General features: G+C 31.9%; 8 protein-coding genes and 3 long non-coding RNA genes across 11 annotated transcripts; 6 read left to right on the top strand and 5 right to left on the bottom strand.

Annotated features, from left to right (window-relative positions):
• Positions 1 to 200: 200 nt before the first annotated feature.
• LOC115889962 lies at positions 201 to 1,919 on the bottom strand. The gene is made up of 2 exons (XR_004051539.1): positions 1,768 to 1,919; positions 201 to 508 (listed from the first exon to the last, which is right to left on the bottom strand). It is a non-coding gene; the product is annotated as an uncharacterized LOC115889962 (long non-coding RNA).
• A 1,444-nt stretch (positions 1,920 to 3,363) lies between these two features.
• Positions 3,364 to 8,594, top strand: LOC115889829. The gene is made up of 7 exons (XM_030909905.1): positions 3,364 to 3,508; positions 3,972 to 4,133; positions 4,191 to 4,318; positions 5,122 to 5,374; positions 5,438 to 5,575; positions 7,742 to 7,969; positions 8,467 to 8,594. The coding sequence occupies exons 1-7, from the start codon at positions 3,364 to 3,366 to the stop codon at positions 8,592 to 8,594; spliced, it is 1,182 nt and encodes a 393-aa protein (XP_030765765.1).
• Positions 8,595 to 10,976: 2,382 nt separating this feature from the next.
• Positions 10,977 to 20,779, bottom strand: LOC115889828. The gene is made up of 8 exons (XM_030909904.1): positions 20,540 to 20,779; positions 20,080 to 20,227; positions 16,732 to 16,887; positions 16,546 to 16,676; positions 12,983 to 13,238; positions 11,484 to 11,655; positions 11,206 to 11,423; positions 10,977 to 11,140 (listed from the first exon to the last, which is right to left on the bottom strand). Exons 1-8 carry the CDS (start codon positions 20,777 to 20,779, stop codon positions 10,998 to 11,000), a joined length of 1,464 nt encoding a protein of 487 aa, XP_030765764.1. The 3' UTR covers positions 10,977 to 10,997.
• A 4,987-nt stretch (positions 20,780 to 25,766) lies between these two features.
• Positions 25,767 to 35,569, bottom strand: LOC115889827 (probable serine/threonine-protein kinase yakA). The gene is made up of 4 exons (XM_030909903.1): positions 35,502 to 35,569; positions 33,969 to 34,886; positions 29,239 to 29,307; positions 25,767 to 26,191 (listed from the first exon to the last, which is right to left on the bottom strand). The coding sequence occupies exons 1-4, from the start codon at positions 35,511 to 35,513 to the stop codon at positions 25,850 to 25,852; spliced, it is 1,341 nt and encodes a 446-aa protein (XP_030765763.1). The 5' UTR covers positions 35,514 to 35,569; the 3' UTR covers positions 25,767 to 25,849.
• Positions 35,570 to 38,561: 2,992 nt separating this feature from the next.
• On the top strand, positions 38,562 to 42,243 carry LOC115889977. Its single transcript, XM_030910074.1, has 2 exons — positions 38,562 to 38,640; positions 41,847 to 42,243. Exons 1-2 carry the CDS (start codon positions 38,629 to 38,631, stop codon positions 42,168 to 42,170), a joined length of 336 nt encoding a protein of 111 aa, XP_030765934.1. The 5' UTR covers positions 38,562 to 38,628; the 3' UTR covers positions 42,171 to 42,243.
• A 2,719-nt stretch (positions 42,244 to 44,962) lies between these two features.
• LOC115889826 lies at positions 44,963 to 47,513 on the bottom strand. The gene is made up of 3 exons (XM_030909902.1): positions 47,490 to 47,513; positions 45,251 to 45,773; positions 44,963 to 45,220 (listed from the first exon to the last, which is right to left on the bottom strand). Coding segments are annotated over exons 1-3 (549 nt in total). The 3' UTR covers positions 44,963 to 45,218.
• Positions 47,514 to 71,117: 23,604 nt separating this feature from the next.
• LOC115889943 (neuropeptide-like 4) lies at positions 71,118 to 73,113 on the top strand. Its single transcript, XM_030910046.1, has 2 exons — positions 71,118 to 71,216; positions 72,719 to 73,113. Exons 1-2 carry the CDS (start codon positions 71,205 to 71,207, stop codon positions 72,965 to 72,967), a joined length of 261 nt encoding a protein of 86 aa, XP_030765906.1. The 5' UTR covers positions 71,118 to 71,204; the 3' UTR covers positions 72,968 to 73,113.
• A 5,269-nt stretch (positions 73,114 to 78,382) lies between these two features.
• LOC115889925 lies at positions 78,383 to 80,133 on the top strand. The gene is made up of 4 exons (XM_030910026.1): positions 78,383 to 78,756; positions 78,843 to 78,960; positions 79,126 to 79,533; positions 79,598 to 80,133. Exons 1-3 carry the CDS (start codon positions 78,403 to 78,405, stop codon positions 79,308 to 79,310), a joined length of 657 nt encoding a protein of 218 aa, XP_030765886.1. The 5' UTR covers positions 78,383 to 78,402; the 3' UTR covers positions 79,311 to 79,533; positions 79,598 to 80,133.
• A 3,708-nt stretch (positions 80,134 to 83,841) lies between these two features.
• Positions 83,842 to 86,525, top strand: LOC115889991 (cuticle protein 21-like). Its single transcript, XM_030910099.1, has 2 exons — positions 83,842 to 83,990; positions 86,100 to 86,525. The coding sequence occupies exons 1-2, from the start codon at positions 83,979 to 83,981 to the stop codon at positions 86,352 to 86,354; spliced, it is 267 nt and encodes an 88-aa protein (XP_030765959.1). The 5' UTR covers positions 83,842 to 83,978; the 3' UTR covers positions 86,355 to 86,525.
• A 23,841-nt stretch (positions 86,526 to 110,366) lies between these two features.
• Positions 110,367 to 111,318, top strand: LOC115889944. The gene is made up of 2 exons (XR_004051532.1): positions 110,367 to 110,476; positions 110,967 to 111,318. It is a non-coding gene; the product is annotated as an uncharacterized LOC115889944 (long non-coding RNA).
• Positions 111,319 to 111,571: 253 nt separating this feature from the next.
• Positions 111,572 to 115,184, bottom strand: LOC115889929. Its single transcript, XR_004051526.1, has 2 exons — positions 114,970 to 115,184; positions 111,572 to 111,946 (listed from the first exon to the last, which is right to left on the bottom strand). It is a non-coding gene; the product is annotated as an uncharacterized LOC115889929 (long non-coding RNA).
• Positions 115,185 to 121,896: the final 6,712 nt, after the last annotated feature.

Below are 121,896 nucleotides of genomic sequence, written 5' to 3'. Positions count from 1 at the left end.
AAAATTCCTATATTTCATAAAGCCGTCAAGTGCGTCGCATCAACGACGTCATACCTATTAACGGCAGTTTAAGTACAGCCTTTTTTATATGTGAATTTTATCTGTTATTAAAACCTAAACAGTAAGACACTGGTCAGTATAGTAACCAAAAATTTTAATAATAACATTATTTAAGGTAGGTATAATAAAAATAACAAAAGTAACTGTGTTTATACTGCTCTTTTATTTATATACTCTATACAGTCCACAATTTTTATTATATATGCACATTATCTACAAGTATTCTTTTGAAACATTATCCGTATTGTATAGCAGGATGGTCTTATCCGAAGAATCATCTAATTTTCTATGCTTTTTTTTCATTTAAACCATGGATGAGGAAAATGGTAAGGGTACGCATGGTATGGATGAGCTATGATGGTTTTGTATACTGGTACAAAAGCCGGAGCTGGTGCTATGATCTTGGTAACTGGTGGATGGTAGATCAGTGGGTAGCTATGTAGGAAACCTGTAAAAATAAAAAAAAAATGTTCTATTGATTACTAAGATTCTATGACATAAGCATACTACAAATCAATTCAATGTTGTGATACTTTAGTTAACTATTATTAACAAACTATATTAACAAATATATACAGGGTCTTAAATAAGTGCATATTTTTTCAGAGCTGCTGATTTTACATTTTCAAATAAGCTCAAAATAACCGAATTATTTTACTTACTAAATTAAAAAAAAATATATTTTTCGCTTAAATTTTGAGAACTACTAAGACTTTTGTTTAGCATTTGGTTCCCCTAATTTTAATCTACTATTTGTTGTTGTGTTATTTGTGTTGTCGTATTATCAAGATATACCGTTTTTTAACTGGAAATAAAAAAAAAAATCCAATAATACAAAATTTTCAACATTTTTTGACAAAAAAACCTCAAAGACGTGTCCTTTAGGTTGAAATCTTCCACCCCTAAAAATAAGTGCGCACTTATTTAAAACGACTCACCCTGTATTTGACTATTATATTGTATAATGATTATAGTATTTCATTAAACTATCAATACTTTTTTGATACGATACGCTTTTTTATTTAAAAATTTATACATTTTTATCTATTAGTATACAGGGTAATTCTTAAATAAGTGCAAATATTTTTTCGACCCCAGAAACACGTCAACGAGTCAAATTTTTCTATATATTTTAGAAAACTTTTTAGAACTGCCTATCCACTGCAAATTTTCCCACTATAAGGGATGCAAATACAAAAAAAAATCCGGTGGTTCTCAATTTTTTTAAAAATAAATCAATTTTTTTTAAATTTTCAAACTTGGAATAGCTCGGATATTTTGGACTTTGGAAAGAGAAAATATGATTCTTTCATCGAGATCTACGAGCCCTGAAAATGTTTGCACTTAAGATTTACCCTGTATAAGTTTTATCTTCTATATTGTTTTGGAAAAAATCTGTCCTTGGAAGTTGTGAGATGTATCTATTTATCGAAGGAAGACAAACATTCCAAGTATAATTTACAGTAGGTAATAATAATTATAAAATATGCCGTATATTTTTTATTAAATTATATACTAAACTATAAAATATATATATCTCTTATAAAAGAGATATAAATATATATCTCTTATAAAAATGATAAATAGTTAATATAATTTTGGAATACCATGGTTTTGACAGGTAAATTTAAAACATGCTTTTAAGAAAAAACCGGGAAATATGCTTAAAAATAGTACTAAAAAAGAATAAGTAATAAAATCAGATACCTGGTGCAGCCAGACATAATGACAAAACGACGCACAAAATTAAAATCTTGAGAATCATTTTTTTGAAATATTTGATATAAATGTGACAGGGAAGAATACTTTATCTAAAGATTATAAGACAAAAACTGCTTTATTTCTAATTGCTTAGGTACTATTTATATATGTTTCACTTCTTCTGAAGATTAATCCAAGTAAAGATGTGTCGATATCTGAGGACAATAAATAACAATTAGGGAGTTTTTGCAACGACTTTTACTTGATGCGATGCGTTAACGGATTTAAAATTTAAAATAAAAAATAATTAATTAAGGGGCGAAACCACCCCTAACTAAAGGGGTGAAATCACCCCTCAAATATTACAATATTTTTTATTTAAAAAACGGTCAAGTTTCCGAAAAAACGCTTAAACACGTACATTTTATTTTGTTTTTTTACATATTTTAAGATTTCTTAAAAATGTATACAGGGTGTTTCGAAAAATCTGGTCATTGATTAATCACGATCCTGCTTAAAGCGCTTGACGTAAAAAGCTGATTTTTGAAAAACAGATTGACTTTAGAGTGTAGAGGTTCGATAAGAAGGGATTTTTCGAAACTCGAATTCTAAAGGGGTGAAACCACCCCTCAAATATTAGAATATTTTTTATTTAAAAACCGGTGAGTTTTTCGGAAAAACTCTTAAACACGTACATTTTATTTTGTTGTTTTACATATTTTAAGATTTTTTATAAATTTATACAGGGTGTTTCGAAAGATCTGGTTATTGGTTAATCACGATTCTGCTTAAAGTGTTTGACGTTTAAAGCTGATTTTTGGCAAACGGATTAACTGTGGGATGTAGAGGTTGGATAAGGAGGGGTTTCTCGAATCTCAAATTCCAAGAGGGTGAAAACGCCCCTCAGATATTACAATATTTGTTATTTAAAAAACGGTTAGTCTTTCGGGAAAACGCTTGGACAAGCATAATTTATTTTTTTTACATATTTTGAAATTTTTTAAAAAATCATACAGGGTGTTCCAAAAAGTTGGGTAATTTCTTAACCACGATTCTACTGAAACTGCTTGACGTAAAAAGCTTATTTCTGGCAAACGGATTTTTTGAAAGTCAAATTCCAACAAGGTGAAACTACCCCTCAAATATTACCAAGTTATATAATAATATCGCCATATTGTCTTTTCTCATGCTGACATAAATGTGAGAAAATTTTAACCAGTTTGTATGTTAATGGAAATTCTTGCTTTGATTTATCATCACAATTACAAATGATTGATTCGACGCGAACGAGGTCGCTGGTACACGCTAGTATAATATATTTTTTCTAAATATTTTTTTATATTTAGCTGAACAACGTATAAATTGTCATATCCACCATACTTTTTAAACTGTATCACACATCTTAAATTATTAATACTGTAAACAATCGACATGTCATGTTCTTCCGTTACAAAAATATAGTTTACCGGCAAATTATCACAATCTGTCTGAAGAGAATGGGGTCAGATCAGTACTAAAACCGTTCTTTAGGTGATAATTGATTAAAAATATGTGCAACAGTTACCGGTTCACATGTCAAAATAGTAACACAGATCAGAAAAGATGATATCGACGAGACTGCAATTTAGTCTCGGGTTTCTTGTTGGTGCTTTTTTCGTGTTTAGTGGTAGTGATTCTGGGGGAAATAATGTGATATTAGGCAGAAATAGTGTTATAAGTTCAAACAGAACATCTAGGCAGTTTCCTTGTAAGATATTATTTTTTTTTATTAGCATACATACATTAGTAATTGTAAATTTAACATAATAAAATTGTTTGTTCCCCATTCTTAAGTTATAACGAGTTATAACTTATTATACAGTCTTAGGGATTTGAAAAGTTGTCGTCTCGAGGCACACAGTGGTGAGGTGTTCTGGTGTTTCCCCATTTTCCCCACAGAATCTGCAATCGCCGTTGTTTCTCAATCTACTGAGGTGTTCCTTGAGGAGATAGTGTTCTGTTAGAAACCCCGTAACAATCCGAAGATTGTTCTTGCTTAAATCAAGGAAAATCTTTATTTTTTTTTGGTCTATGATACTTACCACAGTAACTTAACTATAGACTTTTTCTCTAAAGATGTATTTCTTAAGGAAAACACAAGTTTACTCATTAACTATTTTCTGTAGATTGGTACAAAATAATCTGATGTCATTTTGTACTTTATTTTTCAGTTTTTCCAGTGTTTTGGGGAGTTGGTCTGGTACGATTCCTCAACGACGAATGTGACGCAGGCAACGGTTTTGTTGGTACTTGCTACACCAGAAAAGAGTGTAACTATCTTGGTGGTAGCAACATAGCTTACTGCGCTAACCATGCAGGAGCATGTTGCGTTTGTATGTAAACTTTATTTATGTTCGTTAAGTTTTTATTGTAATTCACGTCATTTTCAGTTCAGGAAACTTGTGGGGGAAGTTCAGACTTGAACAATACCTATTTTGTAAGTCCCGGATTTCCCTCAACTTATACCGGTGGATCCTCGTGTGTTTTTACAATTGTTAAGCAAGAAGATGCCTGTCAGGTAAGCCCTTGAACATTAAAAGTAAAAAAAATCTTGTAAATAAGTGTTCTTTAGATAGTATTAATTGGTCAAGGGCTAGTCGGACTCGCGCGCGAAGGGTTCCGTACCATTCATTATCTATATAACATTAGATACAATATTATTATAAACTTTTTTTTTCCGATTTAACTGAAATTTTGAATGCGCGTATAAGTAATTAAAAGAAAATAAAGAAACACATTACTAAAAATTGTATTAATCAATAATAAATACCTAAAAAGTAAAAATAAATATGTCAAAATTAAAAAAAAAACATTAAAAAAAGTCGCCTTGACTAGGATTCGAACCTGCCTTACTATACGGCTCCAACGTCATAGCAGCGTAAAGTCCTAACGCTTTAACTACGCGGCCACCGAGGACTTGAAAGATTCTATGTAAAATTCTTACTTAAAAGATAATGTTTAGTGAAAGTACTTTTTTATTTATAAACATTTATTTAGTTCTGTTTTTAGTATTTGTTCTTATAGCGGCAACATAGATACATTATCTGTGACAATTTCAACTGTCCAGCTATAACGGTTTATAAGATAGACCTTTGTGACAGATGGACGGACGGACGGACAGCGAAGTCTTAGTAATAGGGTTCCCGTTTTTACCCTCTGGGTACAGAATCCTAAAAAGGACACCTTGTATAGTTCTCAAGAAAAAACTGTTTCGAAGCTAATGTAGAAAAATATTTCTTGTTACATATTTCATGGATTCTACTAATTCTTTTTTTTCAAAAGCATGTCTGTAGTACCTTTGTTATTAAATATTTTTTTTAGGTTAGACTTGACTTTTTAACTTTAAACCTTGCCCAGCCAAACAGCAACGGTACCTGTAATACAGACGCCCTGGTCGTTACAGGGGGTGCCTCAATAGTACCTGTGCTATGTGGAGAGAACAGCGGACAACATATCTATGTAGACTTCAATGGAAACACCTCCATAACAGTGAGCATCTTCGTGAGAAGTTCTACAGTATCTCGTTCATGGAACATCAGAGTGAGGCAGATTAACTGTAACTGTCCTTGGAGAGGTACTTTAGATAGGTATAGAAAGTTAAAAAAAAATAAAAAATGTGTATTTTTTTTTAATTTAGCTCCTGCTGGATGTTTGCAATGGTATGAAAGTTTGAGTGGTACTGTTAGGAGTTTTAATTATGGTTCTTCTAGCGTACTTAATGGTACCAGGCAGTTGGCTAATATGAATTATGGAGTTTGTGTTGCTATGGCTCCAGGTAAATTTTGTTAAAACTCAGATTTTTGAGCATAAATCTTCATTCAGAACCTCGCAATTAGTGGAATAAATTAGTGTTTTCAATTAGTGTTGAAGTTTGTTCCTTTAATTTCAATGTAAGCATTCAGAAAGTCAAAATTAGTGGTAGACATGTTTAATTAGTAGAAAAAGTTGTCAAACTTTTAACTTTTCTACTAATTATACTTCAAAATTTGCGAGAAATGTCATTTTGGACTTTGGTTATCTTCCGTCAAGAGAAATTATGGTTAGAAATCAAAAGTTGATTGTTTTATAAGCCTTTTTAAGAAAAAAATATTGAAAATACAAGAAATGTCCTACTATACTAAGTATTTACGTTGATCTGTACTTACTTTGCTAGAAATATCGTAATCTTAAACCATACATGGTGTTCAAAATTTTATTCCAAATTTTCTAAAATACACACACCGGAAAAGTCTAGGGATATTACAATTTTATCCAGCCATCGTCAGTAATTTTATTATTTGCATTTCTGATATAATAAAATTAAAATAAACAAATAGTTTGCAGGACGTATTGGAAATAAAAATGCGAAATTTACTGAATTTTTCAAATTTACCTTTATTTTTATTAAACTCAAAAAAATACACATTTTTATTCTAAACTGTGAATTAAAAAAAAAAAAGATAAAACCATTTTTACTTAATAAAGGGTATGGCCTCCTCTACTGTTCATTACAGCCCTACATCGTCTCTCCATGCTCCTGATCAGGTTGTCGATCTCTCCTTGAGGTACAGCCTGCCACGCTGCATTCACGGTCCGAACCAGATCTCTACGTGTTTCACGAGGCATACCCATTCTCAAAATTCTTCTTTGGACCGCGTCCCATACGTGCTCGATGGGGTTGAGGTCAGGAGATTGTGCCGGCCAGGGTTTAATTGATGAGCATTGATAAACTCACTTACCACTCTGGCTGTATCAGGCCGTGCATTGTCATGCATGAGAATGAAGTTTCTTCCAAAATCATTGGCATATGGTAACACGACAGGCTCAAGAATTAAATCACGATATGAGATTCCTGTTAGAAACCTTTCAAGAAAAACGAGATCCGTTTTTTTCGGCCTAACTGGACTCCTCCCCAGACCATAACTGTTCCACCTTGATAAGGGTGCACTTCCTGAACATGATCCAACCGAATAAGATTTCCCGGTTCTCTCCATACCCTAAGCCTTCTCGAATCCGGATGAATTCCAAAGCGTGACTTATCCGTGAAGAGAACATTGGCCCATTGTTCATTCGACCACTGAACATAATCTTGAGCCCACAAATATCGTACCTCTCGATTTCCTCTCGTTAAGGGTTGAGCTCTCCAGGGGCGTCTGCATCTTAAGTTGACCTCTCTTAATCAATTGCGAACAGTGTCAGGTCTAACGGTTACATTATGTATTTCCTGGAGAATTAAACTAAGCTCTGGTGCTGTAAGAGTCGGTCGGCGTCGAGCATTTAATTATAAAAAATGATCTTGCTGAGGGGTGGTAATGCAATGTCGCCCTGTGTGCCTTTCAGCAACATCACCTCTTTCACGGTAGCGTGCACTTAATCGCGATATTACACTTTGCGTTGTATTTAATGCCCTAGCTACGTCGATTTGGCGCATTCCAGCTTCGAGCATACCCATGGCTCTTAGCATTTAGTCTCTGTTAAGATGTCTACGCTCCATAATGTCGTTTAATACTAAACAGAGTTATTTGAATGAATTCTGGCCAGTTATCATAAAAACATAGCCAGTACAGGTTAAATTCGACGAATTGATGCTAGGTGCTTTTTATACATTTGACAAAAAATGCACAAACACTTCTGCAAATTACCCAAATTTAGAAATAACTAGTGTGACTACTTCGTTTCGATCGAAGTAGAAAGAATCGGCCTACAAATATGTGGTTGTTTATTCAAAACATTTATTTTTAACTTTAATAAACTGATATCCCTATATTTTTCCGGTGTGTGTAGTATAAAATAGTTTTTCTTCGTTTTTTTTTAATGGAATGGAAGTCCAATTATTTCTTTATTAGATGGAGAATTTAAAACACTATAAGGGCCAAACTTTTGAAAAAAAAACGGTATTTGCCTAGTACAGGCTCTGAAATATTCCAGCATGGCGCTTTTAATGTTACGGTAACTTTCTAAGGTTATTGTGGAATTGAGTGGTCACAATCCAGCGACACGTATGGATTTTCTGTTACTGGAGACACATTCACTGCTGTAGGAGACGGTACTGTAGGTACGACTAGTGCAAGTCTTACAGGAGATGATTGTACGACAGATTTCGTTGTTATACCTGCTCCTATCTTAGAATCCAACAATACTCCATTGAATACAGACAGGTTTTGTGGAAATGGTTTTCCCACAGTTATTTGTAAGTCAAATCTTATTTTTTATATTTTCTATATTTAAAATGCCATGAAAACAGATATAATATTACTCAATATCATTTATGATTATGGGTACCGAAACTACTTTTATCCACAATCATGCAACTTTAATTCGATTTTTTAAAATAACGCTTGCTGCAAATTTTTCCTATAAAATTTTTATAATTTTAACTAAATATATACATGTGATTGTAGATAAAACGTTATACCGTATAGTCGAAAAAAAACGACGTCAGCGATGGCTATGAAATGAACATTACTGTCATTTTATATGTAAATTTATTTCGGAAATGTTATCGATCTTCATTTCCTAGCCAACTGGTCGGCTTTTTTTAATCATACGGTATTACAATCGTCTTTTAGTTGAATTTTGTCCACTAGAGAAAATAAAATATTCTTCCTAAAAACAGTTATACATGCTTAATAAATAACAATTAAGCCTTTTGTGAATTGTTTATCAGCATTTTTTTTTCATTTTCAGCATATTCTAAGCAATTCGTTTTGACAGTTGTGACAAATGGGAACGAAGTGAACGATACAGGCAATCGTGGATTTTCGTTGAGCTTTTCTCAAGTTTTATGTGACGGAAGTCTCCTTTTTGGAAAGTAGTCTTTATACGATTTATAAATAAAAAAAATAAAAAAGCAAAATATTGAGTATTATTTTTATCGAACTTTTGTTACTCTATCATCAAGTAAAAGATACAAATCTTAGGGAACTCAACAAATTTAGAAGTTACATCTGTGTCTCATTAGTAACTTTATTTCAACTGAATTTTTAGGGAGATTAAGCAAAAATATCAGTATATCTGGAATATATTTACATATTCATACTTTACCATAATTTTAGAGGCTTAAAAAATCACTTAAAGTTTTAACTTGTTAAAGAATATCATAAATAATTCATCTTCTGAACCATTATTTTTACCTCCTTTTACGAATAGTACTATCATTTCAGTTTACAGGTCATCTTGTACCTTAAATCAGCATCTGTGTAAAAATTTCTGTCTTCAAAACAAATGCTACACCTCCAAAATCCATTTGTAGTATGTCCTATACTTATGTAAGAACTCTATTTTTCTATGCTACGTTTTCTTTATCTGACGTAATAATAAAAAACAGACATTTCAAAAGCCGGAGTGCAATGGAATTTCGAATGTAAACAAAAACAAGCCCAAAATTCATGCTACATGCACTTTTCGAAAAGGTTTTAGATAACATTCAATACAGTATCGCCGTCTAAAACAGTATTAGACAGCGTCAGAGAAAGAAGTGGTACGCGCTTATTAAATTAAAACTATTAAAGTTTCCGAGGTTTAATTAAGGTTTTGTGGTAGTTCTGAGTTCCATTGCCGTGCCGAATAAGAAGTTTAATTAAGGTGAGTTTATTTTATCTCACTGAGCAACTAGTTGGTTACTGTTTATTATTTTTATTGAGATATATTATATTTCTTAATCTCAGATAAATTTTAAGATATTTGATTGAATATAAAGAAAAGATAATTTGCAGATGATAATATTGAAGTATTTCTTTATAGTGAGTTATTTATAATTTGTCTATGTGACTTTAATAGAAGATAAGAATATATTTGTGTATTAATATTATCAAATTGATCTTGAATGAATTATGATTAGCTTTATTATTTTCTACAGTTAGCCTTTCGGGCGTAGTGACCCTGTGTAGCGTAGTTAGACTTGAAGAGTAGTTCGTCCTGTAGCGTAATTAGCCTTGACAAGTAGTTAGTCTCGTAGCGTAATTAGACTTGAAGAGTAGTTATCCCAGTAGTGTAGTTTGACTATTAACTTGTGTATTTTTTTAGCCTGTGTGGCACTTTGATAGCCTGTGTGGCATTTTGATAGCCTGTGTGGCATGTTTTTTTAATAGTCTGTGTGACTACCCTGTGTGGCATTTTTTTAGCCTGTGTGGCATTTTGATAGCCTGTGTGGCATGTTTTTTTTTAATAGTCTGTCTGACTAGCCTGTGTGGCACTTTGATAGCCTGTGTGGCATTTTTTTAGCCTGTGTGGCACTTTGATAGCCTATGTGGCATTTTTTAGCCTGTGTGGCATTTTGATAGCTTGTGTGGCAAGTTTTTTTTAATAGTCTGTGTGACTAGCCTGTGTGGCATTTTATTATTTTATTTAAACTTGTATTTTTAAGTTGGACTATTGATAAATCATTCAAGTACCTGTTTAATTTTAAATTCACTTTATTTTAATAATAACTGGTAACATTGTTGCTCACACCATGTTTTTTCTCTTTAATTGCAGGTAGGTCATCTCGGTAGCCAGGTCATACAAGACTTTTGTTGCTATACAACATTTGTCCATTTGCAGCGCCCAGATCAAAGTTGGCTATTACCATTAGTAACGTACCATCTATTATTATTTTTATTTTATATTATTAGTTGTATTTTATTATACAACATTTACGTCCTTTAAATTTGTTTTATGGTTTTTATTTTTAATTTGAGTTGACAGCTTGAAAAAAAAAATTTGGCCCTTACACTTATTTAGCGCTCTTTTTAGAAGTAAGGTGGTGTTTAACCACGTGGAATATAAGGAAATATTTTCTAGTTTATGAAATAAATACAAGCTTCAATTACATTTCTTCAAGCCAGACAAAATCATTTACAATAAGTCATAGGAATATTAGAGTACAGGTAGGAATAATCTTTGATTTATTTTTTGTTGACTTCTTTGACCCTCTTTTGTATATTCATGGTTAATCTTCTGATGCGTGTCGTATACTCGTCAGCAAGTAATAACAGTAGTAGTAGTAGTAGTAGGAAGATCGTAAGATTTAGGTGCCAGTACAGGCGACTTTCTCTAAGTCTAGGATGTCAGTCCAGTTAAAGTACAGTCATGACTTATGGCTGCAGAATTTCGATATTTAAGCAAAAATTCATAAGGAATCTCTAGGTAGGACACAAATCTATAGACCAATGCAGGCTTGGAGGATCACAATAAAGTAAAATTGCATATATTTCTTTAAAAAAATTATTATTTCTAAACTATCCAGTTAAAAGAACTACCGGATTAACATTTCGACAAGACTGTTGAGTAAATGTCAGTGAAAACCCTCTGTTTGCCACATCCTCACTTTGAAGCTCATCAGCATCAGTAATCACAGTCAGAACAAATGGTTTTGAGTATGCTGAAACAGAAAAAAAAAACATTATTTTAGCAAAACTTCGAAAAACAGAAACAAGTGTTTCTTACTGTAAACTGTTGCAAACTCATTTCCACAAAATCTATCCGAATTGACAGCTGTGTCATTAGAATAATACGGATTGGGTATAACAACAAAATCAGTAGTGCATAATGATCCAACGATGGGATCATTAGGAAGTCCTGAAACTACTTCTACTAGTGCTGTGTTGTTAGTTACAGTGAAAGAGGTACTATCACTGCTTTGGGCCCATTGAATGGAACAGTATCTAAAAATAAAATATATGTTTTTAATAAGTGATAGCCAAACAATGTTAATGAGGTAGTACCCTGGTTGCATCTGAATGCAGACACCGTAGTTTGTGTTTGCTAGTTGCCTAGTACCGGCTACTGTTGTTGAATTGGCGTATGTAATGACAGCTCCGTTGATTTGAGTACCGTAATTGAAACTTCTGACTGTAGCACTTAAGTCGGTGTAGTACTGAAGGCATCCTGGTGGAGCTAAAATAAAAATAAATACAGTTTACTAAGAAAAAATACGTTAATTATTGAAATCTATAGTATACAGGGTGGTCTGAACAGTATTCCGGAAACTTCGGCAGTATATTCTGCAGATAACAATAAGTAAAAGATTTCGTATAAATATATGTCCTAAAATGCTTAGTTTCGGAGATACAGGGTGTAGAAATTTCATTTTTATTTCGATTTTTTCTAAACAATTTCTGAAGTAACGTCAATATTTGGATGAAAATAGGTATCTGGAAGTTTTTTGATGTTTTTGATTCTGATGTCAATATGACTTCTACTTGTAGAGGGGGCCACCTACGTATATTTTAACAGGTTTTTAAGCTACTGTTTAAATAAATATATATTTACGACGTTTTTTTTACGTAAAAAAGGTCTCTTGCTAAAAATCGCTACGAGTAATGGTTCTCGAGAGATTTGGAATCGAAATTATCTATACCTGTCATCATTGACATAAATTAAACACGTTGACTAAATAGTTATTAGACTGAAATCATAAATTTGAAATGTTTTTATACCAAAAGTTCAACAGAAACTGTTTTATCATCATTTTTTCGAAAAAAAAAATTATGATTAATTAAAAAAAAAGTTCCCAAATTTATCATTTCAGTCAAATAAATAACTATCTACTCAATAACCTGTTTATTTTTTTATCAATAATAACATGTATTGACTTTTTCCATTTTAAATATCTTATATAGAACTGTTGGTCGTAGCCATTTTTATCAAGAAACATTTTTTACGTAAAAAATCACGGAAATGTATATTTTTCCACTCGGTAGTTTTATTTATACAGGTACGGACAAAAAATTATTACTTTTCAAAACAGTTAAAACACATCTAGGTGGCGCCCCTTACAAATAGGAGTCATATTGACATCAAAATCAAATTTCTCATGTCAAAAAATTCCCAGACACCAAGTTTCATCCAAATATTGACGTTAATTCAGAAATTATTTGGAAAAAATCGAAATAAAAATGAAACTTCTACACCCTGTAGCCCCGAAACTAAGCATTTTAGGCATACATTTATACAAACTTTTTTACTTATTTTTAACTGCAGAATATACTGCTGAAGTTTCCGGAATACAGTTCGGACCATCCTGTATAAATGCTAGGGTATTTTTTTACACAGCAAACCAGTTTTAGTCAAAAAACTTTTTGATTGAAACGGGTGTCATGTTGATTTTCTCAACGCAAATTAAACGGACTAACACATCCTGATCAGTCACGAGTTGGAACCTTTGGTCTTTCAACAGCAAAATAAAACAAGTTTGAGTTAATCTCTAAATAAAAATTATTACCTAAAGTGGGACAGTCACAGGCAATCTGAGTTACTTTCAAATTAAAACTTCGTTCCAAATCCACAGATGATGACGTGGATATAGTGATAGTGATGCTGTTATTCCCTACGAACGTCAAATATATATGTTGTCCCGAATTTTCTCCACAAATAACAGGGATATTGCCGCCTGATCCTGTTATAACCATTGAATCATAGATGCAGTTACCATTACCATCTGGCTGGGACAGTACGAAATTCAAAAAATCAACTCTAGCCTAAAATTGGTTGATGATTTTTCATGATAATAAAAAGAATTAGTAAAGGTAGTATCAGACATAGCTACTTTTGTTGCGCAGCACATTAAAAAACTGCGCAACTTGATCTGTTGCAAGTGTGAATACCTAGGTAACCTGCAACGTTGCGATCGCAGCTTGGTTGAGTAGGCTACTTTTTTGTTGTGCGCAGTTTAAATAGCCGTGTAGGAACAGTTGTTGAGGAAGGTTGCAAGTGCAGCAAAAGATTACTAATCAGTTGAAACTTTTACTGCAGACATCGGTGCAGTATTCTGTTGGTATGCCCGAAATGTATACACTTTTTTTCAGTTCAGTTTCAACTCCAGAATCTATATGTAGGTATTTAGTAAAGAATTAACCGACAAATTGAGATGTCGTCGAAGTCAAAACAAGCGATTTGGAACAGAGAACAAGTAAAATGTTTAATAGAAGCAGTAGAAGCAAGGGAGTGTTTATGGAACGTAAAAAGTCCATTCTATCACAACCAAACGAAAACCTGTTCGCGCTTTCTTATCCATTCCCTGACCCACACTCTTATTTTCTTTGTCGCCGCTTTTGTTTCGCCGCCAAAGTCACATATAAATATGCCGCTGATAACAATGTCTCGTCATTCCTTAAAAAAAAACGCAACCGTCTCCCAAAAGGTACACACACGATACCTTGAGCTGTGGGCGGTGTACTGTTGAATGTTGCCCCTCCAAGGCTGCGGCTACCAAAATAGGTTGCAAAAGTAGCGCTTTGGTGTGAACATATGAAAAGCATGTAGTGTCGACCTGCAACTTTTTTAGGCAGCTGCTGCATAAAAAATGCGCGTTTTGGACACTTTCTGCTGGTGTATGCAACTTTTGTATGCAACACTCAATGCAACTTTTGCAGCGGCTGAAAAAAAATTGCCCAACAAAAGTAGCTGTGTCTGATACTACCTTAATACACTATAGTAGTATAATACAGCTATTATATAACGGACATCCAAAGAATTAGAATTTTTGTCAATTAATGTCATAATTTTATATATTTTTTCAAACGTCATAAAAGTATTAATTTTCACGACGTGATTGACAATATAAAAAAGTCATTTTAACGCCTAGGCATAAAAGTAAAGCACTTTTACGCCGAAGCACAAAAGTACGAAAATATATTATAAACTGACATAATTTAATAAGCGGTACCATAATTTCTCGATATACAGGGTTGTTCACCACATACGACACGGAGCTAAACGATGAGATTTTTACAAATTGTAAGTTTGGGGTTCGTTGAAGGACTATTAGAGCTACAATTTAAAAATATTTTTACAAGATACAGAGTGTCCCAAATAAATAAAAAATATCGAAGATGTATTTTTTTAAATGGAACACCCTGTATATTATTACATTTTTAGTTTCTACGATTAAAATAAAGGTAAATTTGATTAAGGTTTATTATACTAAAACCTTACCGTTTTTGAAATATTTTCAATTTTGTGAAATTGCAGTAAAAATTTTAAAGCTTCATTTCTCCAAGGGTATCAATGTTTTTAATACTAAATATTTAATGAAGTTTATTTATTAATCAGTTATTGTGTTGCAATAATAAAAATAATACTACCTTATACAGAGTGTCTAAAAATTTATATTAAATAATTATTAGCTTCAAACGGCAATAACTTCTTTAATTTAAATGGAATGCCCTGTATATTTTAGGAGAATCAGATGCACAATTAAATTCTCTATCAAATTGTATTATACCATTTTTTACCTATTCCTTCAAGTTTTCGTAGAAAATGCATTTTCTTATAATTTAGACCTCATTTATCAATATATCTATGGAATATTGACATTTTAGATTGTTTTTAAAGCAACAAATGTACAAAATGTACAGATTAGTAATATTATCGTTTTTAGCAAAACGATAATATCAATAGCCCATTTGTATGCAAAAAGAAAACTATTTAAATCTTTATAAAAGAGTATACCATTAATTAAATATAACACCATTATTTCCGCCCATATACTAATTAATGACATACTTAATTGTGTTCGTTAATAAATTATTATAAATAAATGTGGATTTTTGAGTCAGAAATCAATATAATAATAAGTTATCAAATTAAAGTCTTTGTTGTTATAAATAAGCATTTATTAAAAAATGAAATATAATTTTTAAGGTGTTACTTTATATCACACTGTCTAATGCCCATACAAAATTCAGTTTTTTAGTATTTGGACCAATTATTATTAATCAACGCAAACAGTCAGTTAATGTAGTTTGAATACTGGAATCATATTAATTGGTCCTCTTTAACAAATATTTAAACAGTTCTTTTTAATTTTTTAATGAAATAAACGAATTATATCGACAATATTAGTATCTGTACTCTTTAAAAATTTGGTACATCTTTAAAAATAATCTAAAATGTCAATAGTCCATGGGTATATTGATAAATAAGTTCTAAATTACAAGAAAATGCATTTTCTACGGAAACTTAAAGAGATAGGTAAAAAAATGGTATAATATAATTTGATAGACAATTAAATTGTGCATCTGATTCTCGTAAAATATACAGGGTGTTCCATTTAAATTAAACAAGTTATTGCCGTTTGAAGCTAATAATTATTTAAAATAAATTTTTAGACACTCTGTATAAGGTAGTATAATTTTTATTATTTCAAAACAATAACTGATCAGTAAATAAACTTCAGTAAATATTTAGTATTAAAAACTTTGATACCCTTGGAGAAATGAAGCCTTAAAATTTTTACTCCAATTTCACAAAATTGAAAATATTTCAAAAACGGTAAGGTTAAAGTATAATAAATCTTAATCAAATTTACCTTTATTTTAATCGTAGAAACTAAAAATGTAATAATATACAGGGTGTTCCATTTAAAAAAATACAACTTTGATATTTTTTACTTATTTGGGACACTCTGTATCTTGTAGAATTATTTTTAAATTGTACCTCTAATAGTCCTTCATCGAACCCAAAACTTACAATTTGTAAAAATCTCATCGTTTAGCTACAATACTCCGTGTCGTATGTGATGAACAACCCTGTATAATTACATAAAAGGTATTACTTTTAAATCTTTTTATATTATTTGGAACGTTTGAAACTGTTTAAAAAATTATTTGTGGCGTTTGAAAAAAAATAGCATGTTCTATTCGGAGTAAAAATGACATTTTTTGGCTCGCCTGTATGTCAAAATTGTCAAACGTACAGCCTCGCCACAAAAAGTGTCATTTTTACTTCTATTTTTCAGAGGATGTATGTTAAAATAGATTGGATTATAGTAATTTTGACTATTACTTGACAAGAAGTTCCCGGACAGGGCTCTATAGTAAATGTACAGGATGTCTCGTCATTGAAAGTATTTGGATAATCATCGCTGACAAAATATGTGTTGTTATACGCTGAACTTTGGCCACATGTCCGATAAACTAAAACAATATCAAAACGTAAAACTGTTTTGTGAGGTTTTGAGGGAAATATTACGTAGACAACATCGTCCAATGCCGTTTGAGGTGCAAGAGCCTGATTGGATACCTCCAATATAGCCACATTCTCTTCTTGTGACACATACACCTTCGTATCCTTCTAGGGAACTGCAATTGCTGTTTTCGAATCGTACCAGTCCAATAACGGGCCAATCTAAAACATAAAAATATATATTATTAAGAGTTTGTCTAACAATTTTAAGAGAAAAATACTCAAACCAAAATAGTTTAATTTAACCTTAATGATATAGCTATTTATGTAAAAAGTTGCGAAATAAATGTGTTTTAAAGCGTCGAATATAATAATTTGAGATTTTCATGCTATTATTATTATTTATTTTTAAACATTTTTTAAAATGTTTTGGTAATCGGTTTCTAAGGCACTGTTTATGGATTGTTTAATGACAAAGTTCTGTCAGGTTCAAACGTCGCCGTATTTCTTACAAAGTTTTGTGAAAAAATGAGTGATAATAACGAGTCTTTGGATATTCAACAAGCTGATGAAACTGCGCTATCAACGTTAGAGTGCCCGAGAAGTCGAAAAACTTATACGAGACCACCCACAACAACTTTGGGTCAAAGAAAAACATGTTGAGAATTGCACAGAAAAGGTATTCTAGTCAGGGCCGGCAGAAGGGAAATATTGACACCGGGCGAATACCCTACTTGGCGCCCCACGCCCCCAATAGTTAACATGTTAACATAACAACTAAGTATATTTATGCTACTCTAGCAATAAAATTTCACTTAAAGGTACTTCAAAATTCTTCTCTTCGTTCAATCTAGTCCGCGGTTGTTATTTTTTCTATACCGGGTGCATCTTGAAAGTGACTCACCCCTATAACTCTTTTAATTTTTTAGATAAAAACGAAATTTGGTATGTTAGTATATGACATAAATTAGGATTGATTGACGTATTCAATTGTTTTTGGTCACTTTCTGTTTCAACGAAAAACTATTGATTTTTGAATGGCACCGACGGTAGGTATATTTCTGGTTTATTCGATAGAAAATGAAACTCTGAGTAGATTGACATATCATATATCAACTTTTGACATTTTTGCTCAAAAAAATCGTATTTTAAATTTCAATCTAGAGTGCCATGGCTGTATCAAAAACACTAATTTTTAAACAAGGAGCCTTGGAAAAATAGATTTGATCGTCTAATGTTTTTCGTGTCTTGTGCTGATTGGTTAAAAAATGACCAAATCGTATTTTTAATCATATGCCAATTTTTTCAAATGGAACAAGTGGCTCATTAGCATATTTGGAAAAAGAGTTTTTTACGAATAATTTTGTACCAAACACTTGATATTTCGAGTCAAATTGTCGTTATGACCCGTATGTTTAGTGATGTTAATATTTCAGAAATTTTTGATTGTTACAGGAAATATCCGAAACTTTAAGAAATTCATGAAATTTTAGTAAATTTTACAATTTTACATATTTTTTGTTGATTTGGTAACATTTGGTAACATTTGTACTTTGTACATGAACCATGAACTATGACTATGAACTTAAAAAAAAAGAAAAAAGCACGAAATATAAATTTAAAAAACGTAAAACACAAATAACTGAATTATTCTATTCCGGAATACTTTCGGGCGCCGAGCTGGTCCCATCTTCATAGGGTATTTAGTACTGTCTTCGTCAGTTTCTATTTCCAAATCAGATATATTTGATGTATCATCTGGTTCTGATTCTGAAGGATGGACCTCTACCTCCACGAGTTCTAGTGTTATAGTGGTTCTGGAGGAGTTTTATGTTGTTGAAGATCATGCTCCATATCCACTTTTTGTTTTTGTAGTAATAATTTATTGTTATGAGCTACGAACATTATTTTGCCGGCTCTTTGCGCAGTTAAGCGATTCCTTTTTTTAGTATGGATAAAACTGTAAGTACTGAAACTTCTCTCAGTGGCTGCAGATGACGTTGGTAAAGACAGCAGAGCAACAGCTAAATATTTCAACTGAGTATTTTTACACATTGCTTGCCACCAACTTAGACAGTCTACATTTTTAACTGACATCCAAACGTAGTCGAGAGCCAAACTGTCAAAAGATGACATATGATATGTCATTCTATTCAGATTGTCATTTTCTATCGCATAAAGTAGAAATATACCGAGTTGACATTTAAAAATCAAAAGTTTTATTAATTTCCGGTGAAAGAGGAAGTGATCAAAAACAATTTAATACGTCAATTAATCCTAATTTATGTCGTATACTAACATACCAAATCTCGTTTTTTCATCTGAAAAAATAAGCAAGTTATAAGAGTGAGCCAGTTTTGAGACGCACCCGGTATATAAATGATAAGTATAAGTGATCTTTGAAAACATTACTATTTAGTTGCAAGCAACTGCATTATTTTTCTATAAGAATTTAAGAAAAACTTCTTTTCTTTTTCACAATCAATTATTTCGTGCAGAATCAGTATAGGTATGATCAGATACCATGTATTACTACATATTCAATCCAGAACAATCAAAATCACCCAAAGATTTATATTTTTCCCACTACTGTTAATAAATTAATGAGGCCAACTTACAAGCTTTTTTTTGATAATGATATTGGGATCCTATTTAGCTTCTTGCGAATTGAATATTTGTTTCATGTAATTTTAGGGCAGATCAGCCATTAACAAATAAAGGGTGTGGGTAGTAGACAAAGTGCAATTTTGAGCGGTCAGTCTAAAACTGTCAATTTTGCTGGCTCTTGACCCAAAACAGTTTATTGTTTAGAGAAAATTTATAAAAACAAGAATTATAGAAAGAAGGGTTATTTACAAAATGTTGATAGCTTTTCAGTTATAAGTAAAATACCACGAACATTTTTTTTTAATATTTTAGTTGCTGCGACCCGGGCGACCGCCTGATTCTAGTCTATTTCCTGAAGTTATCTACTACTTTAAAGCCGTCAACTCTGTGGAGTAAATATTCGATGCTCTCTCCGCACCATGATTTATCTGAACAGAAAGGTAGATATTAGCAAATTCACAAACCTTATTGCATTTTTAAAAAGAAAAGCTTCCGGATATCAGGCAAAGCAATCAAAAGTATTTACAAAACTAGTATTTTACAATATTTTCGTTGTTTTAGAAACAACGTTTCATTTTTTACTTTTAGGCACTAGTGCCTAAACAAGTGTCACTTTTAAATACTAGTGCCTAAAAGAATGTCATTTCGAATCTCAAATAACTATCAAAAACTGTCAATTTCGAAACTCTTTCACAAAAAATTGATTTTTAATATAGTGGATAGTGTAAAAAATAGCTACTTTTTGCACGATCGTAGAAAAAAAGTATTTTAAAGTTTCATACAGTACTAACTAAAATTATAACTTACATTGTTTTCCTTCTCTTTCATCTTTACCATCAAATTCACTGTAATCTTCCAAACTATTTTCAATCCTACATTCACATTGTTCAATAATTAATAAAACCAAAACTATTGTTAAACCAAACTCAACCTGTTTAAGGCTCTTCATGTCGAGCTGAAAACTGGTTAACAGGAATTATTAATCCTATGTAGAGCATACCGTTAAGGAAATATTTGTTTAAAAAATTGGAGCTTTCAGAAAAGTGTGAATTGGTAGAATATACAATAAGAAGAATTGAGATTGGTGAAAGAAATGTTTTAGTTGGTACAAAAAAGTAACAGTATATTCTATATATATATATATATATATAAGTCCGGTTCTACAGCGTGATCCGCTTTCCGGTTTCTTGCCGCCATTGCCTTCTGTCCATCCAGTCATTGGCTTGTAAATTGCGCAATGACATTGCCTTTGCATTGCCCCTTTAACCATGTCTCTCGGGGTCTTCCTCGTTTTCTTTTTACAGTTAGGATCCATTTCATTATATTCTTTGGTAGCCTTTCTTCTCCCTTTGTTTTTTTTTTGGATTTCTTCTATGATGGTTATCTCTTTCTTCGATATTTTCTTTATTTCTTCATTTCGCACTTTTTCCAATTTTGAATTTCTTGCCGATCTTCTGAGGAAGTCCATTTCAGTTGCTAAAAACTTTCCTTCCATGGACCGGCTCATCTGCCATACTTCAGCGCCATAAGTAAGTTATTGTTGTGGTATTTATATTTTTTTGTCAAAGAATAGAATTTAGTGCCCCTGTAATGTTTCTGGCTTTGTCGATTCTATTATTGATGGTATTGTCGCTTTTTCCATTATTATGTATGTTAGTACCTAGGTATGTGAATTCTGTACATGATTTTATTTTGTTTCCGTTTTCCATTTCTAGGTCTTGTCCTTTGTGCCCACGCATTGATATTCTGTCTTTTTAAAATTTATTTGTAAATCCCATCTATCATATTCCTCATTTAATTTTCTAAACATGTACCCAATGTCATCTACATCTCGGGCCAGTATTACTTGATCGTCGGCGTAGTGAATGGTATATATTGTTTTATTTTCGAGTGGTATGCCCATTCCACTACATTTTCGTCTCCATTGTTCCATTGCTGCATCTAAGTAAATATTGAATAAAATTGGAGATAGTATAGATATACAGGGTTGTTTACCACATACGACACGGAGTATTGTAGCTAAACGATTAGATTTTTACAAATTGTAAGTTTTGTGTTCGTTGAAGGACTATTAGAGCTACAATTTAAAAATATTTTTACAAGATACATAATAAAAAATATCAAAGTTATATTTTTTTAAATAGAACACCCTGTATATTATTACATTTTCAGTTTCTACGATTAAAATAAAGGTAAATTTGATTTAGGTTTACCGCACTTTAATCTTACCGTTTTTGAAATATTTTCAATTTTGTGAAATTCCAGTCAAAACTTTAAGGCTTCATTTCTCCAAGGGTATCAAAGTTTTTAATACTAAATATTTACTGAAGTTTATTTATTGATCAGTTATTGTGTTGCAATAATAAAAATTATACTACCTTATACAGAGTGTCTAAAATTACATTTTAAATAATTACTAGATTTAAACGGCAATAACTTGTTTAATTTAAATGGAACACCCTGTATATTTTATGAGAATCAGATGCACAATTTAATTGTCTATCAAACTGTATTATACCATTTTTTACGTATCTCTTCAAGTTTCCGTAGAAAATGCATTTTCTTGTAATTAAAAACTCATTTATCAATATACCCATGGAATACTGACATTTTAGATTATTTTTAAAAATGTGGCAACTTTTTAAAGAGAACAGATACCAATATTGTCGATCTACTTTGTTTATTTCATTAAAAAAATATAAAAAGCTGTTTAAATATTTGTTAAAGAATGATTAATATGATTCCAGTATTCGAACTACATTAATTGACTGTTGCGTTGATTTATAATAATTGCTGAAATAGTAAAAAAACTGAATTTTGTATGTGTATTAGGCAATGTGGTAAAAAGTAACACCTTAAAAATGATATTTCATTTTTTGACAAAAGCTTATATTTATAACAACAGAGACATTCATTTTCATAACTTATTATTATATTGATTTCTGATTCAAATGCACATCTATTGAGAATAATTTATTAACGAACATAATTAAGTATGTAATTAATTAGTATTTGGGCGGAAATAATGGTGGTGTATTTAATTATAGTGGTATACTCTTTTATAAAGATTTAAATAGTTCTCTTCTTGCATACAAATGGCCTAGTAATATTATCATTTTGCTAAAAACGATAATATTACTAGCCTGTACATTTTGTACATTTGTCGCTTTAAAAACAATCTAAAATGTCAATATTCCATAGGTATATTGATAAATGAGGTCTAAATTATAAGAAAATGAATTTTCTACGAAAACTTGAAGGGATAGGTAAAAAATGGTATAATACAATTTGATAGACAATTAAATTGTGCATCTGATTCTCCTAAAATATACAGGGTATTCCATTTAAATTAAACAAGATATAGCCGTTTAAAGCTAGAAATTATTTAAAATAAATTTTTAGACACTCTGTATGAGGTAGTATTATTTTTATTATTGCAACACAATAACTGATCAATAAATAGACTTCAGTAAATATTTGGTAATAAAAACTTTGACACCCTTGGAGAAATGAAGCCTTAATTTTTTTACTGCAATTTCACAAAATTGAAAATATTTCAAAAACGGTAAGGTTTAAGTGTAATAATCCTTAATCAAATTTACCTTTATTTTAATCGTAGAAACTAAAAATGTAATAATATACAGGCTGTTCCATTTAAAAAAATGCAACTTTGATATTTTTTATTTATTTGGGACACTCTGTATCTTGTAAAAATATTTTTAAATTGTAGCTCTAATAGTCCTTCAACGAACCCAAAACTTACAATTTGTAAAAATCTAATCATTTAGCTACAATACTCCGTGTCGTATGTGGTCAACAACCCTGTAGACAGTATATTCAAAAAGTTTAAAAATGAAGATTTTAGCGCTATTCTGCAATCTAATGGAAAGTTTATAAAGCTTGTAACCAAGGTTTCAGCAGAATCCTGCTGGTAATGTTGTTATTACTTTTGTTCAGCAGGTGGCGGTGAATGTACCAAATATTTTGATATTGCCGTTGTAATATTAAAGTCTTTACCTAGTATGATATCATTGTTTTAACTATTTTATTATTAGTCAATATGGGAAGTATTTGTCTGTCTTGGTCTAGCCACTTGTATACGGTTTTTTATTTCATCGTCTTAGCAGACTTAGTTTACTATAAAGTCTGTCCAACGAGAAGATCCTTGACAGTGATAGATGTGTCTGTCATTTTAATTTCAAAGTAGTTTATTTTATTTTACAAAGAAATAAGTTGGTACAACTGGAACGCATAGCAGGAAATTAATATATGTATTTAAAATTTGACTGACAAGTAACTTCAAAATATTGTGAAAAAAACTGTATACAACTGAAAAAATGTAATCGAGTTATTTTATTTAATACAAAACGGTATGTGTTAATACAAAACAAATAAAAACAAGACACCACATACCAAAAAATATAAAAAAGAACTATTTCTTATTTTCAAGCTTTATGAAACTTCCCGCATTTATGATTATATTTATTAATATAACTTATGTACAAATACAAATATGTAATATTCCGCAGGAATAAATAAAACAACATAAATAAAACAAACTATTTTATTAATAATAACATTTACCAAATTTTATACCTCACAGGTTGATTAATTAACTTTAATCTTAATTTTTTTAAACCAGCACCTTTTGACTAAAATCCATTATTTACCTATCGTGTGATGTCGATATTTTACAGCTGCTCCAGTTTTTAGTATGTGTTTAGTATGGCCGTTCTACCATATTCGAGATGCACTTATCTACAACGAGATGGTATACGAACTTTATTGATAGTAACTTTATTGGTGTATCTGTATAAGACTTTCTACCTGGGTAGCGAGTATTAACCATAAACTCTGCTCTGGGTTCTACAGTTAATTTTCACAAAAGACACAAAACACACGTAATAACACGAATCAAAATGCATCATCTTCCAAAACGCAGGGTATTTGACAAAAGTTGTCACAAAATTATAACCTATAATTTGGCAAGACTTTGACAAACGTCAAAAATCTAAAGGCGAGTTCATACGCATCGGCGTCCGTTTGTCGTTCATCGTTCCGTCAAACCAATAAAATTGAAATACGATCTGTCATTTTTGAAATAAACCAATAAAACTGGTTAAAAACAACAAGTGACGACGCATGACGAATTTATATTTAAACCCATCCATAGTTAACTTAAAAATTATTAGAAACTTTCTTTGAATAAGAAGACTAAGGAAGGAGCATAATGCTATCCATGTATTCATGCATGGTGGGCGGAAAAGGCACCATAAAAGCTCTCTAGGGTGGGGATCCTTGACAGTTCTGTTTGACGATTCGTTTGACACATTTGAATTTGATTTGAAATTTTGTGGATTTGTCAGTCTTTATGGAGCTTATTTTATGTTATTTATTATTTATTCTACTACTGATAGTTGTATAAAGGTAGTAAATCTAGATGGAAATTGTGGCAGAACTTAAATTAACAGTGACACTATCGCGATTTATCGAAAAAGACTCTAAAATAGTTGGTTGTGTAGCGTGCAGTAGATTTCGCCAAAAATTGAGTGAAATAATGGAACAACTTTTCGCTAGTAAGTGACTATATAATATACATACGTGTAATAAACCGATCATTTATGAAATTCACTTAAATTAACTAAATTATATATTTTTCTTGCATTTTAGCTTTTATTTATTACTTGTCAAAGATTAGATGTCAAAGAATTTAGATACGTTAATTTGACTTACCTGCTTCAGTAGCGTATCGGATGTTTGTGTTAATAAATACTTATTATAACTTATCTATTTTTATTAGAATTATATATTTTTATAACAATTTTAATAACTACCAACATTTATTCACAACGTAAAATAAAACAACAAATTATTGAGTCTACCCCACGTCTACCCTACATCATAGTTTTACATTTTTTAAATAAAATTAGAACGACACTGATAAACCGGAATTTAAGTCGGCCATATTTGGGGCCCATCGCGGTGTACCTAAGATTTTTGATATGCTCCTTCCTTAGTCTTCTTATTCAAAGGAAACTTTTTTTAGTAAAATAAATAAATTGGTATGGGACGTCATCTGCTTTTCTTCTGTCATCGTCTGTCGAAATCTTACCTGAGAAAAAAAGTATAGCAGACCTTGCAGTCGAACATTGTTCTTTTTAGAACCTCTTTTAGTGCGAAGTGGTACAATATAGCTTAATAGCCGTAAAAAAAGCTCATTGCAATTTTATTAGAACATTTTGAACGGGAAAACGATAGTAATAGCCCTTTATGTCCCTTAAGTGTTATTATGAAGGTGGTTTTTGTTGATGTAAATAATAACTGTTTATAAATTTATAATTAATTTATTTTTGTTTCCTAAAATCATTTTTATTAAAAGAAAATATGTAAAAGTAGGCAACGCTGTACCGGTTAAGCTTAATCACGTCACTAAAAATTTATTTGGAATGAACTGTATATATGGTTAAAATGCAATAGCAATAAAAGACAAAAACTAATAATATTTCAGGCATATATTTACAAGGAAAAACAATTTATGTACAATAACAGTCAACAAAATAGATCACTACGTGCTATCTTAAAACACCAAAGGAGCTGCATAAGGAGCAGCATAAGGAGCTGCGTAATGCGCCGCGTATGGAGCTGTGAAGTAAGGACTGGCTACATAAGGTGCTGGAGCAGCTACCAAGGGAGCTGCAGCTCGGACAACTGGAGCTACAGGCGCGGCTGCTACAACAGGAGCTGGAGCGATCAAGGGAGCGGCCAGAGCGTTGTAGTTCCTGGCGATGACTTGGGAGCTTTGAGCGGTTACTACAGCAGGAGCTACAGCGGGAGCTGCTAGCAAGGGAGCCGCTGCGAGAACGCTGGGTTTGGGAGCAGCTAAGGTGCATGTGATGGTGGCGAGGACAAAGATAGCGACCTAGAATATAATTAAAAACAAAATAAATTTTATGACTTATTTAATAATAATCTATACTAATATATAAAATCCTTAAGTGACTGACATACTGATTAATCACGATCCTGCTCAAACCACTCAACATAAGAAGCTCAATTTTGGCATACAGGTTGATTCTAGGGTGTTGAGTGTGAGTATAGGTTTGATAAGAAGGGATTTTTCGAAATTCCAGTTCCAAGAGGGTGAAACCACCCCTCAAATATTACAATATTTTTTATTTAAAAAACGGTCAAGTTTCCGAAAAAACGCTTAAACACGTATATTTTATTTTGTTTTTCTACATATTTTAAGATTTTTTAAAAATGTATACAGGGTGTTTCGAAAAATCTGGTCATTGATTAATCACGATCCTGCTTAAAGCGCTTGACGTAAAAAGCTGATTTTTTGAAAACACTTTAGGGTGTAGAGGTTCGATAAGAAGGATTTTTCGAAACTCGAATTCTAAGGGGTGAAACTATCCCTCAAATATTAAAATATTTTTATTTAAAAACCTGTGAGTTTTTCGGAAAAACTCTTAAACACGTATATTTTATTTTGTTGTTTTACATATTTTAAGATTTTTTATAAATTTATACAGGGTGTTTCATAAAATATGACCATTGAGTAATCACGATTCTGCTTAAACTGCTTGACGTTTAAAGCTGATTTTTGGCAAACGGATTGACTGTGGGGTGTAGAGGTTCGATAAGGAGGGATTTTTCGAAATCAAATTCCAAGAGGGTAAAAACGGTATTTAAAAAAAAAATATTACAATATTTGTTATTTAAAAAACGGTTAGTCTTTCGGGAAAACGCTTGGACAAGCATAATTTATTGTTTTTTTTACATATTTTGAAATTTTTTAAAAAATCATACAGGGTGTTCCAAAAGGTTGGGTAATTTCTTAACCACGATTCTGCTTAAACTGCTTGACATAAAAAGCTTATTTTTGGCAAACGGATTTTTCGAAAGTCAAATTCCAACGAGATAAAACTACCCCTCAAATATTACCAAGTTTTATAATAATTTCGCCATATTGTTTTTTCTCATGCTGACATAAATGTGAGAAAATTTTATCCAGTTTTTAAGTTAATGGAAATTCTTGGTTTGCTTTATCATCACCATTACAAATGATTAATTCGACGCGAACGAAGTCGCTTGTACACGCTAGTTAATTTATAAATTTTTTATAATTGAATACAATTTTTAACCGCAATTGTCTCAAAAAATGAGATAAGGTAATTAATCAATACAAAATGACTATTTACCACTTGCAATTTGCAATACTACCATATCATAAAAATTCATATCTTTTTAGTATCTCCTTACATCTGGTTCTATTGAAATGCAGCAATAATTTAATATAATATCACTAAATAATATAAAAAATGTCTATACGTAATAATGTCCCAAGCAGCATTTGGACGTCGGGACAACGTTGTGTCACGCGACCAAACGTCGGGGCGCAACGTCGGCACAACCTCGTGCCAACCCTAGTCTGCACTAGTTTGGAGAATAATTTTTGGGTCGAAACGACGTTGGATACCGACGTTGGCTAGAAGCCTAATTTAGTACAAACTGCAACGTTGTTTAAAATCCTAATTTACAGAAATACAAAACTAATATGGCGTCTAAGTCGCGTTTTATCCTAACTTGGGATAATTATAGTAAAAATATTATTTTTATGATTTAGTTAGAGACATATGTCAGATGACAGTGAAGGAAAACAAAACAAAAGTATTTGAGTGTGGAGGATGTTTGAAGATCATAATTATTGAAACACCTTAACCGACTCTGTAACTCGTTAGCCAAGGCAAAAAAGTTAAACGTAAACAACTTTATTGATAAGTGTATTGTTTCTACTTTGAAAAATACAAATGGGCCTTAAAATTAAAGAAGTTTTAAAAATTTTCTTGAATTTTTTTTTTAGTAAAATGAGAATAATTTATTCGCAGTCGAAAAAATTGTTTCCGCGTGTTTTTTAGGGTCAAATATTTCAAGTTAATGTATTCAAAAAGCAGGAATTGCTATTTTAGGAACGAAACATTTTCTTATTTAACAACATGGCGGCTTTCGCTTTGTTGTTTTGGAGATTAAGATGGAGTAGTTCGAGTAGTCGCATACTGGACTAATAAAGTCGCAGTTCGGCCTTAACAGGTAGTATACTAGTCGCAAAATTGCCTAATTTAGTCATCCTAGAGTCTAGCTTGTGCCGCCCTCTATAATCTAAATAAACGAGGGAGTGGATAAACTATCGGTAATATATGTCGATGTATATTTAAATTTAGTTTAATATGTACCTTTCTTATGTCCCATTTTAATTAAGTTTTTTTTTATTAAAACAAAAACAGCTCTGAACTGTCTGACTGAACAGAACAATGAAGTGAAAATTTAAGATTTAATGTTATGGTTCAATACAGTTGCAAAAAGGTAGTGACTCGACGTCCTACCAACGTAAGAATAAGGAAATCTAAACAACGTTGGAATTAGTAAACCAGACGACGTTTGCATAACGTTGGAATAGGTCCTGAAACTGACGTCGGAAAACTCTATATTGTGCAACGTTGTAACTACGTTGTCCGAATCACCTAAAGATCACTTAAGCAAAAAAGGTTACAAGACAACGTTTATTCGACGTCGCAGAAGCTTCTACTTTGCTGTAGTACTAGTCCAACGTCGGCACAACGTTATAAAAACGTTTAAATTTATTTTAATACCAAAGGTAGGGAACTAACTATTTTTTGTAACTAATCCAACGTTGTGTTTAGTAAACATGTGGTCGCAAGTCGTGAAAATGCTACTTGGGGTTTAAACCGGAAGTCTCAGAAAGATAAAAATATTTAAAAAATATACACTTTTTGAAGTATCTTTACCCTAAATCATTTAGACTTGTATCAAAATTATTATATCTAAAGAATCTCAGGCTTATTAAATAGCAAATATTTTAGTGTACTGTAGTTTGTTTATAATTAAATTTTGAATATAATAAAACAAATCAATCAAATAGATAATGCAACAAATTGTACTTACGAACTTGAACATTTTGTTAAGGGTTGGTTTGGTTGATTGTATCAAGACACAAGAGAACAGGAATTGATAATGCCAAATTGTAAAGACAATTTCGTTTTATATGATCGAAATGTCGAGTACAGACCCCACCTTGTCGGGTATTTTGGGTCAGTTTTGAAACACTTTCGGCAGGGACACGAGTGAATACAGACGATTTTTAATTGATATTCATTAGACGATTGAAGATTCTTGCGATAGAAATGGTATGTGACCTGATGGTGTAATGATTTGGAGCATTTTTTTGTATATCGATCAAACTTAAATTAACACTTTGATTTTAAAATAATGAATACTTGTTAATTAGTTAAATACAAATATATACAGGGCAGAAGTATAGTACAATATACAATAGTAGAAGATAGTATATTATTGAACAAGCAATTTATGCTAGCTGAATAATGGCTATAAATTGCGAGTTGAATACTATACCTTGTCCACGGGCATTATAATAATTATGAGGCGTGTTTGAATTTGTATTTTTAATTTTAATCTTACTATTAATTATTGTATTCATGTTTTAGGGGAAAATTATTAAAATTAAAAATAAAAAAAATATATTTTTAAAATTTATTTGGCAATTTCAATACTATCTTCTACTATTATACAGGGTTGTTCACCACATACGACACGGAGTATTGTAGCTAAACGATGAGATTTTTACAAATTGTAAGTTTTGGGTTCGATGAAGGATTATTAGAGGTACAATTTAAAAATAATTTTACAAGATACAGAGTGTCCCAAATAAGTAAAAAATATCAAAGTTGTATTTTTTTAAATGGAACACCCTGTATATTATTTCATTTTTAGTTTCTACGATTAAAATAAAGGTAAATTTGATTAAGGTTTATTATACTTAAACCTTACCGTTTTTGAAATATTTTCAATTTTGTGAAATTGCAGTCAAAATTTTAAGGCTTTATTTCTCCAAGGGTATCAAAGTTTTTAATACTATATATATTTACTGAAGTTCATTTATTGGTCAGTTATTGTGTTGCAATAATAAAAATTATACTACCTTATACAGAGTGCCTAAAAATTTATTTTAAATAATTATTAGCTTCAAACGGCAATAACTTGTTTAATTTAAACGGAACACCTTGTATATTTTACGAGAATCAGATGCACAATTTAATTGTCTATCAAATTATATTATACCATTTTTTACCTATCTCTTTAAGTTTCCGTAGAAAATGCATTTTCTTGTAATTTAGAACTTATTTATCAATATACCCATGGAATATGACATTTTAGATTATTTTTAAAGATGTACCAAATTTTTAAAGAGTACAGATACTAATATTGTCGATGTAATTTGTTTATTTTATTAAAAAATTAAAAAAACTGTTTAAATATTTGTTAAAGAGGACCAATTAATATGATTCCAGTATTCAAACTACATTAACTGACTGTTTGCGTTGATTAATAGTAATTGCTCCAAATACTAAAAAACTGAATTTTGTATGGGTATCAGACAACGTGATAAAAAGAAACACCTTAAAAATGATATTTCATTTTTTAATAAATACTTATTTATAACAACAGAGACTTTAATTTTGATAACTTATTATTATATTGATTTCTGACTCAAATCCACATTTATTTAGAATAATTTATTAACGAACACAATTAAGTATGTAATTAATTAGTATATGGGCGGAAATAATGGTGTTATATTTAATTAATCTATAAAATAAAAGATTTAAATAGTTTTCTTTTTGCATACAAATGGGCTAGTAATATTATCGTTTTGCTAAAAACGATAATATTACTAGCCTGTACATTTTGTACATTTGTTGCTTTAAAAACAATCTAAAATGTCAATATTCCATGGGTATATTGATAAATAGGGTCTAAATTATAAGAAAATGCATTTTCTACGAAAACTTGAAGGGTTAGGTAAAAAATGGTATAATACAATTTGATAGACAATTAAATTGTGCATCTCATTCTCCTAAAATATACCGGACGTTCCATTTAAATTAAAGAAGTTATTGGCGTTTAAAGCTAGAAATTATTTAAAATAAATTTTTAGACACTCTGTATAGGGTAGTATTATTTTTATTATTGCAACACAATAACTGATCAATAAATAAACTTCAGTAAATATTTAGTATTAAAAACTTTAATACCCTTGGAGAAATGAAGCCTTAAATTTTTTACTGCAATTTCCCAAAATTGAAAATATTTCAAAAACGGTAAGGTTTAAGTATAATAAACCTGAATCAAATTTACCTTTATTTTAATCGTAGAAACTAAAAATGTAATAATATACAGGGTGTTAATAAATGTATATGTTCCCTTTAAAAAATATCAAGTGTATAGTATCAATCCAAGACTTGTTAATTTGGCCGCCTCTGCTATCCCTGGTGCTGGTAATAGTAGTAAAAACATCACCGGTGAAGCTGTGGGAAACCCCCTAGCGACACTGGGAACAGTAACAATGAAAGTTCCAAGGGGCCAAACCCAAAGAAAACTACAGGAGAGGTGGCTGGCACTTGCGTGAGACTATCCTCCGCAAGTGGCATACAAGCTACCACCTCCTCCAAGGGTCGGGAGCCTACCTCCTACCTCTAAACCCAACAGGCGACACAAGCTACCGTTTCGTCTACCCGGCCTGGGTCGTAGTTCCTCGACTGTGAGGGACACGGGTCTCCGTAGGAAGTCCTGGGACTGTATGATGAGTTATAACTCAAGAAAGGGGGACACAATAGATCTCTAAGGTCGCAGAGATTAACCCCCCTCCCACTTATTCTAAATTCTATCCCTGGTGCTGTACAGGGCTCATTACCACTCTCATAATTCATTTTTTGATTTTAAATGAGTTCTTGATATGCCACTTAATAATCACTACCTACTTGACATTGGACAATTTTAAACGTCAAAATTAATAAAATGAAAAGACACCACGGACAATTTTTCAGTTGATTTAACTTCTTATAATAGAATAATTGTTAAAGTGTGGAACCCAAAGACTGCGCTGGCGTCTGGCAGAGCTATTTAACCAGTGCTGCCTGCAAAGTAAACTACCCAGAGAATGGCGAGTGGCTCACATAGTGTCCATCTTTAAAAAGGGAAATCGTAACGACCCCACTTGTTATAGAGGCCTAAGCATTAACAGTTCGGTCAGCAGACTTTTTGGAAAGGTGCTACAGGGTAGGCTCAGGGACAGTATTGGTGACAAAATCTCGGAAGACCAAAGCGGATTCGCACCGGGGAAATCTTGCATAGATAACCTTTTTGTCCTGCAGCAGGTGATGGAAAAAAAGATAGCAGTAGATCAAGAAGTCCATCTAGCATTTATTGATTTTGAGCAAGCGTACGACTCTATTCCCCGCAGCAAGATATGGGAAGTCTTGAATATCTTAGAAGTAGATAGACCTTTGCTTAAGATAATAAAAGAGCTATATAAAGAAAATGAATCGTACGTTAAGTTATGACACAGGCTATCTAATCCAATTAACACCACAAAAGGGTTGCGACAAGGATGCAGCTTATCTCCTCTGATCTTCAACGCTTACGTCGAAGTAGCCCTAAGGGAATGGAAGACAAAATGTCAAGGTATGGGAATACCTATTGGGGACAACACACTATTTACCCTGAGCTTTGCAGACGATCAGGTCGTGATTGCGCAGGACTCATACGATCTAGAGTTCATGACTAAGAGGCTTTATCAAAAATACAACAAATGGGGACTTCAGGTTAGTCTAAAGAAGACCGAATACTTAGCTGTCAATTCCAACGCTTGTTTTGAAGTCTTCATTAATGATAACGTCCAGATTAACAAGTAGACAAATTTAAATACCTGGGTGCTACTATCAACAACGACGGTTTGGGCAAAGAAGAAATACAAACCCGAATTCAGAAGAGCAAACAAGTTATTGGATGTCTTAACAGCCTCTGGTGGGACCGAAACTTATCTGCAACAACTAAAAAGAGACTTGGAAGAACATTGGTGGAGTCAGTTCTTTGCTATGGTTCAGAGCTGTGGACTCTGAGTGCAGACGCGAAGCGCAAAATCCAAATTGTTGAAATGGACTATCTTAGAAGAAGTGCAGGTATATCTAGGATGGAAAAAAAGACAAACATCGACGTCAGGCGTATTATGAATGCATCGGAGGAGACAGTACTGGATCGAATGGAAAAATCCAGCTTAAAATGGTTTGGACATGTTCTGCGTATGCCGGAGAATAGGTGGCCAAAAAGAGTTTTTCAATGGGCTCCCCAGGGCAGAAGAAAGAGGGGTAGACCTAGAAAATCCTGGAACGGAACGGTTACGGAAGCAATGGAAGCTCGTAACCTAGAAGCTGATGACGCTCTAAATCGAGATCTGTGGCGTAGGGTAACGGGAAGGCAGCAATAGGCTGTAGTTGGAAATGAGTATTAAATACTTAAACCAAATCCCGTTTATATATATAATAGGAGAGAAGTAGTAAAGAAGTAGTAGTTTAAAAAATGTGATTGACCTTAAGAAGAGTTTCTTTTTTAAAATAATTGTCATATAATATTTCATGACTGTTTCATTACATATTCTGTGTTTACCTATCTTTTTTTTGTCGTTTAGATTATAGGGCAAATAATGATGAAACATATAGAACAAAGAAATCTTTTATTTACAATAATATATACAAAATTTTGTGTCAAGTCTTTTACTCACTCATTGGTTTTTATCTATGTTGGTCTTCCAATCAAAAATACGGCCCTTGTATTTGCTGTTGAGTATTAAATCCAGCTGGTCCTTGAGACCCAGAGGCATCATTCTCTTGTCTTTGTTGTTGCTGCTGCTGCTGTTGTTGTTGAGATCGAACCAATTGTTGTTGCTGTTGCTGTTGAAATACACCTAATTGTTCTTGTTGAAATTGAGGTTGAAAACTACCAAAAAATCCTTGAGGAATATTTGACCTCACAGGCACAGAAGATAATCTCTCGTTTTGACCATTTTGTTGAGGATATAATTCTGCTGACTTAAATAACTGATTTTGTTGCTGAATTCTGCCAAATACTTGCTGATTGAGTTGAGCAGCATTAGATTTTGGTTGATTTGACTGTTGCAGACGAGCCGAATTTTGTAGTGAAGATCCTCTAGGTCCTTGAGGCACAGCTCTCAATCTTGCTGACTCAATTTCAATTGAATCTTCAGGATTTGAAGCTGGAATAGATGGGTTAACTGGCTGCGCTGGAACCACAGGTCTGGCAACGGTAGCTGGTAAAACTTGACTAGCTAAAATTGGAGCTGCCCGTGATAAAAAGGGACTTGTAGCATATGTAACTTGTGGTGCAGATATTAAAGGAGCTGCAGCTGATACAATAGGACTTGGTGCTGCTACAAGACGAGAAGTAGGAGCTACATAAGGAGCTGAGACTAATCTGGCTGCTGGTGCTACAACTGGAGTTACTTGAGATACAAACGGAGCTGCCTGAGCTACGTATCTCGTAACAGGTGCAACTGGGACAGTAGGAGCTACAAGTGGCGCTGCAAGGGCGTTGTGTGTTTGAGCAAAGTACTGCGAACTGCGAGCGGATACTACAGCAATTGGGGCTACTTGGGCTGTAGGCAGTAACTCAACAGCATCTCCGTGAATTTGAGTTACACCCAGTAGAAGAATTGCGATCTAAAATTGAGAGATATTATTTGCAAGATAAAATATTGTAGAGGATAATTTCTATATATACAGGGTGATCCAAATTGTATTCGGAAAAATTAGGCAGCATATTCTGCAGATAAAAATAATTACCGGGTGTAGAAGTTTTATTTTTATTTCGATTTTTTCCAAATAATTTCAGAACTAAGGTCAGATATTGGGATAAAAATGGGTGTCTGGGTGTGTTATACAGGTACGGATGGAAAGTTATTAATCTTCAAAACAGTTAAAAACATGTAGGTAGCGCTTCTTTATAAGTAGGAGTCATATTGACATCGAAATGAGATTTCTCTCTCAAAAAACACCTAGACACCAATTTTCATCCAAAAATCTATGTTAGTTCGGAAAATACTTGAAAGAAATTGAAATAAAAATTAAACTTCTACACCCTGTATCTCCGAAACGACGCATTTTAGAATGTCAATTTATACGAACTTTTCTTTATATGAATTTATACGATTTCGTGTTTTTATCTGAAAAAATAAAAAAGTTATAGGGGGTAAGCACTGATTGAAAACACCGATATATGTAGATCTAACCCTAAAATTGCACTAAATAAATAAATAAACAAATTTATTTACTTACAAGGTTGAACATTTTGTACAATCTTATTTTTTCTCTTACTTTAAACTAAACAAGTAATTGTTGTGATTGTGATAAGACATTGAGACCAATATATATTTATATAAATGAAGAACCCCACCTGGTTCAACCCGAAAAAAGACCTTTTACAGAAATAAGTTCTAGGACAGAATCTTTAGTAACATAAGAATAATTATTGAAGATTTACCTATTGGTATGCAGACAATCAAAGACATAGAATCATAGAATTGAGAAATCGGCGTAATAAACAATGAGCTTCTTGGGTAATGCACAATTATTTTGGGTTATTTAGAATACGTTTTGCATAGATTTGTACTTTTTTCAACACGTTCGGACTATTTACTATAACATTTCAGTAAATCTAACGTTATTTTAGGTTCTTTCAATGATTTTATCATTTTTATTTTTAAATTTTTGGAGATTTTCGTATAATAATCCTGAAAATCCGACAATTTAAGATTGTTTTGATATGCAAAATTTATATTTATATATTAAAATATGTCTTTGGATAAATAATTTAGCATTAAATATATGCTGATTTGTTTTTGTTTAAATTGTAGGCCTTGGAATGTAACAATTTGAGTCATCAGGATAAAATTAGTGGAAATCAGTCTAAAATGTTACAAAATATGCCATATTATGTACACAATACAGGGTGATCCACTTTATATCAGCAGAAATTTAACAGTTTTGAAATTGTCTTAAAGATTTTCAAAAAATATTTTTTGACAGCATTTAAACCACTAGAAAAAACCTCCAAAATATAAAAATTATAGAGTAAATTTTACCACCGCAGACATTTTGATGAATTTTTTTGCAAGAAATGAATCTCCACAAAGGTATACCGGGTGCGTCTCAAAAGTGGCTCGCTCATATAACTTTTTCATTTTTTTCAAATAAAAAAACGATATTTGGTATGTTAGTATATGACATAAATTAGGACTGATTGACGTATTCAATTGTTTTTGGTCACTTCCTGTTTCACCGGAAATGATTACAACTTTTGATTTTTAAATGGTACCCTCGTTATATTTCTGTCTTATTCGCTAGAAAATCACACTCTGAATAGAAGGACTAAATATCATATGTCAACTTTTGACAAACAAATTAATTTAAAAACAAATCGTATTTTAAATCTCTATGTAGAGTGCCATGGCTGTGTTAAAAACACTAATTTTTAATCAAGGAGCTTTGGAAAAATAGTTTTGATCGTCTAATGTTTTTCGTGGGTTGTCCTGGCCGGTTAATTTGTTATTATTAATTTTGATGAACGTTATATTTTTTGTTCTTGTTAAAGTATCACATTTTCCGATAAACAAGAACAGCAAAAAATATGACGCTAACTAAAATTCTACCAATTACAATCTATTAAAAAACGAAAACGAAATTATATTTCCATAGAAACGCATTTTGATTTTTAGGACTTTTTCTTTTTCTTTTTCCTCTTGTAAAGACGATCCGGGGACATACTGTATAATACAAATTTTATGGAAAACTTTTAATTAATTGTTTCACATCATTTGATGAACTTTTGATATATGACTGATATATGTATTTTGTATCGAAATATTTCGGATTTGATAGACTTACAGAGTGTCTCAGTAATAACTTACATAATTTTAGACAAATCTATACTAATATATAAAATCCTTGAGTGACTGACATACTGATTAATCACGATCCTGCTCAAACCACTCAACGTAAGAAGCTCAATTTTGGCAGGTGTAGAGTGTGTAGATGTAGGGTGTAGAGGTTCGATAAGAAGGGATTTTTCGAAATTCCAGTTCCAAGATTGTGAAACCACCCCTCAAATATTACAATATTTTTTATTTAAAAAACGGTCAAGTTTACGAAAAAAACGCTTAAACACGTATATTTTATTTTGTTTTTTTACATATTTTAAGATTTTTTAAAAATGTATACAGGATGTTTCGAAAAATCTGGTCATTGATTAATCACGATCCTGCTTAAAGCGCTTGACGTAAAAAGCTGATTTTTGGAAAACAGATTGACTTTAGGGTGTAGAGGTTCGATAAGAAAGGATTTTTCGAAACTCGAATTCTAAGGGGGTGAAACTATCCCTCAAATATTAAAATATTTTTTTATTTAAAAACCGGTGAGTTTTTCGGAAAAACTCTTAAACACGTATATTTTATTTCGTTGTTTTACATATTTTAAGATTTTTTATAAATTTATACATACAGGGTGTTTCATAAAATATGACCATTGAGTAATCACGATTCTGCTTAAACTGCTTGACGTTTAAAGCTGATTTCTGGCAAACGGATTGACTATGGGGTGTTATCGATAAGGAGGGGTTTCTCGAATCTCAAATTCCAAGAGGGTGAAAACGCCCCTCAAACATTACAATATTTGTTATTTAAAAAACGGTTAGTCTTTCGGGAAACGCTTGAACAAGTATAATTTATTTGTTTTTTTTACATATTTTGAATTTTTTTAAAAATCATACAGGGTGTTCCAAAAAGTTGGGTAATTGATTAACCACGATTCTGCTTAAACTGCTTGATGTAAAAAGCTTATTTTTGGCAAACGGATTTTTCGAAAGTCAAATTCCAACGAGATGAAACTACCCCTCAAATATTACCAAGTTATATAATAATATCGCCATATTGTTTTTTCTCATGCTGACATAAATGTGAGAAAATTTTATCCAGTTTTTATGTTAATGGAAACTCTTGCTTTGCTTTATCATCACCATTACAAATGATTAATTCGACGCGAACGAAGTCGCTGGTACACGCTAGTCCTATAATATTTTTAATAATAATTTTACGCAAAAATTGAATTTACAATCAAATTGATTATTAATGAGATCGTAGAGTCAGTTGTACATAATTTATAAAATCAATTATAAGTAATTTAAATAAATAAGCAGTTAAAAATTGGTATTTGGTATTTCCGTGCAAAAATATTTGAAAAACTTTTGAATGCTATTTTGAGTTACTGTGTATAACCGGATCAAGACAAAAATCTGCCTAGACTATTTTAAATTTATTAATGAATTTTTGGTAGGTATTTAAGCTAATAGGTGGATCACGGAGAAGAATAGTTAATTTTTGTCCTAATTTGAAGTAGGATCTATCCCGAAATGTACAAAACAGTAAGTTTAAATTAATATTTTTAATATATTGATTTCTTTTCTTCTTGCCTACAGTTAAGTAAAATAATTTTTAAACAATAAAAATCTAAACAACATGGTTTTTTAAATATTTTAGTACAATTTTTTTATGTGATAATTATTATACACCAAGAAAAATATAGTGTTTTGTTCAAAAAAATCTGATTAATAACTTATAACGGGGATAAAACTATTTGCAGACTGTTTTTGGTATGGATTGATGTAATTTAATAATATTTATACTGTACATTGTAGTGTATATTTCTTGTGGTAGAATCAAAAATAAGTAATAGTAGTCTGTTATATTTATCTTGTTCTCAGATATTTAGTTGAATAGTTTGAATACCTTAATAATTTTTCTTAATAAGGTTTTATTTTTTTTTGTAAAAAATTGCCATGTGTGATGCAAATTATGAATAACATCATTTTCTTTCAAAATTACTCAACTTGTATAAAAAATGTATAAACAATAAATTATTTTTAAAAAGGTCCGATTAAATTTATATCTCCGAAACTAAAGTTCCAAAAAAATTCGTAATATATCTAGAAATTCATTTACCCACTAGTAGTTATAAAAAGCATTTTTGGTAAACTCTGTCTCTAATAGTTTCTGAAAAATAAAATTAATTTTCTTAAAAAGGTCCGATTAAATTAATATCTCCGAAACTAAAGTTCCAAGAAATGTCGTAATATATCTACAAATTCATTTACCCACTAGTAGATATAAAAAGCATTTTTGGTAAACTCTGTCTCAAATAGTTTCTGAAAAATAAAATTAATTTTTTTAAAAAGGTCCGATTAAATTTATATCTCCGAAACTAAAGTTCCAAAAAAATTCGTAATATATCTAGAAATTCATTTACCCACTAGTGGTTATAAAAAGCATTTTTGGTAAACTCTATCTCTAATAGTTTCTGAAAAATAAAATTAATTTTTTTAAAAATGTCCGATTAAATGAATATCTCCGAAAGTAAAGTTCCAAAAAAATTCGTAATATATCTAGAAATTCATTTACCCACTAGTAGTTATTTTAATAGTTATTAATAATAAGCAGGCTATAAAAATACATTTTGACATTTAGTATTTTGCCCAATAACTTCTCACGATGTACAGGGTGGGTCAAATTCGACGCTTTTAAATGGAAACACCCTTTTCTATAGGAGATAGACAAAAACTAATATCGGTGTTTGGAGCTCAACTTTTGTCAAAAACATGATGGTGAAAACCGCATATCGATATCTGTTACCGTTTCGGAGTTACGGGGTGTTTTTCAAAAATATGCATTTTTAACAAATCGCTGTAACTTTTTTGCTATGGAAAATTTTGTATTTTTATGAAAACATTTCCAAAGCACCTTTTTACGTAGAATTTAATGGTTTAAGTATATTTTTTTTAAAATTAATAATCTAAGAATTATCAACAGAAAATTTGATTTTTTATATGGGACACCCTGTATATTTTTAATTTATTGAAAAGAATTTAAAATTAAATTTTCAAAAATATAACACACTTGATATTTTGCTCGATTCCTCTTCGAGATATAGAGTATATAAAAATTCGCCGGCTTTAAATAAGTAGGCTTTGAACGGCACCGGCTGTAATGCAAAAAAATTCTAGCTGTGAGCATCAATTAAAACTAAAATAATATTTGCTATGAGAGATGCAGAATTTTATAACAATTTAAAATATATGTAACCAACATCAACACATCGAAAAAAAACGGCGTCCAGTTGGCTTGGAAATCACGATCGATGACATTTCCCATATAATTTTATATTTAAAATGACATCGATCTTCATTTCATAGCCATCGCTGACGCCGTTTTTATTCGATCATACGGTATATCTAATAACAATAAAAATAAATAGCAAACCAAGACATGAGATTTTGCTACATACAGATGTTCGACATATCGACCGTCTTCTGTAATGGACAGACGGGGCAGTTTTTGAACATTTCTCGCGGAATTCATCTCAGTGGGGATGAAAGATACCTTCTCATAACTGCTAAGTATTTCTAATTCTTGTCTAGATTATACGGAAGAATAAGGAACCTTTATTCTCCCGCAAATATATCCATAGGATTAGATTCATGGGCACTAAGTCAGGCGGCCTCGACGGCCAACGGCTGGGATCCTGGTTAGCTATTCAATTATTTTTGAAATTGTCTGCAAAAATTTGCTGATAACTTCCGCGTTCAGAGGCGGTGCGTCGTCTTGCTGAAAAATATGTTGTCGAGTTCCATTAAGGGCATATATCATCAATAAGGGGTCCAAAGCCTACTAGTTAAAAGTGGCGAACTTTTAAAAATTCTGTATTTCGAAGGGGATTAAACAAAATATCAAGTGTGCTATATTTTTGGAAAGGTAATTTTAAATTCTTTTCAGTTAATTAAAAATATAGAGGGTGTCCCAAATAAAAAATCAATTTTTCTGTTGATAACTCTTGAATTATTAATTTTAAAAAAAATATACTTAAACCATTAAATTCTACGTAAACAGGTGCTTTGGAAATGTTTTCATAGAAATACAAAATTTTCCATAGCAAAAAAGTTACAGCGATTTGTTAAAAATGCACATTTTTGAAAAACACCCCGTAACTCCGAAACGGTAACAGATATTGATGTGGGGTTTTCACCATCATGTTTTTGATGAAAATTGAGCTCCAGACACCGATAATAGTTTTCGTCTATCTCCTATAGGAAAGCGTGTTTTCATTTAAAAGCGTCGAATTTGACCCACCCTGTACAAGTCTGAAATTTATAAAGTCGTTTCGATAAATGGAGAACTTATTTATATTCTGTATAACTTCCGTCAAATTTCGTACTATTAAAATTTAATTTTTATTATTCTACTTCAAAAAAAGGTTGCTATTGGTCAGAAAAAAGAAAAAAATAGTTCATCTCGAAAGCTCAAAATTGGTGTGCTTATGTAAAGTTAAAAAAGAAACACCTGTTTCAAATAAAATTTTTCAATATTTGGTTCATAAATCTATTTTTTTGCTATTTTTCACTTTAACTGTCAAATTTGACAGATACCTCATCTATTTAAATAACGCCAAAGTCAACTTTTACTTAAATCTTTTTATAAAAATAATCCTATATGATATAGATTTGTGTATATGGACACTGTAGGACAGTGTGTATAGACACAGGACATTGCATATGATTAAAATTACTTTTTATTTTAGATTGTGATTTTTTCCTGCCTAGTAGCCCTTTGCCTGGCTACTCCACTTCCAGAACAACAAAAGAAAACCGACAAAAGATCTGTAGGCGTTGTAGTACCAGAAACTCACGCCGAAGTCTCCTACCAAAACGTTCCAGTAGTACGAAACGTCCAAGTACCAGTAACCAGACATGTTTCGGTTCCAGTGACCAGCAATGTCAATGTGCCAGTCGTCAACAATGTTCAAGTACCAGTAGTGAACTACAAAACACACTACACGTACCACGCTCCCTTAGTTTATAGTTCTTATGTAGTACCATCCAGTTATTATTCTTATTCTCTTTAATATTGTTTATAAGAGTTGTAAATATTTAAATAATATTTGTAAGATGTACCAAAATATAAAATGAAGTTAGGAATTGTGTTTATAGAAGCTTTTATTTAATTTACAATGTATTAATAATAAAAATAACCAATATATTGTAATAATAAAGGCGCCCGGTGGCGTAGAGGTATAGGCTCTCGCCTACCAATCTCAAGGTAGTGGGTTCGAATCCCACACCCGGCATTGCATCAGCCGACTATTTTTAATAAAATAAAAATAGTTTGGGTACATAGGTCGGCTCAGCCTTAAATGAGTACTTGTGATTCACAATCCTCAGGTAATAATAGGCGGTTGAAGCGTAGTGCTAGCCACATTACCTTCCTTGTATTCCGAACGGCTCTAGTATGGCAAGCCGTACCTTGCTACTCCTGAGGCGTTAAACGCTATATACGGGAGCTATTATTATTATGTATTGTAAAAAAAGATTGATTACAGTTGAGGGTTGGAACCTTTGGTGTTACACAGCAAAATAAAATACTAGATCACCACAATAACAGGTATAGCAATGGGTAATCCATTGTCTCCATTTTTGGCTAATTTATTCATGAGCAGGTTTGAAGTGGAGGCTAAGAATCAGTTTGAGTATTTTCCAAGAGTATGGTTTAGGTATGTGGATGATATTTTTGCTGTTTTTGACACACATTCAGACACCATAGATAATTTTATTTCTAAGTTAAATAATCGTTTTCCTTCCATTAAATTTACGCATGAAATTGAGAACAACGACAGATTATCATTTCTAGGTATTAGTTATTAGAAATACTAATAATTGCCTGGAATTTGATATCTATAGGAAAAATACGACCACACGCAGATATATTCCTAATGAATCACATCATAGTGTTGAACATAAAATGGCTAGTTTAAATTTCTTAATTCATAGATTACTTAGTTTTCCACTTTCCAACGAAAGATATGAAATAGAAAGAGATTACATTAGGAATGTAGCTGAGTGTAATGGATAGTCTCCTTCTCGGTCTCCTTCACTAGTTGATAAATTAATTAGAAAACGTAGGTATAGGTTAATGATTTCTGAAAATTCGACTTTTCAAGTGGAGAAATATATGTCTAAATATTTTTCGATACCGTTTGATAGAGAGTTATCCCGTGGTCTAAAAGGAATTTTTAAGAATGTCAATTATAAACTTGTGTATAGTGCTAATAATAAATTACAACAATTATTAGGTAATACAAAGGATAAAACACCTCCACTGGAAAGGTCGGGTATTTATGAAATTTCTTGTAAAGATTGTAATCAGAAATATGTTGGGCAAACTAGAAGATCAATATTAACTAGATTTAAAGAACATTTAGCTCAGATAAGATATGGTAGACCGGATAAATCTTGCGTTGCCGAACATATTGTTGATAAACAACATTGTATAGATCTTAGTAATTTAAAATTCATTAAACAAGTCTCAAATTACAGGCAATTAGATGCATATGAAAGCATCAAAATTAATAAATGTAAAGATAGTATGAACAGAGTCAACGGTCCAATTCCTTCAAGTTCTTTGTTCCTACTACTCTAGTGGCGGAAATCTAACTGTTACGCTCAGTGGGCTCTGACTCAGTTGGCTAGATTTTGCCACGCCCACTCGGTGCCTACTGGGCGAGTATATAAACGCTCAACTTGTAGGTTGTTCTTTAGTTTATAATCATCTGCTGATGATGCTAACATGGTTACCGAAACGCGCGTCCAGTGTAAAAGTAAAAGTGTTTTGGTGTATTGTGGTGATTTAGTGTTTTTATTTTGCACCACAATACACCAAAACACTTTTACTTTAAAAGTGTTTTGGTGTATTGTGATGATAGAAAAGTTTTTATCATCTGCTGATGATGCTAACATGGTTAGCGAAACGCGCGGCCAGTGTAAAAGTAAAAGTTTACGAACTCAGGAAAATAAATGCTTGATTTTCATTTTCCATTTGTTCCTTATTATATTATTGGGTCTTGTAAAGTATAAGTACCCACGAATTTAACAATTTTTTTTAGCAGAAAGTCCTATGCTTATAAAACAGTTTAAAAGAAAAAAAATCTTTGGATGCAGCACTTTTGAACCAAAAAAAAAAATAATTTAAAGATGCTAACCGATCTAATGATAAATCTAATAATATTTTTACAAAATCACAGTTAATTATTAAAATATAAAATACCCTCCACAAAGAAAAGCTAACCAAAGCAACCCTAATGCTAACCAATCTAATATTTTTGCAAACACACAGTTAATTATTAAAATATAAAAGAAAACTGCATGATCCAATGATTTTTTGTTTTGAATCAGCCCTATTTACGTAAAGCTTTAATAAAAAACAAGAATTAGTGCAACATTCCGAGATACATACATTATAGGTTTACAAGAACCTATATTATCTATTCTACAAGAATTGCTATTCCTTCGAAAGACGTTTTACCCCACTCAGCACCCCTACTCGCTCCTGGGTCCCGTAAGCTTCTAAACTGAAAAATGTATGAAAAACAAAGTGCACAAAAGGACATTGACACATTTCCGCAGGAATTGTTTTATATTTCTTTGCTCGTAACGGCTCGTATAAAACAAATATAAGTTCATTTTTCATATAACTGATTTCGGCTATTCTAAAGTCAAAGCATTTTTTTATGTAAAATAAAAATAAAAAATTTCCGCAGATATTTTTTTGTGTTTTTATGTTTAGAAAAATGTCTAAAACACACCCCGAAGACTAGTTTTGATGTAACAGATTTCGGCTATACTATTATTATTTATTTATTCGTGTCAGAAGCATCATCAAGATTACATTTCATATACATATAATATCACATACAACAACAATAACAACAATAATTACATATAATAATAATAATAAGTAAAATTGCAAACACAAAAGTTATACATGAAACCACAGTACATTAAAACATAGATATAAAACAAACATAGCATGTATAAACATCATTTGAGACGGGAAACTAAACATGTTTTGCCCAGAAGCGGGCGACGTCAATTGCGTTCGACTTTGCTGCCATAAGGTCCTCTATAGTGCACTTGGCGGGGCACAGTGGGCAAGTATACATATGTTGGGTGGTTTGTAGTGCTCCACATTCGCAGAGGTTGGAGTCCACATGGTAGCCCCACTTGGCAAGAGTGTCTCTCGATCTCGCTGTGCCCGTACGCAGTCTGTTAAGAGCTCTCCAAGTTTCCCAGTTTTCGTCGCTTCCTGGTGCCAATTGTTCCTTCGGCTCCATCCAATGTTGATTTGAGGTCTTCTCCCAAAGGTCCACATTGGTTCTAGGTTCCTCGTAGTCTTCTGTCGATCGCAGGAAGCTTTGCCTTGATTTCAGTCGCTGATGAGCGGGTTGGATGCCGTAGAGTAGGTGGCGTTCAGTTGCTGCTGCTTTGGATCGTTCTTTGAGTGCAGCTGCCTCTCTACGGATGGCAGGAGGGGCGATGCCAGCTAGATGGTGGATCTTGTCCAGGGGTGTTGGCTTTAAGCATCCGGTGATGATTCTGCTTGTCTCATTGAGGGCGACATCAACTTGTTTTGCGTGCGCTGATCTATACCAAACCGGGCATGCATACGGGCTATACTAAAGTCCGAAAAATGAAAATGACGCATTTCCGTAGGAAAATTTTTGTATATTTATACTCCTAACGCCTTCTAGAACGCATATATAAAGTCATTTTTTATATAACAGATTTCAGCTAAACGAAATTGGAGCCGCTGTTAGTAAGGTGCAAAAACTATTTTTTTTGTTTAATTTATAGTCTTTTTTTATATGAAAAATTATAAACTTTCGATAAATTAATTCAAAATTCGCAACCTCTATCACTTTAACCCTGATTACCTCTCGAATAATTCATTATTTTAAATAAATATAGTATTAGGACAGCATGAAGCTGCAGCTACAAAATCCACGTATCATCCCCAATTATTTTAAATAAAATTAAAATAAATTAAACTAAATACTTATGCGAAATTAATTCATACGAACTCGAAAAAAAGTCCAAAATCCTCTAAAAAAAATTAAACTTATTAATTATTAATGGTTTGATGCTAATTTAGACGGTGGCATCATTCAAAAATTGCATTAATATTAGGAACGCAGAAAACGGGAGAGCGAGTTTTTTAAACAATGATTTTTTGTTTATATATTTAGCGGTATCGATTTTTTGTGCAGGATGACACGCTGCAGGAACCTGTAGAGCGAAATTTTGCAGGAAATTTAGTTTAGGTGAGAGTTAATAGATGGCAGTTAATGTCTATAATAATCATTATTATAAAGATTGTGTGTGTGTGTACTCTATACCGGGTGTTGCATCGTCGGACGGGACATAGGAAATCCCTTGTAAATTTTAATGGGGTCAATTATTGGCTTCCCTAATTATTTGAGAGAATAATTCTATTTAGGTTTATTGAAGAGCACTAAAACCCACATTCAAAAGAATAACTTTAGATATTTTTGATTAGCTCGTTAACGAGTTATCGCCGATTCGTTTTTAGATATTTCTCCGTTCTTATGGCCCTGTATTAACTTATGAGCACCAGTCAAGGTCAAATGAAGTTGTAATTTCAGAAATTTACCGATTTAGTGCTTTATTATTATTGAAAACTCATTCCTACATCGGAAATCTTAAAGATGTATTTATAAATACAAATTAATATGAATTAAAGTAAAATAAAGTAATCAATTACAAGGTTAATTATAGTATTATTACAATATTCAATAACTTATTAATTTAGGTACTAGTATTAAATTGTTAGAACTTTAGGATTTAAACTACCTTAATTTGTTCATGAACTGGACGCTATCTCCAAAAATAATGAAGCTACAAAAAAATTCATGAGAAAAAGTTGCTTGCCCATTTATTATGAACAACTTTCATACGGGTCAATTTGCTGTAAAAGAAACTTTTTGAAAACCACCCCAAAGGGCTCATGAAACGGCCGCTACGTCCGGAAATAATAAACTTATAAAAAAAATCATTAGGCGAACTTATAGAGAATGTTATTATGTACAATTTGCGTCTAATTATATTGTTGTAGTACAGTTTAAAAAAAAACACCCCTATTGCTCAAAAACCGCAAGGGGAAAATTTCCGATTTTGTTTATTTTACACTCAGAAGACAGTCGCTGACAAACTCTGAAAAAATCAGCTTGCCCGTAATTTTTTTTTCAAATGAGAATTTTATTGGATAAAATATCATAAATTAAATCGTAGTAAATTTATATAAATTATTATTCAAACAACAGTCTCAACCTTCACAGCCTTTAAACACAACTTTATAACCGACTTCGTTTCACGAATATTGATGTTCCAAACGACATTATCCCCAATTAAATGATCACATGCCACCTACAATGCTATAGTTCCAACTACAGACTGTTTAAGGATCCAACCTTTAATTGCCTAATCCATATCTTTCTATGCCGATCGAGTTCAATGTAAAAAATATATTTACATTGATTAATTTTCAAAGTCGAACCCCCTGCAGGACACATTGCAGTCAATATTTATTGATTTAGTATAAATAGTGGTGATTGGGCAGTGATAAGGTACCAGTTTGCTTTGCTTGTTTTATAGTAACACTTCCAGTGTTCAGTTTTCGTGTTTGTGTACGATTTGGATAACACTCTAAACACCAAAATGCAGAAAATCGTAAGTTTACATATAAAACACTATTAATGCTATTTTTGTTATTATTTTCTATCAAATAACATCTTAGTTTTAATTAATAATAATTTTAAATATAATCATTCATAATAAAATAACTCAGAATTAAAAAACCATATACCGGGTTTCTCAAAAGTAGCTCACCCCTATAATGATTTTATTCTCTCAGATAAAAAAACTAGATTTGGTATGTTGGTATACGACATAAATTAGGATTAATTGACGTATTCAACTGTTTTCGGTCACTTCCTGTTTCACCGGAAATACCTATAACTTTTGATTTTTAAATGACACCCTCGGTATTTTTTTACTTTATTCCATAGAAACTTACATTCTGAATAGATTGTGGTACAAAATTATTCGTGAAAAATGTTGTCTCCAAATATGCTGAGCCACCATCGTTCCATTTGAAAAAATTAAGTTTTGTTTAAACATACAATTTTACAAGACATGGAAAACATTAGACGTTCAAATCTATTTTTCCAAGGCTTCTTGATTAAAAATTAGTGTTTTTATACATCCACTCCAGATTGAAATTTAAAATACGTTTTTTTCAAGTGGAAATGTCAAAATTTGACATGTAATTTTATTCAGTGTTATTTTCTATCAAATAAAATAAAAAAAATACCGAGGGTGCCATTAAAAATCAAAAGTTATAGTAATTTTTGGTGAAACAGGAAGTGACCGAAAACAATTGAATACCTCATATGTCATACCAAATCTCGTTTTATCTGAAAAAAATATAAAAAAAGTTATAGGGGTGAGATACTTTTGAGAAGCACCCTGTTTAATAAGTTATAATATCTAATAAAAATATGTTATTTTTATTTATTTTCTAGATCATCTTCGCTGCTTTCTTTGCTATCGCTTTAGCCACCCCCTTGCCAGAGGCTAATCCCGCCCCTGAGGCTAAGGCTGATGCTAAAGCTGACCCTAAGGCCAAGTCCCAGTTCATTGTCGACCCATATGTAGCGGCAGTGCCTGCAGTCGCTCCAGTGGCGTACACTGCGCCCCTGACCTACGCCGCTGACTATGTCCTGCCCTCCGTCTACGCCGCTGGATACGCGTATTCGCCGTACTACGCCGCTGAACCCGTTGTAGTTGTTTGATGATCAGGATTATTTTTTTTTGTTGATTTTTCGGATTTGTTTTGTGTAATTTATTGAAATAAATATTGCTCAATTATAATTTTAATGTGTTTTGATTTTCTGTAACCCTTAACTGGTCCGGTAATAGATATGTATCATAAACGGTCCGGTGTAGTCTGTGGGACTACGCCTTCTAAAAAGTGAAAAAAACACACAAAAACTAAAAAATAACAAATTTTTATTTTATTATATATTATATTATGTATTATTGAACTAATATAGACACAAATGGGTTCAATTAATATAAACTTTAAGAAAATATAGTACAAAATAAAATAACATAAATATAAATTTGAAAAAAAAACAATTCGATTTTTACTAAGCTCTAAAAAATTAAACCATATTACTAACAGTGATTACAATACAGAAATATGTTTTTAGTACTATATATAAAAAAAGTAAACTATAAAACTGAAGTTAAAGAAAAGGTTTTTAGTTACAGCATGAGGCAAAGTTCATGTTTGTTTTCCTGAACATATTTTACAAAATGGATTCGTACATTCTAGGCATTAAAAATAATTAAACTAGGACATAACATTGTCTTTAACTAGGATAAGAACTCTGGGATAAGAATATCTCCGTGGGCGTCTTCTGGTTGTACAGAAATTGCAAGTATTCTACCAATTGTAAAGTATATTTCTCTTGGAATATTGGACATTGTCAAACGCATTTGTCTGGCAGATTGTCATATTGTCACTGTCACAGTCCTCATCATATCATTTTAATAGAGTTTCTTCATAACTAGAGTTTCCTAAACGCACTCTTTTCGAAGGCCCGGCCATATTTTACAAAAGTTTGTCAAACACAAAATCTTACGCAAACGGTCCGGCGTCGTCTGAGAGACTACGGCATAAGTAACTTCTGCCATAACTTCTAAAAAACTAATCCAGTTTGGGCATAAATATGGCTATCAGTAGTTGACCGAGAGGGGGAGGATTAGCTGGAACGCCAATTGTGTGGGCGGTCCCAGTAACTAATGAGAATGAGTTAATTATTTGGCGTAGTCTGTCAGACGACGCCGGACCAGTTAAGGGTTAATTTTAAGTCAAACTAATAGTGGAGTGCTTTAAGCCCTTATGGGATACAAACCTCGGAATTCATTTACTGTGAACGAATTTTTATAAAACTTTTTGCATTGTATTATTAATAAGATATATTACAAAGTTTACCTATTTAAATTCGTTGCTTTCACTTTAGTATTTAAATAAACACACACATTGTAGTTTAAAAAAATATTTTTATAGATATACAGGGTGAGTCAAATATATATCATTTATTTATTCGAGTTCAGTGAATTTGCTATAAAATTCCGGTTCCAAAATACCTTAATACCATAGAGTATACTAAATGGTCTTTGAATTATGACCACGTCCATGAGGACGTCAATCTAGACGTCCAGGAATCTTCGTATGAGAACTTCTAATTACGAAAGCGTAGAGCTGCCATCGCAACATTGAAAAATATTTTTAGCAAAATTTACACTTTTTCTGTAAATTTACAGATTTTCTGTAAATTTACAGATTTTCTGTAAATTTACACTTTTTCTGTAAATTTACACTTTTTCTGTAAATTTACAGATTTTCTGTAAATTTACACTTTTTCTGTTAATTTATGCGTTAGTGGCAACAGTGGTGCGTTATTCTACGAGTAGTTCCCATCGAATTCTGTTCTACGCCAGTTTATTCACAAAAGTCTTTACTAGTAAAGACAGAATTAGGGAACCACTGCGGCAATTAATTGAAGGATTGAAGACATGCGGACTATATGAAAAGATTAAGCAATATCCCAGTATATTCAAAGATATATTTTGTTCTGAAACCACACTCTCTTCAAAAATACTTGAAGAATTATTCCTCATCGTCTATACTGAACCTGGGTCTAACATAGTACAGAAAATCGGGTGATCTCTTATTTTAGGGATTATGTATTAAATTTCGAATGTGTGTGATATAATAGTATGGCATTTTTTTGTTTAATATGTTTTCTAATATGCTTTTAATCGACCCGGAAAGTATTTTCACCCTTTCCGATGCATTACTGTTTGCAAGAGGATCTGATGGCCTCCACCTCTGGGATGACGTAAACTGTCGTCTGCAAATGATGTAAACTTAGGGCATAACCATCCTCTAGCAGACATGTCAAAATTTCTTTGTGACTTAATCCGATATGAAAGTAGGTTTTAATGTATTCGTCCATAATCTCTGATGAATATCTGTACTACTTAGGCACAATAGCAACTTCAGCAAATCAGCGGAGAACAATGCTCACTTGTAACTAGTGAGTAACGAGCAGGTCGATGCCGAGACGTCATTCTGCTGGGTAGTAAATTTCGCATGCAATTTACAGAAAAAGTGTAAATTTAACACATACAGAAAAAGTGTAAATTTACAGAAAATCTGTAAATTTACAGAAAAAGTGTAAATTTTGCTAAAATTATATTTCATTGTTGCGATGGCAGCTCTACGCTTTCGTATCTAATCGAGACGATCGACTTATTGTAAGTTTATCGCTAAGAAACCGCCGGCGCCGTTTGCCAGCTTTTCAAATTGATAATGAATTGCACTTAAGGACCGTACATATTAACTAACGGGCTACAAGAAGAAGATTAAATGAAGCAAATCTTATGTCAAGATGGCATGCTTCGGGACCAGAACTTACTAGATGTGTTGACTAGGCCCAAAAGCAAAGGCATGGTCTTAATGTAAAAATTACGAAAAAATGTTAGTGCCTTCTTTAAAACCGAATATTTCTAACAAAAATAGAACTAATGAGATGAACCAAAAAATAAACCATCGAGGAAGGATATATCTAGATGATAAAGTAGTTTTTAAATTTGTTGCTGTTTTAACATATTTCACAGGGTGTTTCAAACCTTCACCAAAATATCAATATTTAGTTTTCCCTCGTATAATTAACAGATGGGGAGTTTCATTTTTAATTTAGAAAAATATACTAAAAAGTCAAATAATTTGGCAACACAAAATGCTTAAAAAATCATCAAAATCGGCCCATTAAAACAAAATATATTAACCTTTAAAATACATCAAAGTTTTAAGGTGCCCATTTTTCGCACCGGTGAATGTATTTCAAAAACTATACATTTTAGTTATATACTTTTCTAATGAAACAAACCTTTATTTTTTTACTAGAATCCAAAAATCAAATAATATATAGAGTGTTCCACTACAAAAAACATAACTTTGATGAATAACTTTTTTGGGGACACCCTGTAGAATTCTACATAATTTTAGAAAATGCTTTAAATTGACTTACATAAGCTCAGAAAATTTCACTTCAATACAAACTTTAGTTCTCCTTGCAAAAACCGCGTCGTATATGACGCGCCACCCTGTATAATTCGATTTCAATCAAAATTTCAATGATTAGAATATAAGCAGAATAGATATAGCTTATGCATTCGATTTATTTATTTTAACAAATTTACTTAGAAAAAGAATTAAAAAATTAAGAATTAAATAATTAAGAATTTACTAAAATTACTAAAATAAAAAATTAAAAGCAACGAAAGAAAATGGGTAAACATTTTAGTATTTTATCTATAAAACACAATACAGAAGGTTTTACATTAATACATTCACAGTAATTGAATTTCGAGGTAAAAGTCTCTGGGCACTATTTAATGTGTTTTGATTTTCTTTAGTTTTAAGTTAAGCCAAACTAAGAAATATACAGTATACAGCCATTTCAAAAATTGTCTAGTATAAAACCACTATAATAACCAGGCTAAGCAATTTTAAATCTGTATTTTAAGATTTCTTTTCAACGATTAAAAACACTTCATACAAAGCATTTGTTCTGAACAACGAGTAATTTTGAAAGTTTCGTACCTAGAAAGAGTTTCGAGCTAAGAAAATAATTTTATCGGTATAGCAACAGCTGGCTGGCACGTTTTCTAGCACGTTTATACCCCGACTTGTCTTGAAATAACGAAATGCAAAACAATGTTTGCGTTTTCTTCAAGAACAGCGAAAAGTGGAGTTCGATATGAGAACGGGATCAGTTGGAAAAGTAAATTTTTCTTTTAAACTAAGGCACTTTAGTTTTAAGTTACTCTGAAGTGAATTTACCTGGCCATTTTTTTATGATAATTTGAAATGTTGGAACAGCAAAGTAATATGTATTAAACAAAAAAATATTATAAGGAAAATTTATAGTCTGTCCAACGACAAGATCCTTTACAGTGATAGAGATAGTATCTGTCATTTTATTTTCAAAGCAGTTTATTTTATTTTACATAGAAATAAGTTGGTACAATAATTGCAACGTATAGCAGAAAATTAATATATTTAAAATTTGAGTGATTACTTCAAAATATTGTGAAAAAACTGTATAAAATTGAAAAAATTTAATCGAGTTATTTTATTAAAAACAATTACAATATGTGTTAATACAAAACAAGCAAGGGTGGATTTAAAAAACACCACATACCAAAAAAACATATAAAAAAGATTTCTTGCTTTCAAGCCGTGTTTCAAGCTCAAGCAACTTCCTGCATTTATTGTTACATTTATCAACATAACTTATAAAAAAATAAAAAAAAATAATATTGCAAAAACATAAATAAAACACAACATAAATAAAACAAAATATTTTATTAATAATAACACTTACTGAATTTTATACCTTAAAGTTGGTTAATTAACTTTAATTTTTGTAAACCAGTACCTTTTGACATTATCTCTCTGCAGTACAAAAATTTATTATTTACCTATCGTGTGCTGCTACGAGGGTGGTCTGAAAAGTTTCCGACCTAACAAAGATACAAGACATTTCTTCGGAATATTTTATTTTATTTTTCAACATAGTCCCCTTGTAACTCTACACAGTTTTACCAGCGATGCTCCCATCTCTGTAACCCCTCCAAATAGTACTCGGCGTTTTTCTCTGCAAAATAGTGGTTCACGAAGGTGATTGCTTCTTCATTTGACGAAAATCTCTGTCCTCCAAGCGCAATTTTTAAATGAGGGAACAAAAAGAAGTCGCTAGGGGCTAGATCTGGTGAGTAAGGCGGATAGTCAAGCAGTTCAAACCGTAATTCGTGGATTTTCGCCATGGCAACCGCTGAGGTGTGAGACGGTGCGTTATCTTGGTGAAACAAGATTTTCTTTTTCTGTAAATTCTGTAAATGAGACCGTTTTTCCGTAAGTTCCTTTCCCGTTTCGTTTTCCGTAACAGTCGCCATCACTTTCCCAGCCGAAATAACAGTTTTTGCTTTTTTTGGAGCCGGTTCTCCCTTTGCTGTCCACTGTTTAGACTGTATTTTTGTTTCTGGTGTATAGTGGTGTATCTAAGTTTCATCTACAGTAAGGTAGTTGCAGTTTTTGGACGTTCCGAACGTTCATCGTCTCCCAAGCTCTTACGGCCACGTTTAAATTCAGCTGCACAGAGTTGGGGCTGTCTTATGATTCAACATTATAAGTCTTTATATAGCCTGTCGAAATCACCGAAAAATGTGGATTATTTTATAGTAGTAGTATTATTTGCCTACATGCGCCAAGGAAGCCAAGCTCGAACAATTTTGTTCTTTACCATTGAAACGAGATAAATTTTTGTAGACCTCCACTTACAACTTGTGGACCCCCATTATAATTTATTAACCCCCACGCCAACGTAGATCACAGTAGATACTTCCATGGACCTCAGGGGACCTGGACCACTTTGGGAATTACTGCGTACACTTTTATTGTATATGATGGATCAAAATAAATCAATGTTTGGTTAATCTAACTTTTTTCATTTTTTGATACATTCATTCAGATTTCTTTCATCTGTGATTTACAGTTAAAAATCATAATCAACCATTCAGACACATAATCGTTCTTTCTCACAGAATAAAACATCTGTCAATTGCAATTCCACGTATGAAACACTCTCAGAGGCCCGAAAACAATACCTTTAAATGACCACTGTGACGCAGATGCATTCTTTCTCATGTAAAGTTCACCGTAGGGATGTACCAAGCTTATTAATAATTCGATATTGTCTGTAGCTATATTCAGGGCTATAATCTCAAACGAATTGTATTAAATAGATAAATGTTACTGTAGAAAATTAAGGGGTCCAAGATATACAAACAAGATGTAAACAGAAAAAGGCTATGATACCATTTTTATTAAAAAAAAGTTTATTAAAAGTGCTTTTAATATATGATTATTAGGTAAGTGGTAGGAAAAAAGGAATTTATTACGAGTAGAAAAAATATTGTTTCTATGTAATTTGACAAATAAATAAAGCTGTCTCTTTAGTTGTCAGTTTTGAGTCAATATTTTTTAATTCTCTTTCGTGTCGATTGCTGATTGAATTGGAGTCAGAAATGGCTTAAAACTAAATAAGTAAATTACCAACCGATATTCAGGCTGAGGCGACAAACGCCATATCCAAACTACTTCCATTTAAATCCCGAATAACTTATGAAAAGGAATACAAAAATTTTGAAAAATGGAAGCAATTAAAAAACGTGCGAGAAGAAATAAAGTTTTTAACCTATCCTCGCTGTTAAAGTATCATTTAATCTACCCTTGCGGTTAAAATACTATTTTATCTACTATTTTTGATAGATATAAGGCAATTTTAACAGTTGCTATGGAAAAAAAGAAATTAATCTCCTGATTTCGCTAACAATAAAATCGATGCATCGGAACCTTTAAACGCAAATATCTTGAAAACCGTTCACTGTTTCGTACTAAACGAAAAGCACCTGTTTATAGGAATATTATTACTCTGGAAGAAAAAAGCGAGTCAAGGGACAAACAATCGAACAAGTGACCTCAATAAAGTATTTAGGAGCTAACATCAATAGTCAGTGCGACCGGAAAAGAGAAATATTTTCAGGAATAGAGCAAGCGAGAAAAATCTTCGTGAGCTGGACACTGGATGCACAAACAGAAAAGAGAATAGAAGCCTTCGAAATGTATGTGTACAGGCGGATGCTGCGTCTGGGTACAAAGGATCACCAACGATGAAGTACTCCAGCGCATGCAGAAACAAAAAGAGATACTGAACACCATCAAGGAAAGAAAAATACAATACCTGGGTCACGTGATGAGAGGTGGTAGATACGGAATACTGCGCATCATAATAGAGGGCAAAGTACAAGGGAAAAGATCAGTAGGAAGACGCCAGAACTCATGGCTAAAAGATTTGAGGAGATGGTTTGAACGCTCGTCTGCGGAAATCTTCCGGGCTGCAGTTTCCAGAGCTACAATTGCCATTTGGATCACCAACCTTCAGCAGGAGAGGGCGTGATCAGAAGAAGAAGAAAAAGAAAGTCTAGAAAACAACAAATTGAAGAGAGCATTTTAATAATTAGATAGTGTTTATATTATTTAAATTCCGATAATCTTGAATATCGTTTCTTATTATACATCCCTACAGTTCATTGTCCAGTCTGAAAATTATTAAAAACAGCATGGCAGGGGTGTTTGTCTCTAAACATCGTTCTAAATAAACAAAACCCATAGAAATTATGCAACCCTAATTGCGCAAAGCCTAATATGTAATTGTCTGTATTAATATCCCTATGTAAAGCTCTCCTCAATAGATAACCGGCTATATGCATAATGATGGCACATTACATTGTGCCGTTATACAATGCGCTTTGCGGCAAAATATCCCAGTGTGTGTCTTTATGTAACAGGATTCCTTATTAACTGTTGTATATGCGCTGGACGTAACGAGGATTATTTCAAAACGAAAGAATAAGTCGATCTCTACGTGGGATTAGCTCTTTGGAATTAACGAAGGATTAAAACAGTAAGTTCTAAAACTCTTACGCTTGTAAACTATTATGCACTTTTTGAAGTTTTCTTTTGGTAATTCTTTATAAAACCTGTTTTTTTTTGTTTCTGTGTGATTTAACTTTTTTTTAATTCATTTTGTCTATTATTTCCATAAGGCGTTATGAATTTCAAATTATCTACATTTCTTCCCTCTTCCATTTCCCTCACCCATTTCCCTCACTCGGTTTTTCTTATTTCTCGCCTCATTTAATTAAGCAAAATATTCTTTTAATATCTTCATTACATACTTATCTAACATCAACAAAAATAAACAAGAAGATTAACAATAATAATTAAAGATTTTAATTATATTTATTTGTTGACGGTAAAAATTATAGACTTCTTTGGCTTAAAACCTACATTCTGGCGTTTTAAAAAGGCTGTACTTAAACTGCCGTTAAACGGTAGCCTACTGAAATGCCGTTAATAGGTATGACGTCGTTGATGTGACGCACTTGACGGCTTTTTAATGCTTCGGTTAAAATGCCGTCGAACGGTCGCGTACTAAAATGCCGTTAATCGTTAATGCAGAGTAAGCTACTGATTAATACTTAATAATTTGTAATGTAATATTGTCAAAAATCCGTCATGGCTTATTCTGAATAAAATTAACTTGGAACGGTGTATATGTAGGTAGACGTATATGTTGCCGTTGTAGGTTTGAAAATGTATTTGCGATAAAATGTAATATATGGCATTGGTTTTCAGGTTTTTATTGCAAATTATAAACTGACAACTTAAAAATAATAATGCTACAGATAGAATTCTCTGCAAAACCACAGTTTTGATTTAGGTCGCTTAGTCAATCCTGCACAACGGATATGTCTTCATAGAAGGCATCTACTGCAACAAAGTGACATATGATTTTTCTGCGTGTCTTCACTGCACACAGAACAAAACCAACTTTGTTGAAGTCGTTTCTGCTCAACTAGATTGGTTATTTTTTCAAAGGCTTTCTCGGTGCAAAAACTTCTAAAAATCGTAATTTACATTATTAGTTATTAATTTGGTAATTATTAGGTATCGCTAGACTTACCTTATTATTTGGATATCAACAGCCTCATCAAGAGCGGCATGTGATATTTCTTCGGGGAGCATTTTAAGGTCTACAGTTTCAAGAAATTTCCCATTTGTGATGTCTCCAACGATGTTACGATCCTTAACGAAGCAATTCAGGATTACAGTTTGTTTTTCATGATAGGATTGTTTAGCAAATGCTACAGTACATCTTTTCTTTTTCTTTGGTAGTCCTATGACTGTTAAGTCCTGTCCTTTTGGACGTCATTTATGAGAAAAACAGGTAATCCTATTTTAAGTAATTTATATGTAGCATCTACTACAAGAAATTCTGGAAAAGCCTTCATTGTACTTTTCATGGTTGGACTTTGAATGAAAAGTCCTCTGAAATTATTGTCTTCGTCTCGCAAAACAGCTACATTGGCACCTGAAAACAGAGTAGTTATTGGGACTAATAAGACGATAATAGAATATTTTAGTTTACCATATTTAGCTTTAAGTATATTTAGGCACCGATATTAGTTTTCGCCTATCTCCTATAGAAAAGGCTGTTTCCATTTAAAGGCGTCGAATTTGACCTACCCTGTACGTAGCCCAAAGAGTAGATGGCTTTTTCTGCCTTGCCATGCCGCTAAAATATGCCATCAAGACTGTCTCTGAAGCAATATTCTTAGCATTTTCTTTCGGCACACCATTTTTCGTATACTTTTAATGCTATTTCATATGGCCCCCTACTTTTTTCTGGAAGTAAACTGGCTTCTGCTCTTTTTGCAGCTTTTGTAAGTTCTGGTGGAGTATCAATATTGAAGTAGTCTTCATTATCAGAACTTTCCGACAACATTCTGGCTTTCTATGTTATGTAAATTCGAAAAAGCGAACGAGAAATTCAAAACTGTCACTTAGTTGTTTGTTTTGCTGTTGAAGGTTTGCGCCATAACAACCACTGGTACCGGTAACTATAGATATGGAAATGCCAAAACAGAAAACGACAAATTTTCGCATAGTTATTTTTTTTTCAAAATAAAATACTGTCACTATTTTTCAATTAATGATGTGGCTGTAAATAGAATAGTAAGTATACAAATTTTGGGGGAAATTTTTCAGTATTGTCTCGAGATTTAGTTAATCCCTCGACAGTTGCGGATGGCCGAACAGTAACAACTCAGTTACTGGAACCATGGAAGAAAGTTACCCAGGTATTGGAAGAAATTCACGGTGGTAAAACTGGAGCCCATCTTGGAGTAAACAAGACCTTGAGCAAGTTGAGAGACCGTTTTCACTGGGTGGATTATTGTGAAGATGTTAAGAAATGGTGTCAACGTTGTAAGATTTGCGTAGCTAGACAAAGACCAAGTACTCGATCTAGGGGAGAAATGGAACAGGATAGTGTTGGACTGTCGTTCGAAAGAATCGCTAGGAAGGAAAGATTATCGGACATTCATAAGGCCGTTAGAAGTAAGATTGCGCTAGCCAGTGACCGGATGAAAGCTCGTTACGACCTCAGAGCTAATTCTACGGGATTTCAACAGGACGATATGGTATGGTTATATAACCCGCAGCGCAAGACAGGAAGATCTCCAAAGTTAACTCTAGCATGGGAGGATCCTTATACAGTCATCAAGAGGATAAATGATGTTGTGTACCGGATTCAACGCAGCCCTAGAAGTAAAATGAAATTAGTTCATCTGGATCGATTGAAGAGATACCAGACAGGAAACCTTGATCGGGACGATCAAATTTGAGAAGGGGGCAATGTCAAGGTGTATGTGGCGCTAAACTGTATTACTGGTTGCCTACCTTACCGCAACGTGTCAAGAAAAACGGCGCATTCGCCAGAAAGTAAAAGAATATTACAGAATTCTTTAGAACGTTCCAGAAACACTCGCCAGAGAGTATATAAAGCCCGCGCTTGGCAGTCGGACAGTTCCAAGTTTGATAATACCGCGTTTTAAATTGTGAATTAATTGGCGAAGGTACCAGTACCGTTAGAGTAATAGTAGTTGCATAAATTGTGTTGTAAATTAGTATAAATTGTGTGTACAGAGTGAGAAAAAATAAATTCGTTAAGTATTTTATCGTGAGTTTAAATTAGTGGACCCACGGAATCCGTAACAATATTCTAACAAATGCCATACATGTTTTTAGAACAATTAATAGTTATTTTTTATACAAGACGATAAAATGGTATTTTATAGTCGACCGAAAAGATTAATTCACGAGTGAATTAATTTCGGGAGACGATAATGCAATTTTATCGTCGTGTATAAAACAATATTTGTTTCCATAGCGAGTTACGTTTTAAAAAATATTTAGAAATTATTATTTCAAGGAATTTATCAGGAGTAGAAAAAATATTGTGCTGGAATCAGTCAATATTCTTTAATTCTCTTTCGTGTCGATTCTTGATTGAATTGGAACCACAAATGGCTCTAAACGAAATAAGTAAATTACCAACAGATATTCAGGCTGAGACAACAAACGCCATATCCAAACTACTTCCATTTAAATCCCGAATAACTTATGAAAGAAATACAAAAATTTTCAAAAATGGAAGCAATTAAAAAACATGCGAGAAGAAATAAAGTATTTAACCTATGATTGCTGTTAAAGTATCATTTAATCTCCCTTGCTGTTAAAGTACTATTTTATCTACCGTTTTTGATAGATATAAGGCAATTTTAACAGTTGCTATGAAAAAAAAATAACTTGATTATGGTCTCAAAAAGTAAATTCATCATTCATTACTCTTTAAATTTAGCTGTTATTTTTTATAGCCTTCGAAATCTCTGAATTCACCTTCAAAATTTGTTACACTCTTTCCAAAATCTCATTAATACCATTTATGAATTTAGCATATTTTACAAATATTTTAATATCAAAATATATGCATATTTATCAAATTTTTTGTTCTTCTAATAATATATGCAAACGTATTACGATCATCTACTTCATTTATTCCTTAATGTATCTCATTAAAAGCAGACCAGACTAGTTTTTCGTTGAAACGGACAGATGAGGCTGTTTTTGGTCAATACATTTCTGTCAGATGGTTTGATACAAATTCCCTTGAACGCGAATCATTGGTTATAATTAAGTGATGATCTGTTTTAGAGCTGTTCAGTCTACAAACTGTATCCTGTTTGCATAAATTAAGACAAAGAAGATTAATTTTTACGCCTATTTTAAAAATACTTGTTTCATGTTTATCGATAAGAAAAAAAAGAAACAGTAAAGTTTAATACAAAAGTAATACCATCTTTTAAGAATCATTATGTCGAGTTTTTCTGAGAATTTTGTTGAAATAATTTACTATTGTTTGAGACACCAAGTCAAAAGTAAAGAAACAACATAATTAATTAAAAAAAGGTAGGCAATTCTTTTAGTTTCAAAGTAAAGGAATTTTTCCAATTTTTTTTATCTCAAAAACTACGACTTTGACTGATTTTGATGTTATTACAAACTAATGGCCAGATTCTCGGGTGCCACAGTATTTTTGTGCCAAAATTGTTTTAAAATGATAAGAATTGCCTATAACTCAGTAATTTTTCGAAAAAAACATATTATAGCTTATATCCCTGAAAAGCTTAAAAAATGGTGCTTTTTGTAATGTCATGGCCAATTATGGTTTCCATTTAAAAAAACATATATATTTGTGTCATGTTAAAAATGACAGGTTTTAGAAAACAACGGAGGACGCAATCTCATTAAGGATGTGATTATCTACAACTTTTATCTGAAAACTTTTTGTCTAAAATAGATTATAATGGTATTGGGGACAATTTTTCAAATAGCCAAATTTTGTTTTTTTCGAAATACCTAGTAAGCTACTTGAACTTTTTAAAAAATCTGAAAGGCGCATATTTATGACCTCACAAAACTGCAATTCTTCCCCCATTTAACCGATTCTCTATCTCCAGTAGTTTCCGAGATACCCATGTATAACACTTTACTCGACTTCTTCTTTCATTTTTCTTCCTTCTGTTATTTCTGGGCTTCTTTAATTAATAGAGTGGTACCAATCGTACTATAGTTTTCATTATCATCACTTTTGAACAAAATTTCTACTTTCTTTGTTACCCGAATTTGAAGAAACGAAGAAGAAATTCAAAAATTGACAAAATTTATTCCTGTTTTACAGGTTTTGAGGTACATTCCTATGGGCCAGTCGGCAAGTGCATCGATGGCGGGAGCAAATCCGGACAAGCTGGAATAAGTTTTATTTTGTTTAGTTTGGTGTCGAGAAGCACGTATTAAATTTGCACTCCCCGTAAAGCCCGGATTTGGCCGCCATCTTGGAAAAATTGGCTAAAATGCGGTTTATTTTTCATTATTTGTCAATAACTCGATTTCTATCAACTTTAGTGCAAAATATGTAGAGACCAAAATTAAAGAAGAAGAAAAACTCTATAAAAACGTTGTATGGGAACATGATTTACCCTGACAAAGTGCACACATTACCGAGCAACGCAAACCTGCTTTGCGGCAACTATAAGATGTATTACAACCTTTGGCACATTTACATGAAATCAGATTTAATAATTCTTGGGGAGCTGCATCTTGGGAAGTAGCAATGGGCATCAACCCATTCTTTGAATTTTTCCATCCCCAATCTAGAGGTGATTTTTCATTCCCGTACCATAGCTGTACCCTGACTGTACGTATGGAAGGAGTGCAAGCAGCTGCGTCTTTGGTCGGTGGTAATGAGTAATGCTAGGTTTGGTAAGCTTTTGGTAATAGATTTTACGAAACATTGGTATCTGTACTTATCAAATGAGTCGCATTTTTTGGATCCATATAGATGAAGAAGAAATCGTTCTCCATCTTTTTCTATATCTTCTGGGGATGCGTCTGGGTCTTTGAAAGTTTGTGTAGCTGTCTGTAATAACTCTTTTTCTTTCTGTAAAACTTTAAAGAATTTCATGTTTCCTTGTCTGTATAATGCGGATGTGGTGTCGCAGCCGCTAAATGCGTGGAGAAAAAAAAAGAGTAAGGTTCTCGGAAAGACAAAAACTGCCTAGAATAGAGGAAATAATAACTGCTTATAATATATTTAGCGTGTTTAAACCGAGATAACTTGGAAACGGGTCGTCGCCGTCGCACGGAAAAAGTACATAGAACGTTTTTTATAGAATTTGTCCTCTTCTTTAATTTTGGTCTCTACATGTTTTGCACTAAAGTTGATAGAAATCGAGTTATTGACAAATAATGAAAAATAAACCGAATTTTAGCCACTTTTTCCAAGATGGCGGCCAAATCCGGGCTTTGGGAGTGGTGCAAATTTAACACGTGGTTCCTTACACTAAACTAAACCAAATAAAATTTATTCTACCTTGTCCGGATTTGCTCCCGCCATAAGCTATTTTTTAAAACTTGGCGACTGGCCTATTACTATACTTTTTATTTTCAAAATATATTAAAATGTTCAAATTTTCAAATGTTAATTCTTTTTAAAATTTGTGTTCAACGTTTTGTAAATTAAATAAAAATCTAAATTAATTACAAGTAGGTAACTTTAATGTTGTCAACTACCCTTACAGAGTTTGATTCTTATTTACATTGAAATATAATACAAATAATATTTATAACAACACAAATAAAACTATTATATTAAATATGTGCCTACATAGGGTGAATACCCATACACATACGGCGAATAGTAGCTTGAGTACGCTACTGGTGCGGTATATGCAGTGGCGTACGTTACAGGAGTGGCAACCACCGACGAATAAGATGTTGCTATGAAATGCGGATCCGCGTTTGGATCAGCTTTGGGAGTTGGTAGAGATACAACCATGGAGATAAGAGCCATAGCTAGAACAATCTGAAAAATAAATAAATTAATTAGAGGTTTATGACTGATTTAATTTTGAATAACAATACCGGGTGCGTCTCAAACCCTATAACTTTTTTATTTTTTCAGATAAAAAAACGAGATTTGGTATGTTAGTATATGACATAAATTAGGATTGATTGCTAGGAAGTGCTATGAAGTAAATTTTCATGCACATTTTCATTTATAGGTTTGTAGCTTTAGTCCAGTTATCTTAGGGGTTTCACCTTGGAATTCGAGATAACCGGCTGTAAACTCGTATAAACCTTTATTTTAACTTCCTAAAACATGTCTCAAAACCTATATATGATAGCGTGTGCGCGACTTATAGATAACTGATGTCAAATATCAAAATATCGATTTTTTGCGCATTTTTTGCAAATAGCTCGTTCCCTTTCACATTTATGCTATTTGTATTTATTACAAGTATTGTAGAGGATAAAATTCTCTACAACTTTTGATTCAAAATTTTTTTTGTACCTCAAACCGTTTTTGAGATAGAGGGCGGTGAGCGCGCAGTCTTTCATTATGTACGGTATCATTCAAGTTCAACCTGTAGTCTCGGTCAAAAGTCCGTTAATTATTGAAAAATATATAATTATAAATAATTTACATTTTTTCATAAAATATCATGTAGAATGTAGAATGTTTAGGAGGGGAGTTAATCACCGCGACCTTATCATACAGTCTCAGGGCTTTAAGAAAAGCCAGTATCTGAGACGGTTCCACAGAGGCCAGCTCTCCATCCTCGACATCAGACGTACCAAGGTTCATGGCACGAATGGTCGTCGTCTCGGCGCACTCAGTGATAAGGTGTTCTGGTGTTTCCCCATTTTCCCCACAAAATCTGCATTCGCCGTTGTTTCTCAGTTTCAGCCTACTGAGGTGTTCGTTGAGGAGACAGTGTCCTGTTAGAAACCCCGTGACAATCCGAAGATTGTTTTTATTTAAATCAAGGAAAACCTTTGATTTTTCTCGGTCATAAGTTCTAAGGAACTTTTTCGAGTGTCTTAGACCGTTGGAGAACACCCATTCCAAGTTACGGATGGAGTCTTTCAGATTCTTCAGTTCCGCTTTCAGTTGGTTCCCGTTTGGAAAACAGAACGGTTCTGGTCCAGTTAGTGGAGTGTTCGCTCCTTTTCTAGCTAGATCATTTGCTTTTTCATTGCCTTCTATCCCTTGGTGAGCAGGCACCCAGAGTAGGAGGACTTTATTTTCTTTGCCTAATTTGTTGAATAAAAAAATAAATAGATCATATTGAATATAATAATTTTGCTGAAAAACATTTGCTGAACACAATATTCTGCAACTGCAAGAATGGTTGTGGTTCGCGACGTGGATGCAGGAAATCAGGGTTGCCGTGCTCTTAGCTTGTGGCCAGTGTAATGGACAAGCTTGTCTCAATGCTTCACCCTATCAGAGTGATGTCAATGAAGATGGTACATTTGACCCCGAAATCAAAAGAAGACTTGGAGACAAATATCGTTTAAGAATTTGAAATTTCACAACGACCAGATGACGATGATGAAGAAGAAGAAGAAAACTAAAAATAAGAACATGGAGTTCTTTTTATTTTTATTCAATTTTTTTAATTTCAACCATGAGAAATGTATGAAATCGTATTTATTAATAGACATATAAATTAAAAATGTATTTCTTGTCTTTTTATTTACTTAAAATGTAATTAGTATAAATCTAACTATAATTAAAACTTAATTAAAAATTAATTAAACTTACAATTTGTAAAAATCTAATCGTTTGGCTACAATACTCCGTGTCGAATGTGGTGAACAACCCTGTATATAAGGGAAGAACCATTAGGACGAGAGAACAAGAATTGCAGAAGGCTGCTAGGAAACTTTTGGACTTATTAAACCAGTTTGCCTAATAAATCGTTGTAACTCTGTGTGCAAAAGATGTTTATTGTGTATTCAACAAGGAGGTGCTCAATTTGAACATCTTTTATTTTTTTAGAAAACTATATTCGTCACTCAAAAAATACGTTTTCTTAGTTTTGTTCTTTGTTTATTGTATCGATTTCAGTTGTAATTACTAATACTAATAATTAATATTACTAATAATAATAGAATATTAATTTACATTTTCAAAAGTTTTTAATTATGCAGATAAATAATAATATAGAATATTAAATTGTGATAAAAAATAATTAGGCAAATAGGTCAACTCAAAATCCAAAGCCCGCTTCGATATAAAGATAAAAACCCTAATATTTCTCTCATTCTTAGAAATAGATACCCATAACTTTATATCGTTGGAAAGGGTTAAACGCCAGCATTTTTTAAGATTATAGCCAACTACGATTTCCATTTAAAAAATTGTATTTTTTATTATTTCTGACAAAAAGAGCAAGGATAAAAAAAACTGACTGCGCCACTGGATTGTGAAACGTGTTGTTTGAAAAAATATTAAGATGCAATTAAAAACTTACTTTTTTGAACATTTTGATTTGGTTTTGTTTTGTTATACGTTGTATACTTCTCTAAAGACACTGTACTACTTGATAACCTACTGTAACAGAGAATAGCTTAAATATATTTTTATTTATCCTTAACAGATCCTTTTGGAGACTGCTAAAGGATAACTATTTAACAAACATGGTCGAAAAACTATCGAAGAAATTCGGGAACCATACTAATTTAATTGATAACAAAGTTATGACACAAATGAGAATGTCAATGACTTATCAGCAAGGTTGAAAAAGTACATTTTTATTTATTTTGGTAGTGTCATAATGAAGGCATTCAGTTACCTAATGGAAGAATTAAATTGATGAATAATTGATATTCAATGCGTCTATTGGCAGTTATGTATAATTGTGTGTGAATTTGACTTGTGTCAAAACGAACCAGGGTGCGTTCGGAATAATAATTCAAAAATAGACGAATTTAGAAATAATCAAGCGTATAGAGAATGTTTTGGGTCAATGTCGTCGAATAAATAAAGAAAAAAATGTAAATTCGTAATAAGGAACGAATTTTGATGCGGCCCAAAGTTATAATATGCAGAGTATTACAAAGTGCATACAAAGTGTACGGATATTTCGTGGACTTGGAATCAAAATGAGTTAATTGAACACCATTTATCTTTATAAAAAAGTGATTCAATTGTTCATTAGAGGACATCGAATGATAAAAAAGATAAATATATTTTTTAAGATACCATATGATCGAAAAAAAACGGCGTCAAAGACGGCTGGGAAATGACAATCAATAGCAATTTTGGCGTGGTCAAGCCCTAGACATCATTATATCGCCCGTACTCTTTTTTGGTGCTTACTGCCAGTTGGCCTTAGGAAGGTTGTAAGTATACTGGGTGCGTCTCAAAAGTGGCTCACCCCTTTAACTTTTTTTATTTTTTTTAGGTAAAAAAACGAGATTTGGTATGTTAGTATATGACATAAGTTAGGATTGATTGACGTACTTATTCAATTGTTTTCTCTCACTTCTTGTTTCACCGGAAATGATTACAACTTTTGATTTTTAAATGGCACCCTCGGTATTTTTTTAATTTATTCGATAGAAAATGACACTCTGAATAGAATGACATATCATATGCCAACTTTTCACTTTTTTTCTTAAAATAAAATTGTATTTTAAATTTCAATCTTGAGTGCCATGGCTGTGTTAAAAACATTAATTTTTAATCAAGGAGCCTTGGCAAAAAAGATTTGATCGTCTAATGTTTTTAGTGTCTTGTCCTGGCCGCTTATAAGATGCCCAAATCGTATTTTTAATCATATCTCAATTTTTCCAAATAAACCATATTTGAAAATGTCAAAAGTTAAATAAATTGTTGAATAAAGGAATAAAATACCGAGGGTGCTATTTAAAAATCAAAAATTGTAGTCATTTCCGGTAAAACAGGAAGTGACAGAAAACAATTGAATACGTTAATCAATCCTAATTTATGTCATATACTCACATACTAAATTTCAATTTTTTATCTTTAAAAATAAAAAAGTTATAGGAGACACACTTTTGAGACATACCCGGTATTTATGTATCGCGAAACGTTCTATACTTTTTTAATCTTGCTATAACTAAGTTTTATGTTAATTTTTAGAGATTGGCATCGCCAAACTTATTATCGACTGTCGTTCCCCAGCCTTGTTTGATGGCGTTTTTTTTTCGATTATGCTGTACACATATTTCAATTATGTTAAAAAAACATTTTTATTTGTTGTTTACTTTACAGCAAGCATCGCATATAACGGATACTCCTATGAAATATAATCATAATTACAAGAAACGTAGGTAATTCAGAATTTCTGCTGTCAATCATGTTACTGACAGGTAAACAACAAAATACCACTAAAATAATAATGATTGAGGGAGGGTAACCTATTTACAAATATAAATTTTAATAACAGGGTTTACTTCGTATAGTATTCATTAATTTGGATTCTAACTTTAGATGAAAATGTTTTGGGAAATGAGACCCCATTAAAATGAATGTAACACAATATTCTGAAAAGGTAGTGATTAACATTTTAGCAAACCCTTTGTAAATAAATATATCCTATTTGTTTATAGACAGAGACTCTTACAATTAGAGGTCTATATATAGAAGTAACATGGTTTTGCAATTGTAAACTCTAGATTTTGTTCAAAATATAGATCTTTAAATAAACATTTTGTCAAATTTTGCACTAACTCTTCACCAAATTTTATTTTAAAATACATATTCGCTCGGGATCTCTAGTACCAGAAATCAACAGAAAAATTAAGTTAGGATGGTGTACTTATGGAAGAAACTCAATCATATTCAAACTGTATCTAATGCCTGCCACTTTATCTAAATAAATAAATCTTTATTTTGTAAAAAAAGCCAAAATAGCTTCATCGACAAAGCATTTAAAAAACAAACAAAAGCACAAAAAATATATAAATAATAAAAAAATATCATACAATACAATTTAAAAAAATTTACGTCAATAACATCACAAATAGAACATACATACATACATTGCAGAACACAAAAAAAAAACGTATCAATAACTAACGTAATTAGTTATTGATAATAAATAATATAATAATATATAAACGTGGCAATGGGCAGTACACCTGGGAAGAAGGACGGACATAGATGGACCACAAAAATTACAGCCAGATTACAGCATAGTACCGAGGAATCAAGAAATCTAGAGGCTGATAATGACATTAGGAAATTAGCAGGGATAACTTGGGCCTGCATAGCCAACAATATCTAGCATAGCCCATTTATTTTATTGATTTTATTGTTGAAAGCACTGTTCATTAAAATGTTGTATCCTATGTTATAGGGCTTGTTTCTCTCTACAATTTCCTGTCTCACAATGTATCGTTTGCGTCCAGGAAGGGTTCATAGTTTCATAGTTGTCAATTTTCGAAAGAAATCAGTACATGTATATCATTTCGTATATTTTTCATTTTATTGATTTTATGGAAAGGACTGTTCATTAAAACGTTGTATCCTATGTTATAGGGCTTGTTTCTTGTTTCTCTCTACAATTTCCTGTCTCACATCGTTTGTGCCCGGGAAGGGTTCATAGTTTCATAGTTGTCGATTTTCGAAAGAAGTCAGTACAATTAATAATACACTAAATCACCACAATGCACCAAAACACTTTTACTTTTACACTGGACGCGCGTTTCGCTAACCATGTTAGCATCATCAGCAGTTGATCAAGACTGCAGTGTAAAAGTAAAAGTGTTTCAGTGTATTGTGGTGATTTAGTGTTTTATTTTGCTGTGTAACACGAAACGTTCCAACCCCCAACTGTAATTCTTTAATATCTACAAAAGAGCTTTTAAACAATTGAAATTATATAAAAAAAATGCTAATAAAAAATTTATGAATAAAATGTAGAGATATAAAAATATTTAGGTTAAATCAAAATGTCCCTGTAGTAATAACCTTACTTTTAATTTCACGAAAAATATGTTATCAAAGGAATCTAGTTTTATGACATAAAAAACATTTACATATATTTTAATAACTCTAAAAATTTGTTTTATCAACAGACTAGATCTTTGTTGTTTTGGAATTAAGTAACAACTTAAATTCCTGTACCATAACATAATTTAGCGTAAAATTTATTTCATGTAGTTACATTTTTGAACTAGTTAATTTCCTAATTACTGATTTAATTATGAAAAATCAATAATTCAAAATATGATACGTACAGGGTTGCAGATTATTAGGAAAAATGTACAAGGTACCGCAAAAAGTTAAATAAAAAAGTTATAGGGTTTTTAAATGTCTAGTAGCTAGTAGGTAAATTTAAGCATACAGGGTCGGTCAAAAAGTTGTGGCACATCAACATTTATTTTCTTTAAATGCAACCCCCTGTATATTCTTGCATATTTCAATTCTTCCTTCAGTTTTAAGCAATAATCGTAATAATGTACCTAAATATAACCATTTCCGAATTATGAAGTTTTGATTATGAAACGTTAAACGAAAATTTTGTAATTTCCAGACTTGATATAATTTCATTTTATACATCTACTAGCGTGTACCCGCGACTTCGTTCGCGTCGAATTAGGGTGGCTGCAACGACTGTCATCCTGCTGTTAAAACATAATAGTTGGTTTTTATATATAAAACCAATTGTTTTGTTTTAACAGCAGGATTACGGGACGTCGTTGCAGCCACTCTTAATCAATTGTAATGGTGATGATAAAGCAAAGCAAGAATTTCCATTAACATACAATTAAATAAAAAATATTCTAATATTTGAGGGGTGGTTTAAACCCCTTAGAATTCGAGTTTCGAAAAATCCCTTCTCATCGAACCTCTACACCCTAAAGTCAATCCATTTTCCAAAAATCAGCTTTTAACGCCAAGCGCTATAAGCGGGATCGTGATTAATCTATGACCAGATTTTTCGAAACACCCTTTATACATTTTTAAAAAATCTTAAAATATGTAAAAAAACAAAATATATTGAAATATTTGAGGGGTGGTTTCACCCCCTTTCACGAACTGGAATTTCGAAGAATCCCTTCTTATCGAACCTCTACACCCTAGAATCAACCTGTATGCCAAAATTGAGCTTCTTACGTTGAGTGGTTTGAGCAGGATCATGATTAGTGAGTCACTTAAGGATTTTATATATTAGTATAGATACATAAATGCTAACTTCAAAACGAATGTCACAATTTCCGCAGAATAGCATCGTTAAATGAAACCGAGCACATCGAAATTCATTAAATTACCTACAACTAATAAAAAAAATACTTTTTTTTTATTAGTGACTAAAAAAATATTTTAGGTACATAATAAATTAGTCAATCTTATTTTTTAATTTAATCTAATAAAATTAATCTAAGTACTACCGATTGTGTGGGTACTGGGTACGCAAGCTTCTGTTTAAAATTCAAGATGGCGATGGTCAATTTTCCCCAATCTGACCTTAGCGGAACGGCCGACGCGGCGTGTTATAGACGGACGAGTACCGGTACGATTTTTGTATAAATAACGAATTTGCTGCCAAAGACATTATCAGTTTTATCAAACTAGTCAACACAACCACAACAAACAACCAAAATGTACAAACTTGTGAGTATTAGTTAAAAATATTTTTTTCTTAAAATATAAAACATAAAAATTTAACAAATTTTAAAAAAATATTTTTTTTTGTATTTTTACTGTCTTCCATTATTTTAATATTTCTATTAGATTTTTGTGTTTTATATTAGGCTCTTATAAATGTCAATTTTTACCAAGAAATGTTTAAAATATAAAAACATTAAATTAACCTCTCAAATACTTTACTCGTTCTTTGTTTATGTTCTGTTGTCATTTTTTGAAATTTTTAATTTTAGAAAAATATTAATTTTAATTTTTAATTAATAACTATCAATTTTATAGTAATATTTTATAAATAACAGTTTTTTACAAATTCTTAAAATAAATAACCTCAATTTTTATAGAATTTTAAATAGATTTTAGTTCTTGTGTCTAAGTGTTTTTTATTGCATTATTACTATTAGACATATTATTTTAAAATTTCAATTTTAGAACTTCATATACAGGGTGAGTCTTAAATAAGTGCAAATATTTTTAGAGGTAGTATTTTTCAACACCAGAAGCACGGCTATAAGTTTTTTTCGAGATTTTTTTTTGGAAAATTTGGAAATTTTTGAAAAAGTTTTTGAATTTTTTTTTTAGTTTTTAGTTAAAAAACATAATTTCTTGATAATATGACAACATGTAGTAGATTAAATTTACAAGAAAGAAAACCTAGAAAAAATCCAGTGGTTCTGAAAATTTAACCAAAAAATCATCTTTTTTTAATTTCGGTAAAGAGAAAATATGTTTCTATTATCGAAATCTACCATCCCTAAAAATATTTGCACTTACATATTTAAGACTCACCCTGTATAAGGAGATTCTTATTGATATTAGGTTTACCACAATATTAAGCATCCAGTTTTAGTTTAAAGTACTTTTGTTCGTTGACTTCTTTTTTTATTATTTTTTTGTTTTTTGTCTACTATCTGAATTTTTGTTGTTCGGTGTTTTTTTTAATATTCTTGTGGAAAAATTGATTAAATCATATTATAATTATTACTTTTTATCAGAAATTTTAAAGAGATAAACTTCCAAATTACTTTGTTAAGGGTGGTTTAGACTTTTGTACAAAATTTGCGCAAACCTATGTTTCGTTTAAAAATGTTCTGGGCCGTTTTTTCAGTGAAAGAGATTTATTTCACTTACAATAACTCATTTCTTACTAATTTTGACATATAAGGGTACACTTTTCATTATCCTTTGGCATTTTTGAAAATGTTTTTTTTCGCAAAAAATTAAGAAGTAATTTTTTATGTCATTTATTACAACATACACAATTAATAAAACATAGCATAAACTTAATATCTCTCTATAATATAAGGCATAGCTTCAAGAACAAAAGCTAGTTTTTAGTTTCTTGGGACTTTTTAATTGTTTCACTAGTATTTATCACTATTTATACAACAATAAAAAAAGACCAAAATATATATTTTACTCGGTGACTCTGATTATATTGACGAAATAAACTAATTAACCTAACTTTTCAGTTCGTATTCGCCGCCATCTTGGCCGTCGCTTTCGCCGTACCCACCCCTGAAGCCAATGCCGACCCCAAAGCCGACCCCAAGGCCAAACCAGGCTACCTTGCAGCCCCAGTAGCTTACAGCGCACCCCTGGTCTCCGCCCCAGTAGCTTACAGCGCTCCCTACGTTGCTGCCGCTTCTCCCTACGCTTACAGCGCCTACAGCGCTTACCCAGCCTACTCCGCCTACGCTTCTCCTTACTACTACTTGTAAATATGGAGCGAGTAGGATGATTGTGAATGGTGATGATGACTTCGGCTTAAGGAAACGGATGAAATGATTATGGAGTGAACGATTTTGGATTCTTTTATTGTGATTTTTCTTCTCAAAGTTCAAAAATAAAAGACATTTTTAGCATATTTAGTTTGTTTTTATTTTCAATTAGATGTTTGCAAATAATTTGTAACTACATGAAAAAAGAAAAAGCCCATTTATATTTGCCACTTACAATGAGCATCTTGAAGGAGTCATTCAAAATAATTAGTGAAGATTCGGCAGCATATTCTGTAGATAAAAATAGGTAAAAAAGTTCGTATAAATGTATGTCCGAAAATGCTTAGTTCCGGAGATACAGGGTGTAGAAGTTTCGTTTTTATTTCGATTTTTTCCAAATAATTTCTGAAGTAACGTCAATATTTGGATGAAAATTGGTATCAGGGGGTTTTTTCACATGAGAAATTTAATTTTGATGTCAATATGACTCCTATTTGTAGGGGGCGCCACCTACATGGGTTTTAACTGTTTTGAAGAGTAATAACTTTTTGTCCGTACCTGTATAAAACTACTGAGTGATAAAATATACATTTCCGTGACTTTTTACGTAAAAAATATCTCTTGGTAAAAATCGCTACGAGCAACCGTTCCCAAGATATTTAGAATGGAAATAGTCAATACATGCCATTATTGACAAAAAATAAACACTTTGAGTAGATAGTTATTTCACTGAAATAATAAATTTGGGAAATTTTTATTTTTTTAAATTAATCATAATTTTTCTGCGAAAAAAATGATGATAAAACAATTTCTGTTGAACTTTTGGCACAAAAACATTTCAAATTTATGATTTTAGTCTAACTATTTAGTTGACATGTTTAATTTATGTCAATGATAATAGGTATTGATAATTTCGATTCCAAGTATCTCGAGAACTATTACTCGTAGAGATTTTTACCAAAAGACCTTTTTTACGTAAAAAACGCCGTAAATGTAAATGTTTTTACTTAATAGTTTTATACAGGTACGGACGAAAAGTTATTACTCTTCAAACCAGTTAAAAATATGTAGGTGGCGCCCCCTACAAGTAGGAGTCATATTGACATAAAAATCAAATTTCTCATGTCAAAAAACCCCCAGACACCAATTTTCATCCAAATATTGACATTACTTCAGAAATAATTTGGAAAAAATAGAAATAAAATTGAAACTTCTACACCCTGTATCTCCGAAACTAAGCATTTTAGGACATATATTTATACGAACTTTTTTAGATATTTTTATCTGCAGAATATGTCACTGAAGTTTACGATTACACCCCAACGGGTATACGCTAATTCGTCCGGTTCTGCCTATGTTACTACTACGGTGGTCCGGTCTGTATATCATAATATTGATTGATTAAATATTTTTCTAATACTAACACCAAGTCGATGTAAAATCATAACATTAATAACATTAAAATATTTGGTGGTATTAGTTCACTATTCAAATTTTCCCAAAGATGCAAAAAAAACTGTTAAAATCATTCGTTAACCTAAGCCGGTTTTGAAATTGGTGTAACTAACCTAAGGAAATGTTTTTAGCCATAGACAAGCTTAAAAATCCGAGATTTTAATAGTGACATCCTATTTTAAATAAACCAATACATATGCAAATTAATTTTAGTCTATAATAACAGAATTCCTAAATGGCACTATTTTGTTTCATCAATGTTTATGTAGATTTTATTTACATGGAATTCCAAAACATTAAACAAAATATTGACAGCTCAGCCCGTGTTTTTGTTTTCGTCTTGTGTCTTCTATTTTTATTTTTATTATTATTATGATGTAAAGCGTTTTGTTTCAGTGATGATGTCAGAGAAATTAATAGACAGAGTGCTTGAAAACGAGTAATTAATTTGTTGACACTTTGGATGGAAGGATTGGATTGAAATTGTAAAATTTTCAAAATTAACCTGGCGAACCTAAGAATGTCACCATGGAAACTAAGAATGCCATGATAATTTTGTTTACTTATATCATCTTTTGTTTTAAAGGGAGTAGCTAAGGTTTGTGAAAAAAATGGACAGTCGACAGTCTGTACAGTGCTTTCATTTTAATTTCTCCCGCTTTTGAAAGGTCGTAAACTATTTATTTTTTGAGTTAAAAGGTCGAGTGAAAAAATAAATTGTAGAGATTTTCGTTAAGTTTTATGCCGTTGAGTCAAAACTTGTATAAACTGTCAAATGTCAAAGTTATTGACACAACTTACTTTTATTTAAATGGTACACCCTATATATCAGAGAAATATTTAAAAAGACTTTATTTTTCTGATGACGAAAATAAACACACCGGAAAAATCTAGGGATATCATTTTATTAAAGTTAAAAATAAATGTTTTGAATAAACAACCACATATTTGTAGGCCGATTCTTTCTACTCCGATTGAAACGAAGTAGTCACACTAGTTATTTCTAAATTTGGGATATTTGCAGAAGTGTTTGTGCATTTTTTGTCAAATGTATAAAAAGCACCTAGCATCAATTGTTCGAATTTAACCTGTACTGGCTATGTTTTTATGATAACTGGTCAGAATTCATTCAAATAACTCTGTTTAGTATTAAACGACATTATGGAGCGCAGACATCTTAACAGAGACGAAATTCTAAGGGCCATGGGTATGCTCGAAGCTGGAATGCGCCAAATCGACGTAGCTAGAGCATTAAATAAAACGCAAAGTGTAATATCGCGATTAAGTGCACGCTACCGTGAAAGTGGTGATGTTGCTGAAAGGCACACAGGGCCATATCGCATTACTACCCCTCAGCAAGATCATTTTTTACAATTAAATGCTCGACGCCGACCGACTCTTACAGCACCAGAGCTTAGTTTAATTCTCCAGGCAACACATAATGTAACCGTTAGTCCTGACACTGTCCGCAATAGATTAAGAGAAGTCAACTTAAGAAGCAGATGCCCCTGGAGAGCTCAACCCTTAACGAGAGGAAATCGAGAGGTACGATATTTGTGGGCTCAAGATCATGTTCAGTGGTCGAATGAACAATGGGCCAATGTTCTCTTCACGGATGAGTCACGCTTTGGAATTCATCCGGATTCGAGAAGGCTTAGGGTATGGAAAGAACCGGGAAATCTTATTCGGTTGGATCATGTTCAGGAAGTGCACCCTTATCAAGGTGGAACAGTTATGGTCTGGGGAGGAGTCCAGTTAGGCCGAAAAACCGATCTCGTTTTTCTTGAAAGGTTTCTCACAGGAATCACATATGGTGATTTAATTCTTGAGCCTGTCGTGTTACCATATGCCAATGATTTTGGGAGAAACTTCATTCTCATGCATGACAATGCACGGCCTCATACAGCCAGAGTGGTAAGTGAGTTTATCAATGCTCATCAATTAAACATCTTACCCTGGCCGGCACAATCTCCTGACCGCAACCCCATCGAGCACGTATGGGACGCGGTCCAAAGAAGAATTTTGAGAATGGGTATGCCTCGTGAAACTCGTAGGGATCTGGTTAGAGCCGTGAATGCAGCGTGGCAGGCCTCAAGAAGAGATCGACAACCTGATCAGGAGCATGGAGAGACGATGTAGGGCTGTAATGAACAGTAGAGGAGGCCATACCCTTTATTAAGTAAAAATGGTTTTATCTTATTTTTTTTAATTCACAGTTTAGAATAAAAAAAATGTGTGTATTTTTTTGAGTTCAATAAAAATCAAGGTAAATTTGAAAAATTCGGTAAATTTCGCATTTTTATTTCCGATACGTCCTGTAAACTATTTGTTTATTTTAATTTTATTATATCAGAAATGCAAATAATAAAATTACTGACAATGGCTGGATAAAATTGTAATATCCCTAGACTTTTCCGGTGTGTTTATGCCACACTTGCTTGCCCTTTCTTTTCAGTAGTTTAGCGCAAATTCGTATACATATGATTAAAATGTAAAATGTAAAAATTATACAATAATTCTTGGAAGTGTGTTCCATCTAAAAAAATCATCCCGATCCACTCATACTTTTTTGAACCACCCTATAGAAGTTAAAATATTTCCCTGAAATACATCCTTATACATACTTTAGGTTTACACTTAAACAAAATTCCCAAGTTTTTTAATCTAGGAGCTTGTGCCCGACGCACTATTGCCGGACCCTGTATGCCCTGTATAATATACTATGTATTTATAATACAGAAATATAACTAGTTCTTGTAGTATGATACTATGAATGAAATATATCAAACAAAGTACTAAAATATATACAAAGAGTTCATTCTATTATTAATTAATGTTGGGATATAACAGTTGTCTTTTTGGTTATTCAAATATAGTAAACGTTTAATCATGTCGCCGATTCATTTGATAAATTAGCAGATGTCAACCAGTCGGGTTTATCTCAAATACCAACGAACAAGCTTCTTGGCTCATTGTGGACCAGGATATGACTTAAAACGGAAAATCGTAACGTATCTGGTTCACAACCGGTTTATTTTTTCATTCATTTCTGTGTTTTTCATGAACAATTCGGTGTAGGCTTATAAATAAAGCGATATCTTGTTGTTATTTTTTATTTAAATAATTTTATACTGTATTAGTGGTATAACAGCACCCACAAAGCGTATTTGTACATGCTTTCAAGACTCTTTGAAGGCTGTTAAGATTTTGCATTACTTTACAGGTTTCAGGGAGTTAGCATTGTTTATAGTTCATTTCATCACTTAATTTCAGTGACAGCAGGGAACCGATGTAGCTAGACCCTCAGAAAATGATTCGATTTTATTTGTTGTTGAAAAGTCTTTTATTTTTATCAAGAATATATACAGGGTGTAATAGAAATAAGTGCAAGTATTTAAACTGGTAATATAGTTCAACCCCAGAAACACGCCTATGAGTTTTTTTTCGCGAAATTTTTTTTTAAATTCCAAATTCTTTTGGATTTTTTTTAGTTTTTAGTTAAAAAACATAATTTCTTGATAATATGGCAACATAGGTATTAGATTGAATTTACAAGAAAGAAAAATCCAATGGTTCCAAAATTTTAACAAAACATCATTTTTTTTGGAAATTTTCAACGCTGTACTTAAACTGCCGTTAAACGGTAGCCTACTGAAATGCCGTTAATAGATATGACGTCGTTGATGTGACGCACTTGACGGCTTTTTAATGCTTTGGTTAAAATGCCGTCGAACGGTCGCGTACTAAAATGCCGTTAATCAATTCGTGTTCCGTTTTCAGTTGCCCTTTTGGTATGTTTTTTCGTCGCATTTGCATTATTATTGTAGTAAAAATTTGTCCTAAGTGCTATAAGTTGATTTTAATTAAGGTGTACATCTGGCTATTATCGGTTCAGGATCGAGTAAGTGTTTCAGTTAGTTTTCTGGTTGTTAATTTATCTATAAATATTTTTAGGTTAGTTAAGTACCTAATTATTTTTCATGACTGAAATTAGCATGCTGAAAATTGGGGATAGGTTCAGCTCATTCGCTGACGCAAAGAAAGCGATTGAGGAGCTTGGTGAAAATACGTACACAACATTTTGGAAACGAGATGCCCGTACGATTGCAAGCAGTACAATTGTGAGACCAGTAGAAAGCTCTTTGATTTATTATCAACTTCTATATGCATGTAATCACGGTGGAAAGAAGTTTAAGGGCGGTGGGAAAAAAATTCGACAGTCTTGGACATTTAAAGAAGATTGCCCAGTACATATAAGATTCAAAGCATCGTCTGATGGAAAAGCACCCGAGGTAACATCGGTTCAAATGAAGCACAATCATGTCACTTCGAAGGTAAGTTTACAAATTAGTTGACAGATAGTATGCTTTTAAAATTCTTGCTTGAACAGTATTTTATTCATAAAAGATATATTTTGCAGGTTCTACATGCGCATAACCCTAGCCAAAGAAAACTTTCCAGTAACATGAAGGAAAGTGTCAAGGATTATTTGAATATGAAGGCCAATAGAAAAATGATACAGCAAAAAGTTCAAGAAAGTACTGGTAAAATTGTTACTTTACAAGATTTAACAAATATGAAGATATCCGATCAATCAAGAAAAGAAAACTTAGATGGCTGCTTAAATATACTTAAACCTAAATATGGTAAACTAAAATATTCTATTATCGTCTTATTAGTCCCAATAACTACTCTGTTTTCAGGTGCCAATGTAGCTGTTTTGCGAGACGAAGACAATAATTTCAGAGGACTTTTCATTCAAAGTCAAACCATGAAAAGTACAATGAAGGCTTTTCCAGAATTTCTTGCAGTAGATGCTACATATAAATTACTTAAAATAGGATTACCTGTTTTTCTCATAAAGGACGTCCAAAAGGACAGGACTTAACAGTCATAGGACTACCAAAGAAAAAGAAAAGATGTACTGTAGCATTTGCTAAACAATCCTATCATGAAAAACAAAATGTAATCCTGAATTGCTTCGTTAAGGATCGTAACATCGTTAGAGACATCACAAATGGGAAATTTCTTGAAACTGTAGACCTTAAAATGCTCCCCGAAGAAATATCACATGCCGTTCTTGATGAGGCTGTTGATATCCACATGATAAGGTAAGTCTAGCAATACCTAATAATTACCAAATTAATAACTAATAATGTAAATTACGATTTTTAGAAGTTTTTGCACCGAAAAAGCCTTTGAAAAAATAACCAATCTAGTTGAGCAGAAACGACTTCAACAAAGTTGGTTTTGTTCTGTGTGCAGTGAAGACACGCAGAAAAATCATATGTCACTTTGTTGCAGTAGATGCCTTCTATGAAGACATATCCGTTGTGCAGGATTGACTAAGCGACCTAAATCAAAACTGTGGTTTTGCATAGAATGCTATCTGTAGCATTATTATTTTTAAGTTGACGTAGTATTATTTTTAAGTTGTCAGTTTATAATTTGCAATAAAAACCTGAAAACCAATGCCATATATTACATTTTATCGCAAATACATTTTCAAACCTACAACGGCAACATATACGTCTACCTACATATACACCGTTCCAAGTTAATTTTATTCAGAATAAGCCATGACGGATTTTGGACAACATTACATTACAAATTATTAAGTATTAATCAGTAGCCTACTCTGCATTAACGATTAACGGCATTTTAGTACGCGACCGTTCGACGGCATTTTAACCAAAGCATTAAAAAGCCGTCAAGTGCGTCACATCACCGACGTCATACCTATTAACGGCATTTCAGTAGGCTACCGTTTAACGGCAGTTTAAGTACAGCCAATTTTCAAAGTAAAATAACTCCGTTATTTTGGACTTATTTGAAAAATGATAAAGAGAAAATATGTTTCTTTTATCGAGATCTACCACCCCATAAGATACTTACACTTATTTCTGGAACACCCTGTATAAAGGCACGGAGTTAATCGGTTTGGTTTAAGTTTGGGGTGACACTTCTTTTTAAAACTTACGGATAAAATAATATTTAAATTTTCCAAAATCCTTAGAAATATGATTTATTAGCATATAATAACTGATTTATTATTCAATATTAACCAGATCATGACATAAAATAATACTAAATAAATCAATTAAATATGCTAATAGTTATTGAAGCATTTGAATATATATTTCCTAGTCAATTATTGATATTCATAATAATTAAAAAAACATAAATATTTAAAAATCCTCCATGGTCACTAAAAACTTTGATCGAACTAGATCTAAGGATCTTTTATGTTTTATGCTACTACCTACTGTTTGATCCTCAGAAAAGATTTATTTGAAAAAGAACTTTATTAACGTCTTGTTTAGACGATCTTAGTCATAATAAGGAAGTAATAAAAAAAGTAGTTTAATAAAGTCACCATTTTCTTTTTTAATAATTAGTGAAGATGTGTCTTCTTATTAACTAAAACAGTGTTGATTTAATAAAATTAAAGTTAATGTCGAAAATCGATAACTATAAAACTATGATTCCTTCCTGGACACAAACGGTACATTGTGAGACAGGAAATTGTAGAGAGAAACAAACCCTATAACATATGATACAACATTTTAATGAACAGTGCTTTCCATAAAATCAATAAAATGAAAAATATACGAAATGATATACATGTACTGATTTCTTTCGAAAATCGACAACTATGTAACTATGATCCTTTCCTGGACACAAACGGTACATTGTGAGACAGGAAATTGTAGAGAGAAACAAGCCCTATAACATAGAATACAACATTTTAATGAACAGTGCTTTCCATAAAATCAATAAAATGAAAAATATACGAAATGATATACATGTACTGATTTCTTTCGAAAATCGACATCTATGAAAATATGAACCCTTCCTGGACACAAACGGTACATTGTGAGACAGAAAATTGTAGAGAGAAACAAGCCCTATAACATAGGATACAACATTTTAATAAACAGTGCTTTCCATAAAATCAATAAAATGAAAAATATACGAAATGATATACATGTACTGATTTCTTTCGAAAATCGACAACTATGTAACTATGATCCTTTCCTGGACACAAACGGTACATCGTGAGACAGGAAATTGTAGAGAGAAACAAGCCCTATAACATAGGATACAACATTTTAATGAACAGTGCTTTCCACAAAATCAATAAAATGAAAATACGAAATTATATACATGTACTGATTTCTTTCGAAAATCGACAACTATGTAACTATGAACCCTTCCCGGACACAAACGATACATTCTTCTTTCTTCTTTCTCAGCCTGGTTCCATCCAGTGTTGGATATAGGCATCTTCTAGGTTTTTCCATGCTTCGCGATCTCTAGCCAATCTTATCCATTGTCTTCCCGCCACTGCCCTGACGTCATCGACCCATCTCTTTTTTGGTCGGCCCACACTTCTTGTTGTTCCCCTAGGTCTCCATAGGATTACTTTTTGGGGCCATCGGTCTGGATCCTGTCTTGCCACATGTCCTATCCATTGCCACTTCAGACTTGCCACTCTTTTAACGACATCTATTAATTTTGTTTTTGACGTATGTGGGTACTCCGTATTTTTTCCCTAATGGTGACTCCCAACATGATTCTTTCCATGGCTCTTTGTGCTACTCGTAGTTGTTCTGCTGTTTTCGAGTAATTGCCATAGTCTCTAAGCCATACGTAAGCACAGGTAGAATGCAGCTGTCGTAAGCCTTTTTCTTTAGGTTCATGGGCACCTTTTATCCTTGAAAATATCGCTCATATTTCCAAATGCTACCCATGCCAAATGGATCCTGCGTTTGATCTCCGGATTTTGGTTTTCCTTGCCCAGCTTGATTTTATGACCTAAATATATATAATGGTCTACGTTTTCAATAATAACGTTGTCCACGGTAATGTTATGGATATTGTTGCTCATTATCTTGGTCTTCTTCAAGTTCATTTTAAGGCCAATTTTCATGAGACATCATAAAATTGAATGATAATTATTATTTTTGTCTCATTTAGCATGGTGTTTAGTTCTTGAATGTCGGTGCTCAGCAAGACAATATCGTCTGCGAACCTCAGATGGTTAAGGTGTACCCCATCGATGTTTAGACCTCTATTTTCCCATTCTAATTTCTTGAAGACATTTTCCAGTGCCAGTGTAAATAACTTGGGAGAGATGGTATCTCCTTGTCTCACGCCCTTGCCGAGTAGTATTTTTTCTGTTTTGAGGTCATCAATTCTATCGGTGTTTGCTGACTGGGAAAATAAGTAGCGGAAATCTTCACTGCCTCCTGGACTATACCAAAGAACTAAATAAATCTAATTGATTTTAAAGTAGCCTCTACACACAACGATATACCTGTTAGTCTTACCTGTTCAGTTAAAACGTATTAAATAAAACCTTCTGCCTAGAAGAAATGATTGATATTAAAAATATAAATAATAATTTGGATTAAAAAACCTCTTTTATTTTTCTTTTAGAGGCTATCGATTCTTTCATCGTATTTTTTGCGTTGGTAAAATCTACTCTATACCCTACTATCCCATGAATGCTGACAAATCTTAGATTTACAAAAAACGCTTTTTTTAAATGGAAGAAATGAACTTGCCCACAATAGTTATTTTTTATACAAGACGATAAAATGGTATTTTATCGTCCACCGAAAAGACTTGATTTCGGGAGACGATAATGCAATTTTATCGTCGTGTATAAAACAATATTTTTTTCTATAGCGAGTTACATTTTAAAAAATATTCAGAAATTATTATTTCAAGGAATTTATTACGAGTAGAAAAAATATTGTGCTGGGTTGGCGTTGCTTTCTATGTAATTTGACAAATAAATAAAGCTGTCTCTTTAGTTGTCAGTTTTGAGTCAATATTTTTTAATTCTCTTTCGTGTCGATTGCTGATTGAATTGGAGCCAGAAATGGCTCAAAACGAAACAAGTAAATTACCAACAGATATTCAGGCTGAGGCAACAAACGCCATATCCAAACTACTTCCATTTAAATCCCGAATAACTTACGAACAGGAATACAAACATTTTCAAAAATGAAAGCAATTAAAAAACGCGCGAGAAGAAATAAAGTTTTTAATCTATCCTCGCTGTTAAAGAGTATTATTTAATCTACCCTTGCGGTTTAAGTACTATTTTATCTACTATTTTTGATAGATATAAGGCAATTTTAACAGTTCCTATGGAAAAAAGGTATATTAATTTTATTTTAATTATTATTTTTGTCTCATGTTTTGTGTCTCGTGACAAGAAGACCCAAACAAAGAAATATTAACAACATTCCGGCATGTAGCGTGCAACCGTTTTAAGCCTATCTAATTTACCATCGTCTTGTTTTGTTTTTGCAACTTTAAAAGGCCTGCTGCGGACGTCAAAGTCAAGGTTCGCTCCACCCAATTTCTTCTTCGGTTTTGTCGAAATGTCGACCGGTAGCTTCAACCTCGGCGAAGAACTCGATTGCCATCGAGTGGGGTGTCTATTTTTTTAACGAAGTACTAGTATAAAAGAGCCAGTTTTGTGATTTAATGGTATCATTTGATCGTTACGCATCAAATACATCAAACCAAACAAACCAAAATGTTCAAATTCGTAAGTATAACACTTTATTTTGTTGTTTTATTCGTTTTATTTTATTTATTCTTTTCTAATTCTTATTATTTCTCTTCTATTCTTATTATCGTTTCTGATCTATTCTTGTTATTAGTACAAATGACTTTTTTTTCTAACGTCATAAAAGTATTAATTTTTGCGTCGTGACTAACAATTTTAAAAGGGCATAAAACTAATACACTTAAGCACACACTAAGTACAAAAGTAAAAAATATATTATTAAACTGACATTAAGTGATCTATACATAATTAATTACAAGGTATTGCTTTTTCTATTATTTGCGATGTGTTGTTTAAAACATTATTTGTGACATTTGAAAAAAATAGCATGTTCTCTTCGGAGTAATAATGTACTTTTTGGACCTCCTCTGTAACGTTAAACGTACAGCCTCGTCACAAAAAGTATCATTTTTAGTCCTAATAAATAATAAATACACATAACATATATAATTTTTAGTCCTAATAAACACGGCGTCACAAAAGGCAACGAAAAAGCATTTCACTTTCAATTTTACTTAATCTTCTTTAAATTCTTTAAAGTTACACTGAAAGATAATATTTTGTTTCTTTTAAAGTTCCTGCTAAATATTATAACTTCAATTTTAATTACTACTACACATTCTAAATAATTCGATTATACTCAAAAAAATAATTTAAATTATACAGGGTGAGTCTTAAATAAGTGCAAATATTTTTACGGGTAGTATAATATTTCAGCCCCAGAAACAAGCATATGAAGTTTTTTTTTTGCAAAAAGAAAATTTGTACTTTTTTTTATTTTTTTTGGAAATTTCTTTTGATTTAGTTAAAAAAAACAATTTCTTGATAATATGGCAACATATACATACGTAGTAGATTAAATTTACAAGAAAGAAAACCCAGAAAAGATCTAGTGTTTTTCAAAATTTGAACAATCATTTTTTTGAAAAATTTCAAAGTAAAAAAACTCTAAAAAGAAAATAACGGTAAAGAGAAAAAATGTTTCTTTCATCAAGATCTACCAGCCTTGAAAATATTTACTTATTTAACTTATTTATGCACTTATTTAAGTCTCACCCTGTATAGCTGAAGTTTTACTAAGAACTTAAATAATGCTTTTTTGAATTTTGACAACTGTGTAATGTTAATTATTTCTAAAAGTAAATTATTATATTAGTTAATTATAAATTATTAATTAAAGTTAATTATATATACAGGGTAATTATAATTTATACTTCTGTTGGGTATATTTCTTGAGGTTTAGCTAGATTAAACATTTTTTTTTTCAAAAAAATAGTGAAAATCATTCATTCCCTGAGCAAAAATAGCTGGAACTGTTAATAGATTATTATTGCAAAATTTACCTCTGTAAGATTCGTTTATTTTAAGATTTAGCATAACGCAAAGTGCATTTTTTTGACATATAAACAATCTGTCAATATCACCAAACTACAATAGAATATTATACTGTATCTAATGTGTAATAATTGCATGATATATCATCTCAAAGTTTGCAAATATATGTATTTTTTTTAACCAGTAGGCTATGAAAGTTGACTGTGAAATGTTTGTTATTATGAAATTTATATGACAAGCCCAAGAAACATTTTTGTCTAAACAGAGACCTTACATTTGATAGCGCCTTTAAAGTGAGATTGCTAATATTTAAAATTTCTGGTTCGATTTTGTAGGAATTTTTTGACTTAAATAATATAACTTCTTCGTCTTTTCTTTATTTAAAATTAACATCCTGTAAGATCAGTAAAAAAATACGATTTTGAAAAACAGAGAATTTGTCTTTAAAATGTCTGGCATCGTTAATACAAATAATCTTATATGCAAACTATTTTTTTATAATTTCTTGAAATAATCTACATATATGAAATGCTAATGTTTATCTGTGTCGTCTCTACTGAAGTAACAACTTGCTCTAGAAAGTTGCTTTTTTACTAAAAGATAGCTAATTGGCTCTTCTAAAAACTGTCATCTGTGTTGTTTTTTATTTAATTAAAAAAAAATAAAAAGTATTTTTTTTCCTGATGTTGTGGCGTTTGCGCCAGGCTTCAACTAGTTTATCATATTTATTTATCAAAAATCTTTCAATTTCAGTTCGCTGTTGTCTTCGCCGCCATCTTGGCCGTAGCTTTCGCCGCCCCCAAACCCGAAGCCAAACCTTCGGTCGTGGCAGCTTACAGCGCACCCCTAGCTTACAGCGCACCTTTGGCTTACAGCGCACCTCTGGCTTACAGCGCATCGTACAGCGCACCAGTGGCGTACGCTTCACCATCCCTCTACAGCGGATACGCTGCCGCCGCTCCCTTGGCTTACTCCGCCTACGCCGCCCCTGCCGCTGTTGTAGTCTAAGTTTGGAAAAGCTACGTTGATGGACCGGTTAAAGAAAAATAGTGCAGAATTTCAGTTGGACCTTGCCTTTTAGTAAATTTTTGGATATATTAGATGATTTAATAGAGAAAAAAACTTGATGGATAATGTAAATAAATTATTTCAAATAAATTAATTTTCGTACATAAACAATTAAATGTGTATTAATATTAATCTTCTGATACCTTTAAGAGCTCTTAAGCTATAATACTACATTTTTTAATTATTTTCTTCTTGAAACTTGATTTATTACGAAATTTTTCGCGAAAAATATAATTTTACTATACACGTGTATATCAAAAGCTGTCATTAGCAGTAAATTAGAGCCAATTTTTACTTATATTTTGTAAATTAAACGATTAGTATGAAATTATTAAGAAATTAGAAATCTGGCTGTCTGTTTTCGAACGAAAAATTAAATTTTATTTAGTGTAATTTTATAATAAACAATTTCTATTTTTTTAACTAAAACTTCAAACCAGCAGTAAATCTAATGTAAACTGTATAACAATTACTTCTTAATTAAGAGAAAAACGTAGTTAATACTACAGAATAAGTAGAATTAAACAACGCAAAAATAAACTAAATTAACCTTTTCTTTGCCCCATGGAACAAGGCTGGCGTCTCTACGTAACAACCCCCTGTGGGGGATAAAAAATAAAAGGGCTAAGATAAGACCTCGTAGAGTCTAAGTCGAGTTGGCTCAGGTCGGGGACCAGAACCACTCAAATGAGAGAAATTAGATCATAGAAGACCTAGACACTTCTTTTTCATAGGGTGTCTCAGATTTTAATCGGGAATATTTGATAGACGATAGAACTTACAAAAATAAAATAAAACGTTCATGTCAACTTGTAAGATTTAAAGCTTCCTTTTCGAGATACAGGGTACCATTAGAATACTAATTATAATATTAATTACCAGTTAGAATTTATTTTTTTTCGCAAGAAGTAAGCAAGATAGACAAAAAAGTCAGGAGACAAAAAAATAATATTTTTAAAAATAATATTACACTTCTAAAAAAGCAGTGCCGTGCCTATTTTTTCCTTTAAAATAATTTAACAGTGATGCCCCACCGCCGCCACTGACCATTAAACTTAAATCTAATTACATCAAATTAAGTCCCATAGTAAGTATTATAAACGGGTCAATTTATATCACAATCGATTAAATAGTTTTTCAAATATATTAATTTTTTTTAAGTAACTTTAACAGCTTGTATCTCGAAAAGGAAGCTTGAATCTTACAAGTTGATATAAACTTGTTGTTTTATTTTTGCAAGTTCTATCGTCTATTAAATTCTTCCGATTAAAATCTGGGACACCCTGTATAATAGTGTATTATATTTTTCTATATCGATATCTTGTAGACAACATTTAAATAAGTGGAAATATTTTCTGGTAGATCTCGATAAAAGAAACATATTTTCTCTTTACCGTTTTTTTCAAATAAATCCAAAATAATAGAGATATTTTACTTTTTCTATTTTACTAAAAATTTCAAACCGCACAAGTAGGCGTTTACGAAAAATCTTGCATCTAGGGTTGTAACTTTATTTTTTACTATTAGTTACTCATTTACTACAGCTGTAATAAATTATATTTAGCTTAGATATATTATCTTCATTTCAGTAGTATACATGAAAGTTTTTAAAATATAGGGAAATTAAAATAACTTTGGTTGCACATCATAATACGACCACCAGCAAACTCCATAAGACGACGCATGGTGTCATTGATGACGTGCAACAAAAGTTGTTTTAATTTCCCTTTAGCTAATATTTTTCTACACACTTTTTCCTACAAACCTAAAAAACCTTCAACACTGTATGCCGCTTTGGATTTTGTTTCTCTGTGTGTCAACCGGTCATTTATATTATTCTCTGTCACGCACATTAAAATCCAGACTACATAGTTTGGATGACCAACAGGGTATAATTTATTTTCCAATAAATAGTCATCTGTTATCTGTTTTAGGCTTCACTTGATTTCCAAGCAAAAATGCAAAAATACGTGTCTACTTTATATGCTCTATAGTTTAACACAGAGACAGAGCAAACGATGAAGAAATAGAGAAACGCAATGTGAGAGAATATGGAAAAAAACTGGCAGAGCAATTGGACAAAAGACCATATAATTTGGTCTGAAGAAATGCTTTTTGATTAGATATAACGAGGTCGAATTGAAATCGACAAGATTAGAGAGATCAGAGATTATTTCTGGATAAGTAGGCACTGAGAGAATCTAGTAAATAAGCACTATTATTCGATATTACATAATTGCTGGGCCAAAATTGGCCATATTTGAGTTATTTAATAATTAAATAACATTTTTTGAATAATTATTATTCAAAAAATGCATATCCTGAGGTAATATAGCTTTGCAGTATTCCAAAGTATATATTCTGTTGAAGACACAAATGCACATGCCTGGACGGCACTTTGAGCAGTTTTTGTAAATGTTTTGAGTAAATAATGCAACTTGAAATTTACGTTTCACTCCACCTCCTGCCAAAACGGCACATTTCCGGACATGGGTTCCTATACCCAAATGACTTGTTTTGATGCCTTCTACAACCCCTTTCAGTTTGTCGCATTAATTGTGGCACACCCTGTATATTATGTACGGTATTTGAAAATTATTTGAGGAGTCTAGAAGCAAAACCTGCTATCTCCACTCACCCTATTTTATTCATGAGCTCTGTTTTTTTTCTTCTCAGGTAAGATTTCGACAGACGATGACAGAAGAAAAGCAGATGACGTCCCATACCAATCTATTTATTTTACTAAAAAAAGTTTCTGATAATATTTAAGTTAATTATGGATTGGTTTAAATATAAATCCGTCATACGTCGCCTCTTGTTGTTTTTAAACAGTTTTATTGGTTTATTTCAAAAATGACAGATCGTATTTCAATTTTATTGGTTTGACGGAATGATGAACGACAAACGGACGCCGATGCGTATGAACTCGCCTGTAGATGTTTGACGCTTGTCAAAGTCTTGCCAAATTATAGGTTATAATTTTGTGTCAACTTTTGTCAAATACCCTGCGTTTTGGAAGATGATGCATTTTGATTCGTGTTATTACGTGTGTTTTGTGTCTTTTGAAGTCAAGTGGAGGAAAAATCGAGTGAAAATTAACTGTAGACCCAGAGCACAGTTTATGGTTAATACTCGCTGTCCAGGCAGAACGTCTTATACACCAATAAAGTTACCATCATTAAAGTTCGTATACCATCTCGTCGTAGATAATTAAGTGCATCTCGAATAATATGGAAGAAGGACCATATACTCAACACATACTACAAACTGGAGTAGCTGTAAAATATCGACATCACACGATAGGTAAATAATGGATTTTAGTACTGCAGAAAAATAATGTCAAAAGGTAAAGGTTTAAAAAAAATAAGATTAAAGTTAATTAATCAACCTTTAAGTGTAATTATATAGGTAAGTGTTATTATTAATAAAACAGTTTGTTTTATTCATGTTGTTTTATTTATTCCTGTGGAATATTACAAATTTGTATTTATACATGATTTATATTGATAAATATAATCATAAATGCGGGAAGTTTCATAAAGCTTGAAAGTAAGAAATAGTTCTTTTTTATATTTTTTTGGTATGTGGTGTCTTGTTCTTGTTTGTTTTGTATTAACACATACCGTTTTTTATTAAATAAAATAACTCGATTACATTTTTTCAGTTTTATACAGTTTTTTTCACAATATTTTGAAGTAATCATTTGTCAGTCAAATGTCAAATTTTAAATAAATTTCCTGCTATGCGTTCCAGTTGTACCAACTTATTTCTTTGTAAAATAAAATAAACTAGTTTGAAATTAAAATGACAGACACATCTATCACTGTCAAGGATCTTCTCGTTGGACAGACTATATAAAAAACACATTAACTTATATTCACTGGGATTGCCGACAAACGAATCATTGTGAAGGTTCGATAATTTCCAGCTTCAAGCTAAATACTTTTCTGCATTTTTATCGCCTTTCACAATGACCTTATGGTAAGTTTCACGTGTCAGATACACCTGGTTGCATTTTTCAACCACCAGTTGTCGGAAAAATGGTGGAAAATAGAAAAAGTGCCGTGAGAAAAAAATATCTCGAAAACATTGCCTCGGGAAATGAACGAAATTTCAGTGAAATAAGTAAATATAGAGAAGTTCTAGTAATCATTACAAAAATGCTACATTTTATGAGAGTAAAATGGCTTTTGTAAAAGCCAGTGTCTTAGACAGTTTTCCAGAGGTTACAGGAATTACTTGACGTCATTTGTAAAAGTGAAATCAATATTTTTCGCATATACATTAAAGAGTAAAAGATGCAAAATAAAACACTAGATCACCAGAATACACCCAAAACATTTTTACTTTTAATTAAACAATTATTTTTTACTTTTACTTTTAATTAAAAATAATTAACACTCAGCTTTAATCATCTGCTGATGATGCTAACATGGTTAGCGAAACGAGCGTCCAGTGTAAATGTAAAAGTGTTTTGGTGTATTGTGGTGGGTTAGTGTTCTCTTTTGCTACGTAACACCAAAGGTTCCAACTCCCAACTGTAAGTAAAAAATGCATTCCGAAGTATAAGAAGAAGATAATATTAAAGAGCTATAAATAAAATTGAACGAAGTGGTAACCCTTTCAAACATGTAGAGCATTAGAAACTAGTTTGTAAAAGTTGATTTATTTATAATAACTACGATTAATATTATGGATATTATTAGATCGTACACTGAGATTTCAAATTCACAATAAAAAAAGTTAAAAATAATACAAATAATCAGCTAATTTGAAAATCTAAAATACCATCATATAGCCCTAATAAAGTGGCTATGAGAATGTGTAATTAGTTTTTTGATTTTCTTAAAAGTATAGACAGGAAAAAATAAAATTGATTTTCAAAAAAATTCGTTTTTGCCAAAAAACTCAGCAATTTTTGAAATTTTTAAATCTTTTTTGAGAACATCTTGGTGAACATCCCAATATTTAACCGTATTCGTATCTATTACGGTATATCAATGTTAGTACCTCTAATTTGTAGCACCCTGTATAGATTTATAGAGACACTCTATTACAGTTGGGGGTTGAATGAAACCTTTGGCGTTACGACAGCGAAATAAGAAAATAATACACAAAATCACTTTACTTTTGCATTGGACTCGCGTTTCGCTAACCACGTTAGCATCATCAGCAAATGATTAAAACTGAAAAGTCTCTATGTTTACTTATTTTTCTGGGACCGGTACGAATCCGTGCAAATATCCGAATTGGGCCTATTGAGGAAAAGTGAGATCACGTTATTTGAAAATTTCTATGACGGAGTGGGAAACGTTTTCCTGTGGGTTGGATCACGAGGACCGCAGGGAAGTTCTAGGCATTGGAAAATGTGTGACGCGTTGGAAGTAATACAAGATTTGCTAATATACAAGAAATAATTAAAAATAATAAATTTATCATAATGTAAAATATAATACAGGGTGGGTCACTGAAAACTTACAATGGCTATAATTTTTAAACCAAAAAAGATATAAAAAAAATAAAAAATACCGTTTCTATGATATCGAAGAGAAATACATATGACGTATTTTTTGAACCACCCTCACTTACCCCTTAGGCGGCACCCCTACTCACTTGAAAATCTTAAATGGCAACACCCCACTTGTGGCGCCTTTTTGAAAAGCTCATGAAAAATGCTATACGATGATCGTAAAGTTTTTAAGGTGAAATTGAAAAACTACCCCTTACACGAAAAATTAGGTGGACATTAATGAAAAAAGTGATTTTTTCAGCATAAGTTACAAATTGGGACCCAGCTAAATGAGGCAAATGAGGTTTTTTTCAAACCACCCTGACCCACCCCTAGGTGTCACCCCCTCACTTCTAATCTCAAGATACCGATACCCCACTTGTGACACTTCTTTGGAAAGCTAATTGAAATTGCTAAACGATGGTCGTACAGACTTCAACTTAATTACTGGTATAAGTAGTGATAAGAAACGTAAGTGTGACAATTTGAAAGAAATTTAAAATGATAATTTATTTTAACAGTTGCTCAAAATGACAGCCGTTTTGTTCCATACAAAAATACAAACGATTTTCAAATTCTTCTCATAATTTTTGGAAAGTCTCTCTCGGAATATTTTGACATGCTTCAGTTATCCCTCTAGGATGGGGTCTGCTGGTTTCCTAAGCTAAAAAATGAAATTAAGATGCACCAGTGTAATGCAGCGTCTCTTCCGGATAAAAAGCATTTACGGGTGGAGGCAAGACATCACTACTACTATTATTATTTTTCAAAAGCCTCGACCTCTTTCTGTAAAATGTAGATGAATGTCTAAATGCCTTTTTAGTGTTTTTTTTAAGCATAATAAAAAAATTAAGTTTGTTTACAAAAACTTTTTATTAGGTTATGTTCATGATGTTCATAAGGTCGCAAATGCTACTTAATGGGTTGTATTTACGGACGTAAATAGAGATACGTAAATTAGGTTATAAATATGAACATAAAACACAACAAAATATAATTGGACGTTACTTTAGGGATTATCAGTGAGACGTATCCTATTCGGACAACGGGTAGACGTCGGGCTAGTTCAAGTATATGTACGTCGTGCAAGCCAACGTGGGAACGATGTTGGGAAATTAATAAAAATGGTACGTTGTTATTTTGTACGTCGACAGATCGTTGGATTTACCGACTCGGATGCAACGACGTCGCTTTTAATAGGAAAGCGACGTCACAGGTCGTATCACCAGCACCCGACCTAAATTTGCACAAAGTCTGACGTCGCTTCATGTCAGATTTAGTTCGAAGTCAGATAGATGCTACTTGGGCATGGTACAAAGAAAACAAGGTATGATCGATAGCGACTCCAATTTCGTTAAGTTTGCGCATACCACCTGTGACGTCATACGCAGAAGAATTAAGACATAACCCCCAAAAGTTATGTCAAATCATCGAGCTTGACATTTGAAAAATTATTTTCACATTTATTGTGTCAACTGTATGACAATTTGAAATTGGCGCGCGGAGCTTGCCGACCAATGGTGCCGTTTATCACCTGTGACGTAGTGACCAACCTGCGCAATATCATACCTTGTATTCTTTGTATCATGCTACTTGGGCATTTACTTTACATTTGTTGCTATGCCAACGTGACACAACATCCCGATGCGCGGCGTGGATGATTTGACGTTTTTCTTCTCTTTTCTTTTCATTAATTTTGATGTTTAGAATTGTCAAATAATGTTAAGTAGGTAGTGATTATTAAGTGGCATATCAAGAACTCGTTTAAGATCAAAAAATGAATTATGAGAGTGATAATGCGCCCTGTACACCACCAGAGATAGCAGAGGCGGTCAAATTAACAAGTCTTGGATTGCTACCACAAAAGTCTAAGGATCATTACATGTCTGCCTATAAAAACTTTCTAGACTGGAGGATTGCTAAAGTCCTAACTTCCCAAAAAAAAAATTGCTAAAGTCCTAACTTCCCTTTCCTAACTTCCCAAATATTTGAAAATAGAATAGTTGGAGATGACTGCGACTCTCGATGCATAGCAACTGATGATATTGACGTTTTTGTTATCTTTTAGTTAATTTAGACGTTTGAAATTGCCAAGTTTAAGTAGGTAGGGACATTTTCCCATAAAACATGAATACAATAATTTACTCCTCATAATTATTATAATGGCCGTGGACAAAGTATAGTATTCAACTCGCAATTTATAGCCATTATTCACTCGGGTGATGCTTGCGTCACGAGCCGTAGACGAGGGGTGCAAAAATTAAATAAGAACAATGGATGTCCGATTTTTATTAGTTTCAATACTGAATCGTTGTCTACCACATTCATGAAAAAATAATTCATTTTTAATCCTAGTAATTTTTTTATATTTTTAAAATTTAGAACAATATAATAGTTTTAATCGCAATACGCATTTATTTGTTTAGATTGAATAATTCTGTTATTTCCCAAAGGATTTGAGCTTTAAATTGCGAAAAATACGTATTTTCGCGATGAAAACAACGCGATCCAGGTTTATTTTTCCAGGCAAACAAACGTACTTTTCCAATTGCGACGCTAGAAGCTTTCTATATGCGCTCATGTCGCCGGAAAACATGCGAAAAACACTTTTTAATATCAAACAAACTAAACTGCGAACTCATTTTAACGAGTTGTTGACTATGCAACGGTATTTCCCTGATATATCTTAATGAATTGACAACAATATCGTATTTTGCAAAAATATTATTCATCATATTTCTTATGGATATAAAAGTCAAAGCTTGTTTTTAAAATTTCCTGCAACAGATAATGCTTTATCACTAGAACTAAATACTTACCCGGACGCGACCCGGAAGTACAGCGTAATAGACTCTTAAAATACTAAATGATCAAAAAAAATGTGCTGAGTTTGGTTCCAATCGACCTATAATTAAGAAAAATCCTCATGATTTCCTCCATTTAAAGGTATCGGTTCGAAACGTCGAGGGAGTCATCCTGTAGCCCGTCCCCAATTATGCCTAAATCGACCCACATTTTTCTTCAATATCAAATCCTTAGTCCCACCCTGATGAAGATGTAAACGAAATGTCGTCCAACATTTGCAGGGTGGGACCCTGTGCACCGTCGCTCACATAGCCTACCCACCAAATTTGGTCGCGATCGGACGACATCGACTTTTGACGTTTCTTACGTCAAAATTAACTGTCACAGTGACAGGTGTCGTAGACGGTAAAATTAGCCATGGTCCAGGTCGGCCGTGGCACAAGAACTTTCACTTCAAAAATTCAAATATTCTATTCTAATTTCTAATAAATCACAAACTTAAAGAAATAATCTCTTGAAGGTTTTTTTTATTTTCTATTTAAGTTTATAAATTATAAGCTATCAGAGTATGACAGAAGAAATATAACTCCAGGGAAATTAAAGAGATAATGAAGTAGCTCTAAATCTTTTAGAACAAAAAAGCAAGAACACATAAAACCTCTATATTTTTTATTGAACTAAATCGTTCCTAAAATTTTCCAAAAAATATCTAGAATGAATATAAAAGTTATTTTGACAGTATAGCTTATTACGTAAATCTCATAACGAGGGGTATAGCCTTCCATAAAGTAATTAATTTTTTAGAGGCCTGTTATGATACTCCTACTTTGTTCAGTTTTTAAGCGACTTTCATGAAGTCCTTCATGATATTTTTCGTTTTTTTTTCGCCCTTCCTGAAGTCAAATACAGAAAAATCAGCTTTTAGAATAAAAAAGGACATTTTTTGTAACTTTTTACTTAAGTATTATTACGGACACCTTCCTATAAGTTCAAAAATTCATTTTAATGTCCTTCATTACGAAACTTTTATATAATACACTATAAGTTCACTATAAGTTCACTTCAATAATACACTATAAGTTCAAAAATTCATTTTAATGTCCTTCATTACGAAACTTTTATATAATACATTTTTTTAAAGACTTTATTGTAGAAATAACTTTTATTATAGTACCTATATAATCTAATTTTTGATCTGTCTTACCATTATAAATCAAGTGTACAGGGTGTCCCAGGCTGGACGTTCATTAGAAGTTTCTAGAGAACTATAATATTTAGATCGGAGATTTTTTGCACATCATTGTCTCACAACGAGATCTATCGATTAAAAATATTTTCAATATGGCGGCAGTTCCGGAAATACCGCAAGTTGACAGCAGCTTTCTTATTTTAAATGGGTGCCCCTATTTTTTATTACATATTTAAATTCTCCGTAAAATTTTATGAATTTTGATGTTAATCACTCTACACCTAACATTAACCGTTTTTGAGAAAAAAAAAATTTGGACGAAAAAAACTGCCTGTCAAAAATACGTGTATAGCCTAAACGTCAAATTTAGTTGCTACCACAGTCACTGTGCCAAAAATAGAAGACAGGTGGCTATTTATTTCAAAAATTAAATTGTTCAAATGTCATATAATAATGGCCGTAGCTGTCTTGGAATTGAGTGATTAAAAAATTATCATAAATAATTTTTTTCAAAATTTTCCCACTTTTTTATGGGCTCTTTCACAAAAAGTAAAATACCCAATTCAAGGACAAAATCTAAAATAGAAGACTATTTCCAGTATATTTATCCAAAAAAAATAGTCCCATGACATTGAATAATTTTTTTATAGGCTCTCAAAATTGCTTTAATTTGAAATAATTTTAAAGTGCCAATTGATGACATATGAAAAATACGCCCAATCACATTGCAGAACCGTGCTCGTGCGCCAGGCAACAACTGGCAACATTGCGATTTGATTTTACCAGCACCACTTCAACTCAAGGCCAATCAACATGATATGGGCAAGGCAAATATGGCGGCGAAGACAGCGTATTATTAAATTGTTTACCTTTAACCTGAAAAGCCGGTAATGGTTTCTCGTTCCGATTGCATACCAGAAATAATTAATTATCTCTAGTTTGTTGTGCTTCTGCAACACGTTTGTTTAGTTCTTAGTGTTCAGTGCATGGTGTGATCAGAAAATTGTGATAAAATAACAGTGCTATAAAAATCCAAACCAGACATTCCACATAGAGAACTTCAAACTTTTGTGCTTGTCGTACTCCTCTATTATTAATTAATTTAAGGTAAGAACTAGAAGTATTTATCAAGATATTACACCTAAATGAGTAAAAAGCCTTCGCCGCCAGTCTGCATAGTACTTTATAATGGTTACTTACTATAATCAAAAGATTGGTATTAAAGGGTAGGTATTAACATTTTATTGTAGCATGCCTTCTACATGCTCTGTTCCAAATTGTCACCGGAATTATAGAGGGGGTCCAAAGTTTCTGCTTTTATATTCCCCAAAAATGACGAGCTTCGTAAAAAATGGTTGACAGCTATTAAAAGAGAAAATTTCACTCCTACTAGTAGTTCTCGGGTAAGAAGTGCATTAAATATGCCTCAAAAAGGCCAAAGGCCCCAAAGCCTCTGTTATCTTAGTGAGGATGTAGTTATGGCTACTGCTTACACTTACCTCACTATAAGTAAAATATTGGAAGAAGAATCAAGCTTTTTACATCAAAAAGATCACAGAAAGATATTGACCACATTGACATTTGAAAATATAAATAGCCTGGATGTAAGTCTTTTTTAGGTCACAATTTCCCCTCACATACGTCAGAATTTATTATTAAATCCATCTTGTTCAGAATATCCAATATTTTATTGAAGAACTATGCAAAAAAAGGAATGACGTCTTTACCACAAAGACAATGCCCTGTGTAAAGAGAAAGAGTAAAGAAAACTAAGCTAAGCGTAAGTTTTACTTACGAACCCCCAAAAAGATATTTAGTTTTTTTTCTATATAAAATCTTGAAACACATATTATATTTTTTATTTATCCTCACCTATTATAGTATAAATTTATTCCCATTTGTGTAATGCTGCAAAACATAGAAAAAATATTCCATATTTTTTGACTCAAGCCAGTGTAGTTTATAATTCTAAGAGCATTTACCAAGGCTTTTACTAAGACAAGTAACTTTCTATACTGTCCATAATAGTATATATTTATCAAACGTTCAGTAAATTCTAAACTATGGTAGGTAAGTGTTCAATTGAATATTTAGTTTATATTGCTATTTTCTGTCATATATTTTTGGTTATTTCTTTTTCCGATGATATCTCAAGTTTGAATATTTTAACACTACCTATTTTCTGAGACCTTTTTATAAAAAGTAACTAACTGATGTTTTCATAAAAGTAATAATACAAAAAATTCCATACTTATGTGGAGAACTTGTATATTAAAAAATTAGTGAAATATTACGTAATCTAACCCGACATTTGTGTGAAAAATGTCTATTTGGAAATAAAACAGGTTTTAAAATACGCGCCAAATAAAGCACTTCTATCTCCGCCATATTGGAAAAGGTTGAATGGCCTTGTGTGGAGGTGGTGATGGGTCAGCATGGTGGCCCGGTTGGCCGTGTTGCCGCTTTTCAACATGCCAGGTGTGACGTATTAAAAATAAAGTGCGGATTTTTATTCTGGGCTTTTTTGTTTTTATTTATTTTCTTAAGAACCACTGCAAATTTTTCGAAAGTGAGATAGCAGAAAATTCTAGAATTAATTGCTTTATTCAATTATGCTAATTCCAAAATATAGTGAAAGAGCCCATTCGTTACTTTTTGACTATACATGTTCCTATACTTAAAATAAATCGTTTTTAAGTTATTTAAGATTTAGTTTTAAAGCGTATATTTTTCCTGATTTTAACCAGCAGCCTATGACTTTAAACGTCAAGTGATGTAAATCTGGCCATGTCATATTGTGACACTTTGTTCAAAAAGCGGTATGTTATCGATCATCATTTTCAAGCCATTTTCTTCGCCCAATTTTCTTCGTCCATAAATTTTAAATATTTTTTTTCTCAAAAACGGTTAATGTTAGGTATAAAGTGTTTAATATCAGAATTCATAAAATTTTATAGAGAATTTAAGTATGTTATAAAAAGTGGGGGTACTCATTTAAAATAAGAAAGTTGCCGTCAACTTCCGGTATTTCCGGAAGAGTCGCCATTTGGAAGATATTTTTAATCGATAGATCTCGTTATAAAACAATGATGTGCAAAAAATCTCCGATCTAGATGTTGTGGTTCTCTAGAATCTTCTCTAGCACGCTCAGCCTGGGACACCCTGTATATTTTCGACATCCTTGAACTAATTGAATTGAACTTACAATAATGATTCACTGGTTTTTACGAAATAGTATTATCGAATTTTGGACGTGCACCATTCACTATTTTAAAATGCAAACAGTGCCTGTTTGGAATATGTTAAAAGTTTCTTTTGATATCACTTAACATATTTTTAAAGTCAGTTAAATAATAGGTATAAAATACAATAAAGTAGCTATTCTAGTTTAAAAGAACTGAGAAAATTAATATTGTTATTAAATTGTCATGGCATCGTTATTGAGAACAACCATTTAATAGAATAAATAAAACAAAATCAATGTGTTAATAAAGTATAACAGTTTTTTACATCTATTACTTAAATTGTTATTAAATCCTTCCTAATAAAAATTCTTAATGCGTCCTTTTTGACACCATTCGCTAGAGTGTCCTATCCTTGATCGAATGTTTGACTATGCATACTAAAAATATATCTTGCATATTTTTTTTCTTATTTATGGTCGTTATGAAATGCATTTTATCAAAGTTAAATTAATGAGACTGTATATTATGTAATATGGGTATGTGATAATATCGAGAATGGACTATTTATCGTGTGTAAAATATATAATTTATTAACTTTATTTTTATTTTATTTATTTGTGATTAATAAAATTGCGTTTTTCTCATCAAGGAGGCCGAATTCAACAAAATTTCAAGAGATAACTTTTAATTGGCATTAAACAGCAAAATAATTTTGATATCAAAAGATGGCGCATATTTTTTTTGAAAAATATTCCAGTGATAACCCATATGTACATCCCTGAAGAATTTATCAACAGTTTTTAGCCATATTATGTAGCACTTATAGTAATTTTTACCCTCAAAAGTTCATTCGAATCGCTAAAAATACTCTGTTTTTTTTCTCAGGTAAGATTTCGACAGACGATGACAGAAGAAAAGCAGATGACCAATCTATTTATTTTACTAAAAAAAGTTTCTAATAATTTTTAAGTTATCTATGGATGGGTTTAAATATAAATCCGTCATGCGTCGTGTCTTGTTGTTTTTAACCAGTTTTATTGGTTTGTTTAAAAAATGACAGATCGTATTTCAATTTTATTGGTTTGACGGAACGATGAACGACAAACGAACGCCGATGCGTATGAACTCGCCTTTAGATTTTTGTCATTTTTGACGCTTGTCAAAGTCTTGCCAAATTATAGGTTATAATTTTGTGTCAACTTTTGTTAAATACCCTGCGTTTTGGAAGATGATGCATTTTGATTCGTATTATTACGTGTGTTTTGTGTCTTTTGAAGTCAAGTGGAGGAAAAATCGAGTGAAAATTAACTGCAGACCCAGAGCACAGTTTATGGTTAATACTCGCTGCCCAGGCAGAAAGTCTTAAACACCAATGAAGTTGCCATCGATAAAGTTTGTATACCATTTCGTCGTAGATAAGTGCCATCTCGTATAAGGTAGAAGAATCAAACTAAACACATACTAAAAACTGGAGTAGCTGTAAAATATCGACATCACACGATAGGTAAATAATGGATTTTAGTACTGCAGAAAAATAATGTCAAAAGGAATCTACTGGTTTAAAAAAATTAAGATTAAAGTTAATTAATCAACCTTTAAGGTATAACATTTGGTAGGTGTTATTATTAATAAAATAGTTTGTTTTATTTACCTATGTTGTTTTATTTATTCCTGTGGAATATTACAAATTTGTATTTGTACATAAGTCAGGGGCGGGAAAGTGAAATAGCAAAAGCGGTTCCACCGTTTCCACGGAAATTTCAAATAAGGTAGTTCCAGCCTCAGGCGCTAGATGGTAGTGCAATTAATTTTTAGGTTAAGAAGTTGCTTCTAGTTAATGCCGGATGGCGTTAAATCAGAATTTTTTGTAGTTTCCATAGTTTCCAACGGCCATTGTCATACTATTGTCAAATTCTCAAAAAATATTGTCGTCATAGCGCCAATCATAATATTATCAAATGATTATCAACAAGTTTTTCAACAGTTTTTCAAACTATCATTTGTTATATGTACTTTAATTAGACAATTCTTTTGTTTGTGGCCCTAAAAATATAATGTAAGTCTTTTATTTTTGTCATCATTTAAGTGCCTTTTTATATTTACTCCATTTACAAAACTTTGGGCGTATTACGTTGGTCTTGTTTCATTATAATAAACGATGTTTAAATATTTGACTTATAAATAAAAACTTTAAATAATAAATAATATTTACACTTTAATTTTATTTAATAATTGTATAAATTATACTGTTAATTCTTATTTTTTACACATCACAACGATACTTGTTATTAGTATTGTTGAATTTGTGTAAAAAATAAGATTTAATAATCAAATTTAATTATTTTAGAGTAAAATTCAATATATACGCTCATTTAAAAAGCCCGCGCTTCGATCCATTTAAAACAAGCCCTACTCAATAGATGGCGCCACTTCTGTATCACCATTTTTCAGTATTAGAGAGTCCATTCTTTTTCTAACTAGGTATATTCTTTGACATAAGTTATATTGATAAATATAATCATAAATGCGGGTAGTTTCATAAAGCTTGAAAGTAAATAATAGTTCTTTTTTATATTTTTTTGGTATGTAGTGTCTTGTTCTTGTTTGTTTTGTATTAACACATACCGTTTTTATTAAATAAAATAACTCAATTACATTTTTTCAGTTTTATACAGTTTTTTTCACAATATTTTGAAGTAAGCACTTGTCATCTTGTCAATCAAATTTTAAATATATCCTGCTATGCGTTCCAGTTGTACCAACTTATTTCTTTATAAAATAAAATAAACTACTTTGAAATTAAAATGACAAACACATCTATTACTGTCAAGGATCTTCTCGTTGGACAGACTTAATTTATACAATTTAATGTCATTACAAAATCCAGATTTTAACAATTCGAAAATCTCCAAAAACAAATGGCTCCAATCAAAAACCCTGACAAATGAAAAACAAGGTTAGCCCTATATATAAAATACGGCGACGACGCTAATCACTTTTTTGTAATTTTCGAAAATTACTCCCCGTCTTACCACAATTTTACCCTTGTTGTTCGCTGGGTAAATTGGCCGTGCCGGCGCAGTTATTTTGCTCAAGGCCGATGCTTGCGATATACGCAAAGGCTTGTTTGGACGGTTAATTTCGAAATTGGCTTCTCTAGATCGATATAAGACAAAACTTGAAGGATATAGAAACGAAAAAATACAAAAAAAAACCGACAAAACTGAACCGAACATACAGATACACTGGCGTTTTTAACTGACGAGTCCTAAGTGTTCTGTTAAAACCGTGCAATTAACCGTGTATTTTCGACATTATGTTAAAAAAAACATGTAAAAACTTTTATACCTACAACTATAGTCTGTCCAACGAGAAGATCCTTGACAGTGATAGATGTGTCTGTCATTTTAATTTCAAAGTAGTTTATTTTATTTTACAAAGAAATAAGTTGGTACAACTGGAACGCAGAGCAGGAAATTAATATATGTATTTAAAATTTGACTGACAAGTAACTTCAAAATATTGTGAAAACAACTGTATGAAACTGAAAAAATGTAATCGAGTTATTTTATTTAATAAAAAACGGTATGTGTTAATACAAAACAAACAAAAACAACATACCAAAAAATATAAAAAAGAACTATTTCTTACTTTCAAGCTTTATGAAACTTCCCGCATTTATGATTATATTTATCAATATAACTTATGACAAATACAAATTTGTAATATTCCGCAGGAATAAATAAAACAACATAAATAAAACAAACTATTTTATTAATAATAACACTTACCAAATTTTATACCTCACAGGTTGATTAATTAACTTTAATCTTAATTTTTTTAAACCAGTACCTTTTGACATTATTTCTCTGCAGTACTAAAATCCATTATTTACCTATCGTGTGATGTCGATATTTTACAGCTACTCCAGTTTTTAGTATGGGTTTAGTGTGGTCCTTCTACCATATTCGAGATGCACTTATCTACGACGAGATGGTATACGAACTTTATTGATAGTAACTTTATTGGTGTATCTGTATAAGACTTTCTGCCTTGGCAGCGATTATTAACCATAAACTGTGCTCTAGTTTCTACAGTTAATTTTCACTCCATTTTTCCTCCACTTGACTTCAAAAGACACAAAACACACGTAATAACACGAATCAAAATGCATCATCTACCAAAACGCAGGGTATTTGTCAAAAGTTGTCACAAAATTATAACCTATAATTTGGCAAGACTTTGACAAACGTCAAAAATCTAAAGGCGAGTTCATACGCATCGGCGTCCATTTGTCGTTCATCGTTCCGTCAAACCAATAAAATTGAAATACGATCTGTCATTTTTGAAATAAACCAATAAAACTGGTTAAAAACAATAAGTGACGACGCATGACGAATTTATATTTAAACCTATCCATAGGTAACTTAAAAATTATTAGAAACTTTTTTTAGTAAAATAAATAGATTGGTATGGGACGTCATCTGCTTTTCTTCTGTCATCGTCTGTCGAAATCTTACCTGAGAAAAAAAAAACAGAGTATATTTTAATACAAAGTATTGAATTTCAAGAGTGTATTTTTATTCGTGTACAAATCGGGGTAATGACCAGGCCAGGACTTGAAACTAGATCTGAACGAGAGCTATCCTTGAATTTTTGTCGAGGCGAGGAGATAATTTTTCTGATTTTTTTGTCGAAGTCACTTTCAGCTCGGGCAGAGGCAGCTGCAGGATGCAGAACTGGTCACAGACCATTCTTTTGCAATTATCGGTAGGCTGTTTTAAAAATACGAGTATTCAAGGCATATAACATTGTTTTTTTTGTTATTCTGTGACGTAAAAGTAACACAGGCAATTAGGAAATTGTTCTTTCTTTAAAAAAAAGCAATTTAGTAAAAAGGTAGAGAATCTGAAATATACATTTTGTTAAATATTTGAACATAATGTATGTGATCACATTATGTTGGTCACGTACATACACTAAGAGAAACAATCAGCCGAAGCCAGGGTATATCACTTGGTAATAATAATTCCTCAAAGAAAGACATACAAATTCCTTCAAAACATTTTAATAAACCTATTACATCAGTTCAACTTCACAGAATGGATAATAGAGGAGATATAGTTATTTATACCTGGTTCGAGACAATACATATTTCTTTCAAAAGAATTCTGAACTTCCACTCTAGCCTGTATACACTTTGAAAGGCTCTTCAGCCTCGATATATCCTAAGGCAATAATAGAAGCCCTAATAAAATAAGGTATTGCTGTTATTATACAACGGTGTTGCATCTTGGAAGATGTATTTTTATCTGCGTATAAAAATATATCTTCGCCCACGACCTTGACAACGACCAACAAGAATTATTTAATCGAATGCCAAGGCTGCCACAGCGTCTATGTGAGATAGCGTTGATATAAATGTGTTGTTATAATAAATCATTTGAGATAAGAACGATTAGTTGATATAAATCATAAATGAGTATTTGCATATTAGTATTATATTTCTGTAATAGTAGAGAATAAGTTTTAGTAGAATAAAAAATAAAATTAATATTCAGTGGATAATTTCAAATAATAGGAATAAGTTGTATATACAGGGTGTTTCAAAACAAATGCGAAAAACTTCAGGGGGTGATTCCTTGTTCAAAATAAAGGGTAGTTTGCTTCATAAACGTTGGGTCAAAAGTCAACCATCAGCCAGGGTACTATGTGCCGGGCAGCCATCTATTTGGTACCAAACTTCCTGGTTTTCCTAGTGGCATCATGTAAACGGGTAAATATGATTTTCGAGCAGTTCAAATAATGTTTTGCATTTTTTATCTTGAAAACGAAAGAGATAGACTAATAAAATTTTATGGAAGCATTACTGTTACAAAAACACACTTTCTGTGAAATTTTTTCACTTTCTTAAAATGAGTGGAAGGTTTTGAAATAAACTACCCTATGAATTTCTTGTTAACGAGGTTCAATTTAAAGGAAACGTGCATCTTATCAAACACATGCAAAAAATTAATTTGGATAGCTTAGTTTGTTTAGAAACTTTTTATCTCTTTTTTTTTTTTTTCTAAAACTCACCGATTTGAAGAATTAAAAATAAAATGTAAAGCATTACATGCGCAGGACAAAAAAAAACATTTTCTGATAAAAAGAATCTAGTGGGCTGCTGTAATTTTTTTAGGAAAAGATCTAGTCGGCCCGCTATTTACTTTTAAGGATGTTCCTAATGTTATTTTTATTTGACATTACTCTAATGCAATACGTTATTATCTAAGTTATTTATTATTATCGTTAGTATGAGTTTTTAATAATAATAATAAAGCACTAAATAGATAAATTTCTGAAATGACAACCATTTGACAGTTATCTTTTACCTTGACTGGTGCTCATAAGTAAATACAGGGCCATAAGAAAGGAGAAATATTTAAAAAGAAATCGGCGATAATAACTCGTAAACGGGCTAATCAAAAATATCTAAGTTATTCTTTTGAATGTGGGTTTAGTGCCCTTCAATAAACCTAGATAAATTAATCTATAAAATGTTTTGTCCTGACATGTAATGCCATTACATTTTATTTTTAATTTCAAATCGGTGAGTTTTATCAAAAAAAACACAAAGAGATAAAAAGCTCTCGCCAACAGACTAAATATCAAATTAATTTTGCATGTGTTTGATAAAGATTTTTCTTTAAATTTCGTTAACAATTATTTAGGTCTGACATTTATTTCAATACATTTTCTTTTTTAAATTCAAAGGTGAAAAATTACCTTCAAATGTGTTTTCATAACAGTAATGTTCCATAAAATTTCATTAGTCTATCTCTTTTTGTTTTCAAGATAAAAAATAAAAACATTATTTTTCCGCCATCTTTGTACCGCGATATCTCCCTAATGGTTGACTTTTGACCCAACGTTTATAAAGCAAACTACCCTTTATTTTGAACAAGGAATCACCCCCTAAAGTTTTTCGCATTTGTTATGAAACACCCTGTATAGTGTATTGAGAGGAGATACTAGGGTTGTTAAATTAGGAAAAAGTTGTGGGCATTAATGTGCCTAATAATATACCGTTTAAAAACTTAAAATTCCGAGTAGGTAGTTCCAGAGATTGGAAAAAAGTTCAAAAGTTCCAATGGATATGTTCTTTTAGTTTTAGGATGAGATCTCAACAAATTATTCTGAAGTTAATACAGTGTTCATCTTTTTTAATTCTTCTTAGTTTTGCTTAAGGCTTACTCATCAACTTATTTCTCCAGTTATTTTTAGCACCAATTTTAAAATTCTAAAAAGCAACGCTTATTCTTGACGTCATTACATACCTCCATGTAAACAAAGGTATTTATTTACTAATTAATTGTGTTTTTCAATAAACTTTAAATTCAAAATACAAATTTTGAGAGATCTCACGTGAGATGAGGCTACTGCCTCATCTCACGTGACTTCAAATACTACTGCGTAACTTCAAATGTGAGCCCCCCCGCAAGATTTTTTTGGGGCCCTTATATTAAAATAAAAAAAAACACACTTAAAAAGATAATATAGCTTTATGTAGGTTTTACTTGGCTAAAAAATACATTATTAACTACATTATTAAGGTAACGATGTAGCTTAAAAATTAAATCAAGTCCAAAATATTTTTCATTTTTTCCCTTTTATTTTGAGAAATTGTAGGGGACGCTGTTCACATATATATGTATTTAGTAAATAAAATTGGAAGTCCCGCCGTTGCGGGTGCTGCGGGGCCTACGCTACGCTACTGAGATTAGGTATAGGAAAGGAGAGGTTCAGTTCCTCAAAAAACCCTCACGTAATTTATAAACACCCCCTTATTTTATTTCCAGAAAAAATATAACTATCGTCGAGTTTTTTAAATATTATTTATTTTGCAATCAAAAATATTAACAATATAATTATACATATTAACAATATAAACTAAATATTAATAAAATCGAAAGACAAGTTGATCAAAATTTTATTTTCTTAAAAGCACATTATTTGTTGTTAAAATAAAACCAAAAAAAAATTAAAATTAATAAATTAAACATAGTAAGCGTATGGATAGCCATAGGCAGAGAAATAAGGGTAAGTAAAGTACTGTGGTGAAGGAACGGCTACTGGACCAGGTGCTGGAAAAGCTGCTGGGGCTGCAGATGTGCAGGATAGAGCAGCAATGGCCAAAAGTAGCAATGCAAAGATCTAAAATAAAGTACCAAGTTAAATAAAGTATGAAAACAGGAGTAGTATTTTAAAAATAATAAAATCTTCATTTTCCCTCGATTTATAATTATTTTTTTTGCAAGTGCTATTTGGCAATTATAACTCGTGTACCTTATAATATTTTTAGTGTCAAAATTTCACCCTTTCGATTGGCTGCCCTCGCTTTAAGCCCCGGGATCGCGCTGGCAGACATGACACATTCACACAAAAAATTAGCCATGTAACGATGATAAGGTTTTTTATGTAGCCAGCTCTCGGTCTATTACAATAACTTTTACGCTCAAAATTTCATTCGAATCGTTACGTGAGGAATCTTTCCACGAGAGATGGCACATGTTTTTTTAAACACCCTGTATAGAACCAAATATTATTTTAAACACCCTGTATAGAACCAAATATTATTGACCTGACGTTATATCAAAACAATGTTGTTGTCGAAATAGGTAACCTAAAATAAAATTAGACCTCAGGATGCTTGTTTTTAGGTAAGTGGGTGCCTGTATGACCGCACTTTAGGAGTACAATAACGTGTACCAAAAAAATAGGACAAAAATAAACTTTAATATAATGCTCATAATACCTACAATATTCAAAGTTTAAAACTAAACAAATATAATAAGAAAGTTTATCATAGTATCAAAGTTTATAAATTTTTTAAAACAATTTTTAAGATTTTTATTTAAATTTATTTTCAAGAAATACCTACCATCTTTTACAAATAATTGCATAGAAGAAACGCTTTTTTTTTATTTTTTACAAAATTTGACAAAATAATTTTAAGAGTTATAGAAAATTTTGACTATAAATTTATATACATATTTCTCAAATTTATAAACAAAGCTAAAATAAATAATAAATATCTTAAAAAAAGTCAGAGCTATTTCGCCACTGAATGATATCTAAAAAATAAAAAAGGTATTTTTTGTAAACTCTATCTTAAGTTTTTACTTAAGAATGCAAGTGTAAAATTAAAAGAAATCTAAAAAAATTGGCTACTCGGATACAACTTTTTAATTACAGTATCAAAAACAATTAAAAGATTAGTAGAATACTTACTATTTTCATCATGATGATAAGTTTACTGCATTCAACTTTATGTTTGGAATAATGTTGAAAATCTATATAAATTCCATCTAGAGTTGGTCAGTTTTATAGTGTTCTATATCAGGCGCAATTGTATATTAAGTATTCAGATCATTCGTTCCTGTGATAGAAAAAAAAATAGATGAATAAACAAGATGAGCTTGAATTTCCAATGATATAATCTGACGTCCATTTAGAAGCTCGAACACGATCAGGATTTAGTTAAAATTTATCGAAGAACAAGGCTTGTAAATAAACAAATAAGGTTTATTTTGAAAGAATTTTATTTACAATCATGTAGGTGATGACGTTATTAAAGTAACGTATTTTTCTGAACGGAATCCGAACCGCCGTCTTCAGCTACATCATTGCCGATCGCCTACCGACATGGCGAGTGTTACTTTTATTTTGCTGTGTAACACTAAAGGTTCCAACCCTCAACTGTAATACAAATATGCAACTAAATAGTCGGTCGATTAAAAATTACATGTCAGTGCGAGAAAGTCACAAGAGAAAAGCAGAAAAATGCATGCTTCATTTAGAAATATGTAATAATTACTTTTATTCAAATATGCGATAATTGTTTTGAGTAGTGTATTCATACGTCATCTATACTAATATATAAAATCTTTAAGTGACTGACATACTGATTAATCACGATCCTGCTCAAACCACTCAACGTAAGAAGCTCAATTTTGGCATACAGGTTGATTCTAGGGTGTAGAGGCTCGATAAGAAGGGATCTTTCGAAATTCCAGTTCCAAGAGGGTGAAACCATCCCTCAAATATTACAATATTTTTTATTTAAAAAACGGTCAAGTTTCCGAAAAAACGCTTAAACACGTATATTTTATGTTGTTTTTTACATATTTTAAGATTTTTTAAAAATGTATACAGGGTGTTTCGAAAAATCTGGTCATTGATTAATCACGATCCTGCTTAAAGCGCTTGACGCAAAAAGCTGATTTTTGGAAAACAGATTGACTTTAGGTTGTAGAGGTTCGATAAGAAGGGATTTTTCGAAACTCGAATTCTAAGGAAAAAACGATTTTGTTGTTTTACATATTTTCAGATTTTTTATAAATTTATACAGGGTGTTTCATAAAATATGACCATGGAGTAATCACGATTCTGGTTAAACTGCTTGACGTTTAAAGCTGATTTTTGGCAAAAGGATTGACAAAATCTCAAATTTCAAGATGGTGAAAACTCCCCTCAAATATTACAATATTTGTTATTTAAAAAACGGTTAGTCTTTCGGGAAAACGCTTGGACAAGCATAATTTATTTGGTTTTTTATATATTTTGAATTTTTTTAAAAAATCATACAGGGTGTTCCACAAAGTTGGGTAGGTAATTTCTTCACCACGATTCTGCTTAAACTGCTTGACGTAAAAAGCTTATTTTTGGCAAACGGATTTTTCGAAAGTTAAATTCCAACGAGATGAAACTACCCCTCAAATATTACCAAGTTATATAATAATATCGCCATATTGTTTTTTCTCATGTTGACATAAATGTGAGAAAATTTTATCCAGTTTGTATGTTAATGGAAATTCTTGCTTTGCTCTAACATCACCATTACATATTATTAATACGACGCGAACGAAGTCGCTCATATGCCTCAAGAAATTTATTTAATTTAATGTTTGAAAAAAATAATTTATAGAAAAGAGCGTATAAAATAAAGATTAGAGACATACTATTTTAGGCAGTATTTTTCCATACAAAATCTTCTTTTAAGATTTACACTCCATCTCAATGTCGGTAACAAAATTAATACAGTTTATCTTCTTTTTGGTCTGAATACAAAAACTGCATTGTTAGTATTTCAAGACGCAAAACCAAAACAATCCAATGTTAATTTTGTTTTGTTATATCATCGGGAAGTTCCTCTGTGATCACTAGGATCCGATAACGATATGGGTTGAATACTAAACGTGTCATTTTGGCATATTTGGTACAGTATAAAAGACGAATCTGTTTAGATTTTTGGTCAGAAATAAAAATATTATTATCTAACTAGTTGTTCCTCTAGATCGTGAAGAAAAGTTTCTTAAAAATGGCTAAAATTGTGAGTATACCATATATTTTTCTTAATTTTTAAAAAATTACAGATCGTTCATTAACATTATAACAAATAATTATACATTTATAAGAAAACCCTATTTAATAAAAACTACAGAAATGATTGTAGAGGTTGTCCCATTTTTGTTTTTATTTAGTAATAAGATTTGTAAAAAAAGAAAGCACTTTATTTGGCTTATACTTGCTGGTACTGGATAATATTTTACAATTCTTTATATTTTGATTGTATTAAATAGTTTGGGGTATTTGCATAATTTTTAAAACGGACTTGCAAAAATATAATCGATTACTTGTATTTATGTATTTTTCTTCCCCCCAATACAAGTTTAATTTATACAAAATAAACACAAAGAATATTAGAAGGATACAAACATTAAAAAAAAATATTCTAGATATGTTTTTATATTTTTCCACCCATAATAAAACTTTTTAAAAAAACAAAAAGTATATTTTTTAATAATATTATTCTATTTTAGGTCTTTACTGTACTCTTGCTGGCTATTTTTGCCATCGTCTCTACACTTGCGTATCCCGGCGCTTATCCAGGACCAAATCCAGTGGCAGCACCCTCTCCACAATATTTAGGATATTCCTACCCGTATTATTCCAGCTATTCGTACCCGTACGCCTATGCTTATTACAGATAAATTGATAAATAACCTACAATTCCAGTTAATATGATATATGCATTATCATATTGACTTTTCATGTAGATTATCTTACGACAAACCTTGGCATGACACTAGGATATGTGTATTAGTTTTAACCAAAAACTATATTGTATATAAAGCGCTTTGTATATTAGTTTTATAAAAAAATTGAAAAATACACTAGTCTTTTTTTATTTATTCCTAATGTACTTTCTAAGTAATTTTAATCGTAATTAAGTAATATAGTGATCGTACGTGTTTATATCAGCATGTGAAGCCAGCTTAGTTATTGAAGCGTGTCTGGAACACTCCAAATAAACGTAGTCTTTGAATCTTAGTAGGTACTATAGAAATATAAATGTTCCACAGTGAACAGAACTTATACTTTTATATGGCTGTGACCTATGACAAATTAAATAAAAACACATAAATATTAATTTTTATTTCAATTTATTATTACGGACATTTAGAACACAAAAAAAATCATCAACCCAAACGAAGGGAAGTAATTTTTCTAACCCGAAAATAAAAATTAAAAAACTGACCGAAAACACACATGGGCACGCAGTAAACGAAAAGCAGGGGGACGTCGTCGCTCAGATCACCAGGGGTGCGCTTTGGTAGTAATAGTTGGGGTAGTATCCAGGGGCGTAGTATCCGAAATTGCTGCTGTACGCGTAGGGGTAGGTGTAGGTGGTGGGGTAGGTCCTAATTAGGGGGTATTCAGCGCTGTAGAGACCCGGTTTGGGAGCAGGGGCCGGATTAGGGGCGCACAGGGCTGTGGCCAAAAGTGCGAAGAAAGCAAACTGTAAACAAAATATAAAATTACTTAAAAAATACAATATTGTCGGAAAAAAACGGCGTCATATACGGCTGAGGGATGAAAATCGATGATAATTTTGACGAGGTCAGTCTCTAGACGTTATTTACTGAAGATTGACAAAAATTATAGAAAGATTATAAAAGGATAGAACAGATTTCCAGATTCCTTGAATTTTAAACTATAGCATTTAAAAATCATTTTTTCTCAATATAAAAATAAATTACAACGTTTTTAAGGTCAAACGAGATTAAGTTTGACCTCGCCAAAATTATTGTCGATTGTCGTTCCTCAGCCGTCTCTGACGCCGTTTTTTTGGACGTATGGTATAATCTACACCTCGTCATATTGAAAAATGACATCGAAAATTAATAACAATAATTGTACGTATTGTATGTTGGTAATTTTCACTCCAATGTTTTTTACATAACACATATTTTAAGCTAAATTTTTATATTTTTTAAATGGAATTCTATATATTTCTTAGGTTACTTACAAAAATACCATATAATATTCTATAATGAGTGGTTTTTATACTCATTAAATGTTTCAACAACTTTAAAATTCAGGGTACCAATCGTGATTGACAAAATAAAAAAGTCATTTTAACGCCTAGGCATAAAAGTGAAGCACTTGTACGTCTAAGCAAAAAAGTACAAAAATATATACTATCAAACTGACAAAAAGTGTCAAATTCAACGAGCGTAACCATAGTATCTAGGTATATAACTACATACAAGGTATTACTTTTAAATCTTTTTATATTATTTGGTGCTTGAAATGGTTTAAAAAATTATAGTGACGTTTGAAAAAAATAGCATGTTCTATTCGGAGTAAAAATGACTTTTTGTGCCTCGGCTGTATGTCAAACGTACAGCCTCGCACAAAGTACATTTTTACTCCTAATTAAACAATACACTATTGCTATATCTATTAAAATAGAGAAATAAAAAAATTGAAATCTCGAACAATCGTTTTTTTCCAAAAATCTTCGGAAGTTTTCGGCATTTTTAAACTTTGAAGGTAGCATTTTAATCACCATCAAATTGCCACCTTTAACCAACCGTGTATATTTTCTAGTTTCCGAAATCCCAATGTTAATAATATAATAAAACATCTAATGTACAGGGTGAGTCTTAAGTAAGTGCAATTATATTTAGGGATGGTATATTTCGATCCCAAAAACACGTCTATGACTTTTTTTCGGCAAAAAAACCTTGAAAATTTTGTATTTTTCAAAAAAAAAAGGATTTTTTTTAATTCTTAGTTAAGAAACATACCGGGTGTTGCATCGTCGAGCGGGACATAGGAAATCCCATGTAAATTTTAATGGGGCCAATTATTGGCTTCCCTAATTATTTTAGAGAATAATTCTTATTTAGGTTTATTGAAGAGCACTAAAACCCACATTCAAAAGAATAACTTCAGATATTTTTGATTAGTTCGTTTACGAGTTATCGCCGGATTTCTTTTTAAATATTTCTCCTTTCTTATGGCCCTGTATTTACTTATGAGCACCAGTCAAGGTAAAAGATAACTGTCAAATGAAGTTGTTATTTCAGAAATTTATCTGTTTAGTGCTTTATTATTATTATTAAAAACTCATACCTACATCGAAAATATTAGCCATGAATTACACTACCGAAGAAAAAGTATTGATGATTAAATGGTATTATCAAGGAAATAGTTATCAGAAGGTGTCGGACATGTTTGCTGCTCTGTATCCGAATAGACCGATACCTGGAAAATCTACAATCGCAAGGAATATCCAGAGATGTGAGACCAAAGGTACCCTAATAAATAACTGCAGATGTGAAGCAAGGCAGAAATAAAGAGAAGATGCAAGAAATGATACCGACTTGGAAGTTTCATTGTGCGTGGAAGAGAACGATGGAAAGATCAGCACAAGGAAACCAAATAGATGACTGCCCGGCACATAGTACCCTGGCTGTTCAGGAATATTTAAAAAATAGTTTTAACGGAAACATTATTGGCCTAAATCATACAGTAAATTGGCTAGAAATGTCTCCTGATATTTCGCCAAATGATTTCTTTCTCTGGGGCCATTTAAAAAACAGAATATACAAGGATAAAAAATACCCAAATCTAGACGAGTTAAAAAATGCTATTTCTGCCGAATGCAATAGAATTTCAGTTTACCAACTAGCGAATGTAAGAAGAGAATTTTATGATCGCCTGGGTTATTGTCTAGCAGTCGATGGAGGAATATTTGAACATCTTCTTGAATCCTTAAGTTCTAACAACTTAATAGTACCTAAATTAATAAGTTATTGAATATTCTAATAATACAATAATTAACCTTGTAATTGATTACTTTATTTTACTTTAATTCAAATTAATTTTTATTTATAAATACATCTTTAAGATTTCCGATGTAGGAATGAGTTTTCAATAATAATAAAGCACTAAATAGGTAAATTTCTGAAATGACAACTTTATTTGACAGTTATCTTTTACCTTGATTGGTGCTCATAAGTAAATACAGGGCTATAAGAAAGGAGAAATATTTAAAAAGAAATCGGCGATAACTCGTAAACGAGCTACTCAAGAATATCTAAAGTTATTCTTTTGAATGTGGGTTTTAGTGCTCTTCAATACACCTAAATAGAATTATTCTCTAAAATAATTAGGGAAGTCAATAATTGGTTAAAAAATCATTTTATTCAAATTTTCAAAGTAAAATAACTTGGTTATTTTGGACTTATTTGAAAAACGGTAAAGAGAAAATTTGTTTCTTTTATCCAGATCTACCAGTCCTGAAAATATTTATCTTTATTTAAGACTCTCTTTATAGTACCCCATTTAAACAAAAACAGCTTATATGAAATAAAGGTTATTCAAACTTAACAAAGATCTCTAATATTTTGTTCCTAAAAAATCCTTCTTTGAACTTTGAGAAAATAAATTGAAAAAACGCTAAAGACAATAAAAAAAACGGACAAAAAATAAAGACTAACTCAGTACACAAACAAACTAATATAAACTCACCAATTTGAACATCTTGATAGTGTTGGGGTAGACTTGTCGGCTAAGGGACAACTTCTGTGCCTGCTCCACCGCAAACTCCCTTTTATATACGGATCTAATTTTCCAGTTTTTACCTTTTTTTCCCTGTTCTGTGGCTGTGCGTATGTGGAATCTCGACGTGGTTAGCCTTAAGTGCACGGACACGCACCCGGCATTTTGTCGTAAAAAAGAGTGGAACGACTTCGTGATGGGCACAAGAAGAAAATAAAAGTGAAAAAAGCACGCGGAACGACGACACTGACCTAAGTCAAGTTCATTGGAAGTGATTGGGCAGGTATTTCAGAGACATAAGTAAATATAGAGACTTATATCAATCACAAATAAAATATAGTTGTAAAATACGTTGTTAGAAGCTTAAAGGTTGATTCTCACTATCATAAAATAATTAACTAGAAAGAAGTGTCAACTCTGTGTTAAATCGTGGAAACACGATACGCCACCGAAAGCCATCGTTGTCGTCTGGAGAACTAATTTTCCAATTGACAGGTTGACATGATGGCTTCATTTTTTTTCCGTTTCCGGTTATTCAATGGCGGACCCTCTTTCAGTTTAAATGTATTTTGTACTCTCTCTTATCATAAATAAAACAAAACAAAATTTTATTCAAACATATTTATTTGAAATATGAGACAACGGGACTAAATAAATATAAAAAATAAAGAATTGAATGATTTCTACAGCAGTTACTTAATTATATGCAATTTTTACGTAAATTAGTAAGGTATAAGCATGACTTACAGTAATTTGTAAATAAATACACGTATTCACAGCCATCAGGGACAGAAAACGGGGGCAGGAACATGAAAACGGGAGCCTTATAGAAAAACCTGAAAACAGAAAAACACAATTTTTATACTAAAGTTAACAATGTAAAAATATCAATAGGTATAAAATATAAATATACTGTTTAAAAAAAGCGTCCATTATTCCCAAAGAGACCTGGTTTATAAATCAAAAAGAAGCAAAAAGAGACATTTAGTCGGATAACAATCAGATTGTATCAGTCAGATTTACTGCATTATTGACAATTAATCGCACATACTGGAAATAACTAATGTTGGCTATAGTTAAAAATTATCTTACCTTGCTGTAAATTGTTTCCATTTTCAAAATAATTGCCGATCATAAACATAACAAAATTTTATACCATCTAAAAAATACAGAAATAGTGTTTATTTACTACCTATTTTTAATATGCATGGGACATACCTAGTACTGCAGAAACGTCTTTTTCTCCAGGATTGTTCATGTAATAATATATTTTATATGCTTTATTACGTTTTTATTTATAAATTTCTGCCGAAATATCAAATTGAATTTACAAAACAAAACTAACCGGAGAGAATTAAAATGGCGTCGAAATTTGTTCTAGAACAAATCTGCAGTTGTCTCTGAAATCTGTCAATTCTAAACTGTGAAGTTAGACAATAGTTAGACAGAAACATCGCTGTCCTTGTCTAGGCGGCCATACTTGTCGTCAGGAGATGACAGGATTGACACTAATGACTGTTTCCAATTTTCCTATTTCACTGTCACCCCTCTGCTCACTATACCTTCCGTTTCCCTTCCATATCCGTTCCGTATTTTTTATTGTATCGACGCTATCCGTAAGCTTCCGTTCTGTATCAGTTCCATACTTTTATTGTACAGGGTGAGCCAACGATAGAGTAAAGTCCATTATCTCATTTGTTTCGAGGTTTACAAAAAAATATTAAATATAAAAGTTATACAGATGGTTAAGATACACATTTTAAAATTATTATACAGTATACAGGGTGCTTCAAAAAAGTGTGGCGAATATAACATATGTTTTTTTAAATGCAACACCCTATTTTTTATTTTATTTTTAGATTCTGCGTAAAATTCCATTACTTTTTTATATATAATGTTATATACCTAAAATAAATAGTTTTTGTTATATTTAAATTTGTTTAAACGAATGTTAGATTGCAGTGGGTTAAAAAATTGTCAACGATGCCATTGATTCTGAAGTTGGACAACTAAAATTTGGTAGGAGAATTTTATAGAGATATAGAAAAAGGCCTATGTAAAGATATTTTAGTTAGATGTTACAGGGTGTTCAAAATATATTTAGGAATTTCAACTAATTAAAATTAAGGAATTTCAATTTTTTTAAATGGTACACCCTATATATTATCATTTTTTCTGATAGATTTTACTAAACTCTTCAACTTTTGTTAAGAATGTCATATACCTATTTTTATTAGTTTGCGATTAATTACAATTTTTTCTATTTTTACCCATATTTTTAATACAATTGCGCTATAACATCATAGTTGCCATGACAAAAAGTAATAATTATGACAATTTCATGTCTGTTAAGCAAGTTAAGAACAAAATTTGAATTTTAGTTTAATTTGTTGTAATAAGTATAAATGGTAGAGATAACAGATTTTCTTGAAATGAATTAGTCAATGTGAATGATATACACGGACAAGCTTAGAAAACCACATTTTTTGGTTCAGTACTATTTATTATATAGTACTTTGCTAACTACAATAAGGATAGATCTATTCTATAGTATCTAGAAAACATCTTCAGTGTGTAATGGGACGGTTTCGTGGCAGTAGTAATATTGGCTTTACCAAATGAATTATAAATCAGAATTACTACGAGAAAAAAACTATACTGTATGTCGAAGAAAATTCATATATCAGTAGTCTTTAGCAATTAGGTAATCTAATATTACCCTAATCTGTGGCTATTCGCCCCGACAAAAAATCCCAAGTGTCATCTTTCATAATATAGAAATACACCAAGAAATTCACTACTGGGATTTAGTTTATTTGAGTAAAGTTAATTAATTTTAAATAATACCAGCAATTGTAACTAATTATGAAGCTACTTGTTAAAGGTAAGTAATAAATAGTTTTGTTTTGTAATGGCAACTATGATTTTATAAGGTAATTGTATTGAAAATATGGGTAAAAATAGAAAAAATGGGAATAAATTGCAAACTATTAAAAATATGGATATGACATACTTAATAAAAATTGAAGAGTTTTGTCAAATCTATCAGAAAAAATGATAATATATAGGGTATCCCATTTAAAAAATTTGAGATTTTTTAATTTTAAGTAGTTGAAATTTTTTAAATACTCTAAATACAAAAAAATGTTCATTTTTAATTCTCCATGTAATAGTAGAATAATTTACAGGGTGTTTCGTTTAAAAAAAGCCGTGAAAAAATATTTTATATTTTAGAAAGTTAGTCGTAGAATTTTGAACGCTCTGTATGATTTAAGACTACTATATTTATAGCAAAGTAAGTATAGTGTGTAGCCGAAGGAAATATATATTATACACACACCGGAAAAGTCTAGGGATATTACAATTTTATCCAGCCATCGTCAGTAATTTTATTATTTGCATTTCTGATATAATAAAATTAAAATAAACAAATTGGAAATAAAAATGCGAAATTTACCGAATTTTTCAAATTTACCATGATTTTTATTGAACTCAAAAAAATACACACATTTTTTTTAATTCTAAACTGTGAATTAAAAAAAAGATAAAACCATTTTTACTTAATAAAGGGTATGGCCTACTCTGCTGTTCACTTCAGCCCTACATCGTCTCTCCATGCTCCTGATCAAGTTGTCGATCTCTTCTTGAGGTACAGCCTGCCACGCTGCATTCACGGCCCGAACCAGATCCCTACGAGTTTCACGAGGCATACCCATTCTCAAAATTCTTCTTTGGACCGCGTCCCATACGTGCTCGATGGGGTTGAGGTCAGGAGATTGTGCCGGCCAGGGTAAGATGTTTAATTGATGAGCATTGATAAACTCACTTACCACTCTGGCTGTATGAGGCCGTGCATTGCCATGCATGAGAATGAAGTTTCTCCCAAAGTCATTGGCATATGGGAACACGACAGGCTCAAAAATTAAATCACGATATGTGATTCCTGTTAGAAACCTTTCAAGAAAAACGAGATCGGTTTTTCGGCCTAACTGGACTCCGCCCCAGGCCATAACTGTTCCACCTTGATAAGGGTGCACTTCTTGAACATGATCCAACCGAATAAGATTTCCCGGTTCTCTCCATAGCCTAAGCCTTCTCGAATCCGGATGAATTCCAAAGCGTGACTCATCCGTAAAGAGAACATTGGCCCATTGTTCATTCGACCACTGAACATGATCTTGAGCCCACAAATATCGTACCTCTCGATTTCCTCTCATTAAGGGTTGAGCTCTCCAGGGGCGTCTGCTTCTTAAGTTGACCTCTCTTAATCTATTGCGAACAGTGTCAGGACTAACGGTTACATTATGTGTTTCCTGGAGAATTAAACTAAGCTCGGTAGGCTAAGCTAATTAAAGTAAGAGTCGGTCGGCGTCGAGCATTTAATTGTAAAAAATGATCTTGCTGAGGGGTAGTAATGCGATGTCACCCTGTGTGCCTTTCAGCAACATCACCACTTTCACGGTAGCGTCCACTTAATCGCGATATTACACTTTGCGTTGTATTTAATGCTCTAGCTACGTCGATTTGGCGTATTCCAGGTTCGAGCATACCCATGGCCCTTAGCATTTCGTCTCTGTTAAGATGTCTACGCTCCATAATGTCGTTTAATACTAAACAGAGTTATTTGAATGAATTCTGGCCAGTTATCATAAAAACATAGCCAGTACAGGTTAAATTCGAACAATTGATGCTAGGTGCTTTTTATACATTTGACAAAAAATGCACAAACACTTCTGCAAACATCCCAAATTTAGAAATAACTAGTGTGACTACTTCGTTTCACTCGAAGTAGAAGAATTTTAAATTATGTGTTGATTTTCGAGAAAATTTAGTCGAAACACAAGGAATATTTTGTTGATGTTAATAATCTTTTATCTTTAATTTCCTTCTTCATTTGTGTAAAAATACCTAGCCAGTTTTACAAAAAACGTTAAATGCCAAACACTTCTTTTACTACTTTTTCGGACTAATTAAATGGGCTTTCGGAAAAAAATCTTCTTAAAGACTTACCTACCTACTTTACTTCACTGTCAGAAAGATACTATATTAAATTTCATATCCAGAAACTCAATCCAATACAAAGAAGCAGCCAAAATGAACTTTTCACGATCCCTTTTTAAACGGTTTCGATATTTAGGGTTTTCTTTTAGGATGTAAAAAAGCAAGGCACGTTTTTTTAGCGTCTATAGGTTTTGTGACGCCAAGAGGGATTCCTTAAGAATTTCTCAATAGCTTTGAGAAATTGAAGAAGCCATACTAAAACTAATGTGGTATCGAAATATTGGGGAAGACTCTGTAAAGGAGGCTTCTTTTAATTATTGTAATTCTACAAAAAAATTACTTTAAAATTAATTAACACAAAGTTGTTGTCATTGCATCAAAGAGAAGTCGATATACATCATTACTAGAATAGGTTGTTCATAATCAATACGCCAAAATCTCCAAAAATGCAGGTTTGTTGATAAAAAAACCATAAAATTAATTTTAAATACTATATTTTTTACATTTTTTTACAAATACAGATTTTTAAGAACTACACATATCATCACACAAAATATTAAAAAAGCAAGAGAAAATCAATCAAAATCCTAAATTACGCAGTGGTCGTATAGTGTCAGCGATCGGTAGATGGTAGCGCAATCTCTCAGTAGTAGGTGTAAGCTGCTGGTACTACAGCGGGAGCGGCATAGGCGGCTGCGGCGTACGGGTATGCGGAATAGGCGTATGGGTATGCTGAATATACGCTTACTGGCTTAGGGTTGGGGTTTGGAAGAGCTCTGGGGTTAGCTTCAGGGTTGGGTACGGCGAAGGCGACAGCCATGAGGGCGAAAAGAGCCATCAACTGAAAGAAAACGTATTTTTTAGGTTAGGTACTAATTCGTTTATTAATCATGTGGTGGAAGATATCTAACTATCTAAGAATCTCCGATGACATAGTCTTAATTACCAATAGTCTTGAAGAAACACAAGAAAGAAGCACAAATTAACGAACTAAAAACAGACAATAAAGTATGTCTCAAAATGAATTTAGTAAAAACTAAAGTAATGTACAACAAACTGGTAGACAGAAAAGAAATTTTAATAAATAATACAACCATAGTTGTAATAATGATTCATAATAATAATGTATTTTAGTATTGTATAAAAATCAAACATATATAACTAACAAATACATACTTAATGTAATAAATATGTTTATTTTGACCAAAGAGCAGATCTATTAGTAAATAATTCATGTTTGAAAATAATAAATAGTGTATATTGGATCTAACGAGATTAATAATAGACGAATAAATATTGTTTTTACACAGATCTGTTGTCAATTATTATCTTCTAATTATTTGCATGAGTAGATTTTGATTTAAATTAAATGTTAAATAACAAAAACAAGCTGCATTAAAAAATCTAAATAATATTATTTGGATACTTACATATTTGAACATTTTGGTTGGTTGATGAGATTCTTTTGTCAAACAAGAGAACAGAAGACAAACTATGCTTTCTGATGGGTGACGATTGAGTATTTATATTGTTCGATCTTCTTTTTTTTTCGGATCAGAACATCCAGTTTTTTTCCTCCATAGCCCACTAGATTTTGCATATAGGTTACCTAATAAGAATTGGATTGTTTGTTGTTTTTTTTTGGTAATTTTCTGTCTTTTATACGAGGGTTTTTATTAAATAGTGACAGAACTCTTCCCTTACTCGATACCCAATTTACCAAATTTTGACTCCAATGAATGAAAACTCCAAATATTCTCGTATAATGATAAAGAGGTTAGCTGAGTTAGCTCTGCAATATATTTTTTTTTTAATTTGGAAATAATAAAAATCTAAATGGACCAGAGAAAGAAAGATTTAAACACTTCAAAGAACTTCTTACACTGATATTCGGTA

This window comes from Sitophilus oryzae, unplaced genomic scaffold (assembly GCF_002938485.1).
Source record: "Sitophilus oryzae breed Bouriz unplaced genomic scaffold, Soryzae_2.0 scaffold_857_pilon_pilon, whole genome shotgun sequence".
NCBI lineage: Eukaryota > Metazoa > Arthropoda > Insecta > Coleoptera > Curculionidae > Sitophilus > Sitophilus oryzae.
Note: the sequence above shows the minus strand (reverse complement) of the source record. Positions and strands in the feature narration are given on the sequence as shown.

What these genes read in the sequence shown, in the direction of transcription:
- LOC115889829 (XM_030909905.1), top strand. Translation starts at nt 3,364, where the DNA reads ATGATATCGACGAGACTGCAATTTAGTCTCGGGTTTCTTGTTGGTGCT. An exon ending in AACATCTAGGCAGTTTCCTT is followed by an intron (nt 3,509 to 3,971) that starts GTAAGATATTAT and finishes TTTATTTTTCAG; the next exon opens with TTTTTCCAGTGTTTTGGGGA. An exon ending in AGCAAGAAGATGCCTGTCAG is followed by an intron (nt 4,319 to 5,121) that starts GTAAGCCCTTGA and finishes TATTTTTTTTAG; the next exon opens with GTTAGACTTGACTTTTTAAC.
- LOC115889828 (XM_030909904.1), bottom strand. Translation starts at nt 20,779, where the DNA reads ATGAGCCGGTCCATGGAAGGAAAGTTTTTAGCAACTGAAATGGACTTC. An exon ending in TGAAAGAGAAGGAAAACAAT is followed by an intron (nt 16,888 to 20,079) that starts GTAAGTTATAAT and finishes TTTATGTTTTAG; the next exon opens with ATTGGCCCGTTATTGGACTG. An exon ending in GTCCGGGAACTTCTTGTCAA is followed by an intron (nt 13,239 to 16,545) that starts GTAATAGTCAAA and finishes AACCAATTTTAG; the next exon opens with GCTAGAGTTGATTTTTTGAA.
- LOC115889826 (XM_030909902.1), bottom strand. Translation starts at nt 47,513, where the DNA reads ATGTCGTTTGGAACATCAATATTC. An exon ending in CGTTTGGAACATCAATATTC is followed by an intron (nt 45,774 to 47,489) that starts GTGAAACGAAGT and finishes TTCGGACTTTAG; the next exon opens with TATAGCCCGTATGCATGCCC.
- LOC115889925 (XM_030910026.1), top strand. Translation starts at nt 78,403, where the DNA reads ATGACTGAAATTAGCATGCTGAAAATTGGGGATAGGTTCAGCTCATTC. An exon ending in ACAATCATGTCACTTCGAAG is followed by an intron (nt 78,757 to 78,842) that starts GTAAGTTTACAA and finishes TATATTTTGCAG; the next exon opens with GTTCTACATGCGCATAACCC. An exon ending in ACAGCAAAAAGTTCAAGAAA is followed by an intron (nt 78,961 to 79,125) that starts GTACTGGTAAAA and finishes CTCTGTTTTCAG; the next exon opens with GTGCCAATGTAGCTGTTTTG.
- LOC115889827 (XM_030909903.1), bottom strand. An exon ending in AGCAAATACAAGGGCCGTAT is followed by an intron (nt 29,308 to 33,968) that starts TTTTGATTGGAA and finishes ACAATTTGGCAT; the next exon opens with TATCAATTCCTGTTCTCTTG. An exon ending in TTAACAAAATGTTCAAGTTC is followed by an intron (nt 26,192 to 29,238) that starts GTAAGTACAATT and finishes ATTATATTCTAG; the next exon opens with GTCGCTATCTTTGTCCTCGC.